Genomic DNA, 113,664 nt, shown 5'->3' with positions numbered 1-113,664 from the left:
GGATTTCTTGTACCACAATATGTTCAAAAGATGTTATATATGTTCAATGTGCTAAATTTTTTTGATATAAAAATAAGTATCCAAATATAAATAATTAGCCCTGGTTGGTGTAGCTCAGTGGATTGAGTGCCAGCCTGTGAACCAAAGAGTCAGAGGTTCGATTCCCAGTTAGGCCACATGCCTGGGATACAGGCCAGGTCCCCAGCAGGGAGCTTGTGATAGGCAACCACGCATTAATGTTTGTCTCCCTTTCTTTCTCCCTCCCTCCCCCTTTCTCTATAAGTAAATAAAATCTTTTTAAATGTAAATAAATAAATAATTGAATTAAAATTTTTAAATGAGAGATATTTGCCTGAAAGTTTGGACTAAAAATGTGGGTGTGCATTATACACAGGAGAGCATTTTACATGGCAAAATATGGTACTATACTTCTGATCAGAGATTCCCAGCATACTGTGCCACAGAGGCCAGAGTGACCAAGGAGGCCATGATGACAGTGCAGCCTGGCACCTAGTCCAAAAAATGTTACTCCAGGCTTTGTCCTGCACCAAGGAACAATATGTTACTCCAGGCTTACTCCAAGGAACAATATGTTTCTTGGTGCAGGACAAAGCCTGGAGTAACATTTTGTTCTGTTCATCCAGGAGTCATCATACCTGTCCCCAAACTGTCCTAGTGAAATGTCACTTGGTTGGGTTTTTGTGGCTTCTCTGCTTGGTCAGCCTTAAAGAGGACAGACATGGATGTTTCTTGGGCTCCATTCTGCTATAATTCCCTCTTTTGCCAGGACAAACAGACTCTGAGGGCAGGGATAAGCTGAGCCAACATGAAATGCTTCCTTCTTTCTCTGTTCCTGGGAAAGGGACTTTCCATGAAAGAATGCAGCCTCTTGCAGGTTTCTTTCAGCACAAATTTGTCCATTTCCACATGAAGGACTGCCTTGGAAGTTATCTACCCCCTTTCTCTGGTGAACTGGATGCCCTTGTGCCTACAGAACTCTTGTCTCGGAGGTTTTCAGTATTCTACCACTGCCACGCAAAGCACAGTTCTTCTGCCCCACAAAACTCTAGTGCACTCTAGTAATTGAGAAACCTCCCCCCATACTTCATGCCCTTACAATAAGCCTTTTTTCTCCTTCTGTATCTCACAGGTATCCCACTCAGTGTCACTATACATTCTGCTATAGTAGAGCAGCTACCTTCCAGGGTGCACAATTTCCTCAACTGTGAAGCATCTGTGAAGTGCTTATAATTTTATAACTTGAATGCTATCCATCTGACTTCTTGGAGATTTCAGCATACAGATAATCCTTCTAACATCTGCTTGGCTCCACATATCTCACTGCCCTTGAATTCATACCCTAGAACTTGTTAGGTCTAAGGTCTGCAAACACTGAAACATCCCACTCTGACTACCACCTCCTAACTTTCCAGGTTACTCCCTGACACCAAAACTCTTGTACTCTTACCTGTGCTTCCAACCCACATTTTACTACCTCCTCCCTTGATGACTTCCCATCCCTCCCTAGTAAGCTAGCTTATACTCTATGGTCAATCATCATCAGGAGTCTCCTGCATATATTCTTAACTCCTTCATCTCCTTGTCACCTCACCACATCTGCTTAGTAAAATGAGAACCCTAGAGAAACCTAATTCTCCATTTCTATGCTACAGCAGTGCAACTAAACATGGCTAGGGGAAAACCCAGAATCATGCTGAGTGCTTTCACTTTAATAATTCTAATGTTTGCTTGGTCTAAACCATTCTTCCAAATTAGTATTTCTTACCTCTCTTCTCTCTTAGTCTTCCTCACTACCTCCCCCTTCCATCCTACTTCACTATGGAAATGGATGTAGAAACTCTCACCACTACCAATTTCTGCCACCATATTTACTAATGCCCTCCTCTGCTCCCTGCTTTATTACTGTAGATGAACTTACTGTGTCGACCTAAACAAATCCTACACTTGAGTACTGGATCCTATTATCTCCAGGGCATTACTCCAGCTAGTATCTTCTTTTCCCAACATCATCAGTTTTTACTATTCTCATCGTCAGGGGAAATTGATAGCTATTTTAAAACACAACAATCATACAGCATGCAGTTATTTATTTCATCTTCAAAACAAATAAACTCCTTTTGACCCCATTTCCTATTCCAGATGCTACACCTTTTCTCTACATTACCTTGTAACAAAATTTCACAAGAATTGTCAATATGTTCTCTGTTTCTTCTATTATACTGTTTTAGGTTCACTTTGCTCTCAGAGCACCACCTACTAGCATGACTTTCTTTTTCTCTCTCAGTGGCCTTTACTGGTACTTCCACTCCTACCTGACCTATTTAAGTAAGAGTTTATTCTTTTTTTCTTCTGTGTCTATATTTATTCCCTGTCCTGGGTGATGTTACTCTGTCTTGTATTTTTATATGCCATCTGTATTGGTTATCAATTTTTATATCTCTGCTACAAATTCATTCTTCATTGCCCACTAGGCAAAAATGGAGTTGGGCCCTAAAAATATTTTTCCTTTCACTATGGTATGATGTTAAGTTTTGTTAGTAGAGGAAGATGGAGAGACTTTGCAGGAACAAGCAGATTTTCTTTCTGGTTCTGCTCTGCTTTCTGCAGGTGGGTGACTTCTCCCGGACTGACTCTGCCAATACTTACTGGCCAGCAACACCCTCACCTATTCTTCCCACCATGTCCCAGCAGGTTTGTCATGGAATGACCCTTCTGAAACACCTCCCCTTTCCCAATACCTAGAGACAGACTTTCAATAAGTTCCAGTGGTACAGTGCCACAGGGACTCCCAGCACCAGTAGGCCACGGCCATACTCCTCCATTGGGATGTAGAACCCTGCTGGGTAGAGGAAAGAGGACACTCTTCCTGGGCCCTTTCTATGCCCTAGTGTAGTGGCCCCTCCTTATATCTGTTATTATATTCTTTGAAGTTCTTTTTTTTTTGTAGTCCATGCCTTGTTTCTCCAATTCTCTGCTGTAGTTAATAATTGTTAATATAAACTTTTCCTGTTCACATTACTGTATGGTTCCTATTTCCTGACTGTACTGAAAGGTTTTCTTAGGATTCGCCAAGGAAGAAATGCCAATCAGCCACAAAGTTAGGCAGTATAGAGCTTTTTGGGGTTTGCACACCTGGGTGAGGTTCCCCAGCCCACAGAGTGGGGCCAGGAAAGTCACACCCAATCAGGGAATGTGGTGGGGTTTTATTTTGTTTGGCTCTCTTCATGAAAGCTGGGAATTGGTCCCCTTTGAACAAAGCGGCAAAATATCATTGGTGGTTCTCCTCGGGCTCAGGTTACTATGTGGATAAAGCCCGCCCTTTCAGCTCTCTGGTTTGACATCAGCCATCTTTTCCGGGTTGTAATTCAGCCACCATTTTGCCCTACCCTGCCCATCCTAACATGTACCTTGACCAATATGCCATCATTTGCCACCAACTGCAAAATTTATGTCAAAGGCTCAGACATTGCTCTTGAACTCCAGCTGCCTCTCTGATATATCCATTTGGATGCCTACTAAACATCTCAAATGTAGCATGACCATGAAGAATCTCAGGATCCACTGTTTAAAAAAAACTGCCCTGTTTTTATCTTAATATATGACCATCCCATCCCTAAAGCTGATTAAGCCAACCAAACACCTCAGGCATATCTTTATCTCCTTTCATTTTCTATTCTTTATATCCAACCTGTCAGGAAATTCCTGGTGACTTTACTTTTAAAATATAGCTAGAATCCAACCACTAAGTACAATCTCCAATTTAAGCATTCTGTGCTGAGCACCATCTTATCACACATGGATTACTGTAGAACAACTTGATTGGTCTTCCTGCTTCTACCCTTCCTCTTGTACATTCACTCCGTAATGTGGTAGCCAGAACAATCCTGATAAAAAATAAGGTACCATTGGGAAATTTATTTTATTTTTTGTTGTTGTTGTTCAATCACTACAAGTGCTCCAAAAATTTTCCACATCCTCTCCCTACACTACCCATTCCCTAAAACTTCAGTCCCACAGTCAATCACCACCCTGTGGTCCCTGCTCAGGGATCCTTTACACATGTTCCTTACTTGCCCCTTCTTTTCCTTCCCCCGTTATCTTGCCTTCCCCTTCCCTCTAGTCACTATGGTTTGTACCTTAGTTCCATATCTCTGGTCCTATTTAGCTCCTTTGTTTGTTTTGTTCATTAGGTTCCACTCATAGGTGGTATCATATGGTGTTTGCCTTTCATGGCCTGCCTTATTTCACTTAGCATAATACTCTCCAGTTCCATCCATGTGATCATAAAGGATAAGAGTTTCTTCTTTCTTTCTGCTGCATAGTATTTTATTGTGTAAATGTTCCACAGTTTTTTGATCTACTCATTTACTAATGGGCACTTAGGCTATTTCCAGTACTTGGCTATTATAAATAATTCTGATATGAGCATTGGAGTACATATATTCTTTTGAATTGGTGTTTCAGGATTCTTAGAATATAATCCCAGCCATGGGATTGATATGGGAAACTTTGAAGAACCTTTGTTTAACCTTTATTTGCCCAGGCTTCAGGCGCCCTGGGGAGAATGATGGGGCTGTCTGGGATAAGTAAACAATGGTGCATTAGCTAGGACTGAGATTAACACCCCTGCTGTTAAAAACTGACCTTTGAATTTAGCCTTTGTACTCTGCTTCTGCCCCATAGCTAGAACTAACTTCCGCATTCCGCTTCTGTATCCCGCTTTGCTACATAGACAGGAAGACCCCGTATGATACAGGGTGCAGCCAAGGGGGGCCCCCAAAAAAGGATTTGGAATGGTGTCCAGAATTCAAAGTGTATGGGAATAATGGAGAGACATATAAGATGTCCTCACCCCCCCCCACAGGTGTTAGTTGGGGGGAAGGGACAATTTTGTACAGCCACAGCCTTGCAGCTAATCCATGGCATTGTCTTTTAACATATCTATAGCCTTTGGCGGTCACTTGGATATGTTAAATGGCTGTGGCCAGGCTTGGAGCTAGGGGGATGAAGTCACTTCCCCCCAAAATGTAACTGGGGGCAGGTCCCCCTAAGTTACAGCGCCTGCGTAGGGGCTTGGAGAAGATTGGCTCGAGGACGTGGGATGATTACTGCCCAGACTAATGATGGCAGCCCAGTAAACTTGTATTAATACAGAAATACTGGCAGGTGTAACTGATCTTGGGAGGAGTCGGAAATAGGGGTACAGAGGAAGATGGGTGCTAGGATTTAAAAGCCAGACACGGCAGCCATTGGGAGGGAGAGCCACGCGGTTTCAGCAGAGTGAGGACCCCCTCTTGGTGAGGTGAAAGAGGGAGCCACGTGGTTTTGGCAGGGTGTGGACCCCCTCTTTCCCAGGTGAAAGGGAAAAACCACGCAGCTTTGCCAGAATGGAGATCCCTGCAGCCAGGTGAAGAAGACAGCCACATGCTTTTGGTGGAGTGCGGACTCCTGCAGCTTTGGTAGAAGAGGCCCACGCGGCTTTGGGGTGCCCCCTTTGGCTGTGGGGCCTGAAAAGCAACAGAGACTTTGACTGGAACTGGGTACAAAGGACTCTTGCCAGTGGACCATGAGAGGGTACCACAGTACTTTGGATTAACTCGAGATCCTGCACAGTGACACAGCTGACGGTGCCAGCGGCCTGCAACACAGACGTGTGCTCTTTTCCTGATTTACGGTACCCGGAGTTGGGACAGTGGGAGAAGGGAACGCTGTGTGGGTGTAGGTGTATACCCTAAAGGACTTTGATATTTTAGTGGAGGCATTAGGCCTGAATAGCATTAAATAAACATTTTGTTTCCTTTTCACAAATCTCTGGCATTAAGAGATGTCTTTCCAATTGGCGGCGGACAGAAGGGCCCAGTAGATTTTAGTATTTTGTTTTCGGGAGGGGCCCCTGTTGTATAGCAGTTTTGGGCATCCCTAAGTGGGCCAAATATTGTATTGCCCCTCCCTCGGACCTCTTGTTGTTCGGTAACACGTAGACTATATAAACCCCAAGAATCCTTTGTTCGGGGCTCAGAATTTGGAGATTGTCCCCTCTGGGCCTGTGCACGTTAATAAAACCTCGTACTCCAGAAACCCTCGGTGTCTGGTTGCTTCATTTTCCTGCAACAGGATCACTGGATCAAAAGGGAGTCCCATCTTCAGTTTTTTGATGAAATTCCTTGCTGTTTTCCACAGTGGCTGCACCAGTCTGCATTCCCACCAACAGTGCACTGGATTCCCTCTTCTCCAGCACCTTACCAGCACTCGTTGTTTGTGGATTTGGTTATGATGGCCATTCTGACCAGTGTGAAATGGTGTCTTATTGTGGTTTTAGTTTGCATCTGTCTGATGGCTTCTGATGTTGAGCACTTTTTCATGTGTCACTGGGCCCTCTGTATGTTCTCCTTGAAGAAGTGTCTGTTCAGGTCCTTTGTCCAATATTTAATTGGATTGTTTGTCTTCTTGGTGTGGAATCATGTGAGTTCTTCATATATTTTTGGATCAACCCTTGTCTGAGATATCATTGGCATATGTTTACCATAAAATTGGTCCCCTTTTCACTTGGTTGATGTTTTCTCTAGCTATGAAGAAGCATTTTCATTTGATGTAGTTCCACTTCTTTATTCTTTCTTTTAGGTCTCTTGCCCTAGGGGAAGTATTGGTAAAAATATTGCTGCATGGAATATCTGAAATTTTCCTGTCTATGTTCTCCTCTAGGGTTTTTATGCTGTCAAGACTTATATTTAAAGCTGTTAGCCATCTTGAGGTATTTTTGTGTATGGTGTAAGTTGGTGGTCAAGTTTCATTTTTTGCATGTAGCTGTCCAGATCACCAACACCATTCATTGAAAAGACTATTTTTACTACATTTTATGTTCCTGCCCACTTTGTCAAATATTAATTGACCACAGTGACATGGGTTTATTTCTGTGTTCTCTATTCTGTTCCATTCATTACTCCATGTGTCTGTTCTTATGCCAGTACCAGGCTGTTTTGATTATTATATTATAGTTTGATGTCAGGTATAGTGATCCTTCCTATTTTGTTCTTCTTTCTCAAAATTCTGAGGCTACTCAGGGTAATTTATGGTTTCATACAACTTTTTGAAATGTTTGGTCTATGAATTACATTATTGGTATTTTAATAGGGATTGTGTTGAATCTATAAATTACTTTTGGTTGCATGATGATGCAGACGCTGGCCCACGGTGTCCGCGTAATTATGGATGAAATGAGACATTTACATGGACTACCAAGTCCGGTGCAGAAAAAGGGACAGCATGGCTTTTCTCCCAAGGGGGGCAAAAAACCTTGGCCCTTGCTGTGACCAGCCTTTATTGGGTTTCTCTGCACCTTACATGATGGTCCTCATTTACTATGCACAGGTTGCTTCAGGGGGTTACCTTTTACAGACAACAAAGGAGCCAATGCCTCTGATCACATCGCAGAATAAAGATATTTGCAAATGAAAAGGGCAAAAGTGGTCGAACCAGTTACACTGGTCCTTGGAAGGTTTAGCATGGAGTTTAGGAAGTTATTTTGCAGTAAATGTTTGCCACTGGGGGCTGGGCCCACACCACACAGAAATGGTCTCCTACAGTGTGGACATTTTGATAATGTTAATTCCTCCAATCCATGAACACAGTATATGCATCCATATATGTGTCTTTATATGTGTCTTCCTTAATTTCTTTCTTCAGTGTTGTGTGGTTTTCTAAATACATGTCTTTCACCTCATTTTTTAGATATAGTCCCAGGCACTTTATTTTTCTTATTGCTATATCAAATGGGACTTTTTTCTGATTTCTGTTTCTGATATTTCATTATGTACAAAATGCCTTTGATTCCTGAATATTGACTTTGTATCCCACTGTTTTGTCAAAGACACTTAATTAGGTTGAGCAGTTTTTCAAAAAGTCTATAGGGTTTTCTCTGTACACCATCATGTCTTCTGCAAATAATGACAGTTTTGCTTCCTACTTTCCAATTTGGATGCCTTTTATTTCTTTTTCTTGTCGCATCACTGTTGATAGAACTTCCAATACTATATTGAATAGAAATAGTGAGAGAAAAGACACTTGTCTTTTTTCTGATCTTAGTGGGAAAGCTTTTAGTATTTGCCCACTGAGTATCATGTTGGCTGTAGGTTTCTTGTATATGGCCTTTATTATGTTGAAGTATCCTCTGTTCCCACTTTGCTGAGTCTTTTTATCATAAATAGATGCTGTACTTTATCAAATTAATTTTCCACATCTGTTGATACAATCATGATTTTTGTCTTTCCTTTTGTTTATGTGATGTAATATGTTTATTTATTTGTGAACATTGTACCATTATTGCATCCCTGAGATGAATCTCTCTTGATCATTGTGTATGTTCTTTTTAATGTATTACTGGATATTTTGTTGAGTGTTTTAGTTTCTGTTTATGTCTTCTAAATGCATTCCTCCATTAGGTATTATGAAGTGACTTTCTCTATCTCTTTTTATGAGCTTCTCTTTCAAGTCTATTGTGTCTTGTATAAGTATTGCTACCCCGGCTTTCTTTTCTTGTTCATTTGCTGGGAATATTTTCTTACAACCCTTCACTTTCAGTCTGTGTAGGTCTTTTGTTCTGGTAGACCTACAAGAGGTAGATTGTTGAGATCTGGGAAATTGAGAACATAGCCTGACCACAGCAAAACAGGCTGATTGTAATCTGCTTAGCTTTGAATTTTGAAACCCCACCCTGTTCCCATGTGCAGTCTCTGTCAGCAAACAGCTAACTGCCATGTCTGCTTCTGTTCAACCCTTGCTTGCACGCCCCTATATAAGGACTTAGCTGTAAGTGCTCAGCGCAGCTCTCATCTGCAGCCCTTTTGGGCACCGTGCCTCTGGACACCCCGAGAGTTCACCCCTGCGCAGGTTAAGCTTGGCCAATAAAATAAGATCAAAACCCTGAAAGGTCTTCAAAAATTATTTTCGTGTCCAGTGGATATAACATAGATCTCTTGTAAAAAGCATATGCATGGGTCAGGTTTTCTTATTTATTCAGCTACCCTATTCCTTTTGATTGGAGAATTTAGTTCATTTACACTTAATGTTATTATTGATAGGTAATTATTCATTGCCATTTTTCTCTTTATAGCTGAGTTCCTCTCTCTGTCACTCTTTTTCCTCATCTCTTAAAGCAGTCCCTTTAGCATGTCTTGCATGCTGGTTTGATGGAAGTGTATTGTTTCAGCCTTCTTTTTTCTGGGAAATTACTCATTTCATCTTCCATTTTAAATTACAGCCTTTCTTGGTTGAGTAGTCTTAGCTGCAGGTGTTTGCTTTTTGTTGCTTAGAATATTTCTTGCCATTCCCTCCTGGCTTGTAGTGTTTCTGTTGAGAAATCCGCTGCTAGCCTTATTGGAGCTCCCTTGTATATTGCTATCTGTTTCTCCCATACTACCTTTAAGATTCTTTCTTTGTCATTAACTTTTGTCATTTTATTATGATGTATTAGAGTAGTCCTCTTTGGGTTCATCTTGATTGGGACCCTCTGTGCTTCCTGAACTTGCATGACTTTTCCTTTTACCTAGTTAGGGAAGTTTTTCATCATTCATTTTTTAAGCAGGTTTTTTTATCCTTGCTTCTTTTTATCTCCTTCTGGTATTCCTGTTATGTGAATGTTATGTTTCATATTGTCCTTAAGTTCCCTGATGTTATCCTCATTCTTTGTGAGTCTTCTTTCATCTTGTTGCTCTGCACGTGTGTTTCTTTTACCTTATCTTCCAGCTGGCTGATTGGTTCTCTGCCTCATCCATCCTGCATTTAATTCCTTCTAGTGTATTTTTTCATATATGGTATTCTTCATCTCCTCCTAGTTCTTTTTTTATATATTCTATTTCTTTTTTCATGCTGTTATAGTTCCCGCTTAGTTCCTTGTAGTTTTTACTGAGTTCCTTGAGCATCCTTATAATCATTTTTAAAAATTTCTATGTCTGATAAATTTCTTGCCTGAATTTTATTACCCCCTTTTCCGGGGTTTCCTCCATTAATTTGATTTGGGGTTCTTCCTTTTCTCCCCATTTTAGCTGACAATTTTTGTTTGTTTCTGCATATCAGGATGTTCTGCTTTGTCTTTCTGTCTTTGTGTGGTGGACTTCTGTGTTAGGAGTTCTGTGAAACTCAGTGAATTCTCATTGATCTCTTTATCTGGATGCTCTGGGGTTACCCTTTATTCAGTTTGTGTGGGCTTTCTCATTGTTTGGGCTGTGCTTGTTGTTGGCTCATCATTGGTGGATTCTCCCTTCCTACTGCTTACTGGTAGTCACAACTCCTATTACATCTTGTATGCTGCTGTAGAGGTACTGGTTGACAAAGTAATAGTACCAGAAAACCAAACCATGCCAACAGAAACCCCCCTCCACCACATCAGCAATATTAACTGCAATTGAGCAAATATTATTAAAAGTGAAGAGAGATTAAGACTATTATAACTTAGGAAAAGGGAAATATGAGATAAGTAAAAGAGGGAAAATGCTTTTGAGTGGGAAAGGGGAGGAAAAAATAAAAATTTAGGAAATGGAAATGAGGCAAAGAAATGGAGATAACACAATTTAAAATAAGTAAAACATGGAAGCATGATCACAAAACAGAAAAAGCAAAGGGAAGAGTATACTATGAGGTTTGAAGTAAAATTAAAAAAGGTATTGAACTGACTTCCACCAAAATGGAGACATAGGTGGATACGCCGTGCTTCCTCACACAACCAAGTAGAGACAACTAAATATTAGCAATAGAAAATACAGCCAGAACACAGAAAATTGAACTTTTTGGAAGTCTGATAACAACAAATTCTTCAGCCTGACTGGTAAGAGGGGCAAAACCAGTAGCTGGAGGAGCAGGGTTGCACAGGAAAACTTGGTCAGATGAACTCAGGTGCAGGGTTGGACCTGGTGGGTGACTCAGCAAGCGACCGCGGGGAAACAGTGAGGGAGCAGGGCTGCTGGTTGACTGTGGTTGCGCATTCGTGCGTGGATAGACAAGCGAGGGAGTGGGCAATTGGACGAGAGCCAGCAGCCCCAGCTGCCAGCAGCAGCAGAGGGTGCCACCATTTCCCCGCTCTGACCCCGCCTCCACATACAGCCTCATAACCCAGCAACCTAAGTGGCCCTACCCTGGTGAACCACCTAAGGCTCTTCTTCTCACCCAGCAGCGCGAAACAACAGAGGAGGCCCCCATTTCCCCACTCTGACCACGCCCCCACAAACAGCGTCACAACCCAGCCACCTGGGAGTCCAAGGCTCCTCTCCTCATACTTAACAGGCACGAACAGACCAAAAATGGCTCAAAAAGATCTCAAAGCCCCAGAGCCTATAAATCTAAGTGATGAAGAAATAGCAAAACTCTCAGACGCACAGTTTAAAACACTGGTGATCAGGATCCTCACAGAACTGGTTGATTATAGCCGCATATTAGAGATACATATGAAGGCGAAATTAATTGAAATGAATGGAATTGCACAGGAAACCAATAGTGATGAAAAAGAAACTGAGACTCAAATCAATGGAGTGGACCAGAAGAAAGCAAATAATGGCCAAACAGAAAAGAGTGAAGAAGCAAGAATTAAAAAAAATGAGGAGAGTCTTAGGAACCTCCAGGACATCTTTAAACACTCCAACATCCGAATTATAGGGGTACCAGAAGGGGGAAAGGAACAGCCACCAGTGGAAAACTTATTTGAACAAATAATAAAGAAGAATTTCCCCAATCTGGCAAAGGAAATAGACTTCCAGGAAATCCAGGAAGCTCAGACAGTCCCAAAGAAGTTGGACTCAAGAAGAAACACACCAAGGCACATCATCATGACATTAGCCAAGATTCAAATGAAGGAGAGAATCCTAGAAGCAGCAAGACATAAGGGGACAGTCACCTACAAAGGAGTCCTCATCAGACTGTCAGTGGATTTCTCAAAAGAGACCTTACAGGCAAGAAGGGGCTGGAAAGAGGTATTCCAAGTCATGAAATCCAAAGACCTATAACCAAGATTGCTCTGTCCAGCAAAACTTTCATTTAGAATGGAAGGACAGATAAAGTCCTTCTCAGATAAGATCAAATATTCAAGGAGTTCATCATCACCAAGCCCTTATTATATGAAATGTTAAAGGGACTTACCTAAGAAAAAGAAGTTAAAAAAACATGAACAGTGAAAGGACAGCAAACTCACAGGTATTAACAACCACACCTAAAACAAAAGCAAACTAAAAGGACAGCTAGATCAGGAGTGGAAACATAGAAATGGAGATCTCAAGGAGGGTTAGCAACAGGGGAGTGGGAGGAGGAGATGGGGGGAGAAGGTACAGAAAATAAGTAGCATAGACAGTAGATAGAAAATAGATGGGGGGGCAAGAATAGTATGGGAAATATAGAATCTAAAGAACTTGAGACACATGGTCATAAACTAAAGGGGGGGTAATGGTGGGGATGGGGGTAGGGTGGAGGGGAATGAAGGGGGGAATAGAACAACTGTAATGGCATAATCAATAAAAAATAAATTAAAAAAAAAGGTATTGAACCAACAGGAACAAAATTGCAGAAAAAAACACAGCAGGGTCCATAGCAGTGACAACACAGTGAACATTAGTAAAGGTAGAAAGAGAATAAGAATATTGTATAAAAGAGAAAAGTGAATATGAGCTGTCTACAGAAAATTTTTAAAAATCACAGGATGAGGGGAGAAAAGTAGTAAGAGTAAAGCCCAAGATAAGAAAGGAAAAAAAAAGTAAAATAAAATTCCTAACTCAACTGATGAAGGGAAGTGGGAAGGCAAAATGGAGTAAGGCAGGGAGAGAGTATCCTATGGGATTCAAAGTGCAAAGAAATATTGAACAAATAGGAATTCCATTGGGGAAGAATAGCAGTAACCATTGTATCCTCTCAAAATTAGAGACAGTGTATAAAAGTGGAAAGGAAATAAGAACATTATAAGAGGGGGGAAAAAGAATGTGAGCTTACTCAACAAGGAAGAATTCTTTTGGGAGGATAGATGGTGGAGAAATAGTAAAAGTAAGGAATGGGAACGCGGCATAGTGTCAGAGAAAATAAAGTTTACAACAATAAGACAAGTTAAGGAATATGGATAAATGGAGTAAGACCATGGAACGGTGCTAGGTGGGATTTTGAATAACAATAATATTAAATATACATATGTAATCTGCATAAAATATGTTTTAACCTGAATAAAATATATTAAGTATATATTTATATCTAATCTGAATAAAAAGGATAAAAAAGAAAAGATTGCATAGTGAGTTAGTTGGAATACACATGAAATGAAAGGAGAAATATTAAAAGGCTATATGGAAGGGAAAAAAAGAAGAAATAAAGAAAGAAAGCATGTAAGTTCTGAGAAAGAGCAAGGTGAGATTCATCTTAGCTGTTGGAGTTTGCCTTCTGACTTCTTTCTAGATCTGTCTCAGTTGTTTTTTTTTTTTATTTTAATAGTTATTTATTTATCTTTTAGAGGTGAAGGAGAGAGGGAGAGAAATATCAATGTATATTTGCCTTTCATGCATCCCCTGCTGGGAACTAGCCTGCATGGAACCAGCCTGCAAACCAGACATGCACCCTGACTGGGAATTGAACCAAGATCCTCTGGTTTGCAGGCCTGTGCTCAATCCACTGAGCTACAGCAGCCAGGGCCATATCTCTGGTTTTTTAACAGTTAAGGGACTCAGGATGGGTTGGTTGTCCAACTTCTGGCAAGACCACCTGTAACTCCTTCCCCTGCCTCTAGAGGGAGCTTCTATTGTGATTGAGAGAGTGAGTGAGACCTCTGTGTCTACCCTGGGAGGCACTGCTCAGTATTCTGGGGAAATTGTGGGTGCATTCCTCCAACTCCAGTCTGTCCCAGTTTATTACCAATAATATGTAGTTTTTTATTAAATAGCTGTCCATTTCATAGGGAAGAGGAGACAATCTATGTAAGAGTGTCAATTCTTTCCTGCTTGGTGTAGACTGCAGTTCTGTGTGTGAGCCATGGCTGGGTGGCACCCTGAATCTTCCTTGCTGCACACTTTTGAGCTTCCTGCTTTTGTTACCGAACAAGAGGAGGTCCGAGGGAGGGGCAATACAATATTTGGCCCACCTAGGGATGCCCAAAACTGCTGTACAACAGGGGCCCCTCCCAAAAACCAAAATACTAAAATCTACTGGGCCCTTCTGTCCGCCGCCAATTGGAAACACATCTCTTAATGCCAGAGATTTGTGAAAAGGAAACAAAATGTTTATTTAATGCTATTCAGGCTTAATGCCACCACTAAAATATCAAAGTCCTTTAGGGTATACACCTACACCCACACAGCGCTCCCTTCTCCCTCTGTCCCAACTCCGGGTACCGTAAATCAGGAAAAGAGCACACGTCTGTGTTGCAGGCCGCTGGCACCGTCAGCTGTGTCACCGTGCAGGATCTCGAGTTAATCCAAAGTACTGTGGTACCCTCTCATAGTCCACTGGCAAGAGTCCTTTGTACCCAGTTCCAGTCAAAGTCTCTGTTGCTTTTCAGGCCCCGCAGCCAAAGGGGGCACCCCAAAGCCGCGTGGGCCTCTTCTACCAAAGCTGCAGGAGTCCGCACTCCACCAAAAGCATGTGGCTGTCTTCTTCACCTGGCTGCAGGGATCTCCATTCTGGCAAAGCTGCGTGGTTTTTCCCTTTTACCTGGGAAAGAGGGGGTCCACACTCCGCCAAAACCACGTGGCTCCCTCTTTCACCTCACCAACAGGGGGTCCTCACTCTGCTGAAACCGCGTGGCTCTCCCTCAATGGCTGCCGTGCCTGGCTCTTAAATCCCAGCACCCATCTTCCTCTGTACCCCTATTTCCGACTCCTCCCAAGATCAGTTACACCTGCCAGTATTCTGTATTAATACAAGTTTACTGGGCTGCCATCGTTAGTCTGGGCAGTAATCATCCCATGTCCTCGAGCCAATCTTCTCCAAGCCCCTACGCAGGCGCTGTAACTTGGGGGGACCTGCCCCCAGTTACATCTTGGGGGGAAGTGACTTCATCCCCCTAGCTCCAAGCCTGGCCACAGCCATTTAACATATCCAAGTGACCGCCAGAGGCTATAGATATGTTAAAAGACAATGCCATGGATTAGCTGCAAGGCTGTGGCTGTACAAAACTGTCCCTTCCCCCCCAACTCACACCTGTGGGGGTGGGGTGAGGACATCTTATATGTCTCTCCATTATTCCCATACACTTTGAATTCTGGACACCATTCCAAATCTTTTTTTTTGGGGGGGGCCCCCCTTGGCTGCACCCTGTATCACTTTTATGGCCTCAGTGAAATAGTATCCTAAGACCCAAGTGTACTTTGTCTCACTGTGGGAAGTTCAAAATGAGCCCTTTTAGGCATTAGTCTTGCTGTCTTACTCTTGCAGAAATGCCCCCTTCAGGTTGTTAAACCTGCCCAGATGACTTTGCAGATCTTCCCCACTCTTGCTGGAGGTGGGGATTGGTCTCAATCTTCCATTCCCAGAGGTTCACTAAGGAAGGGGACCCAGTCTGGCCTTCAATAATCTCAGCGCCAAAGTTCCCTGCCCACTGCCCTCGCAGCCCTCTGTGACTTACACGCTCCACTCTGTGCTGCTGCACTGAGCTAGGGCCAAGAAACCACCTCACTTTTCACCCCTTTGACTAATTGGCCCTAGTGCACCGAGTGGCTGTGCATGTATTGTCCCTCCCCTGCCCACCTCCACTCCCCTTTTTAAAAAGTCTGTCTGAGTGTTTCCACTGCAGCACCAAGCCACTGCGTAGCATCACACACACACACTCCACCTCTCTAATAGGTCAATCATGGCACTCTTTCTTTCCCCAGCTCGAGGTACAGACAATATCTCTTTCGCTGGCACTATTCCAGTTGGCATCTGCTACCACAGGTAGGGTGTGCTGTTAGCTAGCTGTTTGTGTGTATAGCCTGTTTTGCCCCCCGTGACTTTGCATATCCAAGTCACTCCTGGGTGGGTCTGGGGGTTCCTTGCCCTGGGATGGGAGGGAACCTCTGGACTGCTATCTCTACCTGGACTCTCCACAAATGCTGGTGCTGCAGCAACTGTTTGCTGGCACCACACCTGGGGACTTTCCCTTCTCACTTATAAAACATCCTTACTGTTCATTTTGAAATGTCCTCTGTAGTCTTTGGCTTCCAAACTTCAGATCAGCTAAGATTCTATTGACCGTTCACTTTATTTTTTGGAACATCAGCTAAGTTTCCAAGTTGGGTGCAAGAGCAAGTGGGCTTGGCTCCCATCTACTTCACTGCCATCTTCTGATCCCTTGGGAATTTAAATTAGTATCAACATTTTGGAAAATGGTGCAGCATTTTCATTATTAGTGAGTATAGACTTACCCTATTAGCCATCCCCTGACAGAAATAAACACTGAAAGACATGCATTAATACAAGAAGTCCATGGCATTGTCCAAACTGGGCAAACTTCAAAAGTCCATCAGCAAAAGCATAAATAAAACTTTAATATATTCATACAATGCAATAATATTTAACAATGGAAATAAACAACTATGAACAAGAACATAGATGATGTTTAGAAAAAGCCAGACACAACGGAGAATATGTTGTTTGATTCCATTTATAAAAAGTTTGGAAGTAGAAATAAGGTGGCAATTGAAGTCAAGATGATTGTACTTTTGTAGAGAAGGGGATGCAATAACCTGGAGTGAGGAGGCCTGTGAACAACTTCTGCAGTGTTAGTGATGTTCTCTTTCTTCATCTGGGGCAACTTGATGGATTGTTGACTTTATAAATATTTTTTAAATTTTTTTATTCTATCAATCCCAGAGAAAGAGAAAGGGAGGGAAATAGAGAGGGAGAGAAATATCAGTATGAGAGAGAAACATTGCTTGTTTGCCTCTTGTACATGCCGTGACTGGCAAACAAACCAGCAACCCAAGCATGTGTCCTAGCCAGGAATGGAATCTGGGACCTTTCGCTTTGCAGGACAATGTCCAATTAACTGAGCCACACTAGCCATGACTGATTTACAAATATTTAACAAGCTATATGCTTGTACTTTGTGTGATTTATGATGGTATATTTATTTCAATTTTTAAAAAAAATATTTTATTTATTTATTTTTAGAGAGAGGGGAAGGGAAGAAGAAAGAGTGGGAGAGAAACATCAATGTGTGGTTGCCTCTCATGAGTCCCCTGCTGGGAACTGGCCTGCAACCCAGGCATGTGCCCTGACTGGGAATCGAACCGCGATACTCTGATTCGCAGGCCCATGCTCAATCCACTGAGCTACGCCAGCCAGGGCTATTTCAATTTTTAAAAGGCTTATAAAACAACAAAAGCATATAAGATCATTTGATTCCTCTGCTCAAAGCCTTTCTATCACATCCATTTCATTTTAGGAAATAGTAAATATCCTTACAATAACCTCCCAAAAGTACACATTTTGGCCCTTCCTTCTCAGTTCCTTCATCTCCAATTATGCTGTCCTTTGCTCACTAAACTTCAGTGTCACTGGCCTCCTTGATCTTCCTTGAAGATATTGGTATGCTCAGGTTTTGTAATCTTTGCATTGGTTCTTCTTTCTCCACATATTCATGTAGTCATTTTTTTTTACCTCCTTTAAACTTTTGTTCCACTGTTTCCTATATATGAGTCTTTTCTTGACTCACACACCTTACTACCAGCTCTCCCAGTGCTCTTACTTTGCCATATTGTATAGAATTAACTTGAAACATATGTGCATGTAATTGACGATCTCTTCTTGCTAACAGCAGGAGAAATTTTGTTTGTTTTATTCACTGATGTGTCAAAAGTGACTAGAACAGTGCTCGGCATTATTCCACCTATTTGTTGAATAATAAATGGGTTTGAAAATGAAAGTATGATAGGCAACTTCTGATATAGCCCTAATGATACCCACACCCTGGTATTCACAACTTTGAATTTATCCTTGAGTGTGAGCTGTTCCTACTTTACTCATTTCTAATGAATGGAATCCAGTGACAGTAGTGGGATGTCACTTACATAGTTAGGTTTTAAATGATTGTGATTTCTATCTTGTGGGTATGCTCTCTATTGCCATCTCAGCTCACACACTTTGATGAAACAGGTTGCCCTGTGGGGAGGCCCAGATGGCAAGCAATAGAGGACAGCCCCTGAGGGTTCCTCTCAGCAACAGACTGAGACCCTCAGGCTGACAGCCTGCACACAACCTGGTAGATTATCTTTCCCCAGTTTTGCTTTGAGATGATTAACTACTTAGGTTTCAGTCTGTGAGGGACCCTGTGCCAGAGGCATCTAGCTAAGCTATGCACACATTCTGACCCATAGAAACAGAAAAAACTGTTGTTATAAGCCACTAAGTTTTGAGATAGTTAGTTACACAGCAATACATAGACAATACAGGAAAAGAAAACATGAAACTCTTAAACAATACTCATAGGAAGCCAAAGTCAGAGAAAAATAAACATGAATGCTTATTTGTATCTAAAATTTGTCAGGGACTTACAGATGTTTTTAATGTTAGGCCAACAATGGATATAAATGATATATTAGAAGTCTCTGGAGACATGGAACCAAGAGGATGTGCATATAAATCTATTGAGAGAGAGAGAGAGAGATTGATTTTAAGGAATTGGCTCATGTGATTGTTGGATCTCCAGGTCTGAAATTGTTAGGGCAAAACCAGATGATGCAGCTCAAGTTTCTGGAGGTAGAATTTCTTCTTCTTCGGGGGAGGTCAGCCATTTCTCTCAAAGTTTTCAACTGATTGGATGAAGCCCACATATATTACGGAGGGTAATCTGCTTAACTCATAATCTACTGATGTAAATGTTGATCTCATAAAAGGAAAAACCACAGCAACATCAGGACTGACTGAAACAGAGAACTATTTACAGGGAAATAGCAGTAGAGTGAATGAAGCTGAGAATCAAGTCAATGATTCAGAACATAAGAAAAAATAAAAACAACCAATTAGAACAATAAGAAAAAAAGAGGGGGATGGAAGATGGCAGTGAGGTAGGTGGAAGCTGAACCCACTTGCTCATGTATCCATTGGGACACATAACCAATCTTCTGAAGAATAAAGTGAATAGCCAACAGAATATCAGCTTGTTTGAAGTTTGGAAGTCAAAGATTGCAGGGGACATCTAAAAATGGACAGACAGTAAGGAGATTTTGGAGGCTGATGGGAAGGTCCCTGTGCTCTGTGCCTTGTTCCTGGGACCCAGCTGCTGTGGTCCCTGGGCCATGCATGAGGGACTGCAGTTGCCATAGGAACTTTGGAGGAGAGCCAGGTCAGCGATCATAACTTTGCAGCTCCCTCCTTTCCCAGAGCAGGGAACATAGTCCCTAACCAGGAGAGACTCTGGATGCTTGAAGTCACTGGGAGAATAAAGATCAGTAGGAGCCCTGGCTGTTGTGGCTCAGTGGATTGAGTGCCTGCCTGTGAACCAAAGGGTCGCCAGTTCGATTCCCAGTCAGGGCACATGCCTGGGTTGCATGCCGGGTCCCCAGTAGGGGGTGCATGAGAGTCAGCCACACATTGATATTTCTCTCCCTCTCTTTTTCCCTCCCTTCATCTCTGTCTAAAAATAAACAAAATATTTTTTTAAAAGATGCAGTGGAAAACATAAAAGGCTGTATTTACTGGCTAGGACTGTGGTAGCCAGCTGGGACAGTACCAGCATAACTGGGGAGCTGGGTGACACCTGGAGGTGGGAGAAGAGAAGGACCATGATAGGCTGTGAACCAGATAGCCTGTAGACAGGTCAGAAGACTGGGCTGTGTGAAAAGCCGAGCACACGTTAGGGAAGACCTCCCACAACCAAGGGGAGTTCGCTCAAAAAATGGCTTGCAGCCCCTAGGCAAAGACCTATTGAACAGTGGACAGGCCAGCAAAGAGGGAGAAGGAGAAGCGAGATTTGATCCAAATCAGGGTGCCTCATGGACTGATCAAAATGATAGGGGACTGACTCAGGAGTTGGAAATTTTTAGTTTAAGGTAAATAGTAAAAGCTTAGCAAGTAATGTATATGTTAAAGCTTCTGTTTCAGAAATTACAGATAGATAAGGCCCATCCTGGGTCGGTGGAAAACAGATGACCTCCTGGGGCACCACTAAAGATCACCACCTGGGAACAAGTGGAGGCATCTGGGCCATTGTGTTCCAGCAGAGACAGACAATCACCCGCCCCTGGTAACAGCTAACTGCCCAGGACAGGAATGTGTAGAAGACCATTCTGCATGGCGTGGGCCAAGCTCCCAGTGGAAAGCAAAGTCTGATGCAAAGGATCCACACTCACGGATAGTTTCTTCCATGGGGAATCAGGCCTGCATTATACCTAGGCCACTTTGATACTTGCTTCTTCTAAAACTCCCTCACCCTGAATTGAGGCAGAAAGTGCCTACTGTAACTTCCTAAAGTCTGTGCTAAACCTCCCCAGTATAGAGTATAACTGGTTCGTGCCTCATCCACAATGTGGCAGACCCCACGAGCAGGGGTCCACATCAGGAATGTTGCAGTTTCTTTCACCTAATCCTCCCTGAACTTCAAAACCCCTCACCACACCTTGTTTATTACCTGCTATTAAAAACTTTGGCCTGGAAAGAAAAGAAAATGGTTCTTTTGGGTGCAAACCTGCTGTCTTCTTGGATTTCCTGCCATCTGAATAAAGCTCCCATAAAGATTCAATCACTGTGTTCAGTGATTGGGTTCAGTAGTGACAGGCAACCCAAACGCCGGTGCCTTTTCCAGTTTCAAAAGAGCAGTATCAGGGACTCAGCAAGGTAGCAGTACCCAGAAAGACTTAATAGGGAAACTAAACTGCCCTGAGGAGACTTTGCACACTCACAGTACCCAGGCCTGCAAAGAGGGTGGAGGAGGGGTGAAAGTTGCAACTATGTGGTACACCTCAGGAACTAATCAAAGGGTAGCACAATGAGGTGGATTAAAGGTGCTGGCCTGGCACATATGGACAGTTTGGGCCAAGCACTGCTTTGACTGCATGGACTGGAGGATGGGCACCCGTGAATATTGTAGCCCAGGCCAAGCCCCCACCCTCACAAAGCCACAGAGAAGGGGGGGAAAAAAAGAGCCCATTCCTCCTCTGCCTGCACCATCCAGGAAGACCAGAAGAACTCAGTTGGAAGGTTTAAAGCCAGCAGGGGGCTTTTTTCCCTCAAGTTTGAGACAGTAAGACCTGGAGCTGTGAAAGGACAAAAGAAAGATCCAGATAGAGATCATAAGGCTAATGCCAACAACTAAGACAAATATCACTTGGCTATCCTGCAGAACTTGAATTGTATTTTTATTATTATTATTATTATTATTATTATTATTATTTTGTTATATTTATTTTTTATTTTTTAAATTTTTTATTATTGTTCCAGTATAGTTTTCTTACTTTTCCCTGACTTCTCCCTGTGGCTCCAGAAATTCCACATCCCGTTGGTTTTGTCCATGTATGTATACTACATACATGGCTTTGACAACCCTTCTCCCTTTTACCCCCATTGTCCCCTCCCACTTCCCCTCTGGTTACTGTCAGTCTGTTCTTAATTCAAATGTCTCTGGTTATATTTTGCATGCTTGTTTGTTTTGCTGATTAGGTTCCACTTAAAGGCAACATCATATGGTTTTTGTCTTTTAGCCCCTGGCTTATTTCACCTAGCATAATCCTCTCCAGTTCCACCCATACTGTTGCAAAGGGTAGGAGCTCCTTCTTTCCTTCTGCTGTGTAGTATTCCATCATGTAAATGTACCATAGTTTTTTGGTCCATTCATTTACTGATGGGTACTTAGGTTGCTTCCAGCACTTAGCTATTGTAAATTGCACTGCAATGAATATTAGGTGCATAGGTCCTTTTGGATTGCTGTTTTAGGGATCTTAGGACATAATCCCAGAAGTGGAATTGCCAGATCAAAAGGAAGTTCCATTTTACGTTTTTAGACAAAATTCCATACTGTTTTCCACAGTGGCTGCACCAGTGTGCAATCCCACCAACAGTGCACTAGGGTTCCCTTTTCTCCGCATCCTTCCCAAAACTTGTTTGTTGATTTGTTTATAATGGCTATTCTCACTAGTGTGAAGTGGTATCTCTTTGTGGTTTTATTTGCACCTCGCTGATAGCTTGTGATACTGAGCATTTTTTTTTTATGTCTCTGGGCCCTTTGTAAGTCCTCCTTGGAGAAGTGTCTGTTCAGGTCTTTTGCCCATTTTTTATTGGATTGTTTGTCTTCCTGGAGTGGAGTCATGTGACTTCATTATATATTTTGGAGTTCAAACCCTTGTCTGAGCCATCATTGGCAAATATATTTTGCCATACAATTGGTCTTTTGTTCATTTTAATGCTGTTTTCTTTAGCCATGTAGAAGCCTTTTATTTTTGTGAGATGCCATTTGTTTATTCTTTTGTGTATGTCCCTTGGGGGTGTATTGGTGAAAATATTGCTCTGTAGAATATCTGAGATTTTCCTGCCTATGTTTTCCTCTAGTATTTTTATGGTGTCATAACTTATATTTAAGTCTTTTATCCACTTTGATTTTATTTTTGTGTATGGTGTAAGTTCTTGATCAAGTTTCATATATTTTTTGTAGCTGTGCAGATCTCCCAACACCATTTGTGGAAAAGGCTATTTTTACTCCATTTTAGGCTTCTTCCCACTTTGTCAAATATTAATTGACCATAGAGACTTGGGCTTATTTCTGGGCTCTCTTATAGGAGACAGTTGTGCATGGCATGGGCCCAGACAAGACCCATGCCCACAGATAGGTTCTCCTGTGGGGAATCAGGCCTGCATTGTACCTAGACTGCTATGAGACTTTCTTTTGCTAAAGTTCCCTCACCCTGAATTGAGGCAGGAAACATTTACTGCATATATTTAAATTAACTTTCTAAAATCTATGCTAAACTTTCCAAGAATGAGTGTAACCAGTTCAACCACTTTTCTCTTTGCATTTGCAAATATCCTTCTTCAATGATGTGATTAGTGGCATCCTCTCTTTTGTTTTCTGTAAAAGGTAACCACCTGAAGCAAACCTGTGCATAGTAAATGAGGACCATCATGTAATGTACCCAGAAAAGCAATAAAAGCTTGTCAGGGCAAGGGTCGAGGTACTCTCCTCTTGAGAGAGTGGCTGTGCTGTCCCTTTTCCTCCATAGGACTCAGTCGTCCATGTGACTTTGTATCATGTCTCATCCACAATATTGCAGAACCCATGAGCTGGGGTCTGCATCACTCTCTATTCTGTTCCATTGTTCTATATGTCTGTTCTTATGCCAGTACCAGGCTGTTTTGCTTACAGTGACCTTGTAATACAGTTTGGTATTGGGTATTATGATCCCTACTACTTTGTTCTTCTTTCTCAAAACTGCTGAGGGTATTCAAGGTCATTTATGGTTCCATATAAATTTTTGAAATGCTTGCTTTATATCTGTGAAATATGGCATTGGTACTTTAATAGGGATTGCATTGAATACATAAATTCCTTTGGTTAGTATGGAAATTTTGATTATGTTAATTCTTCCAACCCACAAACACAGTATATGCTTCCATTTGTTTGTGTCTTCCTTAATTTCTGTCTTCATTATGGTGTAGTTTTTTGAGTAAAGGTGTTTTACATCCTTGGTTAGGTTTACTCCTAGCTACTTTATTTTTCTTGTTGCTATAGTAAGAGGGATTTTTTTCCCCTGATATCTGTTTCTGGTATTTCATTGTTGGTTGTCAAAAATGCCTTTGGTTTCTGAATATTGACTTTGTATCCCACTGTTTTTTCCAAATTCACTTACTAGGTGAAATAGTTTTTTGGTGGAGTATAGGACTTTCTATGAACACTATCATGTCATCTGCAAACAATGACAGTTTCACTTCATCCTTTCCTTTTTGGATGCCTTCTATTTCTTTTTCTTGCCTGATTGCTATGGCTCAGACTTCCAATACTATGTTGAATAAAAGTAGTGAAAGCAGACATCCTTATCTTGTTTCTAATCTTGGTGGGAAAGCTTTTAGTATTTGCCCACTGAGTATATTGGCTGTAGGTTTCTCATATATGGCCTTTATTATGTTGAGGAATGCTCCCTTTATTCCCACTTTGCTGAGTGTTTTTATCATAAATTGGTGCTATACCTTATCAAATGACTTTTCTACATCTATTGATAGGATCATGTGATTTTTGTCTTTGCTTTTGTTTATGTGATATATTACATTTATTGATTTGTGAATATTGTACCATCTTGCATCCCTGGGAAGAATTCCACTTGATCATGATGTATGATCTTTTTACTATATTGCTGGATGTGGTTTGCCAATATTTTGATGAGGATTTTAACATCTATGTTCATCAGTAATATTAGCCTGGAGTTTTCTTCCTTTGTTGTGTCTTTACCTTTACCTGGTTTTGGAATTAGGATGATGCTGGCTTCATATAAAGAGTTTGGGAGTCTTCCATATCCTTGGATATTTTGGAATGGTCTTTGAAAAGGAGGGGTTGCCTCTTCCTTAAATGCTTTGTAAAATTCTCCTGTTAAGCTGTCCAGTCCAGGGATTTTGTGTGCCAGGAGGTTTTTGATTACTGCTTCAATTTTGTCAGCTGTTACTGGACTGGTCTGTTCAAGCTTTATGCTTCTTCTTCATTCAGTTTTGGAAGATTATATTTCTCGAGAAATTTGTCCATTGCACCCAGGTTTTCAAATTTCTTGGCATATAGTTCTTTGTAGTAATTTTTATAATCCTCTTGTATGTCTTTGGTATTAGTTGTAATCTTTCCTCTTTTCATTCTGATTATGCTTATTTGGGTCTTCTCTTTTTTTTCTTGAGTATGCTTAAAAGCTTGTCAATTTTGTCTGTCTTTTTGAAGAACCATCTCCTGGATTTGTTGAACCTTAAAAATGTTCTTTTAGTCTCTGTGTCATTTAATACTTTTTTCACCTTGGTTATTTCCTTCCTGCTTCTTGTTCTAAGCTGTCTTTGTTGTTGTTCCTCCAGTTCTTGTAGGTGTAGGGGTAGGTTGTTTATTTGAAATGTTTCTATCTTTTTAAGGTAGGCATGTATCTCTATGAACTTCCCTCTCAAGACTGTTTTTGCTGTATCACACACATTTTGGATTGTTTTGAGTTTATTTTCATTTCTTTCCAGAAACTTTTTGAATTATTCCTTGATCTCATTCTTAATCCATTCATTGTTTAGGAGCATGTTATTCAATTTGCATGAGTTTGAGTGTTTTTGTTTTTTTCTTGGGATTGGCTTCTAGTTTAGATCCTTGTGGTCAGAGAGATTGCTTGATATGATTTCAATTTTCTTGCATTTGTTGAGGCTTGTTTTGTGTCCTATCATGTGGTCTATCTTTGATAATGTTCCATGGGCATTTGAAAAGAATGTATAATTTGCTTCATTGGGATGAAACATTCTATCTATATCAGTTGAGTCCATTTATCTAGGACATTGTTCAATAATGCAATAACTTTGTTAATATTTTGTTTGGAATATCTATCAATTTTTCACAGTTTTGGTGTTAAAAGCATCTACTATAATGCAGTCAATATCTTTCTTGAAGTCCTCCAAGATTTTCCTCATGTATTTGGGTGCTCCTATGTTTGGTGCATAATGTTTATGTTTTCTAATGGATTATTCCTTTGAGTATTATGAAGTGACCTTCTGAGTCTCTTTTGTGGCCCTTGTTTTGAAGTCTATTTTGTCTCATTTAAGTATCACTATCCCTGCTTTTTTCCCCATCTGTTTGTTTGGAATATTTTTTCCAACCCTTCACTTTCAGTCACAGTAGGTTTTTTGTTCTGAGGTGGGTCTCTTGTAGGCAGCACATGTGTGGGTCATGTCTTCTGATCAATTCGGCTATCCTATGTCTTTTGACTGGAGCATTTAATCTATTTAAGTTTAAGGTTATTATTGATAGGTACTTATTCATTGCCATTTTACCTCTTTTGTACCTGTATTACTCTCTCACTTTTTTTCTTCCGTTTTTTAAAGTAGTCTCTTTAGCATCTGTTACAGTGCTGGTTTGGTGGAGGTGTATTCTTTCCATCTTCTTTTGTCTAGGAAAGTCCTTATTTCACCTTCCATTCTAATTGAGAGCCTTTCAGTATAGAGCAGTCTTGGTTGCAGGACTTTGTTTTTCATTACTTAAAATATTTATTAACATTTTCCTGGCTTTCAGGTTTCCATTGAAAAGTCACCTGCTAGCCTTATCAGGGCTCCCTTGTATGTGACTTCCTGTTTCTCCTTTGCTGCCTTTAAGATTCTCTCTTTGTCTTGGAATTTTGCTATTTTATTATGATGTGTTGGCCTCTTTGGGTTCCTCTTAATTGGCACTCTCTGTGTGACCTTTTCTCTCATCAAATTAGAGAAGTTTTCTATCATTACTTTTTCAAATAGGTTTTCTATCCCTTGCTCCTCTTCTTCTTCTTCTTCTTCTTCTTCTTCTTCTTCTTCTTCTTCTTCTTCTTCTTCTTCTTCTTCTTCTTCTTCTTCTTCTTCTTCTTCTTCTTCTTCTTCTTCTTCTTCTTCTTCTTCTTCTTCTTCTTCTTCTTCTTCTTCTTCTTCTTCTTCTTCTTCTTCTTTCTTCTCCTTCTTCTTCTTCTTCCTTCTTCTTCTTCTCCTTCCTCTTCTCCTCCTCTTCTTTCTTCTTCTCTCCTTCCTCCTCCTCCTCCTCCTCCTCCTCCTCCTCCTCCTCCTCCTCCTCCTCCTCCTCCTTCTTCTTCTTCTTCTTCTTCTTCTTCTTCTTCTTCTTCTTCTTCTTCTTCTTCTTCCCCTATCCCTATTTTATGGATATTATTATGTTTCATATTGTCCTGCAGTTGCCTTAACACCTATTCTTTTGTTCTGAGTCTTTTTTTCCTTTCCTTGCTCTTGTGGGAGGTTTTTTTAACCTTGTCCGCCAGCTCGATTATTCAACCCTCTGCTTCGTCTAGCCTGCCTTTGATTCCTTCTACTGTGTTTTTCAATTCAGAAATTGTATCCTTCATCTCCTCTTGGCTCTTGTTGATAGTTTCTCTGTACGTTTTCATGTTGATGTAGTCTGCAGTGTGTTCATTGTAATTTTCTTATAGTTTTTGGTAATTCTCAGTGAGCTCATTTAGCTTCCTTATAACCATTGCTTTGAACTCAATATTCGATAGTTGACTTGCCTCTATTTAATTTAGCATCCTTTCTGAGGCTTCCTCATTTTCTTTCATTTGGGGTTTATTCATTTGTCTTCCCATTGTTTGTGAGACTCTTCTTGTTATCTTCTGCTTCTTAAATTGACCTGTTCTGACTCCCTGGGTTTGTAGTGTGAACTTCTATGGTTGAACACCTGTGAGATTCATTGATGCAGTCTCCTTGATTTCATGAACTTGCTGCTCTTGCGCTGTCATTTACATTGGATGTCTGGATATATTTGCGTTTTGATTGTTGTTGGGTCTTTCTTTGGTGGGTCCTTCCCTCCAGCTGGCTGACTAAGGGTCACTCTGCCAACCATGTTTTATATGCTGTTGTGCAGGTGCAGACAGGTTGTGTTGAACCTTGTTCTTTTGTCTGTTTGAGGTTATGAGGCTTCTCTTTCACTATTGTTCGGTTATTTTTTCTGGATAATTTCTTCACCATTTAGTTGTAATTCTTGACTGGTCCTGGGTGGAGGTGAGTGTGGCTTCTACTAACTCCACCACCTTCCTTTATTTTCTCTTGGTGTTCCTTTGTGGATGGATTCTCTCTTCCAATGGTTATATTTGTGTTCACAGCTCCCACTTACTCTTGTATGTTATCATTTGTAGGGGCAAGGCAAAATGGATTAAGACAGTGGAAGTGTATTTTATGGTATTTAAAGTACCAACCCATAGAGAAGAGATAGGTGATCCTTTGGGTAAGTATAGTACTAACTGTGATATTTCACACAACTAGCCACTTTTTATAACATGTGGAAAAGAGGTAAGACTCTTTTTAGAGGGGGGAAGTCTTGTGAGGTGAATCCTGCAAACAGCATTTGTGGGTGGTAAGATTTGAGATATGAGAGTAAAAGATAGAAAATAGGTCTAGTATCTGAGTGAACAGAGCTAACCACAACAGTAAAAAAGCTCTGGAAGATAGTGAAATGGGCTAAAATCCAGGAGGGATGCTATGTAGTATTTACAATCGTATGGAACAACAATTATTTACCATAATACTAAAACAACCATCATATGATGGGAACTATAATATCTGAATAAGAAGAACAGAAAGTACACCACCCAGAGTAGTGTGCTATTGAAACACAAATGAAGTGAAAGAAGGAAAATTAAAATACACTACGAAAGAGAGAACAAGAAAAGCCAGTCAAACAATGCAATTAAACAAATAAAATGAAGAAAACTAATCAGAAAGAAGAGAAATAAAAATACTAATAAAACAAAAGTGAAAATAATGAAAAATTATAACAATACAAATAATAACTGCAAGTTCTATAGGATAGCAAAGTGAAATCTGTCCCAGTTACTCAGTTGTTGGGATTAGCCTTATGTTCCCTCTTTGGGTCCATCTCTGGACCTTTCACAGCTCCAGGTCTTATTGTCTCACTTGGGGGAAAAAAAGAATAAAACCTCCTGCTGACTTTCAATCCACCAAGTGAGTTCTGCTGATCTTCTTGGATGCAGCAGGCTGAGGGGCATTGGGCTTCACTTTTCTCTCTACCTATGGTTTTGCAAGGACAGGGGACAGGTCTGCACTGCAAGTTTCACAGTTGCTCAGCCTCCAGCCCAGGTCCTCTATGCTTGCCATGCCCTCACTGCCCATTTGCACCAGCCTGTGCCTTTAAACCACCAGTTGTGCTGTTCTTGAGGTTCACTAATTAGGGGTAACTAATACATCACCTTCTCCCTCTTTCCTGTCCTAAGTGCTAGGCATTCTCAAAGTCTCTTCAGGGTAGTTCATCTCCCCCACTGAGTTAAGTCTTTCTGGGGACTGCTAATTCCCTGAGTCCTGCTGCTTTCCTCTATGGGGGGCCACCTTTAACTTCCTCTTTCTTAGTGAGCCAGCCCAGCTGTACAGGGGCTGAGGCACTGCCATGGCTTCTGCATTGGGGTCAGAGGCATGGTCTCAGCAGTGCTGGAGGAGAGTTACCTAAACAGCAACCAGAGCCTTTTTAAAAATAATAAAAATAAAATCCTCCTGTTAAAGCCTGCCACTCTTAACAAGCACCCAGCCTCTCACACAGCCCAATTTTCCAACCAGAGTAGAGATTATTTGGGTCAGATCCATCAAGGCCCAACTCTTCTCCATTTTCCAGGTGTTACACAGCTCTCCAATTTCTCTGGCAATCACCTAGCCAGTGTCCACAGTCCCAGCAGGTGAATACTGTCTCTGTGTGTCTCCCACTTCGTCTTTATTTCCTCCAGCAATTTTAAGCATTCAGGTCCATCCTGGTGCCTCTAGGTCCTCCCCGTTTGGCAGGGGAGGTAGCTGCTGATTTGGCTCTTGTCCAAAGATACTACAGCAGGAGCCAGCAAGCATCAGGCTGGGGGCTGCAAAAGCCCTGGTCCCCAAGCTGCTCCCAGGGACCTTACCATCCCAATGTAATCTCCTTACCATCTGGTTTTCAATATCCTGTACAATTTTGGCCTCCAACCTTCATATATGCTGGGATTCCACTGGCTTTTTATTCTGTTCCTCAGAATATCAGCTAGGTGTTTCACCTGTATGCAAGGGAAAGTGGGCTGTGTTTCCACCTACCTTGCTGCCATCTTCCAACTCCAAGAGGCATCTAAATTGAGAATAAAGAAGTAAACTTGTCGCTCTTTGCAGGTGACATGCTTTTTTTACTTTATTTTGACATGATTTTTTTAAATATAGAAAACCCTAAAGGTTCCATCAAAAGCAGTTAGAAACATTAAAAAAGAAAAGTTGCAGCACACAAAAACAATGTACAAAAATGCATGTCATGCCCTGACCTGGTGGCTCAATTGGTTGGAGAGTTTTCCCATGCATCAATAGGTTGCAGGTTTGATCCCTGACTGAGGTGCATATGGGAGGCAAACAGTGATCTCTCTCTCTCTCTCTCCCCCCTAAGATCAGTGAACATGTCCTTGGAGCAGGATTTAAAGGAAAAAATCCATGTCATTTTTACATACTAACAATAAAATTTTAGAAACAAATAAAAAAACATTCCTTTGTAATTACAACAAAAAATTAAATTTCTAGTAATAAACTTAACACAAAATGTTTATAAACTCTATATTAAAATACAAGACATTGTTTATAAAATTGAAGGGACAAATAAATGGAAAGATGTTTTGTGTTCATAAATTGGAAAAATATCATAGTTAAAATGACTATCCATCAAAATCTCAGTGGATTAAAATGTAAAACAAAAAATCCGAAAATTTGTATAGAACCACAAAATACCTGAAATAGTCAAAGCAATCTTTAGAAAAAAGAACAATTTCAGAGGTATCACATTACCTGGCTTCCAATGATAATACAGTGCAACAACAATTTTTTCAAAAGCATTGTATTGGAATTAAACAGACAAATAGATTGCTGCAAATACATTTAGAGCCAAGAAATAAACCCAGAAGTATATGGGCAAATTATTTTTGACAAAGGAGCCAAAGCATACAATGTAATAAAGCCTCTTCAATAAATGGTGTTCAGAAAACTGGAAAGCCACACGTAAGAAAAATTGGGATAACTTTAATAGAATAACAATAAAAATGATTTAAAATAAAAAGGAAAGCAACATGCCAAAGAATGAAAATAAACTGAGATGTCATCATATACAAAGACCTAAATATAAGACCTGAAACGAAAATTACATAAAAGTAAAACTACATACTAAACTTATTGACCTTGGTCTTTAAAAGAATTTATGAATTGTACTCCAAAGGCAAGGGAAGTAAAATAAAACTAAACAAAATAAACTATGTCAAATTTAAAAACTTCTGCACAGTGAAAGAAACCATTAACAAAAAGGCAGCCAACTTTTGCAAACAACAGTTCCAGCCAGGGTTTAATATCCAAAATATATAAAGAACTCACACAAATGAACAGTGAACAAACAAACTAATTTAAAAATGGACCAAAGACCTGAATAGATGCTTCTCCCAAGAAGGCATACAAATGGCTGATAATACATAAAAAGAAGCTCAATTTTACTATCTTTTAGGGAAATGAAAATCAAAACCACAAAGTGATACCTGTCACACCTGTTAAAATGGCTATGCTGAACAAGACAAGTAATAAGTGTTGGAGTGATTGTGGATAAAAAAGAGCCTCATTCACTTCTGGTGGGAATGTAAACTGGTACAGCTACTCTGGTAAACAGAACGGAGGTTCCTCAAAAAAAATGACAACAGAATTACCATAAGACCCAACAATCTGTCTTCTGGGTATCTACCTGAAAAATTCACAAATATTTATTTGCAAAGATATACTCATGATAGCCTATGTTCACTGCAGTGTTACTCACAGTGACCAAGACACCCATACAAAAAAAAGTTTTTTATTTATTTCTATGTCTTTGGCTGTACTTTGTTTGTTTGTTGATTAGGTCCCACTTACAGGTGAGATCGTATGGTATTTTTTTCTCACCACCTGGCTTACATTCACTTAGCACAATGATCTTCAGTACAAACTGACAGTAACCAGAGAGGAGGCAGGAGAGGGATAATAGGGGATTACGGGGGAAGGGCCATCTAGGAACATGTATAAAGTACTCATGGACAAAGCCAAAAAGGGTAGGTTCAAGGGTTGGAGGTGAGGATGGGTGGAGTGGGGGGTATGGTGGGGTGAAGATGGAGACAACTGTACTTGAACAACAATAAAAAATGTTTTTGATAGATAATTGAATAAATAAGTGTGTGTATAATGCAATGAAATACTACTCAGCCATGAGAAAGATAAAATACTGCCATTCATGAAAACATGGATGGTTCCTGAGAATATCATGCTAAGGAAAGTAAGACCCCAAAATTCAAGAACCATTTCACTCATATCTGGGATATAAAACTGAAAGAAACAGATGAACAAACAAGGGAAAAAAACTCATATATGTAGACAACAGTATGGTTGTAACAGGAGGGAGGGAGAAGGTAATAAACTATAAAGGGGTTCAAATATATGGTGATAAAAGATTTAAATTTAGGTGATAAACAACATTAGGCAATTTCAGTGGATGTATTATAGAATGGTACACTTAAAACCTATATAATTTTATTAACCAATGTCACCCCAATAAGTTTAATAAAATATCATGATCAAAGAAATCTAACAAAAAAACAAGATTCTTTACTAATATAGATTAAAAATCATCAACAATATATTAGCAAGCCAAATTTAGCTGCATATTAACAGGAACATCATTATTAAGTGAGAATTATTGCAGGATTACAAGAACAGTTTAATATAAGAAAATCAAATAATGAAATGCACCATATCTTATAGAACAAAGGTAAAATCAATGTTATGATCTCAATTGATACAGAAAAGCATTTGACAAAATCCAAAATCCTTTCATCATGAAAAACTATGCAAATGAGAAATAGATGGGAATTTACTCAACATAATAAAGGCATCTATGAAAAGCCTATGGCTAATCTTATGTCACTGCTGCAAGGTTACTAGGTCCTTCCCTAAAATAAGAAACAAAACAAGGATGCCTGTTTTTATAACTGCTATTTAATAGTGTACTGAAAGTTTTAACCAGAGCAATATGAATGAAAAAATTTAAAAAGCATCCAAATTAAAAATGGAAGTAAAACTGTGTCTATTCATAAATTCTATCGTTTTTTTACATAAATAGTCCAAAGTATCCACAAAAACAACTATAGGTAATAAATTCACCAAAATCCCAGGGTATAAGGTCAACATGTGAAATTATTGTAAGCAAATTTTTAATGTTTTCAAGTTTTATTTTTTATTGTTATTCAAGTACAGTTGTCTCCATTTTCACCCCACCATAACCTCCACCCCCACCCATACTCACCTCTGACCCTTGAACCTACACCCTTTGGCTTTGTCCATGTGTCCTTTATACATGTTCCTTGCCCTATTTTCCCCCATTATCCCTCTCCTCTCTCCCTTCTGGTTACTGTCAGTTTGTTCTTTTATTTCCATGTCTCTGGTTGCTTTTCTTTCTTGTTCGTTTTGTTGATTAGGTTCCACTTATAGGTGAGATCATATGGTATTTGTCTTTTACCACCTGGCTTATTTCACTTAGCATAATGCTCTGCAAATCCACCCATGCCATCGCAAAGGGTAGGAGCTTCTTTTAGCTGCATAGTATCCATTGTGTAAATGTACCATAGTTTTTTTTTTTTTATCCACACATTCACTGTTGGGCACTTAGGTTACTTCCAACATTTGCCTATTGTAAATTGTGCTGCTATGAACATTGGGCTACATAGGTTCTTTGAGTTGGTGTTTCAGGGTTCTTTGGGTATAATCCCAGCAGTGGAATTGCTGGGTCAAAAGGTAGTTCCATTTTTAGTTTCTTAAAGAAATTCCATAGTGGTTTCCACATTGGCTCTACCAGGCTACATCCTACCAACAGTGTACTAGGGTTCCCTTTTCTCTATAATCTTGCCAGTACTTGTTGTTGGTTGATTTGGTTATGATGGCCATACTGACTGGTGTGAAGTGGTATCTAATCATGGTTTTAATTAGCATCTGTCTGATGGCGAGTGATACTGAACATCTTTTCATATGTCTCTGGGCCCTCTGTATGTCCTCCTTGGAGAAGTGTCTGTTCAGGTCCTTTGCCAATTTTTTAATTGGATTGTTTGTCTTTCTGGTGATTTTATTTACTTGGGCCCTCTCTTTCTTTTCTTTATGAGTCTGGTTAAATGCTTGTCAATTTAGTTTATCTTTCAAAGAACTAGCTCCTGCATTTATTGATCCTTTGAATTGTTCTTATAGTGTGCATGTCATTAACTCTGCTCTGATCCTGATTATTTCCTTCCTTCTACTTGCATGACATTTTTACAAGTATATTTACTGATTATTCTCTTACAATTGTCCCAATTTTTTCTTCCCTTTATGCACCCCGCCACTGCAGTGTTCCCCCAAACTTAGTTTATGTTAATGAGCTGTACATATAAGTTCTTTGGCTTCTCCTTTTCCTATACTATTCTTAATGTTTCCTGTCTATTTTGTGCCTACCAATTATGCTTCTTATTCCCTGTACCTTTTCCCCTCATTTTCACCTTCCCTCTCACCACTAATAACCCTCTGTGTGATCTTCATTTCTGTGATTCTCTTCCTCTTCTAGTTGTTTGCTCACTTTTGTTTTTCTTTTTCAGGATCAGTTTTTGATAGCTGTGAGTTTGTTGTCATTTTACTGTTCACAGTTTTTGATCTTCTATCTCTTAGGTAAGTCCCTATAACATTTCATATGATAAGGGCTTGGTGATGATGAACTCCTTTAACTTGACCTTATATGGGAAACACTTTATCTGTCTTTCCATTATAAATGATAGCTTTGCTGGAAAGAGTAATCTTGGATGTAGGTCTTTGTTTTTCATCACTTCAAATACTTCTTTCCAGCCCCTTTTTTGCCCGTAAGTTCCCTTTAAGAAATCAGCTGATAGTCTTATGGTCACTCTTTTGTAAGTGACTGTCTCCTTTTCTCTTGCTGCTTTTAAGATTCTCTCCTTATCTTTAATCTTGGGTAACGTAATGATGATCCGTCCTGGTGGGTTTCTTCTTGGATCCAATTTCTTTTACACTCTCTAAGCATCCTGGACTTGCATGTCTAGTTCCTTTGCCATTTTGTGGAAGTTCTTCATTATTTTTGCAAATAAGTTTTCAATTTCTTGCTCTTCTTCTTCTCGTTCTTGCACCCCTATAATTCAGATGCTGAAAAGTTTAAAGTTGTCCCTGAAGTTCCTCAACCTTTCCTCATTTAAAAAAAATTTTTGTTTCTTCATATTGTTCCAGTTGAATGCTTATTTCTTCCCTTCATTCCAAATTGTTGATTTGAGTCCCAGTTTCCTTTCCTTCACTGTTGGTTACCTGTATATTTTCCTTTATTTCACTTTGTATAGCCTTTTTTCATCCCTCATTTTGCAACTGAACTCAATCATTTTTGTGAGTATCCCGATTACCAGTGTTTTGAACTCTGCATCTGATAGGTTGGCCATATCCTAGTAACTCAGTTCTTTTTCTGGAATTTTGATTTGTTCTTTCACTTGGGCCATGTATTTTTTATTTTGCCTCCACTTAACTGTTGTGTTAGACTGGGTTCAGCCTTAGGTATTTGACATGGTGGGCTAACCCATTTCACTGCATTGTGGTGCTTTATGTGGGGCAGAGGTCAGAGAGGGATCTATGGTGTTTGCTCAGCTCTTGCTCCACTTTTTGTCACTTCCCTTGCTTCCCACAAGCGGATTGTGCTCTTTCACATACTGATTCCCAGGTGGGTGGGCTTATATATGTTCTAGGATCCTGTGGGCCTCTCCAGTGGACTCTCCTGTGAGACTGGGAGTTTCTCCAATCAGTGCAACCCTCACAGGTTTTTACAGCTAGAGTTTTTGAAGCTTTATTTCACTGCACCAGATCCTTGGGTTTCAGGGTTTATCTTGCTCCCCAGTTGTACCTCCAAGCTTATCCACCTGCAAATATGGGAAATCCCATCCATGTGCTGCCACCTTGCTTGGTTTACTATCTGCCCTGGCTTCCCATCTTTGCTACTCCTACGATTCTGAATTAATATTTCTTCTTTAACTCCCTGGTTGTCAGACTTTCATGAAGTTTGATTTTCTGGCAGTTCTGGGTTTTTGTTGTTGTTGTTTTTAAATTAGTTGTTATCCCTCTTTTGGTTGTGTGAGGAACTAATGTGTTTTTACATATGTCTCCATTTTGGCTGGAACTGCCTTGCTTTTTGTTGTTCCTCTAGTTCTTATGGATTTAGGGTTAGTTTTTTTTTTATTTGAAATGTTTCCTTTTAAGTAGACCTGTATTGCTAAGATCTTCCCTCTCATGGGGAAAGATCTTCCCTCTCAGGACTGCCTTTGATCTGCTCCATAGATTTTAGACTGTTGTGTGTTCATTTCCATTGGTTTGCAAAAACTTTTTGATTTCTTCCATGATCTCATTATTAAACCATTCATTTTTTAATAGCATGTTATTCAGTCTCCATTAATTTGAATGTTTTTTAGTTTCTTCTTAATGCTGGTTTCTAGTTTCAGGTCATTGTGGTCTGTGAAAATGTTTGATATAATTTCAATTTTCTTGAATTTGTTGAGGCTTGTCTTGTGTCCTATCATGTGCTCTATCTTTGAAAACACTCCATGTCCATTTGAAAATACTGTGTATTTTGCTTCTTTTGTTTCTTTTCCACATTTTTTATTGTTGTTCAAATACAGTTGTCTCCATTTTCCCATCACCACTCTCCCCCTACCCAAGCCATTCCCAGTCCCTTGCTTTATCCTACCCTCTTTTGGTTTTGCAAAAATAATAAAAATGAGCAAAGGACCTAAATAGACACTTCTCCAAAGAGGATATACAAAGACAAAAGATGCTCAATGTCACTAAGCACAGGGAAATGCAAACCAAAACCACAGTGAGGTGTCACCTTACTCCTGTTAGGACAACTATGCCTTCTTTATTAATTACCCCTTTGTCATAATAAAATTCACTCTTTTTTTCTGGTAATATATCTCATCTTGAACATATTAATATAGATGCTTCAACTTTTTAAAATCAATCGTATGCATAACATTTTTATCCTTGATGTTTGAAACTCTCTGCCTTTATATTTAATAGTTATTTCTTGTAGATTGAATATAGTTGAGTCTTAAAATCCAATCTGACATCTATTTTTAATAGAAATATTTAGAAAACTTTACAAAACAGCATCATTTTCTACCTTGATAGTTTAATTCTTTTATCTTTCTGTTTCTTTTTTTAAATGTTCTGTATGTTCTTTGTTCATTTTTCTCTTTTTCTGGTCTTTTTCTGAATCAACACTAATTTTGTATTACATTTTATGTCCATTTGACTTATTATTATATCTCTTTTATTTTCACTGGTATTTTATTTATTTATTTTTAAATTTTAATTGTTGTTCAAGTATAGTTTTCTGTCTTTTACCCCCATCCCAGCCCACCCCTCAGCCCTCCCCACCTCCCTTCCCCCTGTATTTTGTTTCTTTGGGATGAAAGGTTTTATATATAAAGTCCATATAATGGACTAATAATGCTTCCTTTTAGTTCCACAATATCCTTATTGATATTTTGTTTAGAACGGATATCCATTTCTGACAGTAGGGTGTTAAAATCCTCTAGTAAAAGTGTGTTGCTGCCTATATCTTTCTTGAAGTCCTCCAAGATCTTCCTTATATTTGGGTGCTCCTATGTTGAGTGCATATATGTTTACAATGTTTATGACTTCTTGATGGATTCCTCCATTGAGTATTATGTAGTGTTTTTCTGTGTCTCTTTTTATTGACATTATTAAAATGAACTCTTGCATTCAATTTTGTCTAGTATAAGTATGTTATCTCAGTTATGTTTTCCTGACCATTTGCTTTGAATATTTTTTCCCAACCCTTTACCTTCAGTCTGTGTAGGTCCTTTGTTCTGAGCTGGATCTCTCTTAGGCAGTATATGCATGGGTGTTGTTTTCTTGTCCATTCAGCCACCCTATGTCTTTTGATTAGAGTGTTTAATCCATTTACATTTAAGGTTATATTGATAGCTGCTTATCCATTGCAATTTTCCCACTTTGTGCCTCTGTTCCTCTCTCTTACTCTATACTTTCATCTTCTTAAAGCAATCTCTTTAGCATTTTTTGCAATGCTGGTTTGGTGAAGGTGTAATTTTGCCTGTTTTTTTCTGGGAAACTCATTATTTTATCCTCCATTTGTTGCAGGTCTTTGCTTTTCATTACTTGGAATATTTCTTGCCATTGCCTTCTGGCTTGTAGTGTTTCTGTTGGTAAGTCAGCTGCTAGCCTTATTGGTGCTCTATTGTATATTACTATCTTTCTCCCTTGCCTCTTTTAAGATTCTCTCCTTGTATTTAAAATTTGGCATTTTAATTATGATGTGTTTTGGAGTGGGCCTGTTTGGGTTCATATTGATTGGTACCCTCTGTGCTTCCTGAACTTGCATGAATTGTCCCATCTGCAGGTTATGGAAGTTTTCTGTCATTATTTTTGGAAACATATTTTCTCTCCCTTGCCCCTTTCCTTTTTCCTTCTGGTATTCCTATGATTTGAATGTTGTTACATTTCATATTGTCCTGAAGTTCCTTTAAGCTATCCTCATACCTTTGAGTCTTTTTTCATGCTGGCAGTCTGCCTTGGCTATTATTTCTGCTTTGTCTTCCAGCTCACTAATTTGGTCATCTGCTTCATCCATCCTCCTTGCAATTCCTTCTAGTGTGTGTTTTTTTTAAATTTCAGATATTTTATTTTTCATTTCTTCCTGGTTCTTGTTTATAGTATCTATTTTCTTTTTTCATACTGTTGTAGTTCCCACTCAGTTCCTTGTAGTTGCCAGTGAGCTCCTTGAGAATCCTGATAACCATTCTTTTGATATCTGTGTCTGATAGTTTGCTTGCCTCCATTTTTTTATAGCCCTTTTACTGGGGATTCTGCCATTCCTTTTAATTGAGAGTTCTTCTTCTATCTCCCCATTTTAGTTCATTCTTTTTGTTTCTGTGATTCTATATGCTCTGCTTTGCCAGATGTCTTTGTGGGATGAAGTTTTGTGGTAGGAGTTCTGCGGGACTCAGTATTGTGGTCTCTTTGGTCTCCTTGTCTGGATGCCTTAAGGTTGCCCTTTCTTCCATTTGTGTTAGCTCTCTTGTTCTTGGGCTCTACTTGGTGGCTTCTTTGTTGGTGGGTTCTCCCCTTCAGTGGGATTACTGCTAGTCAGAATTCCCACCTTGTCCTGTATGCTTTTGTGGAGGCATTGGTTAACAAAGCTGTATTAACAGACAACCAAACCTATGCCAGCAAAACAAAAACAAACAAAAAACACCCCTACCACATCAGGTATCTTAAGCACAATTGAGAAAACATTAACAAAGGTGATGAAAGGTTACAAATATTATAAGATATGACAAAGGGGATATGAGATAATTTAAAGAGGGAAAAATGTTATTGAGTGGTAAGAGATAGGAGAATTGATGAGTTGTTTTAGAACTAAGGTGAAGAAAGGGAGATAACATCTCTCTTAAAGAGATTGCTTTAAATGTTAAAATGTTTACCTACATTTTAACATTTAAAATGTAGGTAAATTAAGGAAGGGCAATGAGAACAACACAGTATGAAAAGGGAAGAGTATTCTATGAGGTTTGAAGTAAAATTGAAAAGGTATGGATGAATGGGAGCAAAATTATAGAAGAACCACAATAGGGTAGAATGCAATTCCAACTGAATGAAGTCTCGTAAAGGTAGAAGTGGAATAAGAATATTGTATAAAAACAAAAAGTGAACATGAGACGTCTACCATAAAGATAAATTATTTTAGAGCATGGGGCAAGCAAACCAATAAGAGTAAAGCCCAGTTAGAGAGGGCTAAAAAAATGAAATAACATTCCCCAACCAACTTGTTAGTGGTAGGGGGAAGGTGAAATGGAGTAAGACAGTGGGAGAGTATTCTATGGGATTTAAAGTACAAACTAATAGTGAACAAATAGGAGTTCCTCTAGAGAAGTATAGCATTGACTGTGGTATTTCACCCAACTAGCCACTTTTTATAAAAAGGGGAAAAGAAATGAGAAATTAGAGGGGAAAAAGAATATGTGCTTACTCAAGAAGAAGAGCAGTTATGTGAGGTTAGATGGAGGAGAAATAGCATTGGTAAGGGATAGGAACATGAAATAATGTAAGAGAAGATAAAGTTTAACACAACAGTAATAAAGCTCAGGAAGATGGGGAAATGGTTTAAGACAAGGGAAGGGTGTTATGTGGGATTTGGAATAACTATGCTAAAAATATATATATAATCTGAATAAAAACAATAAAAAGTAAATGACCAAGTAGCAAGTTATTTGGAATACAAGTAAAAAAATTAAAATGCAATATGAAAGGGAGAAAAACAATACGAACGAACAAACAAACAAACAGAAAACCTACTTGAATAAAAAAGAAGACAAATTTTTTAAAACATCCAAGTGCTGATGAAGAGCAAAGAGATTTGTCTCAGGGGTTGATGTTTTCCTTCTGACTTTTTGGATCTGTCTCTGTGTTTGTTTCAGCTCCAGGTCTTACTGTCTTACTCTTGGCGGGGAAAAAAAGCCCCTGCTTTTGGTTGTTAAGTGTGTCTGGGCTGGTATGGCACATCTTCCTGGCTCCTGCAGGTAGTGGGGGTTTCGAGTCCATTTTTCCTTTCTGGTGGTTTAGCAAGGAAATGGACTCAGTCTGGATGACAATAATTACAGGTGCCCATTTCCAGCCCATGCCTTCAGAGCACTATGGGCCCACACTCTTCACTCTGAGTAGTTATGCCAAGCTGGCACTGATAAACCATCTCGATTTACACCCCTTTGATCAATCCATGAGGTGCACTGAGTATGAGCAAATTGTGCCCACAATCCTCCCAGCTGTGTGCACAAGGTCCCTGCCTAGTGTGCCTTAGTTCTACTTTAGAAAAATCTCTTTGGGCACCAGTGCTGCTCTGAGCCACTGTCCAGCTTTCCACACTCCAACTCTTGGGCAAGTCCAGAGTCTCTCTCAGACATGGCCCACTGTGGCCCACCTCTTCTCCCAGCTCCAGGTGCCACCAGGATCACCCCTACTCTCTGGCACTGCCCTGGACATCAACTGCCACCTGGTTTGGGTCCCCTGCCAACTATGTTTGCCTGCATGCCTTTTCTCCTACTGGTAACACACATTCAAGTCTCTCCTTGCGCAGGTCTGTGATTTGCCCTCCCTGGGAGCAGAAATGGCTGCTAGGCTGCTATTACCCAGCTCTCCAATGTTTTCCCTGGGGCAGCTAATCAATTTGTGTTCTGATGTGCTTTGAAGCCAGCTACTGGGTATGTTGGTTCTGGGGCCTTTTGGAATGGACTCTGGTAGGTGTCAATGTCAGACACTGCCTATGACTAGCTTTGGGCTACCATTTAGGAACTACTAGGCAATCCCTGGGTGGTAGTTGCCTGTAGTGGGACTGGGTTCTTGTGGGATTGGGTCCTTATGGAACATACAAAGCCATACACCAAGACTTGCTGTCACCCATACTTAGTCCAGGGCAGGTCAATGAAAGCACCAAGGAACCCTGAGATGAATGACTATTTGCTGGCTGCCCACTAGGCTTAGCCTCTGAGTTTCAGGCAGTTTGTGATTTGTGAGAGGCAGGCTTCTCAGTTATTTACCATGTAGAGAAAATGATATCCACTTGGTGCATACAGATTCCAACTTAGCACCTGTGCTGGCTCTGAGGTCACTCAGCAAAAGTTTCAGAGTATGCCCAGGCCAGTTGCTACCTGCCTGGGGATTCTTGGACCTTTTTGGTGGTGCTAGTGCCTTTCTCCAGGCTGATGTGTTGAGGAGTTGGGGTGGGCTCAGTTGTGCCATTCAGGCACACAGGGAAGAAATGTCTATCTTCTGAAAGCCACACAACTCAGCCTCTCTCTCTGGCACTCCAGAACCTGCCTGAACTTTGAGACGTTCTCAGTAGAAGCTGCACTATGAACTCATGATGGAAGACTAAAAAAAAGACCTGTCCACCTGAAGCAATCCTGGTAGGGAAGGGCCAGGGGGTTGGCAAGGAGGGGCTGGTGCCACTCCCCAGGCTGATGCCTTGGGGAGGTGTGGGTTAGTCCAATACCTGAAAGGTGGCACTGCTCAGGGTACAGAAAAAAAATGGCCCCTGCCCAACAGCTCCATAATGCAATTTCTCCATGTGTGAATCTGGGTGTTGTTTCATGAAACAAAATCACAGATACACAGAACTGTTGGTTACAGATGTACAGTGGAAACTTGGTTCTCAAACCTAATTCATTCAAGAAGCATTTTGTTTGAAAATCAAAATCTCCTTTGTCTCCTGAGTGATGCATGACTGCTCATACAGGTATCAGCATGAAAGGTTGTTGGGTCAAGAATCAAGAACCAATTTTTTTCGACAACCAAGGCATTTTTCCATGAACAACTTGGTTGAGAACAGAATTGCTGGAGAACCGAGACATTCAAGGACTCAGGTTTCACTGTATAAATATTGCACACACACAGTCTTCCAGATATCCAAAGAACTTGCTCTCTCCACAGCAGGCTTCTTAGTGAGGTCTTTCCCTCTCCATGCTATTTAAAATCAATCCATCCTTCAGATGACTTTTAAAATTTTATTTTCCTTTATAATACTTCTCCCCTACAGATGTATTTTCCTGATATAGTTGCTGGTAGCAACAAGTTTTCAAACTATGTAGTTATGGTGCCTTCTCAATAAAAAATATCATGCCTATATTAATACAAATGTGGGGCCAAGATTTGCTCTCAAGGACTGCACATATTACTATAGAACATAAAAATGTTGCATTGAGCAGCCAAAAGCAATAGCCACTACATATTTTACATGATAAAATTAGTGGGTATTTAGTTCTGTTAAAAATGTCCATTGAGGCTTTTGGTCCATGCTTGAAGTTTTTTTGAAATTTGGTCCTGTCCCTAACCTCCATGGAGACATTTAGTCCACAGCAAAAGGTCTTGAAATCTGTCATATCAAAAAATTCCATGAGTGTATTTGGTCCATGCCAAATGGTCCTGGATATTTGAACTTGTAAATTAAGTTCACACTTAGGAAACATCTGTGGATTCAAATAGCCTATAATGTTTATTTACATTTTTGTTTTATAGGATTAATACATAAAAATATTCTCATGTTTCACTGATAATTGTATTGTTGCTGTATTCACAATAATCCTTGCCTCGGTATACAAGCTGGAAAAAGTACATGGGGTTAGCTACATGGATCAGATTTTCAATTGTAAATAAAGAGTGGGATTGGAATTAGCTGTGTGCACTGAAGAATTCACAGAGAAATTCACAGAGGATTAAAAAACACAGATGGGATCTTGTGATGCATGGTGCAGTTAATATGTCACTAGGCATTTGGGTTGGGTATGGCTGTTTTCAATAACCATTGAGTATAAAAGGGAAAAAACTATTCAAAAAGAACATTTCAGGAGGAAGAATGTGTGTGGCTTTCCTACCACATAGCAGTCAGGTATAACAGCTGTCATGGGGGAAATACTGGACATTCAGAAACCCCAATAAAGCTATCCTATTGCCCCAGGTTAATGTCTGATGTGTCTCTTGAATTAATGTCCTACAAAGGCATGACTGTGGCAGACTGCAAGAGTCTGCTGCTATTTGTAGGAGTTTTAGTAGGTATAACTCCTAAACTTATCTGATGGCACAGATCACTATGCCCTTGCCTAGTGCCTACCTACTGGCTGATCCAGGGTGGCCAAACCAGGTGTAAAATCCACAAGACATTACTAAGAATTATTCCTCTAGTAAATCAGCAATCATCGGTCAGCTAAAAAAAGAGAAAAAAACTTCTGTTCCTTATCAAAATGACAGCCTTATTTGAAAAATCTCCACATAATATGGCAGAAATAGTATACTCACATATAAAGGCAATACTTTATTACAAGTTTTTGCTGCTATTTCTATTCCTTTTACAAAGATAGTACTAAAGGGTACTGGTACTGTGAAGATAGGAGAATCTGCAATGCCTGATGCACAACTATTCGGGATTTGAATAATATTCAAGATGGGAATGGAAAACATTAGAGAAAGATGGTACTGACAGGAGAGTAAGCAAAACCCAGGGTAAGTTAAAACAAGAAGAGCCAAATGTAATATCATCAGAGGTACTTCAAAGAGTTCTCCATGATACTCATCATAAAGAGATCCTGTTAATACTACCAGGAAGAAAACTAATTAATGAGGCACATAAAGATTAAAAACAGACACTGACCACCAAACTCAACTTTATTTCATGAAGGTAGAATTACAGAGGAGTATAAAGTGATCAAACATGAAGAACCACTTCTTAGGCACAATTCTGGTTCTTGAGATGATGTAATAATTTTTATTTATACAATTTTGGACAATATGCAATATTTAAGTGCCAGTACTACATTATTCAGTGATGGCACCCTCAATAGAGCATCAACACAGTTCAGTTATTTACTATACATAGTGTAGTATTGGGTTATACTAGCCACTGATTAATGCCCAAACAGTAAAATATGAGGAGCCACTTTCAGATATATTTGCACAGGAAAGAAATCGCATTAACCCTTCATTGTGCATGATAGATTTTGATATTGAAAATATAAATATGATTTGACCATTAAGTGAAAATGTGCAAGTAAAAGGATAGTTGTTCCACAACCACTGTAGTAAACAGATATTTTGGGGGGATCTAACATGCAAGTAAATGACAATAAAAAGTAACTCCTGTAAGTGTATCCATGTTGTTTGGACAATTTGTACCTTTTGAAGATATAAATAAAACTTAAGTACATTATGGAGAATGCAGAAGAAAATTTAGGTGACCTAAAGATTATGTTGGAGGAGGGTATGTCCTTAGAAGGTGTGGCAGAGGCACTAGACCAGAATCTTTCGAGACTTCTACCAGAAACTTGGAATGTATACAGAACAGTACTGAAGGCTGATCACGGGATAAACAACACAGTGGAACGGTGGCATAACAAATCTCAAAACTGATGGTGGAGTACTATCCTTCAATTTGGAGATCTACTGACGTTTCAAAAGATAAACAACAAAGCAATAAAGTTATCACACAGGTACTTGGTGGTCATGGTCAAATACAGTCACCAACTTCACAATGATATCAACAAAATCAAATTTGTATAACTAAAATTGTTAACAGATATAATAAATATAAAGCCAATAATCAGGTTGATATATTCTTGAGAACAATTGCTCATTGGCTTTTAAGAGTAAATATATGACAAACTTCATGACAAAGAAAAATAAGAATAAATGTGAAATACGAAATTCATCATAAATTATAACAAAATTTTAACAAAGTTAAATGTGTTATTTAATGAATCATGGACCAAATGTCTCAGCAGACATTTTAGACAGGACCAAATGCCTCCATGGATGTTTTGTACAGGACCAAATACCAAAGACATTTTGGTGTGGACCATAGGTCGCCATGGATGTTTTGGACAAGATCAAATACCAAGGACCTTTTGATATTTGCCTTGGTCCATAATGTATACACCACATATGTCAATGTTTTGGACAACACCAAATGTAAGGATGTGATAAAAATGCCCTATCAAGCCAACAAGAGAAAGGGTGAATAAATCAACAGTGCAGGGACAACTGGCTATTTATTTGGAATATAGAGCTGCTTACTTCACACTACATGTAACAAAAAACACCACAGACAGATATATGAATAATGCAAATATAGACGTCTGCTTCAGGCATGTTAAAGGTTACACACCTGCCACAATGCTTAGTTCCAAAAGGAATTTACTTAGGACTCCAAAGCAATACAAAGCAGAAACTCAATTTTCAACTAGTAGAATAAACATCTAATACTGAGACTTTACATAGGAATTTACAGAAATTAAAAAATATTGTGCTGCTTGTTCTCCACTGGCTCCAACCTGATCTTCTCTGTGCCTACATGGGCTTACCTGCAGATGGCACCTGCTTGGTTCTCCAAGAGGCACCAGCAATTTGGTGTCATATTTCTGGTAGTGACAATATCTACTATATGGTGGCCTCTCCTTCATGAGACCAAGTTTTGTTGGGCTCTGGTAACACTTGTTTCTCTCCTTTGCCCCTTTAGGATTTAGAATGGTAACCATGGCTTCCTGCCGATTCTAGTCTCTAGGTGTATCAACAGAACAGCCCTTGTGCCTGGGCTACAAGGTCCGGGCCACACCACTACAAGTCTGCCATTAAAATCTTCTAGAATTGTGTTTTTCCTTAGAACCATGGCTGACACAAGACCCATCCTTATACTAACCTGTCGAAAGAAATAATTCTTCCCAAAAATCACTTTATAGAACATTAACACTGAGAAAAGAATTCACCTCTGTTGGGGGAAATGCCTTCAGCTCTTAGTAATAGCCCTAAGAATAAATACAAAACCATTATTATCTCATTATCATAAGGTCCTCACAGACAGAAGATCAGATGAAGTTGCACATTTCAGTGGATGTCACCTCCAAGCCAGGGTTTTCCCATCTTCTGTACTGTTATCTTCAGGCTATTGCCCTTTGGGGCCACAAACTATAATATACATATAGACATGAAAAAGTGCAGTAGAATAGACACGTGTCTTCTCATGTCCTAGCAATATTTTATTGCTGAGATCTTTCCCAGAAGCACTGCAGAATATTTTTCAAACATTTCATTGCTCACATGGCCACCCAACAAAATTGTTAGAATATCCATGATTAACTCAGACTAATCTGGATTTACCCTTTTGTCATCTGGGAGAATGAAACAAAGACATAACAGAGCCCAGCAGTTAAAAAGTAGTCTTCTGGAACTGCTTATCAACATGTTGCAATGAAACACGGGGAACAGCAGGACAAAGGCAACAGAGAGAATATATGATATTCTATTATATGAAAAACAAATACATAGTTCCTGGATTACATGCAACTCAGGTTACACATACCATGCCTAAATAGATACAGCAATGAAATTGCAAGAGTATAAAAGAGGCATTTCATCACGTGTCACTACTATTTATTTATACAGAACAGTATTACTGTTTATAAGTGCTGTTAATCTATGTGAAATATATGGAAATATCATTATTATTAACAGCAATTACAACACTCACTGACCAAGAAGCAGCATAAAAACCTCGGAAAAAAGTTTGGCTTTTTAAAAAATATATTTTATTTATTTATTTTTAGAGAGAGGGGAAAGGAAGGAGAAAGTGGGAGAGAAACATCAATGTGTGGTTGTCTCTCATGTATCTCCTACTGGAGACCTGGCCTGCAACCCAGGCATGTGCCCTGACTGGGAATCAAACCGGCAACCCTTTGCTTCACAGGCGCGAGCTCAAACCACTGAGCTACACCAGCCAGGGCAAAAGTTTGGCTTTTTAATGGAAGTAGTAGTTCAGTAATAATGGCTATGCTCATTCATATACGCCAAAAAAAAAAAAAAATCAGAAGGTAGGTGATGTGGTTGTAAAATAACGTATACTGGCCACACTTTAAAAAGACTCAGGTACTAAGAATAGAAATGAAGCAGAGGTAGTTAAAAACCTCTTATTTTACCTTATTTATTGAAGAGGCAGTTTAGCAATAATGGCCATCGCCATGTATTTATGTAAGGAAAGAAGAGAAAGGGTGTGTGGTTTGTACCTTAAATTTTCCAAATATATATATTCTTATAGCCTATTGTGCTGGTAAATATTTGACAATAGGTTCCATGAGAAAATAATCCTAAGTTGTAGAGGTTGCCAATTTCCATGGTGCAAATATTTCCACTAAAGTAAAGCTACCAAACATGATGGAACTGAATGTACAGTTAGAAAGAGATTGTGCAGTAGCACACTATTATACATTATTTTCTCTATGTAGATTCAATAATATAGGTAACCTAAGGAACCAATAGTAAAATGTTATAAAATAATTAGGAAGTAATGTGTTGAATATTTATTACTTTTGTTTTTAATATAATTTAATTGTAACTTTATATAATTTAATTTTTCAATGACTATGTTTAACAACTGGTTCAAAATACCTGAAAACTTGACAATCAGCAGTACTTCCATACCAGTATGATCTTATTCTAGAACATCACTATATGTGTGTATGCGTGTTTAAATATATTTATATGTACATAGTGTAATTATGTCAACCTATAAAGATACAGTGGTATTTTGTGTGGGAAATATTAATATAGACCACAATAGGTGTTTAACTAATGTTCATACTTTCTCTTCACAAGCATGTTGGGATCTAATGTACAAATTAAGCATATATCAAATTTCTGTTATATTAGAATACTTTTACTTAAATAAGGCCTGCACACATTAGGGACTCTTCACATAAATGTTTAATGCTACACTTATTCAACATTTTTTAAGCCTCAAATTACACTTTGAATACCAATATAACTGAATATCACACATTATATTTACATTAAAATTTTGGCATCACATTTGGAATATGACAGGCAACATAAATTCTGTATGAAGATCTTTACCATATTACTTAAATAAATTTTCCCTCAGTATAAATTTTCTGACAAAAATTTAGTTTTTCTAAATTCTTCTACATATTTAAAACATTAATATGGTTTCATTTTAATATAGGTTACCTAAAGTACAATAACTTTTGAGTAATTTGCTTTGGGTTTCATTAATCTCATTTTAAAAAGCTAAATAATGAATTTGAAAGGTTGGATGAAAGTTTCTGAATATTCAGGATGTTGAAAGAGCTTTCACCTTTGAATGAATTCTCTGATGTTTAGTGAGCACTGACCTCTGACTAAAGGTCTTCCCACATCCATTACACTCATAGGGTTTCTCCCCTGTGTGAGTTCTATGATGCTTAGTAAGAGCTGATTTCTCACAGAATGTTTTCCCACACTCATTACATTTATAGGGTTTCTCCCCTGTGTGAGTTCTTTGATGTACAATGAGATTTGACTTCACACAGAAGGATTTCCCACATTCATTGCATATAAAGGGTTTCTCTCCTGTGTGTGTTCTCTGATGTACAGTTAGTGCTGACCTGTGGCAGAAGGATTTTCCACATGCATTACATTCATAGGGTTTCTCTCCTGTATGTGTTCTGTGATGTTCAGTGAGGTTTGACTTCACGCAGAATGTTTTCCCACACTGTTTACATTCATAAGGTTTTTCTCCTGTATGAGTTCGTTGATGGTTGGTAAGGTGTGGTTTTTGACAAAAGCACTTCCCGCATTCAGCACATTCATAGGGTTTCTCTCCTGTGTGTGTTCTCTGATGTTGAGTGAGGTTTGACTTCTCCCAGAATGTTTTCCCACATTCGGCACATTCAAAATTTTTTTGTCCTGAGTGAGCTCTCCGAGGTTGGGTGAGATGTGACTTCTTGTTGAAATTATTTCCATTTCCTTTGTGCTCATAAGGTTTCCCCACCATATGTACTACCTGATGTTTAAAGAGAGCTGATTTTACCCCTGTTTTTTGGTTTACATTATATTCATGGGAAATCTTTCCTGCATAAGTTCTCTGATGGATAATGAAAGTTGAATTATCACAGAAAACTTGCTCATATTTATTATATTCATAAGGATTCTCTCCTGTAAGAGCTTTTTGATGTCCCAATCTTAAATCCATACAGAAGGAATTCCCACAGATACTGCATACATATGGTTCTCTTTTCAAATGAGTTCTCTGAGATAAATTGAGCTTGAAACTTTGGATGAAGGTTCTTTGACATTCATTATATTTACAGAGTGTCCCTCCTATCTGAGCTTTCTTGTTTGAGAAAAATGCTCCCTCCTCTTGGAAGCTTTGTCCATTTTCAGTATACTCAAAAGGCTGGTCAATAATTGGTTGAGTAAGATCCTGGAAATGACCAAGGATATTCCTTTTTTGATTATAGTTATAAGATTTTTCTCCAGTAGGAATTTTCTCATGCCTAATATCAAAAAGTACTTTCTCATATAAATTAAACTTATCAGGCTTTGTTCCAGAATAGTTCTTTCTACTAATAATTAAGCCTGAGATGTTCTTCAAATTCGTTTCACAAGAGTCACATATCTCATCTGAAATACTTCTTGAAGGAACACAGTCTGTACTCAGACTGAAATTTTTCCTTACTCTATCACCACTTAATGTTTCGTTGGTGGTGACAGCAAATTGCCAAAAATGTTCATCTTGATTTTCCTGGCTGTTCTCTATCAGGTAATCAACTTTCCAATTTTCTAGAAATGAGAAAAATAACCACAAAAATGAATATCAGTATCCTTCTAATGGAATTGGACTTTTACATAAATGTCTTATTATATAATCAATTTATTGTTTTAGGCCCAGTTTCCTGGTATGAACTAAATCCAAGTATACATTTCCTGTACCCTCTGCTTTGAGTGGAAACTACATGCTGCAGGGGAAACAGTGAAAGGAAAGTAGCAATGACATTTAATACTTAGATAAAACTTCAAAACTGGGCAAAAAATAAAAATGAAATTCAAAGCACAGGAAACTGGGGACTGGCTGATTCAGAAACATATAAACTCAAGAGAATGGGGTGAGCCCAAAAGAGACATTAAACACAGAATATTCAATGTCACTTTATTCAAGTGACAGTGAAGATTATTAGACAAGGATCTTTAAAGGATGAACTACATTTGGTAAAGGGAGAAGAGCTTAGTCCTAATTCCCTCATACACAGATTGCTGAGTTAGGATATATTTTAGAATGCATGCCTATACTCTACACACCAATATCAAACTAAAGTTCTGAAAACACAACTTCCTCCAGTTCAAAAAAAAATAGTCCTATAACCTAGGACCTAGATTTTTCTTTAATTTAATTCACAAAAAAATAATTAATTTTAAAAAATGCTACAAGAGGCAAGTTTGTAAAGATGAAATAAACTCAAGACATGGAAAATGAGCTGTAGAGGTTTTCTAAGCATTGTTTATTTAGGAAGCAAGAAACTCAGAAAACTGGATGAGTTCAACAAGGAAAGTTATTGTTTTTGTGTGTTTTTTTTTAAAAGGAAACAGACTGAAAAACATATTAGAGGAAGAATTTGGTTTGGCAGAGGCAGATCATGGTTTCTGTCCTTATCTTCTTACAGCTTGATTACTATGGTAAGTTCCTCATTGATATGTACCCTTTCTCACCATGTGACATATCAAAATCAAAATTAATTTTTGAAAGCATCCATTTCCTTATGTTTCACAGAACACTGCTTTACAGCAGATTCCAATTCTCCATCTAGCTGTGATTCACCATAACACAAATGTTCACAGAAAATACAACACAGATGAATAACAGACCATCTCTGGGAATAGACCAGGTTCATTTTATTTTCTCACAGATGTTAATAAAATTGTCCTAACCATCAAGTTATATGTTTCTTACTTCAACCTAGTAGTTTCTCTCCCAAATAATTTTGTTTCTTTAAATCTGCTTTTATTTCTGAGTATATCTATTATGTTTAGGTTTACAGCTTTTATACCTAGTATCATCTGTGGATTTTATTCACCTGTAAGACCCTTAAAGATCACATTTCTCCATATGGTTCTGAGATCTTAAAATAGGCATTATCATAAATATTTGGGGGTACACTTCACTGTTGTTACCTAATGCAACAATGATAAAAACATGTTTAAAAAACCTACAACGGTCCTGAGCCCAGCTCAAAGGACCAACAGATGATAGTTATTACCCTGGAAAAACCAAATCAAAACAAAAACTTACTTCACTCCCACAAATGTGAGTACTAATTCACATTTAGTACTCAAGCCACCACGCCACAAGTCCACTAAAAATATCTCTCTGTAACTCTGGCTGGTGTGGCTCAGTGGACTGAGTGCTGGCCTGCAAACCAAAGGGTCACCAGTTCGATTCCCAGTCTTAGGGCACATGCCTGGGTTACAGGCCAGGTCCCCAGTAGAGGGAATGCAAGAGGCAACCACACACTGATGTTTCTCTCCCTCTCTCCCTCCCTACCCCTCTCTAAAAATAAGTAAAATAACATCTTTAAAAAAATCTCTCTGTGGCTCTAACTGGGTCTCTTATAAACTGCTCATTTCTAAAAATACACCTTTGAATTAACTAGCTGCATTCCAGCCTGGATCTCTTTGGAACCTGGACATCCTTCAGGAAATGATACTTTCTTTAAAGCTATAACAAACCACCAAAATAAAATAAAAGAACAAAATCAACAAACTCTATAACATTCTTACCATCTTCACTCTCCATTTGCTGCTTTTAGAAGTTACTGTCTATATAATTTAGTTTAATGTAAAATAAATCTCTTGTTCAATGTTATGCCCTTTGTAATGACCACAGTCTGGATCTTTGCAGGTTTTACCAAAATCCCATGTCATCTGACTTCATTGAGGAGATAGTACCTTAATAATCATTTTAAAGAAATGTGCATTTCTTTTCTTTTTTTTAAAGGTTTTCCATCCTCCATTTTTTTAAAGATTTTATTTATTTAGTTTTAGAGAGGGGAAGGGAAGGAGAGAAACATCAATGTGTGGTTGCCTCTTGAGTGTCCCCTACTGGGGACTGGACCTACAACCTAGGCATGTGCTCTGACTGGGAACTGAACTGGCGACCCTATGGTTTGCAGTCTGGTGCTCAATCCACTGAGCCACACCAGCCAAAGCTGCATTTCTTTTCAACCTGTACATGATGAGCTACAATACAGAAGGACAAAATATGGAATGTATATTTTAAAAAAAGAATTACTGAATGCTTTCTGAATGGATAGAAAAGGAACTCTTCTAAATCTGACTCCAGGATTAATCAACATAATAATTATTAAAATAATATAATTAGGAAAAGTAAGAAATAGCTTACAGTTTATGAAATAAGAAAAAAAACCTTTAGCAAGAGACATATGATCAGGTTTCAGTTTTGGGGGATACAGCCACTAAGGAGTTATGGTTATTAAATATGGACTATTAGTTACAGCAAAAAATTAAGCTCTAACTTAAAATAAATGAAATACAACAGTTATTACTATGTGTCATGCAATATCTAAATGCTTTATATGTACAATATTAAGTGTCTGAAAATGCAAGAGAATAAGAATAAAAGTTAGATAAATGATAAAAGTTAGATAAATTAGCATTTACAGAGTTCTGGTCCAGATGGTGGCATAGGTAAATGAGGTACTCAAATCCTCCCACAATCATTTCAATGTTACAACTAAACTACAGAACAACCATCATTCAGAACCACCTGAAATCTAGCTGAAGAAAAGTCCTACAACTAAGGATATATAGAAGCCCACACTGAGACTGGTAAGAGGGGTGGAGATGTGAAACAGACAGGTCTCACACCCATGTGTGGCAGAAAAAGTCAGGAGGAATATAGAGCAAGGGACATAAAGGAAACAAGAAAATGGGACTTGATCAAAATAAAATGCTTCTGCACAGCTAAAGAAAACATCAGCAAAATGAAAAGGAAACCAACCATATAGGAAAATATATTTGCCAATGATACTTTGGATAAGGGGTTAGCTCCAAAATATATAAATAGCTGACATAACTCCAGGAAGAGAAACAACCCAATTAAAAAATGGGCAAAGGACCTAAACACTTCTTCAAGGAGGACATACAGAGGGCCCAGAGACATATGAAAGGATTCTCAGCATCACTAGCCATCAGAGATGGAAATTAAAACAACGAGGTACCACTTCATACTGGTCAGATGGCCATCATAAACAAATCAACAAACAAGTGCTGGCAAGGCTGTGGAGAAAAGTGAACCCCAGTACACCATTGCTGGGAATGTAGACTGATGTAGCCACTGTGGAAAACAGTATGGAATTTCCTCATAAAACTGAAAATGGAACTGCCATCAGAATTGGCAATTCCCGTTGGTGGGATTATATCCTAAGAATCCTGCCATACCAATTCAAAAGAACCTCTGCAGCCCAATGTTAAAACTGTGGCACATTTACACCATAGAATACCACACAGCAGAAAGAAAGAATGAGATCCTACCCTTCATGACCATATGGATGGAACTGGAGAGCATTATGATAAGTGAAATAAGCCAGGTAGTAAAAGACAAATACCATATGATCTCACCTATAAGTGGAACTTCATCAATAAAACAGGCAGGCAAAACAGAACCGGAGACATGGAAATAAAGAACAAACTGACAGTAAACAGAGGGAAGGGGAGAGGGGGATAATGAGGGAAAGAAGGGGAAGAGTCATTAAGGAAAATGTAGAAAGGACCCATGGACAAAGATAACGGGGGTGGTGGTAGTGAGCACTGAATATGGGAGGTGAGGGTGGGTAGGGCAGGGGAGAGAAATGGGGACAACTGTAATTGAAAAAATTTAAAAAAGAAAAAATCAGGAGGGATATCTCAGCTGCAGAGGTCTCCCCTGAGGAGTAAGGGGACCCAACCCTACATTGTACTCCCCTGCCCACAATTCCAGTGCAACAAAGTTCCCATAATCTCTGGGACTCAAACACAGCTTGGATTGTAGTTGAGTGAGATAGAGGGCTTCAGAAGTCCCAGACATTCCTCTTAAAGGGCCTGTGCACAAACTTACTTGGACTCACTCTGAGTTCAGCGGTGGTGGGCACCAGGGACATAAGGTGGAAAACTGAGTTGTCTGTCTAGCATTGGGCAAGAGCAGCTTTCTCCCAAACAGAAGGACTAACAGTGGACATTGTTCCTTTCCTGGTACCTCGCCCACAGCCTTTAGGCAGGCACCATATCTGAATATCCTTCAGTGTAGCTAAAACTGTTGGCCCCACTCAGGTGATTCCTTGAAACACTGCCCCACAAGTCTTTCAGGCCCAATCCAAGCTATTTCCAGTGGCTTTTCCATACAAACGGCTTCTCTTGGCTCGTGCTTCAGACTTTCCTAAAGTCTGCAGCATCTGGCTTCACAGCATGGCCTTTCCTGGGCAACTCCAAGCCCAGTGCAAGTAGCAGCCATCTGCGGATCACTTTATAGGCCATGCTAGGTAACCCTAGGCAGGGCACAAGTATCAGCTGATCTTGGCCTATACCACCTGAAAGTCTCCAGGAACCAGCAAGCCCAGTGCACATCAGGCCACACTGAAGTCCCACCCAACCTCTTCCACAAGGGACTTACCCACGGGGTGGACTCACCCACAGGGTGGACTCAGGAGGCTCACTGAGTAAGTCCTGTGCTATGGGGTTGACTGCTGCAGAGCTAATCCTCCATGTTGGTGGGAGCTGGTCCTTGTAGCCATTTGGTTTGGGGATAAATCCAGCCCACTAAGGTGCCAATGGCAATCAAGGCTCAACTATAATAGAAGGGTATACACAGCCTACACAAGGTAGGGGTTCCCAGCTATGATCATTGAGAAGGCTATACCATTGGACCCTACAGGATACCTACTTAAGGCCACTTCATAAGCTCAGGAGACATACCAGCTCTACCTATTATACAGAAAAAAAGCAGGGATGCAGTCAAAATAACAAGACAAAGAAACATGTACCAAATGAAGTAACAGAACAAAACTCCAGAAAAAAAGCTAAGTAAAATGGAGACAAGCACATTCTACTAGATGCAGAGTTTGAACATTGGTTATAAGGATGCTCAATGAACCTAGGCAAAGAGTAGATGAAGTTAGTGAGAATTTTTAACAAATGGATAGGAAAAATAAAAATGGAACTAGAAAACACGAAAAAGACCCAGTCAGAAATAAAGAATAAGAACGGTGGCCAGGCCAACAATGAAGGAGGAGTGTGGGCGCAATTTACTCCCACTTAGTACACCTCATGGACTGATCAAAAGGGTTGTTTACTGGAGATGGCTGCGCACAACAGCACAAAGTGGGGAGTGTGGGCCACACAGAGCATGGGCTGGAAACTGGGCACCTCTGACTACTGTAGCCCAGGCTGAGCCCCCATCCTTCTGGAACCAAAGGAAAGGAAAAAACAGAGCTCGACCACCTCTGCCTTGGGAAACCTGGAAGATCTGCAAACTGGGCTGGACAGGCTTTTTTTTTCTTCTTCAGAGTAAGACAGTTAAGACTTGGAACTGAGAGAAAACCAGAGACCACTTCAGAAAGAAGACAGAAGGGGAACACCAACAGCTGCTGAGACAATTTTCATTTTGCCCTCATTCAGAAAGAGCATGGTTTTAAAAAATTTCTCTTTCTTCTTTCTGTTTAGTTTTTTGTTCATTTGTTTTTGTTATTTGTTTTGTTTTTTTATTCTCCCTTTCATATAGCATCTGAATTTTTCTTCTTTCTCTTCACTCATATCCCAAATAACCCACTACTCTTGGTCTTTTACTTTTTATCTGTATCCCACACAGCACCCTTCTCTGGTCTTAATTCATTTCCCCATCTTCCTGAGTTTTACTACTGTTGTTGTAAACTTTATTTTCTCTGACACTATGTCAAGTTTCTTTCCCTTAATCTCACTATTTACCCTCAATCTAACCTCGCTTAAGCGCTCTTATTTCTTAAGTCAGCTTACATTCTTTTCCCCCTCTAGTAAGAGTCTTATTTCTTTTCTACCTTTCATAAACAGTGCATTAGTTGGGTAAAATGTCATGGTTATTGCTGTTCTTTTCCAAAAGAACTCCTATTTGTTCACTATTTGTTTGTACTTTAAATCCCATAGAATACTCTACCACTGTCTTACTCTATTTTGCCTTCCCTCTGCCCCTGATAAGTTGAGTGATGAATTTTATTTCACTATTTTTACTCTCCCTTCTTTTTTTAACCCTCTCTCAATCTGGGCTTTACAATTATTAGGTTGCTTCACCCATCTGCTTAAAATTATTTTTCTTTACTGTAGACATCTCATATTCACTTTTCACTATTTTGTTCCCACTGGTCCAATAACATTTCAATTTTACTAAAAACCTCAGAGTATACTCTTCCTTTTCTTATCCCATTGTTCCCATCACCCTTTCATGTTTTGCTTATATCTTAAATTTTGTTCTCTCCCTGTTGTGGTCTCGGTTCTATCCCAACTCTTATCAATTCTCCTCCCTTTTACCATGCAAAGTCATTTTCACCCTTTTAGTTATCTCATATTCCCTATGACATATAATATGCATGATCTCTCTTCAGGTTTATCAATCTTAGTTAAATTACAGTTTAGAAAGCTGATGTAGTAGACAGGTTGTTTTTGCTGGTATAGGTTTCGTTGTCTGGTAATACTGATTTGTTAGCCAATACCTGTACAATAGCATACGAGACAGGGTGGCACTTGTGACTATTGGCAAGCCCATTGGAGGGGAAAACCAACTAACAAAGAAGCCACCGACAGGTAATGCCCATTTATAACAAGAGAGCACACACGAATGGAAGAAAGGGCAACCCTATGGAATCAAAAAAAGAACAGAGACTACACAACTGCGTCCCACAGAACCCCTACCACAGAAATTTACCCCATGAAGACAACAGGCAAAGCAGGGCATCTGAAATTGCAGAAACAAACAAAAAGAGTTACCTAAAAGGAGAGACAAAGAAAGAACTCACAACGGAAAGGTATGGAAGAATCCCCCATAAAAGAGCTAAATAAAATGGAGGCAAACAAACTACACGACATATAATTCAAAAGAATGGTTATAATGATACTCAAGGAACTCACTGACAACTACAAGGAACTGAGTGGGAACTACAACAGCATGAAAAAGGAAATAGAAACTATAAATAAGAAAAGGGAGGAAATAAAGAATATAATATCTGAAATAAAAAGTATACTAGAAGTAATTAAAAGCAAGCTGGATAAAGCAGAACACTGAATGAGTGAACTGGAAGACAAAGTAGAAAGAAATACACATGTAAAGCAACTACATGAAAAAAACTCAAGAATATGAAGAAAGCTTAACAGAACTGCAAGACAACATGAAATGTAACAACATTCAAATAATAGGAATACCAAGACGAGAAGAAAAGGAGCAAGAGATAGTATAACTGTTTGAAAAAATGACAGAAAACTCCCCTAACCTGGAGAGGGAAAAGCCATGCAAGTTTAGGAAGCACAGAGGGTCCCAATCAAGATGAACCCAAAGAGGCTTACTCCAAGATGCATCATAATTTAATGCCAAATTTTAAAAACAAAGTGAGAACCTTAAAGGCAGTGAGGGAGAAACAAATAGTAACATACATACAAGACCCCCAATTAGGATAACAGCTTTCTCAACAGAAACACTACAAGCCAGAAGAGAATGGCAAGATATATTCCAAGTAATGGAAAACAAAGGCCTGCAACCAAGAGTACTCTTCAGACAAGCTTCTCATTTAAAATGGAAGGCAAAATTAGAGTTTCCTAGACCAAAGAAGGCTGTAAGAACAAAACTCTACCAAACCAGAAATGCAAGACATGCTAAAGGTACTGCTATAAAACAATGAAGGAAAAGAGAGGAACACAGGTACAAAGGAGAAAATGGCAATGAATAAGTACCTACCAATAATAACCTTAAATATAAATAGATTAAGTGCTCCAAACAAAAGACAAAGGGATAGGTGAATAATTAAGAAACATGACACACACATATGCTGCCTACAAGACAACCACCTCAGAACAAAATACCTACACAGAAAGTGAAGATTTGGAAAAAAGTATTCCAAGCAAATGGCCAGAAAAAAAATGCTGAGGTAGCAATACTTGTATCACACAAAATACTCATGTTCAAAACAAAGGCAATAAAAAGAGGCATAGAAGGACATTTCATAATACTCAGGGGAAGAATCCATCAAGAAGACAAAAACATTATAAACATATATGCACCCAACACAGGTGCATATACATATGTGTGTGTGTACATATACATATATATGTATGTATATATATTTCAAATATATATATTTCAAATATATAAGGAAAATCTTGGAGGACTTCAAGAAAGAAATTGACAGTAACACAATTATAGCAGAGGATTTTAACACCCCACTGTCAAAAATGGATACATCTTCCAAACAAACTATCAACTAGGATATTGCAGCACTGAACAATACCATAGATCATCATCAAATGGACTTAACTGATATATATATATACACACACACACACATAAATATGTATGTATACACACACACACACACACACACACATATATATATATATATATGAACTTTCATCCCAAAGAAGCAAAATACAGATTATTTTCAAATACACATTCAACATTTTCAAAGAGACTATATGATAGGACACAAAACAAGCCACAACAAAGTCAAAAGTCTTGAAATTATATCCAGCATTTTCTTGGACAACAAGGGCCTGAAACTAGTAAACCACATCAAGGAAAAAATTCAAAAATGCTCAAATTCATGGAGATTGAATAGCATGCTAGTAAACAATGAATGGGTTGATAATCAGATCAAGGAAGAAATAAAAAAGTTTTGGAAACAAATGAAAATGTACACACAAAAAGCAAAAGTGTACTGGACAGAGCGAAAGCAGTCCTGAGAGAGAAGTTCATAGAGATACAGACCCACCTAAAAAAGAGAAAAATTTGAAATAAATAACCTAACCCTACATCTATAAGAACTGGAGAAGTAATAACTAAGCCCAGATCGAGTAGAAGGAAAGAAATAACCAAGATCAGAGTAGAATTACATGACACAAAGACTAAAAGAACAATTCAAAAAAATCAATAAATCCAGGAGCTGGTACTTTGAAAAAATAAACAAAATTGACAAGCTTTTAAGCGGACTCATCAAAAAAAAAAAAGAGAAAAGACCCAAAAAAACACAATCAGAAATGGAAGATTACAACTAATACCACAGAAATACAAAGGATTGTAAGAAATTACTATAAACAACTACATGCCAAGAAATTTGAAAACGGGGTGAAATGGACAAATTTCTAGAAACATATAATCTTTCAAAACTAAATGAAGAAGAAAACCTGAACAGACTGATGACAGCTGGTGAAATCAAAATAGTAATCAAAAAACTCTCGTCACACAAAAGCCCTGGATAGGACGGTTTCAAAAGGAGAATTTTACAAAACAGTTAAGGAAGAGATAATCCCTATCCTTCTCAGACTATTCCTAATTACCTAAGAAGAAGGAAAACTCCCAAACTTTTTTTATGAGGCCAGCATCATCGTAATCCCAAAACCAGAAAAAAACACAACAAATAAAGAAAACTATAAGCCAGTATCTCTGATGAACAAACATGCTAAAATCCTCAACAAAATATTTGCAAACTGCATCCATCAATACATCAAAAAGATCACACACCATGATTAAGTGGATTCATCCTAGGGATGCAAGGACAGTACAACATTCACAAATCAGTAAACATAATACATCACATAAACAAAGGAAAGACAAAAATTGCATTATCATATCAATAGAAACAGAAAAAGCATTTGATACGGTATAGCACCCATTTACGATAATAACACTCAGCAAAGTGGGAGTAGAGACCACACCTCAACATGATAAAGGCCATATACAAGAAATCTACAGCCAACATCATACTCAACGGGCAAAAACTAAAAGCTTTCAAATGAAACACAGGCAGAAGACAAGGGTATCCACTATCACAACCTGTATTGAATACAGTAGTGGAAATCCTAGCCACAGCAGTGAGACAAGAAAAAAAAAATAAAAGTCATCTAAATTGGAAAGGATGAAGCAAAACTGTTGTTGTTTGCAGATGACATGATAGTGTATATAGAGAACCCTACATAGTCCACCAGAAAACTACTCAACCTAATAAGTGATTTTGGCAACACAGCAGGATACAAAGTCAAGACTCAGAAATCAAAGGCATTTTTGTACACCACCGAGATATCAGAAACAGATATCAGGAAACCAAGTCCCATTTGCTACAGTAACAAGAAAAGTAAAGTACATAGGAATAAACCTAACCAAGGAGGCAAGAGATCTTTACTCAGAAAATGACACAATAATGAAGAAAGAAATTAAGAAAGACAAAAACAAATGGAAGCATATACTGTGTTCATGGACTGGAAAAAGTAACATTATCAAAATGTCCATGATCCCCAAAGCAATTTATAGATTCAACACAATCCCTATTAAATTACCAATGACATATTTTACAGATGTACAGAAAACATTTCAAAAATTTACATAAATTTTTGTAAACCATAAATGACCTCCACTAGCTGCACCAATTTTGAGAAAGAAGAACAAAGTAGGAGGGATCACAATATCTGACATTGAACTATATTATAAGGCCACGGTGATCAAAACAGTCTGGTACTGGTGTAAGAACAGACACTTAGATCAATGGAACAGAACAGAGAGCCCAGCAATAAACATGTCTCCAAGGTCAATTAATATTGTACAAAGGGGGCAGAGGCATAGAATGGAGTGAAAATAGCCTCTTCAACAAATGGTGCTGGGAGATCTGGACAGCTACATGTAAAAAAATGAAATTCAACCATCAACTTACACCATACACAAAAATAAACTAAAAATAGATAAAAGACTTAAATATAAATCACAATACCATAAAAGACTTGGAGGAGAACATCAGCAGGAAAATCTCAGATAATCCATGACCAATATTTTCATTGATATGTCCCCCTAGAGCAAGGGACATAAAGGAAAGAATAAACAAATGGGATCTCATCAAAATAAAAGGCTTCTGCCTGGCTGAAGAAAATACCAGCAAAATGAACAGGGAACCAATTATATGAGAAAATGTATTTGCACATGATACCTGAGGCAAATGATACCTTGGGTTTATCTCCAAAATATGTAAAGAACTCATACCATTCTACTCCAGGAAGACAAACAACTCAATTAAAAAGTGGGCAATGGACCTAAAATAGACACTTCTCCAAGGACATACAGAGGCCTACAGACATATGAAAGGAAGCTCAGAATCACTAGCCATATGATCTCACCTTTAACAGGAAGCTAAACAACAAAACAAACAAGCAAGCAGGAAAAAAAAAAACAAAGACACTGAAATAGAGAACAAGGGGACAGTGACCAGAGGGGAGAAGGAAGGGAAGTTAAGGGGAAAAAGGGGGAGGGATTTGGAGGAATAAATAGGAAGGACACAGGGAAGAGAACTAAGGGGGGTAGAAATGGGAGGGAGGTGGGGAGCAAGGGGTGGGGGAGGCTGGGATGGGAAAAATAGACAAAAAACTGTACTTGAAAAAAATAACTAAATAAAATTAATTTTAAAAAAAAGCATCACTAGCCATCAGAGAGATGCAAATTAAAACCACAATGAAATATCACTTCACACCAGTCAGAATGACCATCATAAAAAAATCAACAAACAAGTACTGGCGAGGTTGTGGAGAAAAAAGGAACCCTAAAACACTGTTGGTGGAATGTAGACTGGTGCAGCCATTGTGGAAAACAATATGGAATTTCCTCAGAAAACTGAAAATTGAATTGCCTTTTGACCTGACAATTCCCCTGATGGGATTATACACTAAAAATCCTGAAATACCAATTCAAAAGAACCTATGCACCCCAATGTTCACAGCAGCACAATTTACAATAGACAAGTACTGGAAGTAACTTAAGTAAATGGATTGAAAAACTAGGGTACTTTTACATGATGGAATACTATGTAGATGAAAGAAGGAGCCCCTAACACTTTGCGACAGCATGGATGGAACTGGAGAGCATTATGCTAAGTGAAGTAAACCAGGTGGTGGAAGACAAATACCATATGATCTCACCTATAAGTGGAACCCAATCAACAAAACAAACAAGCAAGGAAAATTTAACCAGAGATATTGAAATAAGGAACAAAATCCCAGTAACCAGAGGACACATGGACAAAGCCAAAGGGATGCAGCATGGAGAGTAGGAGTTGGGGATAGTAGGGTGGGGGGAAGTTGATGGTGTAAATGGAGACAACTGTAATTGAGCAATGATTAAAATATGAATAATAAAACTACAAAAATACATATCTGTCAATAATTACTTTAAATGCAAATGAATAAAATGCTTCAATCAAATGTCATATGGAGGCTAAATTGATGACAAAAACACACTCCTATATATTTTGTCTACAAGAGACTCACTTTAGATGGAAAGACACAGAGACTGTAAGAAAAGGGACTGAAAAAGATATTTCATGAAAATGGAAACAAACAAAACCTGGGTTAGCAATACTCACCAGACAAAGCAGATCTAAAAAAAAAAAAACACAATAAATAAATAAGCAGCACAGAAACAGATTCAGAGATACACAGAACATTTTGATGGTTGTCAGATGGGAGGGCTATTGGAAACATAAGTGGAAAAGATGAAAGATTAAGAAGTACAGATTGTACTTACAGCATAGTTATGGGGTTATAAAATACAGCATAAGGAATAGTTAATTATATTGTAATAACTATGTATGATGTCAGATGGGTACTAGATCTACCAGGGTGATTACTTAGTTATATAATGTCTAATCATTGGGTTGTATACCAAAAATTAACATAATACTGTATGTCAATTGTAATTGAAACACAAAATATTATTTAAAGTTAAATAAGAGAAAGCATTCATAAGTGAAGTTTAAAATATAACATAGTATGGTTTTCATATAAATTCTGAAGAGCAGAAAGAAAGAAATTATGAAAGGTAGAATAGGACCATATTGTAATAGTCACGAAAGGAGACTTTATTTTCATTTATTAATACAAAGCAACTTTGTTCAGGCTAGTAAATGGATGCTTTAGGTTAAAACATATGAGATATTTAGGAATTGGCTCACCCCAGAAATAAAAAAGACATTTCTGGTTTTATGTAGTATCAGCGTAATGTGAGAAAATAATGAGATGCAGTAGATGGTTTTGAAAGGCAAACAACAGGAGTCTGAATAGACTAATAATAGATAATAGCAGGTTTAGTAGAGTGACCTATGATTACTATTTAAAGTAGTAAAAGGAGGACTTCCACCAAGATGGAGGCATAGGTGGAGATGCTGTGCTTTCTCACACAACCAAGTTTAGAGACAACTAAATATTAGAAACAGAAAACACAGCCAGAACACAGAAAATTGAACTTTTTGGAAGTCTGATAACAACAAATCTTCAGCCTGACTGGTAAGAGGGGTGAAACCAGCAGCTCATGGAGCGGGGTTGCACAGGAAAACTCGGTCAGACAGACTCAGGCGCGCAGAATCCAGGCACAGGGTTGGACCTGGTGGGCAACTCAGCAAGCGACCGCGGGGAAACAGCAAGGAAGCAGGGCTGCGGGTTGACTGTGGTCGCGCATTCTTGTGTGGATAGACAAGCCTGGGAGTGGGCGATTGGACGGGAGCCAGCAGACCCCAGCGGCAGCAGAGGGCGCCGCCATTTCCCCGCTCTGACCCCGCCTCCACATACAGCGTCATAACCCAGCCACTTGGGAGTCCAAGGCTCCACTCCTCATACTTAACAGGCACGAACAGACCAAAAATGGCTCAAGAAGATCTCAAAGCCCCAGAGCCTATAAATCTGAGTGATGAAGAAATAGCAAAACTCTCAGACGCACAGTTTAAAACACTGGTGATCAGGATCCTCACAGAACTGGTTGATTATAGCCACAAATTAGAGAAACATATGAAGGTGAAACTAATTGAAATGAATGGAATTGCACAGGAAACCAATAGCGATGAAAAGGAAACTGGGACTCAAATCAATGGAGTGGACCAGAAGAAAGCAAATAATGGCCAAACAGAAAAAAGTGAAGAAGCAAGAATTCAAAAAAATGAGGAGAGGCTTAGGAACCTCCAGGACATCTTTAAATGCTCCAACATCCGAATTATAGGGGCACCAGAAGGGGGAAAGGAACAGCCACCAGTGGAAAACTTATTTGAACAAATAATAAAGGAGAATTTCCCCAATCTGGCAAAGGAAATAGACTTCCAGGAAGCTCAGACAGTCCCAAAGAAGTTGGACCCAAGAAGAAACACACCAAGGCACATCATCATGACATTAGCCAAGATTCAAATGAAGGAGAGAATCCTAGAAGCAGCAAGAGATAAGGGGACAGTTACCTACAAAGGAGTTCCCATCAGACTGTCAGCTGATTTCTCAAAAGAGACCTTACAGGCAAGAAGGGGCTGGAAAGAGGTATTCCAAGTCATGAAATCCAAAGACCTACAACCAAGATTGCTCTATCCAGCAAAACTTTCATTTAGAATGGAAGAACAGATAAAGTGCTTCTCAGATAAGATCAAATTCAAGGAGTTCATCATCACCAAGCCCTTATTATATGAGATGTTAAAGGGACTTATCTAAGAAAAAGAAGTTAAAAAAAACACGAACAGTGAAAGGACAGTAAACTCACAGTTATTAACAACCACATCTAAAACAAAAGGAAACTAAAAGGACAGCTAGATCAGAAGTAGAAACATAGAAATGAAGATCTCAAGGAGGGTTATCAACAGGGGAGTGGGAGGAGGAGAAGGGGGGAGAAGGTACAGAAAATAAGTAGCATAGACAGTAGATAAAAAATAGATGGGGGGGCAAGAATAGTATGGGAAATATAGAATCTAAAGAACTTGAGACACATGGTCATAAACTAAAGGGGGGGTAATGGTGGGGACGGGGGGTAGGGTGGAGGGGAATGAAGGGGGGGAATAGAACAACTGTAATGGCATAATCAATCAATAAATAATAAAATAAAGTAGTAAAAGAATGATACAATGTCCCTTATTTGAATTCTGGGAAACAGCCTCTCTGGTTTTCATTTCACTCAGACTGTTCCTTCTCAGTCTCCTGTGATGATGAGATTTAATGGTTTACAAGCTTTGTATGAGTGTACTGTCCCAAGACTACTCCTCTCAGACAACCACTCTCTAAGGAGTTAGCAAACTATGACTGCAAAGCAATGGTCCTTGAGCTAAGAATGCTTTTTACATTTTGAGAGGAAAAAAGTAAAAGAGGTAGTAGGGAGGAACAAGGATGAAGAAGAAAGGAGGAAAAAAAGAGGAGAATAAGTAAGAAGAGAAAGGTGAAAGGAGGAGGAGGAGGAACAGCAGGAGGAACAGATGAGGACACATGTGGCCACTAAGCCTAAAATATTTTATTTACCATCTTGTTTTTTGTTTAAAAAAGTTTGCTGACATCTGTTTTAGTAGATCTCCTATAGCCCCAAGCCTTTAATGTCACCTGAAATTAATGCCTTTCAAATGGATACTTCTAGTTTTATATTCCATACTTGTTTTCATCCAATCTCCTATTCAATACACAGACTAGATTTGAACAGTTATCTCAAGCTTCTTGAATCCAAATTTAAATTTTTAATAACTCTTCTATAATCTCCCCTCCATAATTATCTCTATCTCAGTAAACGATATCTTAGTTTACCCAGTTGCTTGAGACAAATCATTAGAGTCAAGAATGAGTCTTCTCTTTCTCTCACATGCTATTATATACAATCTAAGAGCAAATCCTCTGAGTTTCACCTTCAGTATATCTGTACAAATCTGCCATTTCTGAGCACTTCCAACATAGCTTTAGCCACCCTCTTTTCCCCTCTAGAGTACATAATAGCCTTCCAACTGGAATTCCTTTCTTCCTCATGCCTAAGTACTACCCCACTCACCAAAGTTTAGAGAAGTAAGGGAGACTCTTTTAAACTGTAAAATCAGACTTGATGACTCAATCTATTTCCATTTACTAAAACAAATAAACAAAAATCCCCCAAATTTCTCACAGTACTCAAAATAAATTTAATGTATCTACTTTGTCCATGCTACTTCTTATGACATCATCTCCTATCAATCTTCCCCATGACCACTGGACTCCAGCTACATTGGCTTCCTTTCAATTCTTCACTCTGAAAATACATGTCTGAGAAATTCAGCACCTGATGTTTCCTCTGCCTAGAATACTCAGAATCCACATAGCTCACATTTTCACTTTATTAGCAACTCATCTTTGTTGACCTCATCAAAAAAGGTTTTCTCTTTCTTGCCAAATAGTTTAATATATGCCATCATTATCCATCCCCCTCTCCACTGCTTTAACTATCTTTATAGTACCTGTCACCATATCTACACACACACACACACACAAAAGCCCTTGGCCAAGTGGCTCAGTATGTTGGAGCACTGTCCCATACAACAAAAAGGTTGTGGGTTTAATTCCAGGTCAGGGCACATACCTAGGTTGTGGGTTTGATCCCTGGTTGGGGCACATATGATAGGCAACAGATAGATGTTTCTCTCACATCTATGTTTCTCTCTCTCCCCCCACCCCTTCCTCTCTCTAAAAAAGTAAATAAATAAACATATCCACAGGTGAGGATAAAAAAATAAATGCACACACACGTATACTTCATGTCCATCCCTGTAATATATACCACATGATAGCAAGGACATTACTCTTTTAAATATCTAAAAACATAACTGGTTCATAGTGAGTACTCATCATATATTTGTTAAACGAATAAAAAGAAGTACTACATGAAAACACACCAACTAACACAAGGTTTCCAAAGACAACAGAGGGAAGGTAAACAATTCTAAATGCTACACTAACCAAGAAAAATGATCTCAGATGAAGTCAACTGACTTTGAATTATGGGTATAGGTAAACCACTTATAAAAAGTCAAAGAACAGAGGAAAACATTTAGGAGTAAAAGTGACATATGGAGAAATGTGCATATTGTAATGGAGAGATATGGGTTGACTCTCTTTAGTTACTTCCAAAGGTCTGAGGCTATCACAAGAAATTTCTGAAAAGTATTTGAAAGGTGTAAGTATTTGAACTATAAACCAATGGCTTAAGATTTTATTTACTGTAGCTTCCATCTGCTTGTGAACTCATGAACTCACCTGGGTGACATTGGCTTGGAAATCCTTGCTTTAGTATCCAGGGCTCTTCTCCTTGCTCTATCTTGATGATCACTTCTGGCTTAGTAATGCAATACCCTGATAACAACAACAACAAAAAAACCCATACAGCTATAGCTAAATAGCCTGGTTTCAGGGACTCTGAAAAAATGGTGGGTAAGAAAGTTACACCTTAAGGAGCTATTCAAAAGGGCACCCAAGTGAACCAACCCCTGAGGAGGTAAGATGTCAGCATTCTTCATGGTGGCCAAAATGGACTGTTCATCTCAGAGTATTAAATCTCAAGCTTCAAATTAAAAAATTCTACAGGAAGTTCATATGTTTTATCAACTAAGAAATACATGCTACATGTAGTTACATGGAAAAATTCTTACCTACTGAGACGAGGTGGCTATAATTTTCCAGCATCATGTCTCTGTGTAGTATCTTCTGAGCAGGATCCAGAAGATACCACTCTTCCTGGGTGAAGTCCACATATACATCTTTGAATGACACTGGTTCCTGTAAGGGTATATTCTTTTTTAAAAAATATTTTTATTTATTTATTTTTAGAGAGGAAGGGAGGGAGAAAGAGAGGGAGAGGAACATTAATGTGTGGTTGCCTCTCATGCATCCCCTACTGCCGACCTGGCTCACAACCCAGACACATGCCCTGACTGAGAATTGAACCAGCAACTCTTTGGTTCACAGGCTGACACTCAATCCATTGAGCCACACCAACCAGGGCACTGTATATTCTTTTTCTACATGAAGCTGTCAGAACTATATTATGAGAAAAGATGTGACAGAAGTAATCTCTTTAGAGTTTACTAAACATTGTTATACAGGACACCTTTTTTGGTACTATACTATGTAGTATAAAATCTGTACAATTTCCACTAAGGGCCTGGAACTATCCTAGCTGCTACAAATACTATTGATGGAAATATAGTTTCTGTTCTCAAAGTGCTTATGACCTTATAAAGAAACATATATATTATTGTTTATTAAATTAGACATTGTAGGAACTAGCAGTATGCACAAAGTAGATTGGGGTTACCAAAGAAAAGGGTTACCAAGGAAAAGTAAGTTATTTTATATTATCTTTTATTATGTTAACTTTCACTGAGGAAATAAAACTGTCAGTTGTCAAATGAATAGTGGGATTAAAATAAATATGGTGCAGACCCTGACCAAGTTCAACCCATGATTAATTAAATTGACCAGCCCTGCATTTTACCTGCCCACCTAAGAAAAAGATGAATTCTCTCTACTAAAAGAGATACTTTTTCTGGAGCCTCTACTATTTTTTATTGTTAAATATGTTTGGCATCCAATAAAATATTTCATGTTCTGTGAAGAGACAATGACCAAGAAAAAAAATAGACAATAGAAGAAAACTCACAGGGACCCAGACATTTACATTGATAAGCAAAAATTTCAAAATAAATTATGAATATGTTCAATAAAACAGATGAAAATACGAACACAATAAATGAAAAAGTGGGAGTTCAACAGATACATGGTATGTGTGTTGTGCAGAAAAAGATTAATAAAGCAGGCCTGAGACTGTCAAAGCTTGAAAGGTCTGCCACGAGGGGGTCCTTTGGCTAATATCTGGAAACTTGGATTTCAGCATCATTATCTGATAAGAAGGGTTCACTGAACCTAAACTATTTGTGTAAACAATATGGCTTATGTTGTGCATTCCTTCTGGAGTCTGGGATTTTATGTGCTAAACAGAGAGTACCTATGAGACCAGGCCTTGATAAAAACTCTGAGTACTGTCTACTGAATTTCTCTGGCAGACATTTCATGTTTGTTATCACAGCTCATTGATAGAGGAATGAGTGTGTCTTGAAAGAAGACTCTTAGAAACTTGTGCCTAGTTTCCTCTGGTTTAGACCCCTTATGCCTCTTCCCTTTGTTGATTTTGCTTTGTAACCTTTCACTTTAATAAGTCATAACCATAAATACAACTAAAGGCTGAGTCATCCTAGTGAATCACTGAACCTGGGAGTGCTCTTGGATTTCCTCTGACACATGTGTGTATGCACACATGTGATATATAGATTCACAGATACATTAAATGGGCACTCTAAAGCTGTAAAATACGTATCTGAAATTAAGAACTCATTAGATGGGTTCAAAATCATACTACAGAAAGGAGAAACAATCTGAAACATGTATGTATTTAACAAAAGAGTATGAAAATAAATACAACAAAAATGATAGAACTGAAAGAAAAATGGACAAATCATAATCATAGTTGGAGACTTCAACACTCCTCTCTTAGTACTGAGAGATCAAGCAGGCAGAAAATCAGTAAGTATATAAATGAACTGAGCAGCACTGTCAATCAATATGATCTAACTGATTTCACCCAAAATGGTAAAATACACATTCTATCCTTCTAGCTCACATGGAATATTCACCAAGATGGAACACAGTTTAATTCACAAAACACACCTTAATAAATTTTAAACAACAGTTAATTATACAAAATATATTCTCTGACCACAGTGGAATTAAATATAAATTACTGAGCAGTGACAGCTAGAAAATTCCCTAAATACATGAAAATTAAGCAACAGATTTATAAATAACTTACAGGTCAAAGAAATCTCAAAAGAAATTTTAATATATTTTAAATAAAATTAAGAGAAAATACTACTTATCAAAAACGTATGGAATGCAGCGAAAGGAGTAAAGAGATTTAGTGAGCATTACTTCAGCAGTTGGCAGCATGAGCTATCGCTGAACCCAGTGATGAAGCCAAATGCGTGGCCACACTTGTCTAGCAATCAGCACTCCAACAAAGCCCAGGGACCTGGCAGCCTACTCTTAACCTCCTAGAACTCTTCTCCTCACTCTTTGGTGTCAGGCTGCAGAGCACGTTATCTGTAAACTTGAAAACTGTCACTACAGAAACAGCACACTCTGTCTACGGCCATACCACCCTGGACGCACCCGATCTTGTCTGATCTCGGAAGCTAAGCAGGGTCGGGCCTGGTTAGTACTTGGATGAGAGAAACAGCGCACTCTGTGACTAATCCCAGGGTCATGTGGAGGCACAGGAAGAATGACACCAAGGTCCACTAATCTTCATCGCTGGGAAGGCATACCAAAAAAGGAGGTATATAGGTTCCTAGTCTAGCTCACTCACATACTGAGGATGAACTGCCACAGAATCTGGTTGTGGGGGGATAGCACTGGGATTTCAAGGATTTGGAGCCCCACTGCCCACCACACTGCCTCAGGGGGAGACCAAGGTGACCTGAAAATGCAGAATAAGGCAAAATTAAATGGGACTATATCAAACCAAAAAGCTTTTGCACAGCACAAAAAGCCAACTAACCTGTGGGGAGAAAGAATTTGCAAACAGCAGCTCTGAAAAAAATGTAATAACCAGAATATATAAAGAATTGATACAACTCAACACCAAACAATCCAATTAAAAATGGGCGGAGGACATGAACAAACCCTTCTCCCAAGATAATATACAAATGGCCAACAGATACATGAAGAAATGCTCAACTTCACTAGCTATTAAAGAAATGTAAATCAAAACTACAATTAATTACCACCCCACACCTGTTAGAATGGCTATTATCAACAAGGCAGGTAATAACAAGTGTTGAAAAGATTGTGGAGAAAAAAGAACCCTCATTCACTTCTGTTAGGATGTGTACACTGGAAAAGCCACTATGAAAAACAGTATAGGGGGTTCCTCAAATATTAACAATAAAGTTAAAATATGATCCAGCAATGCCTCTTCTGGGTATCTACCCCAAAATTTTTAAAACATTTCTTCACAAACATATATGTAACCCTATGTTCATTGTATCACTATTCACAGTGGCCTGAACATGGAAACAACTGGAGTGTCCTTTGATACAGGATTGGATAGAGAAGATGTAGTACATATATACAATGTAATATTACTCAGCCATAAGAAAATATGAAAAACTACCATTTGTGACAACATGGATGGACCTTTAGAATATTATGCTAAGTAAAGTAAGTCAGTTAAAGTAAGTTAAGAACAATACGATTTCACCCATATGTGAGACATAAAACTGAATGACACAGACGTACACAACAGTATGGTGGTTGTCATTGGGAATGGAGGTGGGTTGTAGTAAAGGGTAAAGGGGGACAAATATTAATGATATATGGTGACGTAAGATGACTTGACTTTGGGCAGTGGGCACACAATGCAATACAAATCATGTATCACAGAAATGTACACTTGAAACATATGAGCTTATTAACCAATGTCACCCCCATTAATTAAAAATAAAATAAATATAAAATAGAATAAAATAAAAAGTACAAACTACCAGTTAAAAAATTAGTCACAGGTTGTAAAGTACATGATAGGGAATATAGTTAATAATACTGTAATAACTATGTATAGTGCCATATGGGTACTAGAGTTATTGTAGTAATAACTTTGTATGGTATATAAATATGTAAGAATTCTGTTGTATACCTGAAACTAATATATTATTTGTGAATTACAATTTAAAAAAATGAAAAATTGGTAACCTAAGTGTAAATAAGAGAAACATTCTAATTAAACCTAAAGCAAGCAAAACCAAAGAAATAATAAAAATTAGATTGTCTATGAAATTAAAAACATGAAAAAATAGAGAAATATCAATGCAACCAAAGCAGCCTCCTTGAAAAGATCAGTAAAATTAATAAACCTCCAGACAATATCACCAGGAAAAAGAGAAAAAAAACAAATTACAAATCTCAGAGAGATAGGTTGACACTATCTGATCCTGAAGGGCATTAAAAGTATTCTCTTAATGAGAATATTACACACAATTCTATTTCTGAAAAATTGATAGCTTAGATGAAATGGACATATTCCTTAAAAGACACAGGTACCAAATGAAAACTACATAACCTAAATAGAACTTTACCTATTTAAAAAATTGAATCAATAATTAAAATAATTCTGAAGTAGAAAGCAGCAAACCAAGATGGTGTCACTATTAAATTCTACTAAATATGTAAGGAAGAAATATTACTAAGTACCCACAATCTCCTCCAGGAAATAACACTTGAGTACTCATTATATGAGACCAATATTACCCTGATAAGAAAACCAGATAAAGATAATATAAGAAAATTAAGACCAGTATCTCTCATTAACATAGATGCAAAAATTTCAAATATTGGCATATGAAACTTCACAATATATAAAAAGAATTATAAACCACAACCAAGTGGAATTTATTCCATTTATGGAAAGCTGGTCAACATTTTTTTAAAAAAATCAATCAGAGGAAGATGGCGGCAAGATAGGAGGGAGCAGATTCCACTTCCCCCAACACATGGGAGAAAAACCTACCTGATCTACGGAAGAGCAGAGCAAACAAACAGCCAACAGTACCCCAGCATATATGAAAATAGGAGACCAAAAATTGTAGTGGATATTGAAAAACCAGATGTGAGAAAAAAAAACCTTGGAACTGTGAAAAGACCAGAGTTGGACCCAAAGAGGGGGCATCCCAACAGCTCAGACAGTGAAACAAATTTCACTTTGCTGCTACAGAGAACCTGCAAGTTATTGCATATTTGTATTCATATTCTTTCATTATTCCTGCATCTTTTATTTTAATAATTTTTGTATTTCTCTTCTTTCTTATTAGTCTTCTTGGCTTGCCTAATTATATTGTATTGTTTGACAGGTTTCCCCTGTTCTCTCTTTCACAGTGTATTGCTAACTTACTCTCCTTCACTTCACTTGTGTTCTATTACCACACTACCCAAGGTCCTGTACTCCCTATTCTTATCCAGATCACATAAATTCTGTCATACGATTGTTGCTCTAATATCATTGTAAATAAGAGCTGTTTCAAACAATTGTAAATACTACACAATACCCCTCCCAGATCTTAGCCCACTTCATTTAGCCCACTCTATTACTGTAGTGGTTAAATCTATTCTCTCACACACTACACCTATTTACTATCCTTTACTCTCACCTTACCTCAGAATCTGACCTCCCATACCTCACTGCCTTTTAGATCCAACTCACAATGCTTCCCTTCTCAACAAGAGTCTTTCCATCCTTTTTAAAAAGTGGTTAGTTGGGTGGAATATCATGGTTAACACTATACATAGCCAAAGGATCTCCTATCTCTTCTCTATCGGCTGCTACTGTATATATCATTGAATACTCTCTGGCTGTTGTAAACCATTTTGCCTTCTGCCTCCAACTGATCACAAAGAAGAGTAGGCAGAAGCTGTGAAAACCAGGATACCTGCTGGAAGAGGAAACCCAACAACAAAGGAACCACCAACAGATAACAACAGAAGAAAGTGAAAGAGGGAATGGAAGCCACACTAACTTCAATCCAGGACCTATCTGGAAATACAAATAAATAGTGGAGAAATTACCCAGAGCAAACAACTGAACAAGAGAAAGAGAGAATCCACAAAACTGTACACACGAAGAACCAGCTTCAACACAACCTGCCCTCACAGCACAACAAAACACAAGTGGTGGACAGACTGACCCTCAGTTAACCAGCTGGTGGGAAGGACCCACCAAAGAAAAACCCAACAACAATCAAATACAAAGACAAACAACACAGAGCCAACTTAAATGAAAGCCCAAGACAAGTGAGCTTGGGAGATCAAGGACACTGCACCACTGAATCTCAGAGGTATTCTACCACAGAAGTTCACACCATAAACCCAGGGTGCCAGAACAGTTCAATTTAAGAAGCTGAGGCTAATAAGAAGAGGCTCACAAGCAATGGGAAGTCGAAGAAACAATCCCCAAATGAAAAAAAGGAGGGAGCCTCAAAAAAAGGAGAAAGAATGATAAATGAAATAAAGACAACTCAACTATCAGATATGGATAGTTGAGCACTGGTTACCAGGAAGCTCAGAGAGCTCACAGTGAATTACCAGAAAGTACAGGGAAAGTATAAACTCACTGTAAACTATATCAACATCAAAAAGGAAATAGAAACTATCAGCAAGGGCCTAGAGGAAATGAAGAATACAATATCTGAACTGAAGAGCACAGAGAAGGAATCAAAAGCAGGCTAGATGAAGTAGAGGATCAGGTAAGTGAGCTAGAGGACAAAGTAGAAAAAAAAAACATTCAAAAAGAGAAAGAAAAGAAAAAGAGGCTCAGAAAGAATGAAGAGAGATTAAGAGAGATGCAAGACAATAGGAAACATAATGATATCCATATAATAGAAATACCAGAAGGAGAAGCAGAGCAAGGGATAAAAAACCTGTTTGAAAAAGTGATGATGGAAAACTTCCCTAATTTGATAAGAGAAAAAGTCACACAAATTCAGAAAACAGAGAATCCCATTCAAGAGGAACCCAAAGCGGCCCACTTCAAGACACATCATCATTAAAATGGCAAAATTCCAAGACAAGGAGAGAATCTTAAAGGCAGCAAGGGAGAAAAAAGAAGTATCAACAAGGGAGCCCTGATAAAGTTAGCAGCTGACGTCTCAATGGAAATGCTCTAAGCAAGAAGAGAATGGCAAGAAATATTCCAAGTAATGAAAACCAGAGGCATGCAACCAAGGCTACTTTACCTAGCAAGGCTCTCAATCAAGATAGAAGGCCAAATAAAAACCTTCCAACACAAAAGAAGTCTAAAAGAATACACCTCCAACAAACCAGCTCTGCAAGACTTGCTAAAGGGACTGCTCTAAGGAAAGGAAGGAAAACAGAGAGAGAGAGAGAGAAGAACACAGGTAGGAAAATGGCAATGAATACATACCTATCGATAATAACCTTAAGCATAAATGGATTAATGCTCCAATTAAAAGGCACACAATAGCTGAATGGATAAGAAACCATGACCCACACATATGCTGCCTACAAGAGACCCACCTCAGGACAAAAGACTTACACAGACTGAAAACGAAGGGTTGGAAAAAAATTTTCCAAACAAATGGACAGGAAAATAAAGCCGGGCAGCAATCCTCATATCAGACAAAATAGACTTCAAAGAAAGTGCCATAATTAGAGACCCAGAAGGTCACTTCATAATGCTCAAGGGAAGAATCCACTAAGAAGACATAAACATTGTAAATATATGTGCCCAACATAGGAGCACCCAAGTATATAAAGAAAATCTTAGAGGACTTCAAGAAAGATATTGACAGTAACACAATTATAATTCGGGATTCCAACACCCCATTGTCAAAAATAAACAGATCTTCCCAACAAAATATCAACAAAGATATTGTGGCATTGAACAAAGCCCTAGATGAAATGGACTTAACTGATATATATAGAGCCCTTCATCCCAAAGAACCTCAATACCCATTCTTTTCAAATGCACATGGAATATTTTCAAAGATGAACCACATGACAGGACACAAAACAAACCTCTACAAATTCAAGAAAATTTAAATCATATCAAGCATTTTCTCTGACCACAAGGCCCTAAAACTAGAAACCAACAGCAAGAAAAAAAACCCAAAATGCTCAAAATCATGGAGATTGAGTAGCATGCTATTAAACAATGAATGGGTCAAGAATGAAATTAGGGAAGAAATAAAAAAGTTTCTGGAAACAAATGAAAATGAACTCACAACAACCCAATACTTATGGGGCGAAGCAAAGGCAATCCTGAGAGGGAAGTTCATACCTATGCAGGCCTACCTGAAAAAGATAGAAACATTTCAAACAAACAACCTAACACTATGCCTACAAGAACTTGAGGAACAATAACAAAGACAGCCCACAGCAAGTACAAGGAAGGAAATAACCAAGATCAAAGCAGAATTAAACAACATAGAGACAATTTTACAGATCAATAAATCCAGCAGCTGGTTCTTTGAAAAGATAAATAAAACCAACAAAACTTTAAGTGGACTCATCAAGAAAAAAAGAGAGAGGACCCAAGAAAACAAAATCTGAAATGAAAGAGGAGAGATTACAACTGATACCACAGAAATACAAAGGATTGTAAGAAATTACTACAAAGAACTATATGCCAAAAATTTGAAAACCTAGATGAAATGGACAAATTTCTAGAAAAACATAATCTATCGAAACTCAGAATAATCAGAAAGCCTGAACAGACCAATAACAGCAGATGAAATTGAAGCAGTAGTCAAAAAACTGCAAACATACAAAAGCCCTGGACTGGATGGTTTCACAGAAGAATTCAACAAAGCATTTAAGAAAGAGCTAACCCTTATTCTGCACAGACTATTCCAAAAAATCCAGGAATATGGAAGACTCTCAAACCCTTTTTATGAAACCATCATCATCCTAATCCCAAAACCAGATACAGATACAACAAAGAAAAAAATTCAGGCCAATATTGCTGATAAAGAAAGATGCTAAAATCCTCATCAAAATATTGGCAAACAGCATTCAGCAATACATTAAAAAGATCATACACCATGACCAGGTGGGATTCATTTCAGGAATGCAAGGATAGTACAACATTTGCAAATCAGTATACATAAAAAATCACATAACCAAAATCAAGGACAAAAATCATTTGATCATATCAATAGATGCAGACAAAGCATTTGGTAAGGTACAGCACCCATTTACGATAAAAACACTCAGTAAACTGGGAATACAGGGAGCACTCCTCAATATAACAAAAGCCATATATGAGACACCTACAGCCATCATACTCACTGGACAAAAACGTAGAACTTCCCCAGTAAGATTGGGAATGAGACAAGTATGTTAGCTTTTACCACTTCCATTAACACAGTATTGGAAGTCCTAGCCACAGAAATTAGACAAGAAATGGAAACAGAAGACATCCAAATTGAAAAAGAGGAAACAATACCATAATTGTTTGCAGATGACATGATAGTATACGTAGAAAAACCTATAGACTCCACCAAAAAACTGCTTGACCTAAGAAATGAATTCAGCAAAACAGTGGGATACAAAGTCAATATTTGGAAATCAAAGGCATTTTTGTATACCAGCAATGAAACAGCAGAAGCAGAAATCAGGGGAAAAAAATCCCATTTGATATAGAAACAAGAAAAATAAAGTACCTAGGAATAAATGTAATCAAGAAGGTAAAACACCTGTACTCAGAAAACTACACAACACTGAAGAAATAAATTAAGGAAGACAGAAACAAATGGAAACATATACTGTGTTCATGGAATAAAAAAATTAACATTATCAAAATGTCCATACTACCCAAAGCAATTTATAGATTCAGTGTAATACCTACTAAAGTACCAATGGTGTATTTCACAGAAATAGAACAAACACTTAAATATTTATATGGAACCATAAATAACCCTGAATAGCTGCAGCAATTCTGAGAATGAAGTGCAAAGTAGGAGGGATCACAATGCCTGATATCAAACTGTATTAAAAGGACACTGTAATCAAAACAGCTTGGTACTGGCATAAAAACAGGCACATAGACTAATGGAACAGAACAGAGAGCCCAGAAATAAACCCAAGTCTCTATGCTCAATTAATATTTGACAAAATTTGACAAAGGCAGCAACATAAAATGGAATAAAAATAGTCTCTTCAACAAATGGTGTTGGGAGAATTGGACAGCTAGGTGAAAAAAAAAACAAAAAACTTGAGAACCAACTTAACCCAGACACCAAAATAAATTCAAGGTGGATAAAAGATTTAAGTATAAGCTGTGACACCATTAAAATCCTAGAGGAGAACATAGGCAGGAAAATTTGAGATATTTCATGCAGCAACATTTTTACTGATATATGCTTTAGAGCAAGGGACATAAAGAAAGAATAGACAATTGGGATCTCATCCAAATAAAAAGCTTTGGCACAGCTAGAGAAAACAGTATTAAAATAAAAAGAGAACCAACCATACAGAAAAACATATTTGCCAATGATACCTCAGCCAAGGGTTTAAGCTCCAAAATATATAAAACACACACAACTCCACTCGAAGAAGACAAGCAACCCAGTTAAAAAGTGGGCAAAGGACTTGAGCATACACTTCTCCTAGGAGGACATACAGAGGATCCAGAGACACATGAAAGGATGCTCAGCATCACTAGCCATCAGAGAGATGCAAATTAAAACCACAATGAGATACCATTTTACACCGGTCAGAATGATAATCATAAACAAAGCAACAAACAAGTGTTGGAGAGGCTGTGGAGAAAATGGAACCCTAGTTCACTGTTGGTGGGGTTGCAGACTGGTACAACCACTATGGAAAACAGTATGGAATTTTCTCAGAAGATTAAAAATGGATCTGCCTTTTGGCCCAGTAATTCCACTGCTGGGATTATATCCTAAGAACCCTGAAATACCAATCCAAAAGAACCTATGCACCTCAATGTTCGTAGTAGCACAATTTACAATGGCCAAGTATTGGAAGCAACCTAGGTGCCCATCAGTAAATGAATGGATCAAAATATAATGGTACATTTACACAATGGAATTCTACACAGCTGAAAGAAAGAAGGAGTTCCTACCCTTTGCAACAGCATGGATGGAAATGTAAAGCATTATGCTAAGCAAAATAAGCCAGACAGTGAAAGATAAATACCACATGATCTCACCTTTAACAGGAAGCTAAACAACAAAACAAACAAGCAAGCAAAATATAACCAAAGACACTGAAATAGAGAACAGTCTGACAGTGATCAGAGGGGAGAGGGGGGGAGTTTCAGGGGAAAAGGGGAAGGGTTTACAGATATAACTATAAAGGACACATAGACAAAAACTAGCGGGAGGTGGGGTGGGGTAGAAATGGGGGGGGAGTTGGGGGGATGGGCTGGGATGGGAGTAAAACTACTTGAACAATAATTAAAATAAAATTAAATTAAAAAAATAAAATGAAATAAAAGAAAATAAATAATCAATCAATATAGTCTAGCACATCAAACAGGCAAAAGAAGAAAAATTACATGATCATGTTAACTGATGAAGAAAAAAGCATTTGACAAAATCCTACATCCACTCATAATAAAAAAAAAACAACCATGCAACTCTGCAAACTATGAAAAGAGGGGAACATTTTCAGCTTGATAAATACCATCTACAAAAACATTACATTTAATGTTAACAGACTGGACACTTTTCCCCTGAGCAAAAGAACAGGGTAAGGATGTCCTGTCTCAATATTGCTATTCAACTTTGTACTGGAAATCCTGACTACAGTAAGATAAAAAACAAACAAATAATATATATACATGTAAAGATAAAACTGTCAGCCCTGGCTGGTGTAGCTCAGTGGACTGAGTGCGGGCCTGTGAACCAGACAATCGCGGTTCGATTCCCAGTCAGGGCACATGCCTGGGTTGCAGGCCGGTTCCCTGCAGGCCAGTTCCCAGCAGGGGATGCACAAAAGGCAACCATACATTGATGTTTCTCTCCCTCTCTCCTTCCCTTCCCCTCTAAATATAAATAAATAAAATCTTAAAAAAAAAACTGTCTTTATTTGAAGTCAACATGATTATGTATATAAAATTCCCAAAGACTACAAAACACCTACAACAACTACAAGTTATAAGCATATACAGCAACATTTTATAGGGTAAAAGTCAATATACAATAAAAAAGTCAACTATTTACCTCCAAGGTCTGTCCAGAAGATATCCAATCATGTAGTATGAAAAATAAAGACATTTAGTAAAGAAAATATAAGGTACAAGAAATATTGTACAAGGAAAAATTACACCTCAGTCCCCTTCAAAGTAGGCACACCTTGGGACCTCACACAATTCTCTCAATAGCCATCAGCTGCCCTGTCATAGTTTCCTAAACCTCACTGATGGTCTGAAATCTCTTCCCTTTCAAAGGTGATTTAAGTTTTGGGAAAAGCTAGACGTCTCACGGTGCTAAATCTGGGCTGGAGCAGAGCTGAGTCACCTGGGTGATTTGATGTTTTGCCAAATATTACCCAAGATGAGCTGGTGTATGGTTGTGATGAAGCTGCCAATTACCAGTTGCCCACAGCTGTGGCCTTCTGAATCAACCGAATAATTTTCATGGAGGAATGTTAAAGCTTAATGCAATAATTGATGCAGATTCACTGCTCTACTCAGTCATTTTGAATGTGATGGCCACACAGTACACATGCTCTCTCAATGGTGTCTATTGCCCTCACTGACTAGTACAGTGAAACCATCACTGTTTATGCATGCTCATTCTAGTCCACTCTCCTTGGCTGTCAGGTTACATAAATCTCACACAAACTGTTCTTGTTACATTAACAATAGCTGGGCTTTTTCCAGACATGCCTTGGTATATCAGAATAAACAACTAGAATTTCATGTTTTCAAATGAAAAAAATTACCAATTATAATATCAAACAGAAAAGTAATCAAGTATAAATCCAACAGAATATACACATGGATTTGAAGGAAAACACAAAACAAATGGAAGAAATCAAAGATCTAAGTAAATGGAGATATATTCCATATTCATCAATTAGAAGACTCAATATTATTAAGATGTCAATTCTTTCCAGCTTAATCTATAAATTCAATGTAGCTGAATTTTTAAAAAGCTACTTTGTAGCTACTGAAGAAATCACTCTAAAGTTCATATAGAAAGGTATAAGACCTAGAATAGCCAACATAATGTGGAAGAAGGAAAAAAAAGGATTCACATTATCAGATTTCAAGACTTACCACAAAGCTACAAGTAACCAAGACAGCATGCTCCTAGTGAAAAAAGCACATAGATCAATGAAACAGAATAGTGGGTCCAGGAACAGACACACCAAAATACATTCCACTGGTTTTTGATGAAGGCACAAAGATAATTAAATTAAAAAAAAATAAGTCTTTCAACAAATGGTATATGATCAACTGGAAATAAAAAATAAAACTAGACAAAGACCTTATAACTTACCCAAATATTAAGTAAAAGTGAAAAACAGACCTGAATATAACATGAAGACCTATAAAACTTCTAAAAAATATAGAACATAACACATAACAGAAAAAATATCTATGTGATCTTGGATTTGGTGCTGAGATTTTATATATAACAGAAAAAGCACATTAACATGAAAAAATATATGGGTTGCGTTTTATTAAAAACAAAATCTGGGGACCAGAAGCAGGGGAGGGAAGTGGGGATGGCTGGTAGGGGTAGGGAGTAAATGCAGGCAACTGTAATTGAACAACAATAAAATAATTTTAAAAATAAATAAATAAAACCTGACCTCTAAGGAAATGAAAACAAACAGACACAAAACAAGCTACAGACTAGTAGAAAATATTTGCAACAAATATATCTAATAAAGGAGTTGCATCTGAAATATACAAAAGACTCAATAAGAAAAACAAATATATAATAACACTCAATAAGAAAAACAACTGGCCTAATTAAAAAATGGGCAAAAGACCTGAACAATCATGTCACTAAAGATATATGGATAGCAAATAAACACATGAACAGATGCTCAACATCATCTGCCACTAGGGAAATGCAAAAATGAGACACCATAACACATTCATTAGACCGGTTAAATCCAAAACAGTGACAATATCAATTTCGGTCCCAAATGCAAAACAATAGGAATTTTGATTCATAATTGGTAGGAATGCCAAGGGATATAGCAATTTTGTAAAACAGTTTGACAGGCACACACAAAGATAAACAGTCTTAACATATGATCCAGCAACTTCACACCCTAGGTGTTTGAAAATTTATATCCATGCCCAAACCACATCTGTATGTCCCTAGAAACTTAATTCACCATGGCCAAAAATCGGAAAGAAACAAAAGCCCATGGGTTGACAACTCTGAAATCACTTATACACATATGTTAAAATTGAATAGTTAAGTCAATGAAATTTGGATGGTGATAGCCAGATTCTCATTGTTAAAGTAGGAGACTACAGAGAAGTGAGAGGAAAAAGCTAGACAGAATGTTCCATGCAGCAATGATTATACCAGGGGACATCAGTATGAACTAATACTTAATAATTAAGATACAGATGATTGCATACTAAAATATTCATATATTTTATATATGTGTATATACATGAGTTAGTATATACATATACTTCCTTGTTCAGTCAGCTGAGAGTCTACAATGACACATCAGTAGCAATAAGCACACCTAGCTTCCCCAAACCTGGTTTCTAATACAATGTCCCAATAAAACAAACCAGAGCTCCTCAGAGAAGAAAAGGCTAATTCTAGAACAGGGAATATATAAGATAAAACTGGAATATCTCTTTATTTTTTTTTAAGTACAGTTGTCTCCATTTTTCCCCAATCACTGCCACCCACCCTAGCCATCCCCACCTGCCACATTTGATCCTCATCCCTCTTTAGCTTTGTCTATGTTTCCTTTATACATGTACCTGACAACCCTTCCCTCTTTTCCCCCATTACCCCTTCCCACCTCCTCTCTGGTTACTGTCAGTTTGTTCTGTATTTCAATATCTCTGGTTATTTTTTCCTTGCTTGTTTGCTTTGTTGATTAGGTTCCACTTATAGGTGAAATCATATGGTGTTTGTCTTTCACCACCTGATTTATTTTGCCTACCATAATGCTCTCTACATGCTATCCCAAAGGGTAGCAGCTCCTTCTTTCTTTCTGCTGCATAGTATACCACCATGTAAATGTACCACTGATTGTCTTTTCTTTTTTTACTAGATGGGCTTATTTACTGATGGGCTCTTAGGTTGCTTACAGCACTTGGCTATAGTAAATTGTGCTGCTATGAACACTGGGGCGCATAGGTTATTTTGAATTAGTGTTTCTAGATTCTTAGGGTATAGTCCCAGCAGTGGAATTACTGGGTCAAAAGGCAGTTCCATTTTTATTTTTCTGAGGAAATTCCATAGTGTTTTCCTCAGTGGCTGCACCAGTCTAGTCTGCATTCCCACCAAAAGCATTCTAGGGCACCCTTGACTCTACAACCTCACCAGCACTTGTTTGTTGATTTGGTTATGATCGCCACTCTGACCGGTGAGAAGTGGTATCTCATTGTGGTTGTAATTTGCATCTTTCAGGTGGCTAGTGATGCTAGGCATCTTTTCATATGTCTCTGGGCCCTCTGTATGTCCTCCATGGAGAAGTAAGGAAGTACAATATAAAAACACTAAAATGTGGTGTATCAAAAGGACAGAGAAACTAATTGAAAGTGGTCTCAATAACCAAGCTGGAACAATGTGAGCAACAAAATTAACAAGGTAGTATTCTATAACTAAAGAGTAAATACATAGTTATGAGTTCAAACTAACATATATAATTGAGTAAATTAATAAACAAGAGAAAATACACAACTCTGTACAAAATTCCTAATAATTTATGGGGACACTCCATCATGAAGGAGGTGTACCATAACTCCTGTAAACAGTATTATAAATAAAACTACTTTTTTTAAAATTTTTTATTGATTATGCCATTACAGTTGTTCTATTCCCCCTTCATTCCCCTCCACCCTACCCCCGCCCGTCCCCATCATTACCCCCCTTTAGTTTATGACCATGTGTCTCAAGTTCTTTGGATTCTATATTTCCCATGCTATTCTTGCCCCCCCATCTATTTTCTATCTACTGTCTATGCTACTTATTTTCTGTACCTTCTCCCCCCTTCTCCTCCTCCCACTCCCATTGCTAACCCTCCATGTGATCTTCATTTCTATGTTTCCACTCCTGATCTAGCTGTCCTTTTAGTTTGCTTTTGTTTTAGGTGTGGTTGTTAATAACTGTGAGTTTGCTGTCCTTTCACTGTTCACATTTTTTTTAACTTCTTTTTCTTAGATAAGTCCCTTTAACATTTCATATAATAAGGGCTTGGTGATGATGAACTCCTTGAATTTGATCTTATCTGAGAAGCACTTTATCTGTCCTTCCATTCTAAATGAAAGTTTTGCGGGATAGAGCAATCTTGGTTGTAGGTCTTTGGATTTCATGACTTGGAATACCTCTTTCCAGTCCCTTCTTGTCTGGAAGGTCTCTTTTGAGAAATCAGCTGACAGTCTGATGGGGACTCCTTTGCAGGTGACTGTCCCCTTAGCTCTTGCTGCTTCTAGGATTCTCTCCTTCATTTGAATCTTGGTTAATGTCATGATGATGTGCCTTGGTGTGTTTCTTCTTGGGTCCAACTTCTTTGGGACTCTCTGAGCTTCCTGGATTTCCTGGAAGTCTATTTCCTTTGCCAGATTGGGGAAATTCTCCTTTATTATTTGTTCAAATAAGTTTTCCACTGGTGGCTGTTCCTTTCCCCCTTCTGGTACCCCTATAATTTGGATGTTGGAGTGTTTAAAGATGTCCTGGAGGTTCTTAAGACTCTCCTCATTTTTTTTGAATTCTTGCTTCTTTGCTCTTTTCTGTTTGGCCATTATTTGCTTTCTTCTGGTCCACTCCATTGATTTGAGTCCCAGTTTCCTTTTCATCGCTATTGGTTTCCTGTGCAATTCCATTCATTTCAATTAGTTTCACCTTCATATGTTTCTCTAATTTGTGGCTATAATCAACCAGTTCTGTGAGGATCCTGATCACCAGTGTTTTAAACTGTGCGTCTGAGAGTTTTGCTATTTCTTCATCACTTAAATTTATAGGCTCTGGGGCTTTGAGATCTTCTTGAGCCACTTTTGGTCTGTTCGTGCCTGTTAAGTGTGAGGAGCAGAGCCTTGGACTCCCAGGTGGCTGGGTTGTGACGCTAGATGTGGGGGCATGGTCAGAGTGGGGAAATGGCGGCGCCCTCCACTGGGGCCTGCTGGGGCCCGTCCTACGGCCCACTCCCTTGCTGGTCCATCTGCGCAGGAATGGGTGACCACAGTCAAATCTCGGCCCTGCTCCCTGTCTGGTTCCCCGCGGTCGCTCACTGGATCACTCACTAGGTCCACCCATTGCAACCCTGCACCTGGGGTCCGAGTGCCTGAGTCCGTCTGACCGAGTTTTCCTGTGCAACCCCGCTCTGCCAGCTGCTGGTTTCGACCCTCTTACCGGTCAGGCTAAAGAATTTATCAGACTTCCAAAAAGTTCAATTTTCTGTGTTCTGGCTGTGTTTTCTGTTTCTAATATTTAGTTGTCTCTAAATTTGGTTGTGTGAGAAAGCATGGCGTCTCCACCTATGCCTCCATCTTGGCGGAAGCTGAAACCACTTTAAAATGAAGCTGAACCTACCATGCCAAAGGAACTGCCTTCCACATCAATGCTGCAAATCTTTGGAATGTTTAAAATAGGATAAAATAATCTTTGGACTGAGCCTAAGCAAACTTGTTCCCCAACAACCTGTTTATAGAAATGGTAACAACAAAAACAGATAGGACTAGTAGACTGATGAGTACATCTGAAAATTTAAATAAACTGTTTAGATTTAGCATCACTATATTATCTACACAATAGAAATGCCTTTCTTCTATTGATGTTAATTATCCCCCCATCCCTTTCTCACACATACCTATTGCATTTGTCTCTTAACTGGAACATTATTTAGGCTTCTGCCTGAATTAATGATACCTAAAGTGTTATTGTTATTGATCTCAACTTATTAATATCAAAATGAGAGGCTTGACTGCTTCTCACTTTGGAAGCCCATATTATTTTGGGATTAACATATTAGAGACTATTAAGAGAACTGACTTGGCCTCATCTTCATTGTTCAGTGTACCCTGCACTAGGTATGGTACCTTCCATGGGCTGGTTTCCTTTACTGTAAAGGCCTCATAGGTTCGTGGACCTCCCTCCTTATTTGTTCGGTACAGGTCAAACGCATTAATTGAAATTTAAAGGGGTTTTTCCCTGCATGCATCCACAGGAGCCATGGATGGCTATTTCCAAATGGATAAGTACCCATTTAACGAGTACTCCTACAGAATGCACAATTAATAAACAGAAGCTTCTAAAGGACAAAATAATTTCTAAGTGAATCCTAAAAAATACATTGGCTATATAGGTATGTGCTTTAAAATTTCTTACCATTTGTCCTAGCTAAAACCTGAGAGGATATTTCAAATAATCTAGTAATTCTATTTCAGAAATTAGGCAAAATTATAAGTTAGTAGCAGTTTTATAACTCTCAGTAACAAGGATTCCTACAGATAGCACAATGTAAACACTGCCCACAACAGCCTAAGACTAAACCAAAGGGGGAAAAATTGGAAAAATGTTTGTTAAAAGGCACAAGAGGCTGAAAAGGTCCCTTGCTTGATCAGACCCTAGCCCTGGTCTCCTTAAAAAAATGTTTATCAAGGACAAATAAAAACAATAAAAGTCTCAGCCACCTAAATAATCTTAACTTATTCCAACTGTTACAAATTAATATTTGGGTTGTATGTGTATGTGTACCTGTCTCATGGCTAAAATATTAAAATAAACCTTTTATGTCTCTAGTCCTATCTGTCTGTGTATGTATATGTCTACTGCTGGAAGAAATTATTAAAACTGGTTTATAAAAAGACATGTATGTAAGTAGCTTAAAAAAATTTACTTCCTAAAGTCGGCAGGGAGGTAGGTAGAAGCTTAACCCAGTTGCTCATGCACCCAACTGGGACACCTAGCTGATCTTCTGAAGAACAGAGTGAAGAGCAAATGGAGTCCCAGATTATATGAAGCTTGGAAGTCAAAGGTTGCAGAGGACATTAAAAAACAGATGGTAAGTAAATTTTGTAGGCAGATGGGAAGGTTGCTGGGCCCTGTGCCTGGGACCTACCATGGCAGCCTTGGTCCCAGTTCCTGATGCCTTAGGAACTTTGGAAGAAAGTGTAGGTAGCGATTCCAATTTTGCAGCTCCCTCCCCTTCCAGACCAGGGAAGCCAGACCAGCCTAGGAGAAACTTGGATGCTCTAAGTCACTGGGGGAATTGACACAGTGGGAGACACACAGCAGGGGATGCTCCCCACCTTAGACTGTGGTCTCTGGCTGAGACAATACCAGAGAAATCTGGGGGCAGGGAGACACCTGGAGACTGGAGAAGAGTAGGACCAAGACTATGACCCAGAGAGTCTTGGGACTGGTCAGAGAACTGGCCTGTCTGAAAAGCCTGGTGCTTGTTAAGAACAGTAGCTGGCAACCAAAGGAAATTTTGCTAAAAAAAAACAACAACAAAAAAACCCAGCCACAAATACTGTGCAAGGACCTCTCCTGCAAGGACTTCTCCTGTACAGTAGCCCAGCCAGTGAAGAGGGAGGAAGGGTGCAACATGGACTGATAAGAGGAGGGCAGCAAAGGCTCAAACTGTTAGCAGTGCCCAGAGAGACTTAATAGGGAAAAATACACTGCCTGGAAGGGATTTTTAAAAATATGTTTATTTTATTATTGTTCAAGTATAGTTTTCTGTCTTTTACTCCTAACCCAGCCCACCCCCTCCCAGTGCACCCCACCTCCCTCTCATTTCCACACCCCTTAGTTTTTGTCCATGTATCCTTTATATTTCTTCCTGTGAATCCTTCCTCTTTTCACCTGAAATTCCCTCCCCTCTCCCCTCTGGTCACTGTCAGCCTGTTCTCTATTTCATTGTCTATGGTTATATTTTGCTTGCTTGTTTGTTTTGGTGTTTAGGTTCCTGTTAAAGGTGAGATCATATGGTATTTGTTTTTCACAACCTGGCTTATTTCGCTTAGCATAATGATTTCCAGTTCCATCCATGTTGTTGCAAAGGGTTGGAGCTCCTTTCTTTTGGCTGTGTAGAATTCCATTGTGTAAATGTACCACAGATTTTTTCATCCATTCATTTACTGCTGGGCACCTAGATTGCTTCCAACTCTTGGCTATTGTAAATTATGATGCTATGAACATTGTGGTGCATAGGTTCTTTTGGATTGGTATTTCAGGGTTCTTAGGATATAATCCCAGCAGTGGAATTACTGGATCAAAAGACATATTCATTTTTAATTTTCTGAGAAAATTCCATACTGTTTTCCATGGTGGTTGTAGCAGTCTGCAATCCCACCAACAGTGAACTAGGGTCCCCTTTTACCCACAACCTCTCCAACATTTATTGTTTGTTGCTTTATTTATGATGGCCATTCTGAGCAGTGTAAAGTGGTACCTCATTGAGGTTTTAATTTCATCTCTGTGATAGCTAGCAATATAGAGCATCTTTTCATGTGTCTCTGGATCCTCTGTATGTCCTCCTTGGAGAAGTGTATGCTCAAGTCCTTTGCCCACTTTTTAATTGAGTTGCTTGTCTTCTTAGAGTGGAATCATGTAAGTTCCTTGTATATTTTGGAGATTAAACCCTTGTCGGAAGTATCATTAGCAAATATGTTTTCCCACAGAGTTGGTTCTCTTTTTATTTTAATACTGTTTTCTTTAGCCATGCAGAAGCTTTTTATTTTGATGAGATCCCATTTGTTTATTCTTTCCTTTATATTCCTTGCTCTAGGGGACATATCAGTAAAAATGTTGCTGCGTGAAATACCTGAGATTTTCCTGCCAATGTTCTCCTCTAGGACTTTAATGGCATCACTGCTTATATTTAAGTCTTTAATCCACCTTGAATTTATTTTGGTATATGGTGTAAGTAAGTTGGTGCTCAAGTTTCACTTTTTTGCCTATGGCTGTCCAGTTCTCCCACCACCATTTGTTGAAGAGGTTATTTTTACTCTATTTTATGTTACTACCCCTCTTGTTGATTATTAATTGCCTGTAGAGACTTGGGTTTATTTCTGGGCTCTCTGTTCTGCTGCATTAGTCTATATGCCTGTTTTCATGCCAGTACCAAGCTGTTTTGAGTACAGTGGCCCTGTAATACAGTTTGGTATCAGGTATTGTCCTTTGGTCTTCTTTCTCAAAATTGCAGCAGCTATTCGGGGTCATTTATGGCCCCATATAAATTTTTGAAGTGTTTCTTCTAATTCTGTGAAATATGCCATTGGTACTTTAATAGGTATTGCACTGAATCTGTATATTGCTTTGGGTAGTATGGACATTTTGATGATGTTAATTCTTCTAATCCATGAACATGGTGTATGTTTCCATTTGTTTATGTCTTCCTTGATTTCTTTCTTCAGTGTTGTGTAGTTTTCTGCATACAGGTCTTTTACCTCCTTGGTTAGGTTTCTTCCTAGGTATTTTATTTTTCTTTTTGCTATATCAAATGGGATTTTCTTTTTGATTTCTGCTTCTGCTGTTTCATTGTTGGTATACAAAAAAGCATGTGATTTCTGGATATTGACATTGTATCCCACTGTTTTACCAAGTTCATTTATTAGGTGAGCAGATTTTGGGTAGAGTCTCTAGGATTTTCCATGTACACTATCATGTCATCTGCAAACAGTGAAAGTTTTGTTTCCTCCTTTCTGATTTGGATACCTTTTATTTCCTTTTCTCTGTGGCTAAAACTTCCAATATTATATTGAATACAAGTGGTGAAAATGGACAACCTTGTCTTGTTCCTGATCTTAGTGAAAAAGATTTTAGATTTTGCCTGTTGAGTATGATGTTAGCTGTAGGTCTCTCATATAGGGCATTTATTATATTTAGGAATGCTCCCTCTATTTCCACTTTGCTGAGTGTTTTTATCATAAATTGGTTTTGTACCTTATCAAAAGCTTTTTCCACATTTATTGATATGATCATGTAATTTTTATCTTTACTTTTGTTTATGAGATGTATTACATTTACTGATTTGCGAATATTCAACCATCCTTGCATCTCAGGGATGAATCCCACTTGGTCATGGTGTATAATTTTTTCAATGTATTGTCGGATGCAGTTTGCCAATATTTTTCTTAGCATTTTAGCATCTATTTTCATCAGTGATATTGGCTTGAAGTTGTCTTTCTTTGTTGTGTCTTTATCTGGTTTTGGAATTAGGATGATTCTGGCTTCATAAAAAGAGTTTGGAAGTCTTACATAATTTTTGGATTCTTTGTAATAGTCTGTGAAGAATAAAAGTTAGCTCTTCCTTAAAAGTTTAAATAATTCTCCTGTGAAAGCATCTGGTCCAGGGCTTTTACTGTCAGGAATTTTTTGATTAGTGCTTCAATTTCATCTGCTGTTATAGGTCTGTTAAGGCTTTCTGCTTCTTCTTCATTCAGTTTTGAAAGATTATATTTTTCTAAAAATTTGTCTGTTTCACCTGGGTTTTCAAATTTGTTGACATGTAGTTCTTCACAGTAATTTCTTACAATCCTTTGTATTTCTGTGGTGTCAGTTGTAATCTCTCCTCTTTCATTTCTGATTGGGTTTCTTTCTATCTGCTCTTTTCTTAATGAGCCTGCCTAAAGGCTTGTCAATTTTGTTTATCTATTCAAAAAACAAGCTCCTGGATTCATTGATCCTTAGAATTGTGCTTTTAGTCTCTAGGTCATTTAAATCTACTCTGATGTTGGTTATTTCCTTCCTTCTACTTGCTCTGGGCTGTCTTTGTTGTTGTTCCTTGAGGTCATGTAGGCATAGGGTTAGGTTGTTTGTTTGAAATGTTTCTATCTTTTTTTAGGTAGGCCTGTATTGCCATGAACTTCCCTCTCAGGACTGCCTTCACTGTGTCCCATAAGTTTTGGGTTGTTGTGAGTTCACTTTCATTTGTTTCCAGAAACTTTTTCACTTCTTCCCTAATTTCATTCTTGACCCATTGTTTAATAGCATGCCACTCAATCTCCATGATTTGAGGTGTTTTGGGTTTTTTCCTTTGGGGTTGGTTTCCAGTTTCAGTCCCTTGTGGTTGGAGAAAATGCTTGGGATGATTTCAATTTTCTTAAATCTGTTGAGGCTTGCTTTGTGTCCTACAATGTGGTCTATCTTTGAAAATGTTCCACGTGCTTTCAAAAAGAATGTGTATTTAGCTTCTTTGGGATGAAGGGCTCTACATATATCAGTTAAGAACACTGAATGTAGGGCTTTGTTCAATGCCACAATATCTTTGTTGATATTTTGTTAGGAAGATCTGTCCATTTTTGACAATGGGGTGTTGAAATACCCTATTATAATTGTGTTGCTGTCAATATCTTTCTTGAAGTCCTCTAAGATTTTCTTGATAAATTTGGGTGCTCCTATGTTGGGTGCATATATATTTATAATGTTTATGTCTTCTGGGTTGATTCTTCCCTTGAGCATTATGAAGTGACCTTCTGAGTCTCTATTTGTGTCCCTTTTTAAAAAAAGTCTATTTTGTCTGATATGAGGATTGCTACCCAGCTTTATTTTCCTGTCCATTTACTTGGAAATTTTTTTCCAAACCTTCATTTTCAGTCTGTGTAAGTCTTTTGTCCTGAGGTGGGTGTCTTGTAGGCAGGATATGTGTGGGCCATGCTTTTTTATCCATTCAGCTATTCTATGTCTTTTGATTGCAGCATTTAATTCATTTACATTTAAGGTTATAACTGATAGGTACTTATTCATTGCCATTTTTGTACCTGTGTTCCTGTCTCTTTTCCTTTCTTTCCTTAAAGCAGTTCTTTTAACATCTCTTGTAGAGTTGGTTTGGTGATGGCATATTATTTTAGACTTCTTTTGTGTTGGAAGCTCTTTATTTGGCTTTCTGTCTTAATTTAGAGCGTTGCTGAGTAAAGTAGCCTTGGATGCATGTCTCTGGTTCTCATTACTTGGAATATTTCTTGCCATTCTCTTCTTGTCTGAAGTGTTTCCATGGAGAAGTCAGTAGCTAACCTTACTGGGCCTCCCTTGTATGTTACTTCCCTTTTCTCCCTTGCTTCCTGTAAGATTCTTTGTTTTGGAATTTTGCCATTTTAATGATGTGTCTTGAAGTGGGCCTCTCTCGGTTCCTCTTAATTTGGACTCTGTGTCTCCTGGATTTGTGTGGCTTTTTTTCTCATCAAATTAGTGAAATTTTCCATCATTACTTTTTCAAATAGGTTTTCTATCCTTTGTTCTTCTTCTCCTTCTGTATCTCTATTATTCGTATATTATGTTTCCTATTGTCTTGCATTTCTCTTAATCCTTGTTCATTCTTTGTAAGCCTCTTTTCCTTTTCTTGCTCTTTCTCAGTGTTTTTCTCTAGTTTGTCCTCCAACTCACTGATCCAATCTTATGCTTCACTGATCCTGCTTTGGATTACTTCCACTGTGTTCTTCAGTTCAGAAATTGTATTCTTCATTTCCTCTTGGCCCTTGCTGATAGTTTCTATTTCCTTTTTCATGTTGACATAGTTTGCAGTGAGTTCATTATAGTTCCCCTATAGTTTCTGGTAGCTCACCTGTGAGCTCTTTGGACTTCCTGATAACCAGTGCTTTGAATTCAATATCTGATAGTTGACTTGCCTCTATTTCATCTAGCATTCTTTCTGAGGATTCCTCCTTTCCATTCATTTGGGAATTGTTTCTTTGCCTTCCCATTGTTTGTAAGACTCTTCTTGTTAGCTTCAGTTCCTTTAATTAATTTCTTCTGGCTTCCTGGGTTTATGGTGTGAACTTCTGTGGTATAATACTTGTGAGACTTGGTGGTATAGTCTCCTTGATATCCCAAGCTCACTGGTCTTGGGCTGTCCTTTAAGTTGGCTCTGTGTTTTTCAGTTTTGGTTGTTTCTGGGTCTTTCTGTTGTGAGATCTTCTCACCAGCTGGTTAACTGATGGTCCCTCTATCCACCACCTGTTTTAATTTGTTGTACTGGTGAGGGCAGGTTGTGTTGAAGCTTGTTCTTCCATGTGTACAAGGTTTTGAGAATCCTCTTTTGCTCCTGTTCAGTTGTTTGTACTGGGTAGGTTTCTCCACTATTTAGTTGCATTTCCAGATAGGTCTTGGATTGAGGTTTGTGTGGTTTCTACTCCCTCCTTCACCTTCTTCTGTTGTTATCTGCTGGCGGTTCCTTTGTTGTTGGGTATCCTGGTGTTCTCTGCTTCCACCTACTCTTTTTGTGTGTGTGTGTGTGTGATCAGTTGGAGGGGGAGGCAAAATGGTTTATGACAGCAGGAGAGTATTTTATGATATTTACAATAGCAGCTGGTAGAGAAGAGATAAGAGATCTTTTGGCTATGTAGTGTTAACCGTAATCTTCAACCCAACTAGCCACTTTTAAGAAAGGTTAGACAGAAGATAAGACTCTTGATGGGGAGGGAAGGCTTGTGAGTTGGATATAGAAAGCAGTGAGGTTGTGGGAGGTCATATTCTGAGGTAAAGTGAGAGTAAAGGATAGGAAATAGGTGTAGTGTGTGAGAGAATAGAGTTAACTACTACAGTAATAGAGTTCAGGACACTGTGAAGTGGGTTAAGATCCGGGAGGGGTGTTGTGAAGTATTTACAGTTGTATAGAACAGCTATTATTTACAATAATATTAGAGCAACAATCATATGGCAGAATCTATGTGATCTGGATAACATGAATAGGGGGTATAGAACTTTGAGTAGTGTGCTAAAGGAACACAGGTGACATGAAGTACAGAAAATTAGCAATACACTGTGAAGGAGACAACAGGGGAAACCTGTCAAATGATACAATATAACCAGCCAAGGCAAAGAAGACTATACAGAAAGAGGAGGAATACAAAGATACTATTAAGATAAAAGGTGCAAGAAAAATGAAAAAATACAAATACGCAGTAATTTGTAATTTCTCTGCTATAGCAAAGTGTGATTTGTCTTTCTGTCTCTACTGTTGGCACGCCCCCTCCTTTGGTCCAACTCTGGTCTTTTCGCAGTTCCAAGTTTTTTATCTCACTCTTGTTGGTTTCCAGCTGGCCAAACCAGTTTTTCTGGTCTCGCTGGCTGCAGCCAGCTGAGGGCCTTTCTCCCTTCTTGATGTGTACCCAGCCAGTCTCGTGAGCACTCTCACAAGAGGTAGCCTGGTGCCTCTCCCCAGCACCCCACACAGGGCACGTAGGTCCTCTTCAGAGCACTCTTTCCCCAGGAATCATCGCAATGGACTAAGGTGCAGGTGTGCACATCTGGCCAGGCTGCCTGGGTCCTGCAGGTTTGGGTGCAGACCCTTCCCAGAGCTATGGGAGAACACAAGTCCTTCTGCCCAACCTTGGGATCGCTGCCAGGTTGGGTGGGGAGTAGGCCTTTCTGTCGCAGGAGGATCCTGCAAAGAATTTACTTTTTAAGAGATTCCTTCCACTCAAGCCTGCCCATCACAGCTCAATTCTCCAACCAGGCTGGTGATTATCAGAGTTGGAGCCCAACAGTGCACCTCTCAATTCTCCCAAGCTGGCAACCAGAGACTCTGCCAGTGATCATGGCCCTTTGTCCTCATTCCCTCTCTGCAACCTCAAGCCACCAAGTCTCTCCCAGTGTTGCCCAAACCTTGCTTTGCCAGGGAGGGAGGAAGCTGACAACCCAACTCTCTCCCAAGGACCCTGCAGCAGGTCAGGGGCTCCCAAGGAATCCGTGGTAGACCCTCTGGGCACCAGGTGCTGGGTGCCAGGCATGAGCCAAGGCCACCACCACTGCTGTCTTTGCTCCGATCCCTGAGATTGTACTGTCTTGCAGTACAATCTCAACCATCCTGCAGGGTGGTACTGTCCTACCATCTCCTTACTGTCTGGTTTTTCAGTGTCCATTACAACTTCTGGTCTCTTATTTTCATATATGCTGGGGAACTGTTAGCTGTTTGCTCTGTTCCTCCATAGATCAGCCAGGTTTTTCTTCCATATGTAGGAGGAGATGGAATCCGCTCCATCCTACTCCAGCACCATCTTCTCAATCCTGGAAAGGATTTTGAGAGTGCGCAGCACGCATGCCAGCAAAGACGTGGGTGGAAAAGTGTGAAATGCTCCCAATCCGTGCACCTCATGGAGCAGAACAATGTGGTGGATTAAAAGCGTCGAAGGATTAAAAGCGTCGAACTGGGTCAGATGGACAGTAGGGACAGCACAGTGATCTGAGGGGTTAGGCTGGAGGCCAGGTACCTTTGAATATAGCAGCCCACACCTGGTCCCCATCCTCACAAAACCATTAAACAGAAAAAAGCGAAGTCCAAGCCCCTCTTGCCTGGAGCATCCAGGAAGGCCAGCAGAAGTACTTGGCAGATTTCAAGTCAGCAGGAGGCTTCCCCCTTGCTTTCCCAGCTCCCCATGGAAGTGTGAGACAATAAGACCTGAAGCTGTGAAAGGACCAAAAACTGATATAGAGACAGATGAGAAGGTTAACTCCAACTTAGAAATGAGATAAATTTCACTTTGCTCATATAAAACTTGCATTTTATTTATTATTTATTTATTTATTTATTTATCTTTAGAGGGGAAGGGAAGGAGAGAAATATCAATGTATGGTTGCCTCTTGTGTGTCCCCTGCTGGGGACTGGCCTGCAACCCGGCATGTACCCTGACTGGGAATCGAACTGTGATACTCTGGTTCGCAGTCCTGCGCTCAATCCACTGAGCTACACCAGCCAGGGCTTATTTTTTACTTTTATTATTTCCTTCACTGTTTTTCTTATTTTATTATTATTATTTTATTTCTCTTCTGTTTAGTTTTCTTCATTTTGTTTGTTTGTTTAATTGTACTGTTTGACTGGTTTTCTTTGTTCTCACTTTCACATTACATTTAATTTTTCTTCTCTTCACCAATAAAACACCACTCTTGATCTTTTACCTTCTATTCTTTTTATTCAGATCATATAAGTCTTGTCATACTATTGTTGTTCTTGTATTATTGTAAATAATTGTTCCATATTATTGTAAATCCTACACAACGCCCATCCTGGTCTTGGCTCAATTCACTATCTTTCTGAGCTTTATCGTTCTGAGTAAGTTTATTCACTCACATACTATGCCTAGTTTCTATACTTTACTCTCACTACATCTCACCATCTAACCTCGCACAAGTGGTCTGTTTTCTGGATTTGGTTCACATTCTTTCTCCCCATTAATAAAAGTCTTAAATATCACTTTTTCACCTTTTATGAAAAACAGTTATTTGGGTGAAATATCACAACTAAGCTGTACTTCTACAAAGGATCTTCTATCTATACTTTGTGGTACTTTAAATCCCATGGAGTACCCTCCTGCTGTCTTATTCCAGTTCACCTTTGCCCTGCTACTGATCGCACACAAGATAAGGTAGGAGTTGTAAACACCAGTAAACCCACTGGAGGAGAGAACCCACCAACAAAGGAACCACAAACAGGTAAAGCCCAATTACAACAAGAGAGCCTGCACAAATGGAAGAAGGGGCAAACTAGATCATCCAGACAAGGAGATTGAAGAGACCACACCACTGAATTCCACAGAACTCCTACCATAGAAGTTCACCCTACAAAGACAGCTAGTGGAGTAGTGAATCAGTAATCGCAGAAACAAAGTCACCCCAAATAGAGAGACAAAGGAAGAACCTGCCATTGAAAGGAATGGAAGATTCCCACTAAAAGAGCTAAATGATTGAGGCAAGCAAACTATCAGACATAAAATTTAAAAGAATGGTTATAAAGATGCTCAAGGAATTCACAGGCAGCTAAAGGACCTGAGTGAGAATCACACCAGTATGAAAAAGGAAACAGACACTATAAACAAGAACCAGGAAGAAATGAAGAATACAAGTTCTGAAATAAAAATATACTAGAAGGAATTACAATCAGATTGGATGAAGCAGAGGACCAATTAGTGAGCTGGAAGACAAGGTAGAAAGAAATATGCAGGTAGAGCAAATGCACAAAAAAAAATTCAAAAAATATGAAGACAGCTTCAGGGAACTGCAAGACATGAAATTTAAAAAATTAATCACAGGAATACCAGGAGAAGAAAAGGAATAAAAGATGTAAACCTTGTAAAAAATGATAATGAAAAAAAAAAAAACAAAAACAAAAAACCTCTCCGAATCTAGGGAGGGGAAAAACCATCAAGTTCAGGAAGCACAAAGGATTTCAATCAAGATGAACCCAAAGAGGCCTACTCCAAGACACATGATAATTAAAATGCCAAGTTTTAAAGACAAAGAGAGAATCTTTTTTTGCAAATATCCTTTTGTAATTTTTTTTTAATATTAAATTTTATTTAGTTACTTTTCAAGTACATTTTTTTTTTATCTATTTCTCCCATCCCACCCCACCCCCCTGCCTGGTCTCCCCCCTCCCTCCCATCCCCCCCCCCAGTCCTCATCTCTGTGTCTTTCATACTTGTTCATCAAAATCCCTCCCCCTTTTTCCCCTTAAGTTCCCTTCCCTCTCCCCTCTGGTCGCTGCCCACTTGTTCTCTATTTCAGCGTCTTTGTTTTTATTCTGTTTGCTTGTTGTTTTATTCTTTAGCTTCCTGTCAAAGGTGAGATCATATGGTATTTGTCCTTCAATGCCTGGCCTATTTCACTCAGCATAATGCTTTCCAGTTCCATCCATGTTGTTGCAAAAGGTAGTAGCTCCTTATTTCTCTCTGCTGCATAGAATTCCATGGTGTATATGTACCACAATTTTTTGATCCATTCATTTACTGATGGGCACCTAGGTTGCTTCCAACTCTTGGCTATTGTAAATTGTGCTGCTATGAACATTGTGGTGCATAGGTTCTTTGAAATTGATGTTTTAGGATTCTTGGGGTATAATCCTAGCAGTGGAATTGCTGGGTCAAAAGGCAGGTCAATTTTTATTTTTCTGAGAAAATTCCATACTGTTTTCCATAATGGTTGTACCAGTCTGCAATCCCACCAACAGTGAACTAAGGTCCTCTTTTCCCCACACCCTCTCCAACATTTGTTATTTGTTGCTTTGTCTATTATAGCCATCCTGACTGGTGTAAAGTGGTATCTCATTGTGGTTTTAATTTGCATCTAAAGACAAAGAGAGAATCTTAAAAGCAGCAAGGGAGGAACAAGAAGTAACATACGAGGGAGATCCAATAAGGCTGGCAGATGATTTCGCAACAGACACACTACAGGTGAGGAGAGAATGGCAAAATATATACCAAGTAATGAAAAGCAAAGCCCTGCAACCAAGACCACTCTGTCGATTGAGGCTCTCAATCAAAATGGAAGACAAAATAAGGAGTTTCCACACAAAGAGGGCTGAAAGAATACTCCTCCACCAAACCAACAATGCAAGATATGCTAACAGGGCTACTATAACAAAATGAAGTAAAAGACTACAAGAGAGAAGAACACAGGTATAAAGGGGAGAAAATGAATAAGTATCCATCAATAAAAACCATAAATGGTATAGAATCTAAAGAACTTGAGATATGTGGTCATAAACTAAAGGGGGGAATGGTGGGGGACGGGTGTGCAGGGTGGAGGGGAATGAAGGGTGAAATAGAACTGTAATGACATAATCAATAAAATATATTTAAAAATAAAACCATAAATGTTAATGGTTGAAATGCTCCAATCATAGGGTAGCTGAATGGATAAGAAAACATGACCCACACATAGGCTTCCTACAAGTGACTGACCTCAGGAAAAAAATACCTCCACAGACTGAAAGTGAAGGACTAGAAAAAAATATTCCAAATGAATGCATAGTAAGAAAATGCTGAGGCACCAATACTTATATCATATAAAACAGACTTCAAACAAAAGCCTTAAAAAGAGAAACCAAAGGACACCTCATAATAATCAAAGGAAGAATCCATCAAGAAGACATAAACATTGCAAATATATATGCACTAAACATAGGAGAACCAAATATAAAAAGAAAAGCTTGCAGGACTTCAAGGAAGATATAGACAGCAACACATTTATACTGGAGAATTTCAACACCCACTGTCAAAAATGAATAGATCTTCTAAACAAGGATATCAACAAGGACACTGAGGCACTGAAAAAAAAATGCCCTAGATCAAATGGACTTAAGTGTTATATATATATATATATATATATATATATATATATATATATATAACCTTTCATCCCAAAGAAGCAAAATACACATTCTTTTCAAAGCGCATAGAACGTGTTCAAAGACAGACTACATAACAGGACACAAAACAAGCCTCAACAAATTCAAGAAAACTGAAATCATATCAAGCATTTTCTCTCATGACAAGGGTCTGAAACTAGAAACCAACCTCCAGGAAAAAACTCAAAAACACTCAAACTCGTGGAGATTGAATAGCATGCTAAACAACAATGACTGGGTCAATAATGATATCAAGGAAGAAATCAAAAAGTTTCTGGAAACAAATGAAAATAAACACATACCAGTCTGACACTTATGGGACACAGGCCACCCAATCCTGAGGGAAGTTCATGGCAATACGGGGCTACCTAAAAAGATAAAAACATTAAAAAAAAACACCCTAACCCTACATCTACAAGAACTGGAGGAACAACAAACAGAGCCCAGAGTAAGCAGAAGGAAGGAAATGACAAGATCACAGCAGAATTAAACTACATAGAGACTAAAGGAACAATCCAAAATCAATAAATTCAAGAGTTGCTTTTTTGAAAAGATAAACAAAATTGACAGGCCCTTAAGCAGATTCAGAGAAAAAAGGAAAAGAGATCCAAATAAACAAAATCAGAAATGAAAGAGGAGCGATTACAACTGATACCACAAATATACAAAGGATTGTAAGAAAGTACTGCAAACTATATGCAAAGAAATTTGAAAACATGGGTGAAATGGACAAATTTCTAGAAAAATACAATCTTCCAAAACTGAATGAAGAAGCAGAAAGGCTGAACAAACCAGTAACAGCTGATGAAATTGAAGGAGTAATTTAAAATCTCCTGGCACACAAAAAGCCTTGGACCAGATGGTTTCTGAGGAGAATTTTTCAAAAGATTTAAGAAAGGGCTAATCCCTATCCTTCAGACTATTCCAAAAAATCCAAGAAGAGGGAAGACTCCCAAATTCTTTTATGAAGCCAGTATCATCCTAATCCCAAAACCAGATAAAGACATAGCATAGAAAGAAAACTACAGGTCCAAGTTGCAGATGAACACAGATGCTAAAATCCTCAACAATATATTGGCAAACTGCATTCAGCAATATATTAAGATCATAAACCATGATCAAGTGGGATTCAACCCAGGGATGCAAGAATGTTACTATATTTGTAAATAACTGTAATATATCACATAAACAAAAGGAAAGACAAACATCACCTAATCATATCGATAGATGTAAAAAAACCTATTTGATAAGGTACAGCACCCATTTCCTATAAAACACTCAGCAAAGTGGGAATAGAGGGACCATCACTCAATATGATAATTCCGCAAACAAGAAATCTACAGCCAACATCATACTAAATGGGCAAAAATTAAAAGCTTTCCCAATAAGATCAGGAACAAGACAAGGATGTCTGCTTTCACCACTTTTATTCAATATGGTATTGAAGTCCTAACCACAGCGATCAAACAAGAAAGAGAAATAAAAGGTATCCAAATCAGAAAGCTGTCACTGTTTGTAGGTGATACGGTAGTATACATAGAAAACCCTACAGACTCCACCAAAAAAACTACTCAACTTTATAAGCAAATCTGGCAAAACAGCAGGGTTCAAGGTCAATATCAGAAACCAAAGCCATTTTTATATACCAACAATAAAAGATGAGAATCAGAAATCAGAAAAAACCCTATTAGCTATAGCAAAAAGAAAAATAAAGTACATAGAAGTAAACCTTATCAAGTATGTAAAAGACCTGTACTAAGGAAACCACCCGACACTCAAAAAAGAAATTAAGGAAGACCACAAAAAATGGAAGCATATATAGTATTCATAGATTGGAAGAATTAGCATCATGAAAATGACCATATTACCCAAAACAACTTAGAGATTCAAAGCAAACCCTATTGAAATACCAATCATATATTTCACAGATACAAAACAAACATTTCAAAAATTTATATATAACTGTAAATAACCCTGGATAGCTGTGGCAACTTTGAGAAAGAACAAAGTATGGGACATCAGAATACCTGCTATAAAACTATATTACAAGGCCACTGTAATCAAAACAGTATGGTAGAAGCATAAGAACAGATAAATAGACCAGTGGAACAGAATAGAGAGCCCAGAAATAAACCCAATTCTCTATGGTCAATTAATATTCAACAAAGGAGGCAGAAGCATAAAATGGAGAAAAATAGCATCTTCAAGAAATACTACAGGGAGATCTGGACATCTACATGCAAGAAAATAAAACTCAATCACAAACTTACACGATGCAAAACAATAAATTCAAGATGGATAAAAGACTTACATGTAAGTCATGACATCATAAAAGTCCTAGAGGAGAACATAAGCAAGAAAATCTTAGATATTTCAAACAGCAACATTTTCACCATTATGTCCCCTAGAACAAGGGACATAAATGAAATAAACAAATGGAACCTCATCAAAATAAAAAGCTTTTGCTCTGCTAAAGAAAATATCAGCAAAATGAAAAGGGAACCAAACGTATGGCAAACATATTTGCAAATGATACCTCAGAGAAGGGTTTGATATCCAAAATATATAAAGAATTCACACGACTCCACTCTAGGAAGACAAACAACTCAATTAAAAAATGGGCTAAAATCTTAAAAGACACTTCTCCAAGGAGGACATACAGAGGGCCCAGAAACATATGAAAAGATGTTCAACATCAGCAGCCGTCAGAGAGATGCAAATTAAAACCACAATGAGATACCACCTCACATCCAGTGAAATGGCCATCATAAATAAATCAACAAGAAACAAGTGTTGAAGAGGTTATAGAGAAAAGGGAACCCTACAACACAGTTGGTGGGAATGCAGACTGGTGCAGCCACTGTAGAAAAACACTATGGAATTTCCTCAGAACTAAAAATGGGACTACCTTTTGACCCAGCAATACGACTGCTGGGATTATAATTTAAGAATCCTGAAACACCAATTCAAAAGAACATATGCACCCCAATGTTCATAGCAGCATAATTTATAATATCCAAGTGTTGGAAGCATCCTAAGATCCCATCAGTAAATAAGTGGATAAAAAAACTGTGGCACATTTACAGAATGGAATGCTACCCAGCAGAAAGAAAGAAAAAGCTCTTACCCTTTCCATTAGCATGAATGGAATTGGAGAGAATTATGCTAAGTGAAGTAAGACAGGTGGTTAAAGACAAATACCGTATGATCTCACCTATAAATGGAATCTAATGAACAAAACAAACAAGCAAAAAAAATGCAACCAAAGATATTGAAATAAAGAACAAACTGACAGTAATCAGAGAGAAGGAGGAAAAGGGATAATAGGGGAAGGGCCATCAAGGAACATATATAAAGGACACACAGACAAAGCCAAAGGGGGTTAGTTCGAGGGTGAGTGGTGGGGATGGCGAATAGGGACATGAAAAAAAAAAAAAGAAAATATGTATCCATCATTTACTGTTAAAAAAGAAAATAATAATAAAATTATCTGATATGCCCACCAAAATTTAGTACTTATATAAATAAGAAATACAACAGAAAGTAACAAAAATGCATTACAGTATCATATGATGTTAGAAATTATTTAATATTTATAGTGATTTGTTTTTAGGTTTTATTAAAACACATTTCATTAAATTTCTTAATATTTATTATTATTTTAATTGGGTTTACAAATCCTAAATTCATGTTATCTGTTGCAATACAATGAAAGTTTAAAAATATTAATTTATAAATGAATGGTGTACCTACTGTTAGCTTCTTTTCAAATTAATATACTTTATTTATTATGCTATTACACTTGCCCTATTTTTTTCTCTCCTTTATTCCCTTCCATCCTGCACCTGCCTCACCAACGATCCCTCCCCTTAGTTCATGTCCACTGGTTGTACATATAAGTTCTTTGGCTTCTACATTTCCTATACTATTCTTAACCTTCCCCTGTCTATTTTCTATCTACCATTTATGCTTCCTGTTCCCTATACCTTTTCCCCCATTCTTCCCTCTCCCCCTTCCTGCTGATAACCATCAATGTGATCTCCATTTCTCTAATTCTGTTTTTGTTCTAGTTTGCTTACAAGTTTTGGGTTTTATTTTTTTAGGTTCAGTTAATAGCTGTGGGTTTGTTGTCATTTTACTGTACGTATTTTTGATCCTCTTCTTGTCTAAGATAAGTCCCTTTAACATTTCACATAATAAGGGCTTGGTGATGATGAACTCCTTTAACTTGACCTTATCTGGGAAGCACTTTATCTGCTTTTCCATTCTAAATAATAGCTTTGCTGGATAGAGAAATCTTGGATGTAGGTCCTTGCCTTTCCTGACTTGGAATACTTCTTTCCAGACCCTTCTTGCCTTCAAGGTTTCTTTTTGAGAAATCAGCTGATAGTCCTTTGTAGGTAACTGTCTCCTTTCCTCTTGCTGCTTCTAAGATTCTCTCCTTATTTTTAATCTTGGCTAATGTAATTATGATGTGCCTTGGCTTGTGCTTCCTTGGGTCCAACTTCTTTGGGACTCTGTGAGCTTCCTGGACTTCCTGGAAGTCTGGATTTCCAGGATTTCCTCTGCCAGGTTGGGGAAGTTCTCCTTTATTATTTTTTCAAATAAGTGTTCAATTTGTTGCTCTTTCTCTTCTCCTTCTGGGACCCCTGTGATTCGGATGTTGGAACATGTAATGTTGTCCTGGAGGTTCCTCAGCCTCTCCTCACTTTTCTGAATTCTTGTTTCTTCATTCCTTTTTATTTGAATGTCTCTTCCTTCTGCTCCACACCATTGATTTGACACCTGGTTTCCTTCCTGTCACTGTTGGTTCCCTGCACATTTTCCTTTATTTCCCTTTGCATAGCCTTCACTTTTTCCTCTATTTTGCGACCATACTCAACCAATTCTCTGAGCTTCCTGATTACCAGTGTTTCAAATGCTGCATGTGATAAGCTGGTTATCTTTTCATCACTTAGTTCTGTTTTTGAATCTTTGATCGGTTCTTTTGTTTGGGCCATATTTCTTTGCCTCTGTGTGCCTGTTACGTAGCAAGGGGAAGAGCCTTAGGTATTTGCTAAGGCCAGGCACCCCCCTTTGCTACTTTGTGGTGCTGTATGTGTGGTAGAGTGGTCAGAGAGGGAACAATGCTGCTTGTTCGGCTCTCACTGGCTTTCAGTCACTTCCCTTGCTACCCGCAAGTAACTTAGGCCCTTTGATGCTGGTTCCTGGGTGGCAGGTTTGTGTATGTTCTAGGACCCTGTGGGTCTCTCCAACAAACTCTCCTGTGAACCTGCAAGTTTCTCCGTTACCACAACGCCCACAGATATTTACAGCCAGAGGTTTTGAGGTTTTATTTCTCCACACTGGTAACCTGGGTTGCATGGTCTGTCTTGCTCCTCAGTTGTTCATCCTGGTTTATCTGCATGCAAATGTGGGACCACCTTGTCTGCCAGCCACTGCCTTGCCCACCTTTCCTGACCTTGTCACCAGCCTCCCACCTTGCTACATATTCTCTCTGCCTTATCTGCTCCTCTCTGTCCCTCCTACCAGTCTGAATGAATGCTTCTTTAACTCCCTGTTGTCAGACTTCCATACAGTTCAATTTTTAGCAGTTCTGGTTATTTTTGTTTTTAAATGTGTTGTTGTCCTTTTGGTTGTGTGAGGAGACAGAATATATTTTCACCTGTGCCTCCATCTTGTCCAGAAGTCCCCATTAGCTTCTTAATACAGAGAATTTGAAGACATTTGTGTCTCTTAATAAAAATGTCTGTGCTATAATATGAAAACACATGTTTCTGGAAATTATAAAATATTATTATAGAGAATATGAAATGTTAAAAAATTTGCCAATCTAAAAAATACTAAATGCTTACTTTTACTTCTTATAAAAGTAGGGTTTCTAATGGTTAAAAATTCTAAATATGAAAAAAGTTGACATGTATTTTCAATAAAAGATGGTATAAAATATGGAGATACACTTTCCTTAAGAAAAACAAAATTAATTTTGTCCTGGTTATTTCAGAACAGAAAAAGAAAAAAATAATTTTACCTTATATATTAAATGGCTAAAGTTAAAATATTATTATATAGGCTTTTTAAAAATTAAGTTTTGCCCTGGCTGGTGTAGCTCAGTGGATTGAGTGTGGATCTGCGAACCAGAGGATCGCGGTTCAATTCCCAGTCAGGGCACATGCCTGGGTTGCAGGCCAGGTCCCAGCAGGGGGCACACAAGAGGCAACCGTACATTGATATTTCTCTCACTCTCTCCTTCCATTACCCTCTAAAGATAAAAATAAATAAAATCTTTAAAAATTAAGTTTTACTATCAATATGTACTTTTGTAAAGCTACTATTTAAATTTTATTCCTGATAAAAAGAACATTTTCCTGTATTATTGGTAAGCTTTTAATGTGATTATAAAAAGAAAACAAAGATTTTATTGAATAATTTCCTGTGCTTTTTATCATCAAATCTTTAATTCTGAAAGTACACTAAGTCTTCTCCATATTAGAAAGCAAAAATTTTGCTTATGACTATTTAATTTTCTGTATTTGCCTGCAAAGTCTTTATCACCATGATTAAATAAATACCTTAAGTGTTCCACAATGACCAATGTTTTAAAACTTTTGATATGCTGAGAAATATTCCAAGATTCAAAATAAAGTCTTTTGTGACTTTGACATTGTAAAGAACGTTGAAATTTTTCAGAACTAACCCTGACATACCTCTTAAGTTTTTTTCCCCCTCTTTACAAAGGTATGAAATCAAACTAATTAGGCTTACTTAGCATATTAAATTACATGGAAAACACAGCCAAATAATAATGCCAACAAAACTTACAGTATTTCCCTGCCTCTTAAAGTTGTGATTCTAAACATTCCCCATAGAGACTAAGAGAAAAACAAAAATTTTAAGTGGACTTTTTAAAATACAAGCTGCTGACTTACAGCCAAGATGGATGCATAGGTAGGCACACTGTGCCTCCTCACACAACCAAAAGAAGGACAACAATTATGAAAACAAATAAACAACCAATACTGCCAGAAAATCAAACTGTATAGAAGTAAGCCAACTAAGGAGTTAAAAAAGAAACATTCATTTAGACTGGCAGGAGGGGTGGAGACAGGCAGCTATGGTGGAGAGAACTCACAGCAAGCAGCAGCTGGAGGACCAGGGAAGGAGAGGTAGAGTCTGGCAGAGTGGGTGGTCCCACATTTGTGTGCAGATAAACCAGGATGAACAACTGAGGAGCAAGACAGACCATGCAACCCAAGGTTCCATGTGGGAAAATAAAGCCTCAAAACCTCTAACTGAAAAAAAGCTGTGAAGGTTGAGGTGGCAGTGGGAGAATCTCCCAGCCTCACAAGAGAGTTTGTTGGAGAGCCCCACTGGGAAACCCACCTGGGAATCAGCACCAGAAGGGCCCAATTTGACTGTGGGTGGCAGTGGAAGTGACTGAAAGCCGGCTGACAGCTGAGCAAGTGGCATTGTTCCCTCTTGGACCCCTCCCCCACTGACAGCATCACAACACAGTGATATGGGTTGTCCCTCCCTGGTGAACACCTAAGGTTCTGCCCCTTACTATGAAAACAGATGTGACAAAACAAAAAAATGGTCCAAACGAAAGAAGAGATCAAAGTTCCAGAAAAAATACAACTACTGGGAACCATCCTCTCGCTTTTCAGGAGCTGTAACCCCCCCATGGCTAAGGCTGAAAAAAGGACCTGGGGACCATTAGCCACAAAGGAGACAAAGCTTATCCTCCCAGCAGGGGCACAGCCTCTGCCCCCTTTACTTCACCCTGCCTGGCCCCAGGGTGGATGACTGGTTAGCTAATGATGGGAAGATTCCTCAAGGGAAGGATAACTTAAGACAGGCACAGTCACAAAGGGGCCATCAGGGAAGGACTTAGGGACTACAGAAAAGGGGTGAGGTTCCATCATCCCTCAGCCTTGTCGTAGCCTGAGTCCTTATTCTATCTGTAAAAACTCTCCTAATCTCTTGGCTGCCTGCAACCCCCACCTGATTTAAGCCTAAAACAATGCTGGAAATGGGTGTGGCCCTGTGGTGGAAAGGGCAATTCCCGGGGGCAATCAGGCCTAAGAAAGAATGCATAAAATCCTGTGACAGCTGCTTTGCTAAGAATATTCTCAATTTAAATGATAAGGGTCCAAGTATAAAATGAGTTTGTTTCCCAAAGTTGTATGGCCCTTTGGCTATCTGACCCTGACTCAGAATAAGTCCTATAGTTCTTTGAATGTTAACCATTATTTAATCATTACTTCCTGACAATGAATGAGCTTTACACATATGCCGGGTATTCCTATGCAAATTAAACCCAATAAAAGCCCATTCAGGAACAGGCTCAAAGCCCTTCTTCTCTGAGAGATTGGCCACCTTTTTTCCCCAAGCAGATCATGTCTTGGTAGAATATTCTCATCTGTAATAGACAGGAGGGCTCTGTGGGCAGAGCCCCCGCCCCCAATTACAACTAAGCAAAGAAGAGAGAGCCAACCTATCAGATGCACAGTTCAAAACACTGGTAATCAGGAAGCTCAGAGAATTGGTTGAGTATGGTCGCAAAATAGAGGAAAAAGTGAAGGCTATGCAAAGGGAAATAAAGGAAAATGTGCAGGGAACCAACAGTGACAGGAAGGAAACCAGGTGTCAAATCAATGGTGTGGAGCAGAAGGAAGAGACATTCAAATAAAAAGGAATGAAGAAACAAGAATTCAGAAAAGTGAGGAGAGGCTGAGGAACCTCCAGGACAACATTACATGTTCCAACATCCGAATCACAGGGGTCCCAGAAGGAGAAGAGAAAGAGCAACAAATTGAACACTTATTTGAAAAAATAATAAAGGAGAACTTCCCCAACCTGGCAGAGGAAATCCTGGAAATCCAGACTTCCAGGAAGTCCAGGAAGCTCACAGAGTCCCAAAGAAGTTGGACCCAAGGAAGCACAAGCCAAGGCACATCATAATTACATTAGCCAAGATTAAAAATAAGGAGAGAATCTTAGAAGCAGCAAGAGGAAAGGAGACAGTTACCTACAAAGGACTATCAGCTGATTTCTCAAAAAGAAACCTTGAAGGCAAGAAGGGTCTGGAAAGAAGTATTCCAAGTCAGGAAAGGCAAGGACCTACATCCAAGATTTCTCTATCCAGCAAAGCTATTATTTAGAATGGAAAAGCAGATAAAGTGCTTCCCAGATAAGGTCAAGTTAAAGGAGTTCATCATCACCAAGCCCTTATTATGTGAAATGTTAAAGGGACTTATCTTAGACAAGAAGAGGATCAAAAATATGTACAGTAAAATGACAACAAACCCACAGCTATTAAAGACCACACCTAAAACAAAAACAAACTAAGCAAACAAGTAGAACAGGAACAGAATCAGAGAAATGGAGTTCACACAGAGGGTTATCAGCAGGGGAGGGGGAGAGAGAGGGTATAGGTACAGAGAGTAAACAGCATAAATGGTAGATAGAAAATAGACAGGGGGAGGTTAAGAATAGTATAGGAAATGTAGAAGCCAAAGAATTTATATGTATGACCCATGGACAGGAACTAAAGGCGGGGAATGTGGGTGGGAGGGGGTGTGGAGGGCAGAGGGGAATAAAGGGGGAAAATGGGATAACTGTAAAAGCATAATCAATAAAATATATTTTTAAAAATAAAAAAGTGAGCATAACTATAAATAGAATTTTAAAATATAGGACATGAAAAAACATTATTTAGAACTAGCATCATTATGTTATCTGCACCAACAGAAATAACTTCCTTTTATTGATGCAATTGTTCCCTCCCCTTTCTTATAGATAAATACCCAATGTTTTTGTCTCCTAACTGGAACAGTATTTAGGCTCCAGCCTGAATTAATGATTCTCAAAGTAGTTATTCTTATTGACCTCAATACTTTCTGCCTCTCACTTTATTTTAAAGTGAGGCCTTTTTGCCCTGGCTGGGTAGTTCATAAGAGTGTTGTCCCAATACCCTAAGGTTCTGGGTTTGATCCCACACAGGACACACATAAAAATCAACCAATGAAAGCATAAATAAGTGGAACAACAAATCAATTTGATTTCTTTCTCTCTTATCCTTTCTCTTTCTCTAAAATCAATAATAACAAAAAGCCTTTTTATTTTTAAGTTAACACTCCCCACTTCCTACCAAAGAGTAGAGTATGAAAATAAAGGAAATAAGAGTAACTTTACAGTGGAGAAACTTGATCACAAGACTTCAGCCAGGTGATCAGCAATGATATATCAACTCGATAGAACTTTTACTGTTGATTAGACGTGCCCAAATGACACTACCTGTTCCTTCAAGAAACCCATAATCCCAGTCCAACATGAGAAAGAGCAGACAACTCCTAATTGAGGGACATTCTACAAAACACCTGAGTTTACTCCTCAAAACTGACAAGTTAATCAAAAGCAAGGAGAGCCTGAGAAAGTGTCACAGCCAACTGGAGCCTAAGGAAATCTGATGAGTAAGTGAAATGTGGTCTTCTGAAACAGAATATCTGCATTGAGGGGAAATATCATGGGCAATTATCAAAGGACAAACGATATACCAGAAAATTGTTACTCATATAATAAACAACTATTAGTATCCCTAATATGAGTGTATAAAGAGCTAGCTAGACACTGGAAAAAAATAAACAAAAGCCAAAAACCTATGAGCAAAATAGACAAAAGGTAAGCACAGATAGTTCACTGAAACATTAATACAACTTCTAGGTACATGAAAAAATATTCAGCTTCACTCACAGGATATTGCAGATGCAAACTACATAAAACATCACTTTTTACCTATCAGTGGCCAAAAGTTGAACCACATAACGTATAAAGAATTGGTATGGAGAAATAAGCAGTATCATGTTGTGTAAAGGGAATACAAAATGATATTATAATCCTACCAAACTGATCAAGATTATCAACTGTATTCACCCTTTGATCTGGTGATCCTTCTGGTAATTTATCTGATAGAATAAATCTATCAGATTATTCAGGTTATTCATTAAAACATAGCTTTTAGTAGAAAAAGATTAACACCTAGAAGTTAATATCTAGTTAAATAAACTATGAAACATCCATAATTGATTTGCTATACAACTGTAACATAAAATGAAGATAAAATGAAGCAACAATCCATGTTCTATTACAGAGAGATCTCTGAGACTGGATAAAAAAGAAGTGGAAAAAAATAGCAAAAAACACACTTTGCTATTCAAAGTGTGGTTCCTTTAACAAGAGAATCAGCTTAATTTGGGAGTTTATTAGAAATAGAGAATTCAGGACCACACCCAGCTCTACTACATCAAAATCAGTATGTTAACAAAATGCCAGTGATGTACAGCTGCATCTAAACTTGAGAAGCATTTAAGGATAATACATTTCTGTTTAAGAGAGACGGCATACAAGAACATGCATACATATTTTGTATTAACTGAATAAAGAAATACCTGGAAGACAAACAAAAAAAACTATTAATAATGGATATCAATAGCAGGGCAGCCATAACACTCCAGTTTGTCTGGAAGTGTACCAATATATGCCAGTCGTGCCAGCACAATTGTCTGTAGAACCTCTTTCACTCTTAAGTGTCACTAAGCTGACACTTAGTGAAAAGTGTCTCAGTTTATCTGATAAATGTAACTGTACTTAGAGGGAGCATCAGGTATAGAGAGAAGGGAAATGTAAGGTTTTACTTATATCTTCTATATCACTTTTTAAACCATGTTAATATATTACCAATTCAAAACTTTTATTTAAAAAAAAGATAATATTGTTCACGAAAAATACATAGGCTGAGGAGAACAATGGGCCAAGCATAGATAAGCAATGGTCAAGTAATAACCCAGGGATAAAGCAATGTCTGGAACAAAAAGAAAAGACACTTCATGGGGTGTTAGAAAGAAATTCTATCAGAGTTACGAAAAGATAGCTATGAGGGCAGTACGATAAACAACAGAGGAGACTTTCAAAACAGACTATAGATAAAAAGTGTCAAATACTGCACAGGGGTCAAGAAAGACAAAAACAAAAACTGAATTTTACAATTTGGTGGCCTTTTCCAGAACTGATTCAAGTTAGCAGTGGTGAAGGACCAAGATTGCATTCATTGGGTTGAAATGTGAATGACAAATGCAGAAATGAAAGACAGAAATGTCTACTCCTCACATAGAAATACAAACATGCTGACATATACATTTATGGGGAGTTATCTTGGGAACATAAAGTCTCTCCATTCAACCAGATCTTCACTTTATTCCTGGATCAAGCAGAACTATGGAAGAGCTGTCAACTCAAATCTGAAAACTATATGCACTAAGTTCTACCTTAGCACTCTGCTGTTTCCACCAAGCAATGATTACAGGCAATATAATGCATTTATTTCAGTATTGTTATTAGAAAGATCAAAGAAATTCTACAATAACTTGGTTAACTGTAAAATTAAATATCTTACACCTAATTTTACCAACTGTCCCACTTTGTATTTCCTACTCTTCCTACATTTCCCTTAATGTAAAATTATGCCTGTTTCTACTTTTTCATTATAAAAATATTAATCTTTACAAAATTTTAGAAAACACATTAAAAAAAGTGGGAATTAATAAACAACAACAGAAAAAACTCACCAGGCATTTGTTCATTTTCTGTTCTTGGAGAAAGCAGTGCTGAGGGAAAAGGAAGAAGGCAGTCAGGAGAACTTGCCCTGCCTTGCAGTTCCTGCATTCACCTGCCTCCTTAGCTCCACACACAAGATACTTACATGTCCATGTGTAGCTCCAATATATGTTGAGCTTAGACATATTTTTCACTGAGTGAATGTAAACATTTGTTTCTTACTGACTTATTATCAATTTAGGTCTGTGACACAAAAATTAAAAACATAAAAAGATAAGTTTAACATAGAATAATCATCTAAAGTAGGAAGCACTATGGATTTGTTAAAAACTGATGTTGTAGAGGAAAAAACCCTCAAGCCATATTGTTTATCTATTTACCTGCTAACACCATTGATCCCTTGAGGTCAAATAATCCAAGAAACCTCTGAAAAAAGGGATGGGGATGTTTAAGACAAGGTAAATTTTTAAATGTTTGTTCTAACCTGCTTACAACTTTCAAAAGGATCTTTTAGTAAGACAGTAAATTTAACCTAACAGGGAGAAAAACGGACAGTAGCTAGGAATCTGCAGACCTAGCTTTCAATCTTAGTTCCACCACTTAATAAATTGCATGACCCCAGCATACTCATTTTTAAAAAATCTTTCAAATGAGTTCAAACCAGATAATCCAAAAAGGACCTGTCGGCACTACCATCCTGTGTGTGTATAAAGCCAGGAGATAGGAAACCTCAGTACTTCTCTAGATGCCATCAACAATCAATGGGACACTGGGGGCAGCTCACCTCTGGAAAGAATTAAGAGTAAATCAAGAATGAGTGGAGTACGAGGTATGTAGAGAAGAGTTATGACAGAATTTCCTTAATTTCATCCTTGACTATATAAGGTCACAAACTCTCCAAAGGGGTGACATTTATGCTGTAGCTTATGCACCCACCCCTCACCTCCATCTCACCTCTCTCTTCTGAAATTTGTCCCAGACTTTCCACATCACACAGCCGTCCATGGCTTCAGGATACTGTGTCATGATTATACATAACAACAAATGAAAACATAATAAATAATAGTTTTGAATGTGGAGAATGTTAGAGCTAAGAAAGGGCCTTGTGGGCTAGATAGTCCAGCCCTTTCCCTGTTCCATTTCCCCAATGATTTAACTGAAAAATGGAGGCCCTGAAAACTTGTTCAAGCTCCAGTCGCACGTATTATATACATAAAGAAATATAAAGCAGCTAACATAATATAAACTCTCAGCACAACAATACAGCAACTATTCCCGAATCCGGCATTTCACAAATAAAAAACCTACCGTGCATGCGTACTTCTCCCCCAGCACACACGTCACACACGCGCACTCCCCATCAGCAGCCACACGAGGACGCTGTCTGTTTCACATAGGGGCTAGACGCCCCCCAACCCTGAAGCTCGAGGGCTCTTGTTTCACGCCGACACTCACCTCTTTGGACAGGGAAGTCCCCACCTGACGTTCCTTCAGCTTAAGTGCTGCAGACGCCTGTAGTCTCGCTGGGGTTCGTAGGACTTCTCCCTATCAAGGGACACCGGCTTACCCTTGAACTGTGTGGGCCCCAGCGGCCCTCGCTTCCACCCTCCTTGCAGTGTGGACGTGGAGGCCTGGGATTATTTCCCCCAGAGGGCTGGAGGCCCGGAAGGGCTAGCCCGAGAGGAGGAGGCGGGGTTGCACATGCGCAGAGGGAGGACACGGCGGCGGGGGTGGGTGACGGCTTACACAGGCAAAGTGGTTCTCCTTCTTAAGCAGTAAGAGCATGCTAAATAGCGGTAATTAGCTAATAAGGTTTTTATGAATATTAAAAGTGTTTACACTGTGAAAGCATTTAGGACAGTGAGTGTCACCTAAAATGTTAACTACATTTTCCAGATTACTTTTCCCAATATATACACCACACCTGCTCCTTTAGAAACCAGCTGGTTTTCTGCCTTGTTTACTGAATTGAGAGATGGCTATCTGAGAGACGTACGCTGTCAGGATCCAGGATTCTCAAGAGAAACAAAAGGTGTGCATGAATTTCATGTCTGAATGTGAACAGTTGTCACTGTACTTTAGATAAAATTCTTAGCAGAAAATAAATTTATC

General features: G+C 38.5%; 1 protein-coding gene across 13 annotated transcripts; it reads right to left on the bottom strand.

The window, feature by feature from the left end:
- Positions 1-43,465: 43,465 nt before the first annotated feature.
- ZNF248 (zinc finger protein 248) lies at positions 43,466-113,232 on the bottom strand. Of its 13 annotated transcripts, XM_053671419.1 has the most exons (9): positions 113,008-113,232; positions 112,507-112,569; positions 111,933-111,978; positions 111,698-111,795; positions 111,564-111,602; positions 80,939-80,971; positions 67,716-67,842; positions 67,324-67,419; positions 43,466-49,842 (listed from the first exon to the last, which is right to left on the bottom strand). In XM_053671419.1, the coding sequence occupies exons 5-9, from the start codon at positions 111,576-111,578 to the stop codon at positions 48,353-48,355; spliced, it is 1,761 nt and encodes a 586-aa protein (XP_053527394.1). In that variant the 5' UTR covers positions 111,579-111,602; positions 111,698-111,795; positions 111,933-111,978; positions 112,507-112,569; positions 113,008-113,232; the 3' UTR covers positions 43,466-48,352. The 13 variants fall into 13 exon arrangements, with proteins under 13 accessions (XP_053527394.1, XP_053527398.1, XP_036997664.2 ...); XM_053671423.1 differs by lacking the exon at positions 80,939-80,971 and having other exon boundaries at positions 67,716-67,857; XM_037141769.2 differs by lacking the exon at positions 80,939-80,971.
- Positions 113,233-113,664: the final 432 nt, after the last annotated feature.

This window comes from Artibeus jamaicensis, unplaced genomic scaffold, assembly GCF_021234435.1.
Source record: "Artibeus jamaicensis isolate MK-2021 breed Jamaican fruit bat unplaced genomic scaffold, CSHL_Jam_final contig_687, whole genome shotgun sequence".
Taxonomy (NCBI): domain Eukaryota; kingdom Metazoa; phylum Chordata; class Mammalia; order Chiroptera; family Phyllostomidae; genus Artibeus; species Artibeus jamaicensis.
The sequence above is the reverse complement of the archived record's forward strand: the minus strand, read 5'-3'. Positions and strand labels throughout refer to the sequence as shown.

What these genes read in the sequence shown, in the direction of transcription:
- ZNF248 (XM_053671417.1), bottom strand. Translation starts at nt 112,557, where the DNA reads ATGGACGGCTGTGTGATGTGGAAAGTCTGGGACAAATTTCAGAAGAGA. An exon ending in TAGCCACCTCGTCTCAGTAG is followed by an intron (nt 67,420 to 67,715) that starts GTAAGAATTTTT and finishes TGTTGTTATCAG; the next exon opens with GGTATTGCATTACTAAGCCA. An exon ending in TCCAAGCCAATGTCACCCAG is followed by an intron (nt 49,843 to 67,323) that starts GTGAGTTCATGA and finishes TCTCATTTCTAG; the next exon opens with AAAATTGGAAAGTTGATTAC.